Source organism: Pipistrellus hanaki, assembly GCF_964339955.1.
Source record: "Pipistrellus hanaki genome assembly, chromosome: 1".
Lineage (NCBI taxonomy): Eukaryota > Metazoa > Chordata > Mammalia > Chiroptera > Vespertilionidae > Pipistrellus > Pipistrellus hanaki.
In genome coordinates this window covers 99391532-99535710 of record NC_140503.1, presented here as the reverse complement: position 1 = coordinate 99535710, position 144179 = coordinate 99391532, and the positions used below count along the sequence as shown (strand labels likewise).

General features: G+C 43.6%; 2 protein-coding genes and 1 pseudogene across 13 annotated transcripts; all 3 read left to right on the top strand.

Annotated features, from left to right (window-relative positions):
* Positions 1–246: 246 nt before the first annotated feature.
* LOC311612282 (farnesyl pyrophosphate synthase-like) lies at positions 247–10336 on the top strand (the record flags this gene model as incomplete). The annotated part of the gene is made up of 2 exons (XM_084865131.1): positions 247–1147; positions 10224–10336. The coding sequence occupies exons 1-2, from the start codon at positions 283–285 to the stop codon at positions 10334–10336; spliced, it is 978 nt and encodes a 325-aa protein (XP_084721257.1). The 5' UTR covers positions 247–282.
* A 14105-nt stretch (positions 10337–24441) lies between these two features.
* CD276 (CD276 molecule) lies at positions 24442–114297 on the top strand. 11 transcript variants are annotated; one of them, XM_084906223.1, is made up of 9 exons: positions 24442–24686; positions 80352–80472; positions 91805–92143; positions 92312–92608; positions 93793–93858; positions 95986–96120; positions 97203–97244; positions 98327–98362; positions 113749–114297. In XM_084906223.1, the coding sequence occupies exons 2-9, from the start codon at positions 80406–80408 to the stop codon at positions 113763–113765; spliced, it is 999 nt and encodes a 332-aa protein (XP_084762349.1). In that variant the 5' UTR covers positions 24442–24686; positions 80352–80405; the 3' UTR covers positions 113766–114297. The 11 variants fall into 11 exon arrangements, with proteins under 11 accessions (XP_084762349.1, XP_084762348.1, XP_084762347.1 ...); XM_084906222.1 differs by lacking the exon at positions 113749–114297 and adding an exon at positions 100337–101710; XM_084906221.1 differs by lacking the exon at positions 113749–114297 and adding an exon at positions 100328–101710.
* Positions 114298–120199: 5902 nt separating this feature from the next.
* Positions 120200–123235, top strand: LOC311633670 (large ribosomal subunit protein uL2-like; annotated as a pseudogene). Its single transcript has one exon. The product of its transcript is annotated as a large ribosomal subunit protein uL2-like (transcript).
* The last annotated feature ends 20944 nt before the right edge of the window (positions 123236–144179 follow it).

Genomic DNA, 144179 nt, shown 5'->3' with positions numbered 1-144179 from the left:
TTACCATTCATTTATTCCTCACTTATTCAACAAACTTGAGTGCCTACTCTGTGCAAGGGTGTACAATGGTGAATACCTTATATTGTAGTGGAGAACATTGAGATTGAACAATAATGATATAATTCCTTAATTATAATTTTGATCTGTGCTAAAAGTAGACAGATCAGATGCTAAGACAGTGCATTATAGGGAAACCTGAGTCTAGAGTGGGAGGAGTGCTCACACAAAAAAGTCTGCTGGGAACTGGCATCCTGGAACAGGGTACTTTATTCCTCCCTCAGAATGAACGGAGACCAGAAATTGGATGTTTATGACCAAAACAAGCAGAATTTCATCCAGCACTTCTCCCAGATTGTCAAGGTGCTGACTGAGGATGAGCTGGGGCACCCAGAAACAGGAGATGCTATTGCCCGGCTTAAGGAGGTCCTGGAGTACAATGTCATTGGAGGGAAGTACCAACGGGGTATGACGGTGCTGGTAACTTTCCAGGATCTGGTAGAACCAAGCAAGCAGGACGCTGATAGTCTCCAGCGGGCCATGACTGTGGTCTGGTGTGTGGAGCTGCTCCAAGCTTTCTTCCTGGTGTCAGACGACATTATGGATGCATCCCTCACCCAATGGGGGCAGGCCTGCTGGTATAAGAAGCCAGGCATTGGCTTGGATGCCGTGAATGATGCTCTTCTCCTGGAAGCATGCATCTACCGACTGCTGAAGCTCTACTGCCGCGAGCAGCCCTACTACCTGAACCGGATGGAGCTCTTCCTGCAGACTTCCTATCAGACTGAGATTGGACAGACCCTGGACCTCATCACAGCCCCGCAGGGCAGCATGGATCTTGGCAGATTCACTGAAAAGAGGTACAAATCTATTGTCAAGTATAAGACAGCTTTCTACTCCTTCTACCTTCCTGTAGCTGCTGCTATGTATTTGGCAGGCATTGACGGGGAGAAGGAACACGCCAATGCCAAGAAGATCCTGCTGGAGAATGGAGAGCTCTTTCAGACCCAGGATGATTACCTTGATCTCTTCGGGGACCCCAGTGTGACAGGCATGGAAAAGGACATGGAAAAGGACCAACTAGAAATTAAACATACACTGACTGAAATAAAAAATATTATACAGACACCCAATAGCAAGCTAGAGGAATGCAAGAATCAAGTCAAAGACTTGGAACACAAAGAGCCAGAGGACACTCCTCCACAGAAGCAAGAAGACAAGAGAATCCAGAAAGTTGAAGATAGTGTAAGAAACCTCTGGGACAACTTCAAGCAAACCAACATCAGAATTATGGGGGTCCCAGAAGAAGAGAGAGCAAGATACCAAAAACTTATTGGAAGAAATAGTGACAGAAAACTTCCCCCACCTGGTGAAAGAATTAGACTTACAAGTCCAAGAAGTGCACAGAACCCCAAACAAAAGGAATCCAAAGAGGACCACACCAAGACAAATCATAATTAAAATTCTAAGAGCAAAAGACAAAGAGAGAATATTAAAAGCAGCACCAGAAAAGCAGGTAGTTACATATAAAGGAGCACCCATACGATTATCAGCTGATTTCTCAACAGAAACCATGCAGGCCACACGGGAATGGCAAGAAATATTCAAGGTGATGAATAGTAAGAACCTACAGCCAAAAATACTCTACCCAGGAAAGCTATCACTCAGACTCAAAGGCCAGATAAAGAGCTTCACTAATAATAATAATAAAAAAAAGCTAAAGGAGTTCATCACCGCCAAACCAGAATTATATGAATTGCTGAAGGGGGTTCTTTAGGAAGAGGAAGAAAATAAAGATAAAAATTATGAACAACAAATACATAACTATCAACAAGTGAATCTAAAAACCAAGGGAATTAAAAAAAAATCTGATGAACATTATTAACTGGTGAATATAATAGAATCAGAGGTATGGAAGGGGAGTGAACTGACGATTCTCGGGGAAAAGGGGAATGGGGTGTGTGGGTAGAGACTGAACATAAACTGTGCACCTATGGTTGAGGACAATGGGGGGTGGGGAAAGGGCAGAGGGTGAGGTGGAAACCTGGTGGAGGGGAGCAATGGAGGGGGAAAAATGAGGAACATTTGTAATAATATGAACAAGAAAGATTTATTTTAAAAAATAATATAAAAAATAAATAAATAAACCATCTCTGGGAGATTTATGGAAAGCAATCTCGTTTCCAAGTCTGGCAGTAGAACATTTTTTCCTCTACAAACCCACAGTGCTAACCTTTCTCCTCCAGACACTCATATCAAAATGAAGGCCATAAAAAGAGAAAATGAAGGCCACTTTATAATGCTAAAGGGATTGATACAACAAGAGGCTATACTATGGTAAACATATATGCACCCAATACAGGAGCATCCAAATATGTAAGAAAATGTCTGGAAGATATCAAGGGAGAGATCGACAGCAATACAATAATAGTAGGGAACTTTAATATCCCACTGACATCACTGCATAAATCTTCTAGACAAAAATAAATAAATAAATAAACAAACAAACAAACAAACAAACAAATAAACCAGAAAATAGGAATCCTAAATGACACACTAGATCAGATGAAACTAAATGACATCTTCAGAACATTTCACCTCAAAGCTATGGAATACACATTCTTCTTAATTGCACATGGTACAGTATAAGCAATGTCTCTATAAATTCAAGGACATAAGCTAAGTCTCTACAAATTCAAGAAGATTTAAATAATATAAAGCATCTTTTCAGGTCACAGTATTATGAAATTAGAAATCAAATACAGTAAAAATACCCCAAAACATTCAAACACCTGGAGACTAAGTAGCATGTTATAAAACAATGAATAGATTACCAATGAGATCAAGAAAGAAATAAAAAAAAACTTCCTGGAAACAAATGAAAATGAACACATAACAACCCCAAATCTCTGGGACACAGCAAAAGCAGTTCTGAGAGGGAAGTTCATAGTACTACAGGCATACTGAACAAAACAAAACAAGAAAAATCAACAATAAAACATTTAACCTACAAGTTAAAGAACTAGAGAGAGAACGACAAGAACAGCCCAGAGTAAGTAGAAGAAAGGAAATAATAAATATTAGAGCAGAAATAAATGACCTAGAGACAAAAACAACAACCACAACAACAACAACAACAAAATATCAATGAAACAAAGAAAGGATAAATAAGATTGCTGAACCATTAGCCAGACTCAAGAAACAAAGAGAGAGGATGCAAACAAATCAGAAATGAAAGTAGAGAATTTACCACTGACACCACAAAAATACAAAGGATTGTAAGAAAATACTATGAATATGCTGGACAATGAGGATAAAATGGAAAAAATTCCTAGAAAAATACTATCTCCCAAAATGTAATCAGAAAGAATCAGAAAAATCTGAATAGGCCAATAACAACTAATGATGTAGAAGCAATAATAAAAAAAACTCCCAGCAAACAAAAGCTTGGGTCCAGATGGTTTCACAGGGGAGTTTTACTAAACATTCAAAGAAGAACTAACACCTATATTCCTCAAATTATTTAAAAAAAATATATCAGAGGAAGGAACACTTACAAGCTCTTTTTATGAGGCCAGCATTACCCTAATTCCAAAATCAGATAAAGACACTACAAAGAAATAGAATTATAATTAATACTCCTGATTAACATACATGCTAAAATCCTCAACAAAATACTAAGCAAATCGCATCCAGGAATATATTAAAAAGGTCATACACCATGACCAATGGGGATTTATTCCAGGAGTGCAATGGTGGTACAATATCCACAAATCAATAAACATGATACACCACAGAAACAAATTGAAAGACAAAAATCACATGATAATGTCAATAGACACAGACAAAGCATTTGACAAAATGCAACACACATTTTTTGATAAAAACTCTCAGCAAAGTGGGAATAGAGGGAGTATATTTCAATGAATTAAAGGCCATATATAACAAACCTATAGCCAACATCATACTCAATGTGCAAAAACTAAAATATTTCCCCTAAGAACAGGAACAAAACAAGTATGTCCTATTTTGCCACTCTTATTCAACTTGGTACTGGAGTACCAGCCATAATGATCAGACAAGAAGAAGAAATAAAAGGCATCAAAATTTGAAAGGAGGAAATATACCTCTTATCATTCACAGATGACAGGATATTGTAAATAGAAAACCCTAAAGACCACCAAAATCTACTAGATTTAATAAATGCATTTGGTAATGTAACAGGATACAAAATCAACACCCTAATATCTATGGCTTTTATATACACCAATAATGAATTCTCAGAAAGAGAAACTAAACAAACAATCCCATTTACCATTTCAACAACAACAACCACCAAAGTAAAAATACTTAGGAACAGCTGAAACTGGTTTGGCTCAGTGGATAGAACGTCAGCCTGCGGACTGAAAGGTCCCAGGTTCGATTCCGGTCAAGGGCATGTACCTTGGTTGCGGGCATATCCCCAGTAGAGGGTGTGCAAGAGGCAGCTGATCGATGATTCTCTCTCATTGATGTTTCTAACTCTCTATCCCTCTCTCTTCCTCTCTGTAAAAAAATCAATAAAATATATTTTTTAAAAAGATTAAAAAAAATACTTAGGAACAAACTTAACCAAAGAGGCAAAAACACATATACTCTGAAAACTATAGGACATAGAAAAAAGAGATAGGAGAATGTATAAACAAGTGGAAGAATAAACCATGTTCATGTATTGGTAGAATCAACATCATTACAATTTCCATACTACCTAAGGCAATCTACAGATTCAATGCAATTCCATTAAAATGCCAATGACATATTTCACAGAACTACAATAGAACAAATACTCCAAAGATTTATATGGAATTTAAAAAGACTCTGAATAGCTGCAGCAATCTTGAAAAAGATAAACAAAGTTGGAGGACTCACAATACCAGATTTCAAGTTATACTACAAAGCCACCATAATAATAATAATAATAATAATAATAATAATAATAATAATAAAAACAGCCTGGTACTGACTCAAGAACAGGCATATAGAACAATGGAACATAACAGAGATCCCAGAAATTAACCCAAGCCATTATGCTCAATTAATATTTGACAAAGGAGGCAAGAGCATACAATGGAGTCAAGACAGTCTCTTCAATAAATGATGTTGGGAAAATTGGACAGATACATGCAAAAAAAAAAAAAAAATGAAACTAGACCACCAACTTACACCATTCACAATAATAAACTCAAAATGGATAAAAGACTTAAATGTAAGTCATGAAACCATAAAAATCTTAGAAGAAACCATAGGCAGCAAAATCTTAGACATCTCTCATAGCAATACAGCTTCTAGGGCAAAAGAAATTAAGGAGAAAATAAACAAATGGGAATACATCAAAATAAAAAGCTTCTGGACCCAGCTGGTTTGGTTCAATGCTTAAGAGTGCCAGCCTGGGAACTGAAGGATGCTGGGTTGATTCCAGTCAAGGGTACATGCCCAGTTGCAAGCTTGATTTCCAGTAGGGGCATGCAGAAGACAGCCAATCAATGATTCTCTCTCATCATTGATGTTTCTGTCTCTCTCTCATTGTCCTTTCCTCTCTGAAATCAATAAAAATATATTTTAAAAAAGTAAAATAAATAAAAAGCTCTGCACAGCAAAAGAAACCATCAACAAAATGGAAAGGGAACCCATTGTGTGGGAGAACATATTTAGCAATGTTACATCTGATAAAGGGTTAATATCCAAAATATATAAGGAACTCATACAACTTAACAAAAGGAAGACAAACAATCCAATTAAAACATGAGTAAAAGATCTAAATAGACACTTCTCCAAAGAGGACATTAAGATGGCCATGAGACATATGAAAAAATGCTCAAAGTCACTGATCATCAGAGAGATGCAAATTAAAATAATAATGAGTACTAGTTGGTTTTACTCAGTGGATAGTGTCAGCCTGCGGACTGAAGGGTCCTGGGTTCAATTCCGGTCAAGGACATATGCCTGGTTGTGGGTAGGGGACATGCAGGAGGCAGCCAATTAATGATTCTCTCCCATCATTGATGTTTCTGTCTCTCTCTCCCTCTCCCTTCCTCTCTGAATCAATAAAAATACATTTTACAAAAAAAGATAATGAGCCGAAACCGGTTTGGCTCAGTGGTAGAGCGTCGGTCTGCGGACTAAAAGGTCCCAGGTTCGATTCCGGTCAAGGGCATGTACATTGGTTGCGGGCACATCTCCAGTAGGGGGTGTGCAAGAGGCAGCTGGTCGATGTTTCTCTCTCATCGACGTTTCTAGCTCTCTATCTCTCTCCCTTCCTCTCTGTAAAAAGTCAATAAAATATATTTAAAAAAAAAGATAATGAGGTATCATCTCACACCTGTCACAATGGCTACCATCAACAAATCAACAAATGACAAGTGCTAGCGAGGATGTGGAGAAAAGAGAACCCTAGTACACTGCTGGTGGGAATGCAGACTGGTACAGCCATTATGAAAAACAGTATGGAGTTTCCTCAAAAAATTAAATATGGAACTGCCATTTGACCCAGTGATCCCACTTCTAAGAATATATACCAAGAAACCTAAAATGCTAATCAGAAAGAATGTATGCACCCCTATGCTCATAGCAGCACAATTTACAATAGCTAAGATCTGAAAACAGCCCAAGTGCCCATCAATGGATAAGTGGATAAAAAAAAGCTATGCTACATTTGTACTGTAAAAAAGAAGAATCAGCAGTAAAAAAGAAGAATCTCACCGAAACTGGTTTGGCTCAGTGGATAGAGCATCGGCCTGTGGACTGAAGGGTCCCAGGTTCGATTCCCGTCAAGGGCATGTATCTTGGTTGCAGGCACATCCCCAGTAGGGGCTGTGCAAGAGGCGGCTGATCCACAGCAGGGAATGGGGGCTTCCTCAGTGTGGCAGTGGCAGGGAAGCCCCCAGGCCCAGCAGACAGAGCATGGAGGCAGGGAATGGGGGCTTCTCTCTCATCGATATTTCTGACTCTCTATCACTCTCTCTTCCTCTCTGTAAAAAATCAAGAATATATATATATAATATATATATATATATATATATATATATATATATATATATATATATATTTTTTTTTTTTTAAGAAGAATATCTTGCCCTTTGAGACAGCATGGAGGAACCTAGAGAGTGTCATGCTAAGTGAAATAAGTCAATCAGAGAAAGACATGTATCACATGATCTCACTCATATGTGAAATTTAAGTAACAAAATAAACTGACATAGTGGATACAGAGACATGGAAGCATGGAACAGATAGCGGGGCATGGGGGCTTTGTTCATAAGGCAGCAGTGGTGAAGCCCCCAGGCCTGGTAGACAGAGACAGAGTGCAGACAGCAGGGAATGGGGGCTTCCTCAGTGCGGCAATGGCGGGGAAGCCCCCAGGCCCAGCCCAAGTGCCCATCAATGGATAAGTGGATTAAAAAGCTATGGTACATTTGTACTGTGGAATTCTATGCAGCAGTAAAAAAAAGAAGAATCTTGCCGAAACCGGTTTGGCTCAATGGAAAGAGCGTTGGCCTGTGGACTGAAGGGTCCCAGGTTCAATTCCGGTCAAGGGCAGGGCAGGGCCTCATTCGCAGGGCAGCAGGAGCAAAGCCCCCAGGCCCAGCAGACAGAGCATGGAAGCAGAGAATGGGGGCTTCGTTTGCAGGGCGGCAGTGAGGAAGCCCCAGGCCCAGCAGACAGAGACAGAGAGCGGACAGCAGGGCATGGGGGTTTCGTCTCCAGGGCTGTGGCGAAGCCCTAAGCCCCGTAGAAAGCAGATAACCATGGGGAGTGGGCCTAACCCATCAGTAGGACATCCCCTGACAGCTCCTGGGTTGAAGAGGGTTCAGGTTGGGCTGAGGGACCCCTGTGCACAGAGGGGGGGGCGGGGGGGGGAGGGTGTCCCAATCTGGGACATCCCTCTCACAATCCAGGACTGCTGTCTCCCAACCGCTCACTTGCCTGCCTGCATGATTGCCCCTAACCACTTCTGCCTGCCAGCCTGATCACCCACTAACCACTCCCCTGCCAGCCTGATCTACACCTAACTGTTCTCCTGGTGGCCCAATTGACCCTAACTGCCCTCCCCTGCCAACCTGGTCACTCCTAACTATCCTCCCTGCAGGCCTGGTCACCCCAACTGCCCTTCCCTGCTGGCCCCATCACCCCTCACTGCCCTCCCTTGCTGGCGTGGTCACCCCCAAGTGCCCTCTCCTGTTAGTCCGATTGCCCCTAACTGCCTTCCTCTGCTGGCCTGGTTCCCCCAACTGCCCTTCACTGCAGACCTGGTTCTCCCCCCACCCCCCCAACTGCCCACCCCTACAGGCCTGGTCCACCCCAACTGCCCTCCCTTGCAGGCCTAGTCCTTCCCAACTGCCTTCCCCTGCTGGCCATCTTGTGGTGGCCATCTTGTATCCATTGGGGGCAGCCACCTTTAACCACATGGGGGTGGCCATCTTGTGTGTTGGAGTGATGGTCAATTTGCATATTACCTATTTATTATATAGGACTAGTGGCTCTGTGCATGAAATTCATGCACAGAGGAGGAGGTGTCTCTCAGCCCGGCCTGCACCCTCTCTAATCTGGGACCCCTTGCAGGATGTCCTACTGCCAGTTTACAGGGATAAGGCCTAAACTGGCAGTCGGACATCCCTCTTCCAATATGGGATTGCTGGCTCCTAACTGCTCACCTGCCTGATTGCCCATAACCACACTGCGTGCCAGCCTGTGATACCCCAAATGCCCCCAGCTGCTGGCCTGCTTGCCCCCAAATGCCCCCTGCCAGCCTGATTATCCCCAACTGCCCCCTCTGCCAGTATGCTCGCCCCCAACTGCCCTCCCTGCTGGCCTGCTTGCCCCCACCTGCCCTCCCCATTGGCCTGTTCACCCCAAACTTCCCCTGCCCCCGCTGTCCTGATCATTCCCAACTGGCCCTCCTGCTGGTCTTCTCACCCCCAGCTTCCCCCTCCCCCTGCCAGCCTGATTACCCCCAACTGCTGTCCCATCCTGGCCTTATCACCCACAACTGCCCTCTCCTCTTGGCCTCTAACCACCTCTACCTCGGCCCCGCCACCATGGCTTTGTCCATAAGATCTCCTGGAAGGTCTCCCAGTATAATTAGCATATTACCCTTTTACTATTATAGTATAGACAGAGGCCTGGTACATGGGTGGGGGCCGGCTGGTTTGCCAGCTGGTGTCCCAGGTCAGGTTGGGGGTTCCCTTGGGACATAGGGCGGCCTGGGTGAGGGGCCTGTGGTGGTTTGCAGGCTGGCCATACCCCCATGGGATGAGGCTCCCTGCTGGGGGGACGTAGCCAGCCTGGATGAGGGCTGAGGGCTGTTTTCAAGCTGGCCACACCCCCTTCAGGGTGGGGGTCTCCGCTAGGGTTCCTGGCCAGTCTGGGTGATGGGTGGATGGCTGTTTGTAGGCTGGCCACACCCAACAGTGGGGACTCTTACTCCATGGGGGTGTGGCCAGCCTGGGTGAGAGGCTGAGGGCCATTTTCAAGCTGGCCACATCCCCTTCAGGGGGGGTTCCCACGGGGGTGCCTGGCCAGCATGGGTGAGGGGCTGATGGCTGTTTGCAGGCTGGCCAAGCCCCCCAGCAGGGACCCATACCCTATGGGGGTGTGGCCAGCCTGGGTAAGGGGTTGAGGGCAATTTTCAGGCTGGCCATGCCCCCAAGTGACCCAAGCTCCCAATCCCTCCTTCAGCAATGGCCAGGGAAGGCAGGAAGCTTGACTTCCTCTGTCACTGGGGGCAACCCAAGTCTCCTGCTCACAGTAGCTCCATGGCTACTGCTATATTTGTTGGGTTAATTTGCATACTCACTCCTGATTGGCTGGTGGACGTAGCAGAGTGATGGTCAATTTTGCATGTTTCTGTTTTATTAGTGTAGATATTCATTCACATCCACATATTAAACATTATAACAGGACACTGACTAAAAAATTAGCCTGTACACAGCACTTTACTTGCATTATCTCATTTAATCCTCACGACAACCTTATGATTTAGGCACTGTTATTATCCCCATTTACAGAGGAGGAAGACTCTGACAGTTTTGATCAAATGCCTGCAGGCACAAAGATAGGAAGTAATCAGCGCTGGACTTCAAACTCAAGTGTGTTTGTTTTCAGAGGCCACACTCAGTTTTGACCTTCTGAGAAGATGCAACACATTTTGGCTTATGACTCCTGAAGCCCAACCCCTTCCAATTCTGCAGCTCTGCAAGGCACTGAGATGGACTGCAAATGCAAGGACAGCGTGTTGGAGGTGCTGGGGGACCACAGCTCTCAGCATGTGGGTCCCCCGGAAGGGGAGCTCCAGACCAGTTAGCCCAGGGACTTGGGGCTGTCTGCCTTTCAGCTGATGCTGGTCCTCCGTGGCTCACCGGACACATAAAGACTCTAACTTACCCTTCTCCTGATACAGAGAGGGAAGCTGAGGCTCAGAGCAGGAGAGGCTCCACTGCTTGTGCAGGCAGTGCCCACCCCCAAAGCTGCTAAACCCTGTTGCAATTCCTTCCCTGGTGGAGATGGAGGTAGAACTATTCCCCAATGTTGAGTGGTAAGGGCCAGACAGGCCAGGGCACAAGCTCTTCCAATTTCTTTGCAAATAAGACAGGTAGTGGCTTTTATACTCCAAAGCCACTTTGAAATAAACAGGCTCATTTATTCCTAAGAAATATTCACTAATAGCTCTTGTCAACTGATGGTCCTTGGTGCCAATTCAACACCAACAGGAACCCCCAATTTTGGGGTGCAATAAAGAAGAAAATTTTATTCAGTACAACACAACTCTGTGATATAGCACAGCTGTGGAACAGCTCAATTGTCATACAGCACAACTGTGAAAACAGCATACTGTGAGGCAACATTGGGGCCAGGCCCCTCTCCAGCTAGACTGTTCTGCTCTGCTTTGCTCCTGCTGCCTGTCCACTCTGCTCTGGCCTGGTCTATTCCATCCTGAGCCAGTCTGCTCTGGCCTGCGCTGGCCTACTCTGCTCTGCTCTGCTCCTTTGAGACATCCTCAGTGTTTCAGCTCAGCCAGGAAAATGCATTCCTCAGTCTTTAGTGGAAAGAGAAAGATATATTTTGATTGATTTCAGAGAGGAAGGGAGAGGGATAGAGAGACAGAAACATCAATGATGAGAAAGAGTGATTGATCGGCTGCCTCTTGCACAATCGAGGATTGAGCCTGAAACCTGGACATGAACCCTAACCTGGAATTGACCTCCTGGTTCATAGGTCAATGTTTAACCACTGAGCCACTGGGGCTAGGCCTCATTTACTCTTGATATCCAACTCTCTCCATCTTTATGCTTCAATATTCATCTGGACTGGGTCCAGTGTGGCTTCTGGTTTCTCCAGGGATTAGGTTCTGGGATACATCACCTCTCTCTCATGTGTATAAAGTCTCCAAGGTTGCGTTTGAGGAAGGGAATCTGTAGTTCAACTATTTCATCATAAAGATAGGAATTTGACACCCCCATTTGCTTTCCATCTCTAGAAATTCCCCAATATTCTGGTCTGTTAATGGTTCTTTATCTTTTTTTTAAAAATTCCGTTATATATTTATTTTTTTTAAAGTAATTTCAAATGCAAGACAATGATATGAAAGCCTTCCTTCTCTTCTGAAGGATCTCATACTTAGTAAGAAGCTGGGGTCTCATCCTCTTTTGTCCCAGTTTTCCAATCTGTAAAATGAGGGTGGCTGGACTAACTAATAAATGAGGGCCTTTCTATCTCCCATGGACTATCACTCCAAAGATCAGGCCCAACTATGTTCGGCTTCTTTACACAGTACATTAAGTTCAGAAATGTGGGTGGTGGCACCACATTCTTTCTAATTTCACTCTGGTCATGAGTAGTCAAAGAGAAAAGTATTGAGCTAAGTAATGAAGTCTGCTTCTTCTTGGAAAAAAAGCGTAAACATGAACAAAAGCAATTCCCATAATGAACAGCAAAGTTAGGTGAACATAGGACTATCCTGAGAAATGTAAATCTGGTGGCAGATGGTGGGCATATAGAGTGGGGTGTAATTTAAGAATTTCTTATTATTTCTAAGGCAAAAGTAGAATTCCAAATCACTCATCCTCTGGCCTTTAAAAGGCCCTGAAGCGGCTGGGAGCGGCCAGGCCCGGAACAGCCGGGTTGGGTGCGGCCAGGCCCGGAGCAGCAGCTGCCAGGCTGGGAGCGGCCAGGCCCGGAGCAGCGGCTCCCGGGCTGGGAGCGGCCAGGCCCGGAGCAGCAGCTGCCAGGCTGGGAGCAACCAGGCCCGGAGCGGCCGGGCCCGGAGCAGCCGGGCCCAGAGCAGCCTGGTCGGGTGCAGCCAGGCCCGGAACAGCAGCAGCCAAGTCCAGAGCAACTAGGTCAGGAGCGGCAGTGACCAGACCCGGAGCAGCTGGTTGTGGAACGAACCAGAGCAACAGAGGCCAGGCCCGGAGCAGCCAGGCCCGAAACAGCTTGCTCCTCGCCTGCCCCTGCCCCACGGCTGCCTCTCAGACATGGCTGGAAACTTTTGTGGGAACTTGAGGGTCTGCTGAATCAAGTGATGAAGGCTTAGATCTGGATGTGTTGAGTTAGTATAGGGCTGGGGTGTTGATCTGTGAGTGCCTTGGGTGGGGCCTGGATGAGGCTGGTTGACCTATTTGGAAATGTCTTTTATGTGAAATGTATCATTGGGCATGTGGAGGTATTATTGATATGAGAAAATGCTAAGTAACTGATTTACTATCTGAAAAGGGATTTACTATCGGGGAAAGGGAGGGAGGAAGAGACTGAACATAAACTGCACCTATGGATGAGGACAATGGGGGATGGGGAGGGGGTGGAGGGTGGGGTGGGAACCTGGTGGAGGGGGGAAGAAATGAGGAACCTTTGTAATAATATGAACAATAAAGATTGATTTAAAAAAAAAAAGGGGGGGCCCTGAAGCTTCCAGAGGCTGCTAATGACTAATGTGCACTTATAAGTCTCTGAGAGATAAGGGTGTCTCTGTGTGGCCTATGGTGCCAGAAAACAGTAATAAATTAAATGACCTCCAAGAATTTTGCCCATAAAATATTCAGTGATGTCTCTGTGTAGGGCCAGTGGCCATAAAGCTAAACTCCATTCTAAGAAGGGTAGATGGAGTTGAAAGGAGCTCAAATGCTCACTCTATTATAAATCTATCCTTGAACTTATATATATTTTTTTTAATAAATTTTTATTGTTCATATTATTACAAGTGTTCCTTTCCCCCCCCTTCCCACCCCACCCTCTGCCCTTTCCCCACTCCCCATTGTCCTCATCTATAGGTGCACAGTTTATGTTCAGTCTATTCCCACATTCCCCTCTCCCCTTTTCCCCAAGAATCATCAGTTCACTCCCCTTCCATACCTCTGATTCTACAATATTATATTCAACAGTTAATATTGTTCATCAGATTTTTTTTTTAATTTCCTTGGTTTTTAGATTCACTTGTTGATAGTTACGTATTTGTTGTTCATAATTTTTATCTTTATTTACTTTCTCTTCTGAAAGAACCCCCTTCAGCAATTCATATAATTCTGGTTTGGTGGTGATGAACTCCTTTAGCTTTTTTTTATTAGTAAAGCTCTTTATCTGACCTTCGATTCTGAGTGATAGCTTTGCTGGGTAGAGTATTTTTGGCTGTAGGTTCTTGCTATTCATCACCTTGAATATTTCTTGCCATTCCCGTCTGGCCTGCATGGTTTCTGTTGAGAAATCAGCTGACAATCGTATAGGTGCTCCTTTATAGGTAACCACCTGCTTAGCTCTTGCTGCTTTTAATATTCTCTCTTTGTCCTTTGCTCTTGGAATCTTAATTATGATTTGTCTTGGTGTGGTCCTCTTTGGATTCCTCTTATTTGGAGTTCTGTGTGCTTCCTGGACTTGTAAGTCCAATTCTTTCCCCAGGTGGGGAAAGTTTTCTATCACTATTTCTTTCAGTATGTTTTCGATATCTTGCTCTCTCTCATCTTCTGGGACCCCCATGATTCTGATGTTGGATCGTTTGAAGTTGTCCCAGAGGTTTCTTACATTATCTTCAATTTTCTGGATTCTCTTGCCTTCTAGCTTCTGCAGAGGAGTGTCTTCTGGCTCTTTATGTTCCAAATCTTTGACTTGATTCTTGCGATCTTCTATTCTGTTTTTAGGACTCTGTAGAATATTTTTTATTTCAGACAATGTATTCTTTATTTCTTGTTGATCCCTTAGCATTTCTTGTTGATCCCTTTTCATATCCTCATAGGTCTCATTTATTTTATCGGCCTTTTCTAGGAGTCTCTTGAAAAACCCTATAAGTGTGGTTTTGAACTCTATATCCAGTCGCTTTTTGTCCTCCATTTCTTTCGTTTGTGATCTATTTGGTTTAGGCATTTTCGCAGGCAGCTTTCCTGATGGGGCGGGGTTTCAGGGTGGAGCCTACAGCCTAGGCTTCCGTCAGCCCCGCCCTATGCGTCTCCTGAGACTCAGGGTCCTTCAGTACTTGTTGCAAGCGCCTCTGAGAGAAAGGTGCCCTCGATTTTCACCTGCTACCAAACAGTGTAGGCTCTCCCGCAATGGGCCCGAAACTGGGGTTCAGTTCAGTTGGAAGTGGAGTTGGAGGTGGCGTTCAGAGCAGTCTGGAGCCTGTCTCCTTCCCGCCAGGGCAGTCCTACGGCACAGCCGGCCGGCCCTTCTCTGCGCGCTGTGTGCGCGCCTCTGGGACCTCCTTTCGCTGCTTCCCCGAGTACCGCCTTACAGCCCAGCTCCCTATGGGTGAGCCTGGGTCCCCAGGGTCTGGCCTAGAACGGGGGTTCAGAGCAGTTGGGGGCCCAGCACAGTCCGAGTGTTTATCTCCGTTCCGCTAGGGAACGCCCGCCAGGCACTCGGCCTCCCTCCTCTCCGGCTCCGTCTTCTCCGCGCGCGCCGCGTGTCTCCGTACCTTGGGCTTTTACAGCTCCTCCGTGCTTCCTTCTGGTTTTCTCCTTGCTTCTCGTTGTAGAATTTCCAGTCAGTTGACTTTCCTGTAGTTCTGGGTAATGTCCATTTTATATTTTAGTTGTATTTTATTGAAATTGTTGTGTGCGGCTGCGGCTAGGTGTCTACCCGAGCAGCCATCTTGGATTCTCCTGAACTTATATTTTTATTATTCAGCTTGTGACTCCTGGCCATAAAAACCTGAGCCTGACAGTTCTCAAACTGAGAGGGTTGGGGTGATGGGTGGGGCTTTTGAGATCCAAGACTGAGGCACAGGCAGGCCTCACTCCTCACCATCCATGATTTTTAGGCATCATAAAGCCATAAGCTATTGGATAAGGTCCTCAGCTTATCCCTCATGTGCAGATGGGGAAACTGAGGCTGAGAGAGACCAGATACTTGCACACAGTGAATTAGTAGCTGACCTAGCATTAGAACACAAGGCTTCTGACTTATATTCAGGCATATAATACCTGTACCAGGTGCCTCAAGTAAATTCCTGAAGCTTCTAAGCTATCCCCCACCGCCACTGAGGTTGAGGGAGACCTTGGGCCAGGTATAGAGTAAGGGCTAACTAAAGATGTATTACTATGATGGTGCTGGGATCCCCTTTCATGACTGAAGGACTTACTTCCCTCACTACTAGAAGTACAACAGAAAGACATCTCTCAGTTGGAAGTCTTCATTGGGAATTGCCTCTGCTTTGTGTCATTCCCCCTTCCCAGAAAATCCACATTCAACAACTGATCAGTGCTTGGTAAGAAAGGCCAATTCTGGCCCCCCATGGGGTTATCCAGGTCCTTTGTTGGGACTGTATTGTGGTCCATCTTCTCCTTCTGCCCAGTCCTATTTCCTTCTCTTTTCTTCTCCTGGCACTGAACTTAGAACATCTCTAATAAACTTCTTACATGCTAATCTCCATCTCAGAGTCTGCTTTCTAAGAACCCATTCTGACACTCTGGGTTGAATTACAGTTATGAGGAAACTAGACCTTGGGAAGGAGCTGGGGTTAGATGGGTTCAGTAATGGTGGGCAAGCAGCTGAAGAGAAATGGGTCATTAGGTAAGGCATAGACTCTGGACCTGGAGGCTGGGATTCATGCCTCCTCACAGCAGCTCTCTGTCCTATTGTGATCTTGCTTGCAATCCCAAAGCAGAAAAGGGAGAGGGTATGTGGTTCCAAACTGTGATCTTCCATCACTATTTAAAAACCATGCTATGTGTTCTGGAGGATCAATCTCCTATTCCTCATAAAATCTTCTTTCTTTTTCTTAGCCTCTGCCCACTCTCATTTCCCTTGATCTCAGATGATCTAATCTTATACTAGTACTCTACGGGGAGTGCTGGGAAAAGAGGGAGAAGTCTTCTGTGGGGCTTCCATTGATTTTGCATCTCTTAGCCCAAGGAAGGAGTGGCTTTTCCCAGGCCCTGAATCCTGTCTCTTACTGCCTTCTCAGTGCCAAGTATCATGCCCCTTCTCCATCAGGAGATTTATTTTCTTTCGCTCTTTCTACCTTGTCCATGAGCACATAAACATGCTCAGGTATTTCAGATCATGAAGAAAGCCCTGAAACATTTGTCATCCATGTGCTCTTCAACTACTGGTCCTTCCATTTATGATACCCATCCACCCACTCAATAAACTGTAATTGAGTACCAACTATGTGCCAAACACTATCCTATGTGCAGGAGTACGGCGGTCAACAAAAGAAAGTCCTGACTCTCATGAAACTTACATTCTATGGAGGGAGATAGGGCCAGGGTAGGACCTATGAACAGGAGATCGTGATTCTATTCCTGGTCAGGGCACATGACCAGGTTGCAGGCTTAATTCCCAGTGGGGGGTTGGGGGTGGCGCATGTAGGAAGCAGCTGATCAATGATTCTTTCTCATCATTGATGTTTCTATTGTTCTTTCTCTCCTCCTTCCTCTCTGAAATAAATTTAAAATTTTTTATAAAAAAATAATTGCGAGGGGCCAGGTTATCTAGGGATGCATAGGCCAATCTAAAGAGTCAGCTTTTATCTTGGAGAAATATGAGTGGGAGGATTGAAGTTTCCCTTTGTTTAAAATGATAATTCTAGAGATGCAAATCAAAATAACAATGCGGTACCATCTCACACCTGGCAGAATGGCTAACATCAACAAACGACAAGTGTTGGCGAGATTGCAGAGAAAAAGGAGCCCTCGTGCACTGCTGATGGGAATGCAGACTGGTGCAACCACTGTGGAGAACAGTATGGAGTTTCCTCAAAAAACTGAAAATGGAACTCCCATTCAACCCAGTAATCCCACGCCCAGGAATATATCCTAAGAAACCAGAAACATCAATCAGAAAGGAAATATGCACCCCTATGTTTATAGCAGCACAATTTACAATAGCTAGCATTTGGAAACAGCCCAGATGCCCATCAGCAGATGATTAGATTAAAACAACTATGGTACATCTACACAATGGAATACTATGCTGCCATAAAAAAGAAGGAATTCTTATCATTTGCAGCAACCTGGATGGAATTGGAGAACATCATGTTGAGTGAAATAAGCCAATCAATGAAAGAGAAACATCACATGACCTCACTCATTTATGGATAATAAAGATCATTATAAACTGATGAACAAAAAGATAGATACAGAGACAGTAAAGCAACAAACAGACTGTCAAATTACAGCGGGGAGGGGAGAGAGATATGGGGGAGATAAGAGATCAACTGAAGGACTTGTATGCATGCATATAAACAAAACCAATGGACGAAAAACTCTGGGGAGGGATGGCATGTATGGGAGTGGGGGGGACAATGGTAACATATGTACACATATAATACCTTCATAAAAAAATAAAAGGATAATTCTAGCTGCTGTGTGAAATTAAACTATAGAGAGAAAAGATGGACCAATATAATACAGTAAATGATGAAAATGTCTTGGGCCAGGGTGGTAGCAGTGAAGATGGAAAGAGGTCATCCATTCCTTCTGATGCTCTCAGTGAATATATTTTAAAGGTAGGTCCAATAAGATTGGTGATGTGGGGTTTGCAAGAAAGAGAAATATCAAGAAAGAGTACAAGATTTTTTTTGGCCTGAACTACTACATTCTAGTAACTAGAAGAAGGCAATTGCTATCACCTGCGATCAGGAAGGTTATAGGAGAAATCATTTGGTTTTGGGGATGTTGTGTTTGTTTGTTTGTTTTGATGGTGGGTGTGGGATGAAATGGAAATTATGAATTTGATTAGAGACAAATGGAGATGTTTAGCAGGCAATTGGAAATGCAGAATTCAAGGACAGTGCAATCTGGAGATTTGAATTTGAAAGTTGTTAACACAGAGTATTTAAAGAGATGAGATGACCAAAGGAATGGATGTAGATCCATAAATAAAGAGTTCTGAGTACTAAGTCCTAGGGTTCCCCAATATGAAAGGGTTTGATGTAGTCCTATTTGTTTATTTTTCTTTTGTTTCCCTTCAATGAGAAGGATATATGCAAAAAGATATTGCTAAGAGCAGTGTCACAGAGTTTACTGCTAGAGTTTTCTTCTAGGAGTTTTATGATTTCAGGCCTTACATTTAAGACTTTAATCCATTTTGAGTTTACTCTTGTATATGGTGTAAGAAAGTAATCCAGTTTCGTTATTTTGCATGTATCTGTCCAGTTTTCCTGACACCATTTATTTTATAGATTGTCATTACCCCATTGTATATTTTTGCCTTCTTTGTCCTAGATTAATTAACCACTATTATTCATAAAAAAGAATAAAATTTTTCAATTTTTGATTACTAAAGAGCATTATGCTAAGTGAAATAAGTCAGAGAAAGACATGATTTCACTTAGATGTGGAATCTAAGGAACAAAATAAATGAGCAAACAAAACAGAAACAAACTTATAGAGAACAAATTGATGGTTGCCTGATGGGAGTGGGGTTGGGGAGAGGACTGAAAAAAGGTGAAGGGATTTAGAAGTACAAATTGCTGGTTATAAAAATAGTCACAGGATATAAAGTACAGCATAGGGAATATAGTCAATAATATTATAATAACTATGTATGGTGTCAGATGGGGACTAGACTTATGGGGTGATCACTTTGTAAGTCATATAAATGTTTAATCACTAGGCTGCACATCAGAAACTAATATAATATTGTATATCATCTGTAACAACATTTTTTTTAAATAAAAAAAGAGCATAGAATTTGGAGGGCACCTGTTAGTCCCTTCCTGGTTTTGCAGGCATCTTGTCTATGGTGTAGTATGCTTCATTAGTCCTGCCTGTTATGGGGGGAGGAGAAAATCCTTCTGGTGCTCTCAGTGAGAAAAAGCTGGTGGCTCAGCTGGCTACAGAGGAGCCAGTGTGGGGATCAGGGGATGACTCTTGGAAGAGGAGGCAGAGGCCCAGAACAGCTGGCCCACTTCCTCTGGCCACACAGCCACTACTTGGCAGCCTGGGACATTCTGGTTTCTAACTTACTGTACTTACTGTCTGCATCCCACTCCTGCCAGCCAGGGTTAAAGCATTCACTTTCTCAACATGGGGGGATGTGGTGGAGGGTGGGAGAGTGGGAATGGGGAGCCTGGAGGAGAATAAGCTAGGTTTCTCTCCTGAGGGGGCTCTCAGAATACCTGGAAGATATGACTTGGACAAGCAGAGAACACTGGGCAGCGCATGTCAGAACAGACCAGGGTTGAAGTTGGCACCTGTGCCAGAGGGCTGGGGGGAAGGAATAGGACTTGTCCAGTTTCAGAGGACCACCTCTGACAGACCCCCTTAAGTGAGATAAACAGGACTGTGTGGATATTTACAGAGGGATGGAGAGTGATGGAGAAGGATCATGTTTTGACAGCAATGCTGACACCAACAGGATGAAGGGCTGATTGGGGAATTTCCAGGGTGAAACTTGGTGGCTGCGGTCATTCCTCAGAGGTGGCCACACATTTTCCTGAGTGGATAAAGTTATTGCTGCTGCTAAAGTCCCCATTTGGAAACCCAAGGGAAATGTGTAGTTGAGATTTCTTTAGAAGTTATGTTTCTAATGATTTCATTATAGCAGCAGCCAAGACATGGTCCAAGAGGAGGAGCTACTTCCATCACACATTCTATTTTTCCAGAACATAGGGACAGTAGGCTGAGAGAAGCCAGGCAGGGAATGGGGACTAGGAATGGCAATTGGTGGTTCTGCCTCAGAAATTAGGTATTGACATGAAGAACTTGCCCCATTAGGGAGGGCTAAATAAGCTGTTTTCACCATTGGGCAGTTAAGCCTTCCTGTCTCCTATAGTCCTTGGGGGAACATGGTCAGATAACGGCACAGTGTCACAAGCCCAACTAAAATCAAATGATCATAATAGAATCTATGACTGTAAACAGCAATATTAGTACTAGAGATTTAGTGTCTGGATTGAGTTTAGGATTTCAGGATTTCAAGTGGTTTATCCTCTGTCTTCTTTGTAAGGGTTTCCACTGCCAACTTCTGATGCCAGACCCCTTGCTCTCCCAGCCAGGGGCAAGCAACCTTATTCTCCTCTAGATGGAACTGTTAAGTCCTTTATGTGTGCTCTTCTCTGAGCCTGTTTTAGGCCAGGGGTAAGGATGCACCTATGGCACAACACTGAAGGAGGCGCTCACTCTCAGTTATTAGCAAGTACTAATGCCTTAGTCATTTGCATGTGATTAGAAATCATTAGACAAAATAACTCTGACACAAGATTTCCCCTGGCACAACGGTGCTGTCTTTATTTTGTTGTTTTGCTTTTAATCCATCCCAACCATCCTATTTGGAGGACCCCCCTGACCCCCCAGCAGCAGGACACAGACTCAGGGATGGATTCCTGGTGTTGGAGCACTGTAAGTCTGGAAGGTGGGGACTAAATGATTCCACCAAGGACAAGGGAGGAGGGCAGACAATGAAGAGGGTGACTAAGGAAGAAAAGGGGATAGTGGGTCAGATGAAAGCAGCCAGACACACAAGCCTTGTTGGGAGATGTGTGTCAGTAGGAGGTGTGGTATTCCCCAGTGAGCCTACTTGGAGGCTCCTCTCTTTTTTAGGTTGCTCCTGTTGTGTTGCCTTTCAGAGGCTTCCAGCTGGACCTACTTGGATCCAGACACCTGAAGTCTACTCCAACACTCAGGCTCTGGGAATAGGGAACCTGCAGTGGTCAGTATGTACCAGATTCAATCCTACACTGGACCTGGTCATTTGGAAAAAATGTGGTTGCCTTAGATAGTGCAGGCTGGGTGGACAGTTCCAGAAGGCAGCCTGGTAATCCCTAAATGAGTGGGTGGGGTTAGGGTGGCCTTTGCGAAGATCTCAAGGACTTGAGGCCTGAATATGCAAACATCTCAATAGGTAATGTGCAGGAACCAGTCTGAGTTGAGGTAGGCCAATTCTACAATAAGATATTGGTGTCATAGAAATCCTCAAAAAATTTGGTCAAATAGGTAGGGCCTGAAACTCCCAGCATTGCCAAGAATAATTTTTTTTTTTCTTATGGAAATGAATAGATTTAAAAAAAAAAATGGGAAGGGAAGGAAAGGGAAGGGAAGGGAGGAGAAAGAACGAGCATCATTGATTGGCTGCTTTCTGCACACCCCAAACTGGAGATCAAGCCTGCAAACTGGTTATGTGCCCTGACCAGGAATTGAACCATGACTTCTTGTTTCATAGATCCATGCTGTTCAACCACTGAGCCATGTCGTTTGAATGGAAACACATAGATTTTGAGTGTCATTCCTAGGCCAGGCATGCCAATGTCTGTGAGCTTCTTTCTGAAAGATGAGCTGCTTAGCTGCTCCCAAGAGCTGACATGTTTTCAGAGCCCCACTCTAAAGCTGGGCTCTGGAGTCCAGTTTGCTAGATTCAAGTGTATTTAATCAAAGAGGAGGCACTTGTCCTTTGATATATTGGAGGAGGAAAAGGAAGTTGAATCTCACCATAAACTCATACTTCCTGTTCTGGGGAAAGTAATAAGAGGGTCAGACCCCACACCACCCCCATTCCTTTGCCAGAATATTGATCTGATGTCCTTACAGATAACCTGGGTTATCAAAGGTCATTATTCCTTTCTCATCAATCTTGAGTGAGCAATGGTAACAGGGGCCAGGACAAGGATTAGAAGCATTTCAGGGCAGGGGTGCAAAACTACACCCATTAAACAACAACTCTGCATCCCTTCTCCCCTCAAGCCCCTGGCAGCCACCATTCTGCCTTCTGCCTCTATGAATGTGACTACTTTATACCTCATATAAGTGAAACTATATAGTATTTGTAGTTCACTTAGCATAATGTCCTCAAAGTTCGTTTATGTTGTTCATCAGAATTCCTTAATTTTTAAGGCTGAGTAATATTCTATTGTGTATATTTTGTTATCCACTCATCCATTGATGGACACTTGGGTTGTTCCACCTTTTGGCTATTGTGAATAATGCTGATATAGACATGGGTATACAATATATCTTTGAGACCCTGTTTTCAATTCTTTTGGGTATATACTACCAAGAAGTAGTATTGTTGCATCCCATGGTGATGTTATTTTTAATTTTTTTGAGAAACTACCTGTTTTTCATAGTAGGGTAAGCCTGCTCCTTTAATGAGCTTTCCACACAGCCCCAATTAGTGAGCTTCATTCCCATCTCATAGGCTACAATGAGTCACTTGAGCACCTCTGGCTGTAAGGAAGTCTGAGACAAGATGTATTTTCAACTGGGCATAGAACAAATATTTTTTGAACAAATATATTTTGAGGGGATTCCTGTGTGTATGACAGTCACTCTGTGTCCCAGGCCAGTTATCTGGATCTCACATGCTGTCTATCCCTTATCCCAGGTGTTTGTCCTTTCTGGGGGATCAGTGCCCCCTCAAGCCACTGCATCCATGAATAAGAGCCATACTAATTTCCTTCCCTCTTGACCTGTTCTCTTGAACACTATTATCATAACTGTCTTTTGACTTTTATCAACTGCCCTGTGTTGTTCCTTCACTGTCCATCACAGCTGAGTCGTGCCTTCCCAGTCAGACTGTAGTCCTCTAGTACAGAACCTGTGTTACCACAGCAAGGCACAAAGCACAGCACTGACTTTTGAACAAGGAAAGGAAAGTTAATTTCTCTGGGGTTCTGCTGCAGGGCTCCTGGCTCTCTCAGCCTAGGACACCTCTCTCTGGATGCTTCTCCCCAGGATGAAGGGGATTTGGGGGCTGAGACTTTCAAGGCCAGGCCAAGGCTGCACAGGGCCTGACTGGGCAGAGGGAGCAGTGTGGATTGGTGGGGAGGCTGATAACCTCCAGATGGCCTGGCCTTGATGCCCCACTCCCTGCTTCCATCCCTAGGAGCAACCCAATATACAGAGCCACCATCAAACTTATACTCAGGAATGCATGTGCACATAGATGGAAACACAGAGTTGCTCAGGTGTTCACAAATACACATGCCCATGTACCGCAACCCCTCCCTCCCACCTCCCCCAGAGTTAAGTTTGAATCCAGCACTACATTCAATGGGGCAAATCTTGGTTCCTCAAATCCTGGATATCCTCAAGCAAGTTACTTAATCTCTTTGTGTCTTAATTTCCTTATTCACAAAGATAATAAATGTTATGATAAAAATAACATTTACCTTACTGAATTGTTGTGAAGATGAAAAGAGATAAAATGGCACAGAGCTTTAAAACTGGCCGACATGCAGAGATGACATGTTCATGCATATTTCTTAAGTCCTTCTACAGACACTTGGCGGTGGACCTGGCAGAAGCACAGTGAGAGACTCAGCTTTTGCATCTGTAGATCAGGGATAGTATTACCTGATGGACTGTAATGAGGATCCAAAGAGGCCCAGCATGGAAAGACCCTGGCCCACAGAATCCTGTTACACTGTAGTTGTTACTGTTTGTAACTATTGAAGAAAAGGTCACAGAATAGATGCAGGGAGGGATGGGCCAAGGCAGAGGCTGGACTCCATTTCCTCCCGAGCTGGGTCTTTTAAGGACAGAGCCCAAAGCCATGGGAGTCAGAGCTGCTTCCCTCTATTGGAGCCAGCCCGGTCTGGCCAGCTCCCAGCTTGCGGCGGGCGGGTGAGGGGTGGGGGGTGGTGAGCTGACCAGGGGGCCGTGGGTGGAAGGAAAAGAGGAAAGCCAGCTCCGTGGAAATTACTCTGTGGTTGGCTCAGGCGCCCACGACCGCTGTATTTATAGAGCAGTTCTTAATTCCTCGCAGTCGAGTTAACCCTTTCCAGGCGTTGAACCAGTCTGGGGTCAGACAGCACGACCTGAGCTCCCACTCAGCTGCCAGTTGTTGGGGAGGGGTAGAAAGGGGGTTCAGTGACTAGTCACCTGGCCCTCTCACAGGAAATAAAATTTGCAGTCTGGGATTGTGGGAACAGTGGAGAGTGAGGAACAGGATGGGGGTGGGGGTGGGGGAGGGGGTGAAGGGTAAAGATTAGACCTTCACAGGGAGACCGGTCTCCCCACGTGGTCTATATTGGGTTTGGGGGCGGGGTCCAAACCCCGCGCCCTGCTCCGCGGGCGGGCTCAGGCCTTTGCTCCAAACCCCCGCCTCGGGGCCAATCCGGTCTCTGGGCGCACCAGCGCCTTTCCGGCCCACGGCTTCCTCCAGCCCGCCCCGCCCCGCCCCTCAGGCTCCCGGGCCGCCCCCTTCCCCCCCATTCGGTCCGGCGTCCGGTGGCGGTGACTCCGCAGCTCCAGCCCCGCGGAGCTCCGGAGCCCGGGAGGGGCGGCGCGGTGAGTGCTTGCGTGGCGCGAACACGGCGGCCTTTGTCTGCGGCCAGTGCCTGCCGCAGGGCCGCCCCTCTCAGGGCGCTTCCACCGGCCTTCTCGCCGGTCCCGGCCTGGCCTTCGCTTGGCCTCTGAGGGCGGCTGATCCCTACCCGGCCTCCCCCTCACTCTGGCCCGGGGCGGCGCGGGGAGGGGGGGTGCTGGGGCACAGTGCAACCTGCCCTCACCCTGCCGCGGTCGCTGGAGGAGCGTGGGTGGTTAGTCCTGTTTGCGGAGGCCCCGGGTGTGAATGGGGCAGTAGGCAGATCTGTCACTGTGTTGGTGACTTTGAACAGCTAAACCAGCTAGTTGGAGCCAGGAGGTTAGCAGTCACCTGCACCCTGCAGAGGGAAACTTCCTGACCAGAGCTTGAGGAGGGGAACTGCCTGGGAGGGAAGGGGGAGTGCTTAGGGTCCACCCTGAATAAGCTGAGAGGATAAGGATGGGAGAACTTCCATTCAGGCGGCAGTAGGCCTGAGGGGGAAAGATTCTGAGAACAGGTAGGGACAGCTGGCCTGGGTGAAGCGGAAAATAAGTATTGGAGGAGGGAAGAGAGAGGACACCAAAGAACAGGAAAGCTCAGGGGTGATGGGTGGTTTGGGCTTGGGAAGTCTCAGGGAGATAGTGGGTGAGGTTGTGGGGAGGGAAGGTAAGGTAGGGACCAGGGCAGGGGAAAACTAGAGGGGGAGGGGATTGAATTCCAGGTCCCAAGACCCCCACTTGCTTTTCAGCCAGAAAATGACAGGTTTGGGGCCTAAGGTCGTGAACTACAAGAAAAGGGGATTTATTTCAAAGGGCAACCTCCCCTAATAAGAAATGTGTGGTGGGTGACGGATCTGTCATTGAGAGAAAACATAAAACAAATAGTAAAGCAAAAACATTTAGGGGGGTGGAGGGAAAGGGGTGATTGATTTAATTGAGAAAAATTACCTTAAAATGGGATGTGGATAATTGTAAATGAGTCTGATTTTGTCATTTATTTAAGGCCCTGGGTCCTTTCCTTACAGGCATCTTGAGCAGTGAGCTTAATGAAGCACCTGTCTTTAAGAGGGTTCTTTATTTAGTTCAGCTCCTGGCTAATCCCTCTGGGCTCCCAGAAATTCCGAGGAAATCTGATGCTGTGCCGCCCTCCTTATGGTTTGGGTGCTTTTGGAGGCTGAGGGAAATTTCTAAACTTGAAATTGAAGTTTAAACATGTGGGTGGGTCAGTCTGATCTCATCGGCAGGGAAAAGTGAGGGGCTGTGGGGCTGTGGAGTCTGAGTGGACTATTTTGGGTGAGTACATTTCCCTGACATCTGAAGTTTCCGAGCTTAAGCACTACCACTTCTGTTAACTATTGAGCATGGAAATCTTCTCCCTACATTATGTACAGCACAGTCTGACATCAGGACACTCATTTTTCTTCATGACTTCAGGTCAGCACTGTGAGCATTAGTGTTTGCACTCAGGGGTCATAAGACAAGGGGACTCTTGGAGTAATCTTTTCATTTAGTGGGCTTCAACGATGTTTTTATTGGTCCCATGACTGATATTTGGAGTTCTTTACTCTCTTCAGTGACCTCATTGGTACTTTCTCCTGTGTGCCTGCTCTGAGCTTTCCAATGTACTTCAGACACCTGCATTCCAAGAAATCAGACATCCAGCTTGTTAGAGGTGAGCAGCCTGTGTCAATGCAATGAAAAGGGTGCCACAGTTGAGGGCTGCTTTCCTTTCTGTCCCTGATCCTCTTCACCAATGGAGCAGGTGGCTGAATGTCTGGGATGCTCGGATGCCTGGCATCTGAGTGCTTGAATGTTTGTGGAAAGGACAGTTAGAGAAGTGTCTGTTTTGAGAAGGCTGTGTCCTTATTACTGGTGAAGTTGACTTCCGAGTCTTCCTGTGGGAATTCTCTCATCCTTAAACTGTGGTCTTCTCCAAAGTCACATATCTTCATTCTTTGGAGCAGGATTTGGGTTTTGAAATGACCTGGCTCACTGTTTGGGTCAGAGACACGATGGGATCATAAAGCCTAGGTGCTGGGACTCAACAGCACCTAGAGAGACTCCTAGAAAGTGTTGTGACACAGGCATCTAGCCTGTTGCTGGCCTGTTGCTGACATGGTTTGGGCTGGGTGAAGAAAATGACTTAGGTCCAAATAGCCTCCAAGTTATGACTACATAGGGCCTGAGCCTGTGACCCTGAGTCATGGGGTCAAGCAAAAAAGAAAAAAGGCAGGCAGGATGATGTTATTGCCCATGTGCTTGTCCTGTGAGTGGGTGGCAATTTCTCATTGCTATCCCTTTCCCACATCTTGCCAGGATAGGAGTGACAGGGAGGTCCACCAGCAAAAGAGGGAAGGAACAGCCTGGATTTGTTGGCTCAGAGTGGAACAAAATCATCTGGAAGAGGGCTATTATACAACACTCCATCACTTGTCATCCCCAATCTGCTTCACCTGCAATATGAAGTTCCAGATAAGAACATTGAATTTTCAGATTGGATGTGGAGCTGTGCTGTATGCCCAATAAATATTTCATTTAATCATCATAACAGTTTTATGAGGTAGGGTATCATTAGCACAACCATACCTCCAGGAGACACTTCTGTACCCTCTGGTTCTGATCACTACTCTGCCTCCTCCACACCTCTATGCCTTTTGGCCTTCCTGAGGCCTAGGGAGAATATGTTGGAGGGAAATCTGCTGGAAGTGGGGATGAGAAGCATTTTTTGTTAGGAGCCTTAGAGCTCCTCAGGGAGGCAGGGCTCGTAGGTCACCCTAAAATCAGCATAGACTGAGGAGCTGGAATTCCTCAGGGGGAACACTGAAATGTATGCTTGGGGGAGAGGCCCTATACTGGGGGACATGGCAGCAGTAGGGGCTGGAACCTATGATGTGTGGTGCTTGACCTAGCTTCTGAAAGGAGGAAGGGGGTGAGGACTGTTAGGGGTGAGCCAGACATAGGGATGGAGCTGAATTGTGCATTTTCTGCTTTGGAGCTGGGGTTCTAGGTGGAAAGGGGGTCATAGGAGGAGTAATGGTCTCAGGGACCTGGATGTATAGCTCAACAAAGAGGATTGTTGGCTGGGGAATGTAGGATGGGAGGGAAAGAAGAGGCTCAGTGCAGAGGATCCCAGGAGGCCTAGTCCCCATGACCATGGCAGTGATAACAATAATAGTAATAATTGTTACCACTGTTTGTGTGCTAGGTACTTTCCTAAGTCTTTTCTGTATATAGTCTTCTTTTATTCTCATAACTCAAGGCCCAGTGCATGAATTCGTGCATGGGTGGGGTCCCTCGGCCTGGCCAGCAATTGGGGCCAATCAAGGGGGGAGAGGCTGGCTGGGGGGAAGGACTGTGGGAGGTTGGCTGGACAGCCCCTCCTTCCTTCTGATTGGGGCCAATGAAAGGGGGAGGGGGGGAGAAAAGGCCATGGGAGGTTGGCTGTGGAGCACACTGACCTCCGGGGGGCAGTTCCTGCGTTGAGCGTCCGCCCCCTGGTGATCAGTGCACATCATAGCAACTAGTCGGCTGGTTGTTTGGTCATTCAGTCATTTGGTCGCTTAGGCATATATATATCATGACATTTGTGCATGGGGGAGGTTGTCCCTCAGCCCCGCCTGCACCCTCTGCAATTCGGGACCCCTACATCTTTTTTTTTTTTTTTTTTTTTTTTTTTAATCTAGCTAACCTCTTCACATTTAAAAAAATTAACTGAAATATCACCTACTCTAGGAAATCCTCTTTGAACAAATGTCTTTACAATTTGTATTAAGTATTCTCATAGTATATCATTCTTTTTATTTAACAACTACTTAGAGTGGATGCAAGGTGGTTTTCATTCTTTTTTTTTTTTTTTTAAAAATATATTTTATTGATTTCTTACAGAGAGGAAGGGAGAGAGATAGAGAGCTTGAAACGTCGATGAGAGAAAAACATCGACCAGCTGCCTCTTGCACACCCCCTACTGGGGATGTGCCCGCAACCAAGGTACATGCCCTTGACCGGAATCGAACCCAGGACCTTTCAGTCCACAGACCGACGCTCTACCACTGAGCCAAACCAGTTTCAGCGTGGTTTTCGTTCTTGCATCTGAATTTTTTCTTCTTGCTTTTGTAATAGCAAAGCTTATCAATTTACATTTGACCTTCAGGGGCTTATATTTGGTTCAGTTTCTAGTTGGCTCCCTGCTTTTCTTTTTTAAGCAATAAATGTGGGTTGTGATAGTCTCACTTGTAATCAAGCCTGTACATCTCCTTAGCTGAATATTTCTATAATACCTTTCACTTTAGAATACCAGAGATTGTGTTCATTTATAGAAAATAATAATAAATGTCATCTGATCACTTGATCTTCTAGTAATATTTTATAGCAAGATGTATTATTCTAGTAATTTAACTGTTACAAAACTGAGGCGTACAGAAATAAATCTCATTGAGCAATAAAGAATGACTCAAATATCAAAGCATTTAGGGCCTTCCTTGTCCTGTGCCTCAGATATCATAGCATAGTACACAGTTCATATGGAACTCAGCTTCCTTTAAAATAGGAAGGGATGCCACACTCATGAAGCAGCTGATTTTTTTTTAAGGGGCCTCACTTGTTCTGTACCTTTACAGAGGGGTGAGTAGGGACTGAGGGAATTTGAGGAAACCCACACAGAATTCTCCTCCTAAAAATTTTTACTAAGCTGGTACCCGGGACACCAGGCATTTGTCCAATTAAAATGACACAGCAATAACAAAGGCACTGGTCTATTAATCATGCATGGGGATCAAACCCCAGCCTGAAGGAACTCAGTCCCACAGTTAGGACCAGGCCACTGGATAGACCTGGGCTGGTGCTCCTAACTCTGGAGAGTGGGAGACTTCCTGTGGCTGCAGGCTAGAGGCCTCGGACTCCAAGCTACGCACCTGAACAGGTCCCTAGTGCAGGTTGGTTAGCAGAGCGGCTTCTTCGCCTGGGATTGCGGGGCAGCTAGCCAGGCTCAGTCTGGCCTGTTCACCTGGGCTCTTCGCCCCGTGATTGCGGGGCAGCTTGGCCTGGCCTTTTCTCCCTGTGATCGCAGGACTGCTCAGCCTGGGCTCACTGCTTTCCACCAGCTGCTGCTCGCCAGTTTCCTATGGGCTGGGGGGAGTCGACCAGGCGAGCCCACAGCATGTGGCAGTCCCACACCATATGGCAATGGCTGTGAACGTCGGCAACCCAGCACTGACTTCTGGTTTGTCAGCCTTTGTTCGTGATTGGTTGTTACAAGTTACAACCATGGGCTTTTATTATTAGGATAGCTGTGGATTAAGGATTGTTACCCTGTTTAGAGATGTGGAATTGCTTCTCAAAGAGGTTAAGTCATTTATACATGGTTATGTGTCTATCAAGTCTTCTGGGTCAGAATTTAAACTCAGGCCTGCCTGTGTCTGAGCCCAAGCTGTACCTTGAGGCAGACAAGGCAGCCTGTTAAGTCCATTTAACAGATGAGAAATCAAGTCCTGGTGACACTTGAGATCTCTTAATCACTTCTAATGGTGACTGATGACTCAGCCTGGGCCTTTGGGCAATCTGCCCTCCTTCTGTGGGCTTATATTCTTATCTGTGCAATGGACTTGGAGGTGGACACTGAACCAGGTGAATTCCAAGAGGCCTTCAAGCTCTGAGGATTAAAGGAGCCAGCTACACTCCCGAGGGGGAATCCCTGGAGAGCAAGAGGGCTGATGCTTAGGTGAACCGGGGTCAGCAGGGTTGTTCTACTAGAATGAGCTTCTTTCAGGATAGAAACTTAAAGAATTTAGAAGTAGAGAGGCATTTAGACAGAACGCATCTGGGGAAAATGGGTTCTTCCTGAGTGAAGTCTGGGATGGGATTTCCAGACACATGAAGGCGGGTACCCTAGCAGGACTCAACAAAGGTTGAATGAGGCATGTGTGCTGCAGCCTGCCAGAAGCCCTGCTATAATTTGATCTTGCAATCCCTCATCTCTTTCCTTTCTCTCTCCCTTCCCCTTGTTCCCATCCCTTCTTCTGGGTAAATCTCTTCTGAGTTCAGTGTAGCTTTACCTCAGAGTTCTGTACCTCCAATGATGTGTGTATGTGTGTGCATGCATACACAAATATGTGTACCTCCATGTGTGTGCATGGCCTCTGCACACACTTCAAGTTCTGAGATAGTGTCACACTGCCTTTTCAAGTGATGTTGAGCCCTAGAAGATGCAAACTCATGTTGGGGTGGCCCCCTAGCCAAGCAATTTTCAACCTTTTTTATCTCATACACACATAAAAGTAATTATTAAATTCTGTGGCGCACCAAAAAATATATTTTGACCAATCTGACAAAAAAATTGGTATAATTTTTATTCATTCACACTGGTTAACTATTGTCATTTTTCATTTGACAACCTAAGGGAAAAGAGGTCAGTGCCTCTGACTAAATAGTGAGGTATTACATGTTTAAAAAATCCTTGTAGTATACTGGTTGAAAATCACTATCTTAGCCAGAAGAGGGTGTGAAAGGCAGACCAGCTACTTCAGCAAAAGTCTCACCATGCTCTTGGACCCATAGAGATGGGCTATGTTCTCTTTGGTTTTGCTTCTTCCCATTCTGATTCCCTGATTTCAGTGTGGAGAGGATGCTGGGTGGGGATGGTGTGGCTTGGAAAGACCAACGACTCTTCTCTGTCCTAGTCTCCTCTTCTTTGTTCTTCTTAAAGTTGGGAGGAAAGTAGGAGGAGGATGCCAAGAAAACCTTGCTGCCACTCTGCTGGGCTGGTCCTGATGACACACTGCTGCCCTGATTCACAGAAATCACTTTGAGAGGAAGAATTGATTTCTTCTCTTGGGTGGGATCATGGAGCTTGGAGCCCCAGTCAGTTCTAAACTGACTCAGATAATCAGAAAAAGGGAAGGTCAACATGGAACTATTTCCAGGGAACTCTCGAGACTGCTTCCCTCCCCCATGCCTCTTCCCATTCATAGAGCACCTATACTAACTAGGTACGTTTAGATAATGTACTAAGTTATCTAAAATAATTTTAGATTTAAAATTATTTTAAATCTAAATAAATTTAGATTTAAAATAATTTTGCTCAATTCAGTCCTACAATCATCCTAAAATGGTAGAGTTTCTAACCTCTATTTTACAAATGAGCAAACTGAGGTTTAGACAGTATGGGTTCCTAAAGTCACATGACTAGAAAGTAATGAGTTTGGATTTGAACCTCTACCTCTGACTCCAAAGTCATCTTCTGAAATATCAGAGCTCACTTCTTCCATGAAGACCCTTTTAGCTAGGCCAGCCCATCATGTTGTCGCAGCATGGACCCTCTTTTGAGGGTTGATGAGATGAAGATCCAGAGACAATGGGTTCACTCAAACCTAGAAGTGAGTAATGGAGCCTGGTCTAAAAATAACTCGTCAATGTTGCTCTTTTCTTTGGTTAAGTGTAAAATGATTACATTCTCATTGTCAAAATTACAGAAGTATATCAATTAGAACAGCGTTTTTCAACCGCTGTTCCGCGGCACACTAGTGTGCCGCGAGATGTTGCCTGGTGTGCCGTAGGTGCAGACAAGACAAGAATTTTATAATTTTTCGCTATTTTGTTTACTTAATATTTCATAATAAAGTAATTATAAAATACTTTCTTTGTGTTTATTTGATTCCTATTCAAGAGAATTACTTTATATATAGTCAATATAGGCACAGAGTTAAATTTTTTAACATTTTCTAATGGTTGTGTGCCTCGTGATTTTTTTCATGAAACAAGTGTGCCTTTGCCCAAAAAAGGTTGAAAAACACTGAACTACAATAGAAAATAGTTGGAGACTCCCACATCGCAGATTGGGTTCCCTATCAGGGTTCTAGTCCCTTTTCCCATAACATCTATCCATCCATCCCACTGTCCACCTGAACATTCATTCATTTGTTCAATGAACAATGCACTGACCTCTTATTATTCCCAAGCTTTTGCTAGAATTAAGAATGCAATAGTAAAGCAGATGCGTTTCCTGCTCAGAGAACTTTCAATATGATAAGAAGAAAACAAACTGGGCAATAAATGACAGGGACTACCTTAAAGTGGCAAACCTCTGATCCAACTTTTCTGCCAAGATGAATCTCAGGATAAAGAGAGCTGAAAGGGAACTGAAAGGCCCACTATGGGGGGTGGCCAGTCTGGGGGATGAGGAACAGTCAAGTAGTGCCATGGAGGAGCTGGGATCTTATTCCAAATAAGAGGAACAGTCCTAAGATAAAATACTGAAATATTAAAAGTGATTATATGATGCAACTTGGGTTTTCATAGCAGTACTGGCTGCTGTGTAGATTGGAGTATAGAACTGGGTGAGGGGCAAGGGATAAAGTGGGGAGACTGGTGAACAGACTTCTGTGGTTATGCAGGCAAGAGTTGATGGTGATTTGGCAGACTAGTGAGAGAAGCAGAGGTAGAAGAGATAAAGATATATCAGGCCAGCCGAAACTGGTTTGGCTCAGTTGATAGAGCGTCGGCCTGCGGACTGAAAGGTCCCGGGTTCGATTCCAATCAAGGGCATATACCTTGGTTGCGGGCACATCCCCGGTGGGGGTGTGTGCAGGAGGCAGCTGATTGATGTTTCTGTCTCATTGATGTTTCTGACTCTCTATTCCTCTCCCTTCCTTTCTGTAAAAAAATCAATAAAATATATATATTAAAAAAAAAGAAGATATATCAGGCCAGCAAACCTTTTCTGCCAAGAGGCAGAAAGTAAATATTTGAAGCCAATTGCTATTATTTGTTCTGCTGTTATAGTGTACAAGCAGTCACAGAGAATGTGCAAATGAAAGAAGTGTGGCTGTGTGCCAATGAAACTTTATTTTAGACACTGAAATTTGAATTACCGTATTTTTCGGACCATAAGACGCACCGGACCATAAGACGCACCAGTTTTTAGAGAAGGGAAATGAAGAAAAAAAGATTCTGAAACAAATAGTGTCCTAAAATATTTTATGTGCATTAAAACCCAACATCACAGTCATAAACACATGTAATCAACCCTGTAAAGTAAACAGCAGCATTTAGAACCATTTTAGAGCCGGGCAAGCACACAGAGACCACACAGAGCCGGGCAAGTAAAAAAACTTTTTTTTTACAGTATATGTGTAGGCTATATTTGGACCATAAGACGCAGGGACTTTTCCCCCCCAATTCTGGGGGGAAAAAAGTGCGTCTTATGGTCCGAAAAATACGGTACATATAATTTCCTTGTATCACAAAATAATCTTTTCTTTTGATTTCCCTAGCCATTTAAAAAGGGAAAAACCTTTCTTAACTGGTGATCTGAATAAAAGCAAGTGGTGGGTTAGATTTGGTACTTAAATTGCTATATTTTGCAGACCCCTAATATATATACACTGAGTGGTCAGATTATTATAATCTCTGAACGCATAATAGTCTGGCCACTCAGTGTATATTCTATATAATAAAAAGCTAATATGAAAATTGTCCCCTCGACCAGAAATTTGTCCAGCAGGCAGGCCAGACAACTGCCCATGTCCCCTCCCCCTGGCCAGGCTGACCAGACTCCACCCATGTACAAATTCATGCACCAGGCCTCTAATACACACACACACACACACACACACACACACACACCATAATAATCTGGCCACTCGGTGTATATACTAGAGGCCCGGTGCACGAAAATCGTGCAGGGGGTGAGGGTCCCCTCAGCCCCGCCTGCACCCTCTACAGTTGGGACCCCTCCAGGATCAGGCCTAAACCAGCAGTCGGACATCCCTCTCACAATCTGGGAATACTGGCTCCTAACTGCTCACCTGCCTGCCTGCCTGCCTCACTGGCCCTAACTTGCCCCCACCCACTGGCCTGGTTGCCCCTAAAACTGCCCCCGTGCTTCCCTCCCTCCCCCCCTGCCAGCCTGGTCACCCCTTACTGCTGCCCTTGCCAGTCTGGTCGCTCCTAACTACCCCCACTGCCAGTATGATCACCCCTCACTGCCCCCCCACTACTGTCAGCCTGGTCACCCCCCCCTGTGGGCCTGGTCACCCCATGTAGCCTGCTGTTCGGTTGTTTGGTTGCCCCTCACAAACGCCCCTTCTGGACTGGTTACCCCACCCAGCTTGCTGCTCAATTGTTTGGTTGCCCCAACTGTCCCCCCCACCCCCACCTTGCTGGCCTGGTAGCCCCATGCAGCCTGCTGCTCAGTCATTTGGCCACCTCTAACTAACTACCCTGCAGGCTTTGTCGCCCCCTGCTGCTCAGTTGTTTGGTTGTCCCCACTTCCCAACCCCTTCTCCCCCCTTTACCTCCAGGTCACCCCTAACTCCCCTCCTTCCCCTCCTGTGTGCCTGGTTGCCCCAAACAGCCTGTTTTGTCATCAGTTTGGTTGTAATGGTTGCTTAGGGTTTATATATAAATATTGGGATGCTTGTTCTTTGTGATGGACTGTAGAGGTGAGAGAAACTCGGGTTTCTGGCTTGAGCAGAGGGTGGGAGAGTAGTGCCTTTACCAAGTGTAAAGGGCTAGGGAGGATCAGGTTTGGGGAAGAAATCAAGAGTTTGAAAAGGGACATGTAAAGAGGGAGATGCCTGTACAGACATTAAGAAGCAGTTTAAGTTTGGAACACAGATGAAAGGTGCAGACTGAAGAAGTAAATTCAGTAATTGCCAGTATATAAATGATATTTAAAGCCATTGGAGTGGATAAAATCGTCTAGGCCCATGGTTGGCAAACCATAGCTCGCAAGCCACATGCGGCTCTTTGGCCCCTTGAGTGTGGCTCTTCCACAAAATACCGTGGCCTGGGCAAGTCTATTTTGAAGAAGTGGCATTAGAAGAGGTTTAAGTTTAAAAAAATTGGCTCTCAAAAGAAATTTCAATCGTTGTACTGTTGATATTTGGCTCTGTTGACTAATGAGTTTGCCCACCACTGGTCTAGGCGGAAAATAATAGAGTGTTAAAGAGAGAGCCTAGAAGATGCAGTGAAGTGCTGGAGAAGGAAGGTCCTGCAATGATAGAGATTAGGTGACTAGGTCTGAGACCATAAGACATTCTGTTAATACAAAAATGAGATCATATTATATTTGTACTAGAGGCCCGGTGCACAAAATTCATGCACAGGGTGTGTGTGTGTGTGTGTGTGTCCCTCAGCCCAGCCTGCACTGTCTCCAATCTGGTACCCCTTGAGGGATGTCCGACTGCCCGTCAAACATCCCTAAAACATTGACTAAATGGGCAGTCAGACACCCCTCTCACAATCCAGGACTGCTGGCTCCCAACTGCGTGCCTGCTTGCCTGCCTGCTTGCCCCTAACCACTTCTGCCTGCCAGCCTGACCACCCCCTAACTACTCCCCTCCCAGCCTAATTGATGCCTAACTGCTTCCCTGCCTGCCCGATTGCCCCTAACTGCCCTCCCCTGCCGGCCTGGTCACCCCTAACTGCCCTCCCCTGCTGGCCTGGTCCCCCCCAATTGTTCTCCCTGCAGGTCTGGGTCCTCCCCCCCCCCCCCCCCCCGCCCAACTGCCCTCCCCTGCAGGCCTGGTCCCCTCACAACTGCCCTCCTCTGCTGGCCTGGTCTCCCCCAACTGCCCTCCTTTGCTGGCCTGGTCATCCCTAACTGCCCTCTCTTGCTGGCCTGATCGCCTACAATTGCCCTCTCCTGCAGGCTATCTTGTGGCAGCCATCTTGTATCCACATGGGGGCAGCCATCTGTGTGTTGGAGTGATGGTCAATTTGCATATCACTTTTTTATTAGATAGGATGGTTGTTCACTCAATAATACTAGTATGTCATGGACTTATTTCCATATTAGTATGTCTTCTTTTGAAAAGCTATATGCTATTCCATTATCTAGATTGGCTGTAGTTAATGTATCAGTTCCCCATTGCTTCCCACTTTTGCTGCTACTTGGGTATCTTTGTGCAATGATGCTAAACTAGCTTCTAAAACTATGGCCCATGGGCCAAACCTTTTGTTGCTTGTTTTGTATAGGCACAGCTAAGAATGGTTTTTACATTTCTTTTTCAAAATTTCTTTATTGATTAAGGTATCAGATATTTGTCCTTATTCCCCCATTCCCAGCCAAACCCCTCCTCACGTATGCTCCTACCCCCCTGTTGTCCATGTGGTTGGAAAAAATCATGTGATTCTTGAAAATTATATTCAGTTTATATATGAGTGTCCATAAAGTTCTATTGGAACAGAACTGTTTTGTCCAATTATACATTATCTACAACTGCTGTCCTGCTACATCAGGCTACTGGATGGCCTACAAAATGTAAAATATTTTCCATCTGGATCTTTGCTGACCCCTGCAAAAATTCTACATCTAGACCAGTGGTAGGTTTATGCACTTTTTTTTTTCTTTTTCTCAAAAGAAGGCATACTAATATGGAAATAAGTCCATGATTGTTGAGTGAACAATCATCTATACTAATAAAAGGGTAATGTGTTCATTAGAAAGGGTTGACCAGACATTTTCCAGATGTTCGACTTCCTTCGAAAGCCATTGTGGCAGGGGCCAAGGCATATGGCAGTTAGGGGCATTCAGGCCAGCAGGAGAGGGCAGTTGTGGCCTGCAGGGGAGGGCTGTTGGGGGCAACCACACTGGCAGGGGAGGACAGTTGAGGGCAAGCAGGCTGGCAGCGGAGTGCATTTGGGGGCGACCAGGCCTGCAGGGGAGGGCCATTGGGGACAACAAGGCTGGCAGAGGAGGGCAGTTGGGGGCATTAAGCAGGCAGGCAGGTGAATAGTTAGGAGCCAGTGGTCCTGGATTGCGAGAGGGATGTCCGACTGTCTCTGCAGGATTGGGCCTAAGTTGGCAATTAGACATCCCCCAAAGGGTTCCCGATTGAAGAGGATGCAGGCCAGGCTGAGGGACACCCTCTCCCCCTGTGCACAGATTTTGTGCACCGGGCCTCTAGTACAAATATAATATGACTTGATCTTACACCCAGGACCAGTAGTGGGTTTACATACAGGTGGAGTTGAGTGTTTTGAGCAGCTTCAGAAGGGTATAATCTCTAAAAAAAATTCCTTAATTCCCTGAAGTCCACCATTAACTCATTATTTTAAGTAAATTGTTGCCCTTTTATATATCTTCCTTTGGAATTTAAACCTCCTCAACAAAGTTATTGTTACATATTAATCAGTTAATCAAGATTGAGCCTACCTATAGCAATAATGTTACTCCTCTACTTCAGACTCTTCCTTACCACCTCCAAAGTACAAACAAAACTTCCTTTATGGCCCCTGACTTCCTTTTAGCTTCTCCCCATCTTGTGATCAGCACCTTGCAATTCATGTCAGTCCATTCTGAAATGCTTGCAATTCCTCCAGCTTGCTACGCTGCTTCCTATCTTAGTGCCCTTGCATGGGTTTCTCTTTCAGTCTGGAATGGCCTTTTCCTCTGTGTCAATCTCAGGGCTCAGTTTTGGTATTACCAAGTATATAAGGTGCCTCCAAGTGGCTTACACTGCATGTTATGGAGTAGAGTACACTGGCTGCAGTGATGCGTGTACATGTTCACCTTTCCGTTTGGAATGCAGGCTGCTTGAGGACAGACTCAAAGTTTAATCATTTCTCTGTTCCCATGTCTGTTCCCATGAATAGTTAAAAAAATTACTGGATACATAAGTGGATGTATATTCAAGGACTTCATCAGTTGTAGGTAATAGAACTTAATTCAAACTGGCTTAAGAAAAAAAGAGAGGAGAATCCAAGATGGCTGCCCAGGTAAACACCTAGCCGCAGCCGCACACAACAATTTCAATAAAATACAACTAAAATATAAAATGGACATTACCCAGAACGACAGGAAAGTCGACTGATAGGAAATTCTACAACAAGAAGCAAGGAGAAAACCAGAAGGAAGCATGGAGGAGCTGTAAAAGCCTAAGGTACGAGACACGTGGTGTGCACGGAGAGGACGGAGCCGGAGAGGAGGGCGGAGCTGGAGAGGAGGGCGGCTGAGTGCCTGGCTGGCATTCCCTAGCAGGAAGGAGATAAAAGCTCCGACTGTGTTGGGCCCCAGTTCCGACTGCTCTGAACCCCAGTTCTAGACCAGACCCTGGGGACCCAGGCTCAAACAGAGGGAGCTGGGCTGTAAGGCGGAACCCCGGGGGAGCGGCGAAAGGAGGTCTGGGAGGTGTGCACATTGCGCGCAGAGAAGGGATGGTTGGCTGTGCCGCGGGACTGCCCTGGCGGGAAGGAGACAGGGGCTCCAGACTGCTCTGAACGCCACCTCCAATCGCACTTCCAACTGAACTGAACCCCAGTTCCGGGCTCATTGGGGGAGAGCATAGACTGTTCGGTAGCAGGCGAAAATCGAGAAAACCTTTCTCTCAGAGGCGCTTGCAGTGAGTACTGAAGGACCCTGAGACCCAGGAGCCTCATAGGGTGGGGCTGACGGAAGCCAAAGCTGTAGGCTCCACCCTGAAACCCTGCCCCATCAGGAAAGCTGCGAAAATGCCGAGACAATGAAATAGATCACAAACGAAAGAAATGGAGGACAAATACCGACTGGATATAGAGTTCAAATCTATGCTCATAAGGTTTTTCAAGAATTTCCTAGAAAAGATCGATAAGACCTATGAGGATATGAAAAGAGATCAACTAGAATTAATAAGGAATCAACAAGAAATGATAAGGGATCAACAGGAAATAAAGAATACATTGTCTGAAATAAAAAATATTATACAGAGTACTAAAAACAGAATGGAAGATTGCAAGAACAAGTCAAAGATTTGGAACATAAAAAGCCAGAAGACACTCCTCCACAGAAGCTAGAAGGCAAGAGAATCCAGAAAATTGAAGATAATGTAAGAAACCTCTGGGACAACTTCAAGCGAACCAACATCAGAATTATGGGGGTCCCAGAAGATGAGAGAGAGCAAGATATCAAAAACATACTGAAAGAAATAGTGACAGAAAACTTCCCCCACCTGGTGAAAGAATTAGACTTACAAGTCCAGGAAGCACACAGAACTCCAAACAAAAGGAATCCAAAGAGGACCACACCAAGACAAATCATAATTAAAATTCCAAGAGCAAAAGACAAAGAGAGAATATTAAAAGCAGCAAGAGCAAAGCAGGTAGTTACCTATAAAGGAGCACCTATACGATTGTCAGCTGATTTCTCAACAGAAACTATTCAGGCCAGATGGGAATGGCAAGAAATATTCAAGGTGATGAATAGTGAGAACCTACAGCCAAAGATAATCTATCCAGCAAAGCTATCACTCAGAATCGAAGGTCAGGTAAAGAGCTTCACTAATAAAAAAAAAGCTAAATGGAGTTCATCAACACCAAACGAGAATTATATGAATTGCTGAAAGGGGTCCTCAATAAAGAGGAAGAAAATAAAGATAAAAATTATGAACAACAAATACGAAACTATCAACAAGTGAATCTAAAAACCAAGGAAATTAAAAAAAAAAATCTGATGAACCATATTAACTGTTGAATATAATAGAATCAGAGGTATGGAAGGGGAGTGAACTGATGATTCTTGGGGAAAAGGGGAGAGGGGGATGTGGGAAGAGACTGAACATAAACTGTGCACCTATGGATGAGGACAATGGGGAGTGGGGAAAGGGCAGAGGGTGGGGTGGGAACATGGTGGAGGAGAGCAATGGAGGGGGCGGGGAAGGAACATTTGTAATAATATGAACAATAAAAATTTATTAAAAAAGAAAAAAAGAAAAAAGATTAGCTCAAGTGCCTGGGCAGTGTAGGTGTACAGCTTGCATCAGGCATAGAAGCTTAAATGATATTTTCAGGGCTCTATATCCCTCTAGCTTTCAACTCTGCCCCTGTTTTCAAGACTAGTGACTGACTTATGATTAGGCAGACATTTGGAGTGTGTGTGTGGAGGGGTGAGTATGGGAGAATGGAGGGATTAAGAAAAAAAAAAAGAGCCCTGGCTCTGCTGGTGTGGCTCAGTGGTTAAACATCAACCTATGAAGCAGGAGGCAGGTGATTGTTGTTCAATTTCACTCAGGGCACAGGCCCAGGTTGGGGCTCCATCTCCAATGGGGGTGGTGGTGGTGGTGGCAGCTGATGGATAATTCTCATCATTGATGCTTCTATCTCTCCCTCTCCCTTCCTCTCTGAAATCAATAAAATATCAATAAAAAATATTTTTTTTTAAAAAAAGAGCCCTGGTCAGTTTTTTTCCAGTGGTTAGAGGGTCGCACGTTTGATTCCTGGTCAAAAGCACATACCTGGGTTGCAGGTTCGATCCCTGGTCCCATGCAGGAAGTGACCAATTAATGTGTCTCTCTTTTATTTGTGTTTCTCTCTCCTCCTCCCCCTCCCTCTCCCTCTCCCTCTCCCCCTCCCTCTCCCTCTCCCTCTCCCTCTCCCTCTCCCTCTCCCTCTCCCTCTCCCTCTCCCTCTCCCTCTCCCTCTCCCTCTCCCCCTCCCTCTCCCTTTCTCTCTCTTTTTCCCTCTCTCTTTCCCTCTCCCTCTCCCTCTCTCCTCACATCTCCCTTCCACTTACTTTAAAAATCAATGGAAAAATATCCTCACTCCTTGGGTGAAGGTTACAAAAAGAAAGGAAAAAGGAAAAAAAAAAAGAGAGAGAGAAAGAGAGAACTCCTGGACATGGACAACAGTGTGGTGATTCTGGGGGTGGAGGTGGAAGATGGCATAGAGGGGATAAAAGGTGATGGGAAAAATTAAATTAAAAACAATAAGAACAACAACAACAACAAAAGACTAAATACTGAAGACAGAAGATTTGTTCAGCATGTTTGTCAGTGAAAATAAGACCAGAAGCTGTGAAGAAGGAACTTCCAGGTGGGGAGGTGATAATCTGCTTTAAATGGGTTTGTCTTCTGGCAATGGAGATTGCATACCATGGCACTGAGTGAACTTGGAAATAAGATCTCTGAGAAGCTGTCAGGGATATTTCGGGACAGTTTGGGATAGACGGGAGGGAGAGAAGTGTAGGTATAGGTTTTAGTTTTTCACAGTTTTCCTCTGTTTCCAAGATAAATTTGGGGTCCTTAACGGACCACTGACTACCTGGCCTCATTTCCTGATAGCCTTTCCTAGGAGTCTCTGTCTTCCAGTGGTTGTTCCCTCCTCCACAAACTTGCTTGTGCTGTCCAGCTAGACAGCTGAACTGTGTCTCCTCCTCTGTGAGGACTTTCCTAATCCTTCCCACTCCTCCAGCAAACTGCTTGACCCTCTACTCTCACAATATCCTATCTAATAAAAGTAATATACAGCCGAAACCGGTTTGGCTCAGTGGTAGAGCGTCGGTCTGCGGACTGAAAGGTCCCAGGTTCAATTCCGGTCAAGGGCATGTACATTGGTTGCGGGCACATCCCCGGTAGGGGGTGTGCAAGAGGCAGCTGGTCGATGTTTCTCTTTCATCGACGTTTCTAGCTCTCTATCCCTCTTTCCTCCTCTCTGAAAAAATCAATAAAATATATTAAAAAAAAAAAAAAGTAATATACAAATTTACTGTCACTCCAACACTAAGGTGACCAGATCGGTCCCGATTTCTAACAGTTTTTCCTGCATTCTGCGGCGTTTTAAAAAAGTCCTGATTTTTGGAAAGAATCTTTCCAATCTTTCAAAAAATCGGGACTTTTTAAAAACGCTGCAGGACTCAGGAAAAATGGTTAGAAATTGGGACTGTCCTGCCAAAAGTGGGACGATTTGGTCACCTTATCCAACATACAAGATGCCTCCATGTAGTCAAAGATGGCTACCCCCTTGTGGACACAAGATGGCCAGCAGGGGAGGACAGTTAGGAGAGATTAAGGCCTGCAAGGGAGGGCAATTTTGGGTGATCAGGCCAGGAGTGGAGGGCAGTTGGGAGGGACCAGGCCTGCAAGGGAGGGCAGTTGGGGGGCGATCAAACCTACAGGGGAGGACAGTTGGGAGGGACTAGGCCTACAGAGGAAGAAAGCTGGGGTGACCAGACCTGCAGGGAAGGGAGGTGGGGGGAACCCAACCTGCAGGAGAGAGCAGTTCGGGAGGTCCAAGACTGCAGGGGAAGGCAGTTGGTGGTGACCAGGCCTGCAGGGGAGGGTAGTTAAGGATGACCAGGCATGCAGGGGAGGGCAATTAGGGTCAATCATTTTATTAGATAGGATTTGGTGCAAACAAGATAATATAAAGTGGAACCTCGGTTTTTGAACTTAATTTGTTCTGGAAGGCTGTTCCAGAAGCTATTTGTTAAAAAAAAACTAATCATTTTTCCCCATTATAAATCATGTAAATTTAATTAATTGTTCCAGAACCCCAAATGATCCCCTGTTTTAACCTTACTTATATACAGCACATGTCTAATGTACTGTTTATAAATTAACACTTTAAAAACAAAATGGACATAAAATGTAAATGAAGATTTAACAAAAAGGAAATGAAATGTAGAATAAAAAGTGAAATTTACAAACACACTAGAATTTACCTTTAATGTTGAGAGCTATTGATGACTGACTATGGAGGGATGGAGGATGTTATTGTTTGGAATGGGGGTCTCCTTCTGTAAAAAGATCAAGTAGCTGTTCTGTGCTTCTTTCTCCCTTTGTCTCCATTAGAACTTGCTTCTGGGTTCTAAAAGCCTATCTTTCTCACTAAAAGCCTATCCAATGATGTGTTTTTGTCTGTGTTTTAACACTTGCCTGAGTGAAACACTGCACTGCCATTATTATGGTAGGGTTTGCTACCTCTTTGTCAGGGTGATATTTCTCAATAAAACTTTGCATTTCTCTCCATTTGCGAAGCATTTCTTTGATTAGTGAAGTAAGAATACTCCCATTCCCTCCTCCTCCTCAGCGGCCGTGTGTTGCTGCTCCCTCTGAAGGTATTGGAGCTCCTCGGTGGTCAGCTCAGTGCTGTGGTCCTCTGCCAACTCCTCCACATCATCATCATCCACCTCTAAGCCATGGACTCTCCCAGAGACACAATACTCTCCACAACAGACACAGGCTCATCCTCACAGCCCTCAAAATCTCTTAGAGCAACAGACTCTAAGGCCACAGTGTCTTCCAGGCTGATTGCACATTTCCCCCCATGCTTTGTCTATCAGCCTCATGCAAGTGGGGATATTCCAAAACTCCCTGAGGGTTAAAGTAGTTTCAGAGGTCACCTCAAAACACCTCTGAAACAGTGCCTTCTTAAAATTAGAAGTGACCTGCTGGCCCATGGGCTGGATGAGAGGAGTTGTTAAGTGGCAAGAACTTAACAGTGATAAAGCTGTATTATACTGCCATCTCGGCCTCCAAGCCTGTAATATCCCAAATAGCAAGCTGGGACTCTCCTTGCAGGTTCTTGTCCTACAAAGTTTGAAGAATAAAATTTGTGGACTAAAAGATTTTAGGCAAAAGTGTGGAAATTTATTATAAGTGTATACAAACTGGGGAGGGGGGGAGTCCCCAAAATGGGAAAAATCCTTTCTCTTTCTGTAAAATGAAAAAAAACCCCCACACCAGACCAGAGTTTCTTTGTCTATGGGTTTATAAATGCTGGCAGCTCTTTGTTCAACCCACTTTCTAATTGGATCCTTCCTTATTTTATAGCCCTCGTTGTTTCCTAATTGGCCATTTTTCCCTCTTTCCCTGCATGGTATCAGTTTCAAAGTTACAAACCTCACTGGTGCCCCCCACCACCCTTCTGCTTCCCCTTACCTTGTAACATTATTGTAAATAATTTGGCAGATTGGAGCTGTCTCTGCCTGTCATGTATGCATTTCTCTCCCAAGAACCCTCCTCCCCTAATCTGCCTTTCCTGTCTCAAAAATCCTTTCACCTTGAGGGTAGGCAGGAGCATGGTCCATTATAAGAAGAGCCCTGAGTGGCATTTGTTTTTCCCAAAGGTATTTATTCACACTTGGAGCAAACTCTTCATAAGTCCACTTAGTAAAAAGGTTATACAAGCTTTGCTATTAGCCCTCCACATGGCATTCACTTTGTTTTTCAATATTTATTAACATTAAAAAAAAACCACATTCAGAGAAATCAAGAACTGCTGTCTCGCACAACAATTTCAAAACTACTACTATAAGACAAAATGGACATCATCCAGAACCACAGGAAGGCTGGCTGAATGGAAATTCTACAACTAGAAGGAAAGAGAAAAGAACACTGAGAGTCAGAGGAGCTGTGGAAGTAAAGGCAGAGGTATGGAGGCACACACGTAGAGAGGGCTGGCAACTGAGTACGTGGCTGTTGTTTTCAAGTGGGAGGGAGACAAAAGCTCCTGACTGCTCTAAACTCCAGTTCTGGTTGAGACTCTAGGGACCTAGACTCATATGGGGAGAAACTGGACGGTCTGGCAGCGGGTGAAACTTGAGGGCGGTTTTCTCTCAGAAGTGCTTGCAGCCATTACTGGATTACCGCGGGACACTGAGACCCAGGGGCCTCTTAGGGGAAGCCACAGCTGTTTGCTCTGCTCCCACCACTCGAAGCCATGGCTGTTTGCTCCGCCCTGAGACTCCACCCCATCCAAGCTGAGGGAAGAGGCTTTTGCATATGAGTGGCCTGGTCCTTTGAATTCTAAACTTATCTAACAAACTGTAGCTGAGTCAGTGAGACCCAGAGCATCCAAAACAAGGGCCAAGACTCTGTAGCAGCTTGCATTGCTTCACAGCTGGGCCTCATCTGAGCACTTCCAAAACCCAAACAAAGAGGAGGAATCTGCAGATCTCTCTGTAGCTCCTGCTGGTTGGCCTCAGGCAGAGGCTAAATTAGCACTGCCTTAAAGATCCAAGAGCCAGTAGTCAGAGTGGGACCATTCAGATTACAACTCCTCACATTGATAAGGGACACACTCAGGGGACAGACTCAGTGAGCACCAAAGCCCCACTAAAGCAAGTCTTGCCTCAAAAGGGTGTCTCTAGCACAGAAATTCTCCCAGCATAGACACAGCTGATCCTCACAGCCAATTGACCTGGGTCAAGTCCTCTCAGTGATACCAACAACAATCAAGGCTTAATTACAACAAGTCTGTGCACACAGCCCACAAAGGGGTGCACCAAGAGGGTCCACCCCAGGTAACTGGGGAGTCTGAGCCACTGGGCCCTAGCACACAAAGCCACTCTGTCAACTCAGAGAAGCAGCCAAAATGCAGAGAGAAAGAAACATCACAAATGAAAGAAATGGAGGAAAGCAAACGACTGGATATAGAGTTCCAAACCATGGTTATAAGGTTTTTCAAGAATTTTCTAGAAAAGGCCTATAAATTTAGTGAGACCCTTGAGGATATGAAATAAGACCAACTAGAAATTAAGCATACACTGACTGAAATGAAAAATAATATACAGAGATCCAATAGCAGACTAGAGGACCACAAAAATCAAGTCAAAGATTTGAAATACAAAGAAGCAAAAAACACCCAACCAGAAAAGAAAAGAAAAAAAAGAATTGAAAAATATGAAGATAGTGTAAGAAACCTCTGGGACAACTTCAAGCATACCAACATCCAAATTATGGGGCTGCCAGAAGAAGAGAGAGAGCAAGATAATGAAAACCTATTTGAAGAAATAATGACCGAAAACTTCCACACCTTTTGAAAGAAATTGACTTAAAAGTCCAGGAAGCACAGAGAACCCCCAAGCAAAAGGATTCCAAAGAGGACCATACTAAGACATCATAATTAAAATGCCAAGAGCAAAAGACAGAGAATATCAAAACAGCACGAGAAAAACAGTTAATAATCTACAAAGGAGTACTCTTACAATTGTCAGCTGATTACTCAACAGAAACTATGCAGGCCAAATGGGAGTGGCAAGAAATATTCAAAGTGATGAATAGCAAGAACCTACAAACAAGAGTACTCTACCCACAAAGCTATCATTCAGAATTGAAGGGCAGATAAAGAGCTTCACAGATAAAAGAAAGCTAAAGGAATTCATCACCACCAAACCAGTATTATATGAAATGCTGAAAGGTATTCTTTAAGGAGAGGAAAAAGAAGAAAAAGGTAAAGATAAAAATTATGAACAACAGCCGAAACTGGTTTGGCTCAGTGGATAGAGCGTCAGCCTGCAGACTGAAAGGTCCCGGGTTCAATTCTGGGCAAGGGCATGTACCTTGGTTGCGGGCACATCCCCAGTGGGGAGTGTGCAAGAGGCAACTGGTCGATGATTCTCCCTCATCGATATTTCTAACTCTCTATCCCTCTCTCTTCCTCTCTGTAAAAAATCAATAAAATATATTTAAAAATTATGAACAACAAATATATATATATATATATATATATCTATTAACAAATGAATCTAAAAATCAAGTGAATGAAAAATCTGATGAACAGAATAAACTGTGAATATAATAGAATCAGGGGCATAGAAAGGGAATGGACTGACAATTCTTGGGGGGAAAGGGGTGTGGGGGGTGTGGGAAGATATTGGATAAAAATCATACACCTATTGATAGGACAGTGGGGGGGGGGTGGGGGCAGAGTGTGGGGTGGGAACTGGGTAGGGGGGGTTATGGGAGGAAGAAAGAGGAACAATTGTAATAATCTGAACAATAAAGATTTATTTAAAAGAACTATTCAAACCTGTAAAGAATTTTTGTGAATTTATTTCAGCCAACCTGTCGACAATTGCCAGGAAGCAGAATCTCAAGGTATTGGGCTAGTGTTCTGGAGAATGGCAGTTTTTCACCTTGTTTGATAAATTACTAGAGGCCTGGTGCATGAAAATCCATGCACTGGAGGGGGGTCCCTCAGCCTGGACCACCCCCTCTCACAGTTTGAGAGCCCTCAGGGTGGGAAGTGACCTGGCCATCAGCGGAAGGCGATGCCCCGTCACACCTCTGCAGCTGCCACTGCTGGCACCACATCCTTGGCCCGACCTGGTTACCTGAGCCTCAGGTGGCCCTGGGTAATTGGGCTTGCCTGTGCCTTGGGTGTCGGCTGGGCAACTGCCATCCAATGCTTGCCTGCGCCTCTGGCTGGCCCCGGACGGCTGTGGGGCTGAGGGGACTGGGGTACTCCTGAGGAAGGCATGCAGAGTGGCCAGATGTCTGCCGCCCCGGAGGGGCTCAGGGGACTGGGTGCCAACATCTTGTGGCTGTGGGTGCCGCCATCTTTGAGGGTGGGACAGTCAGCATATTCCCTCCTTATTGGTTGTGGACACTACCATTTTTGAGGGCACGGTAGTCAATTAGCATATTTCCTCCTTATTAACTGTGGGCGTCTCCATCTTTGCAACAGCCTGAGGGTCAATTAGCATATTCCCTCTTTATTAGATAGGATAGTCAAAGGAGAAGACCTAAGTGGGTTACATGAAATCCATTGGTGATAGATTAGGGAGATGGGAGAAGCAAAGGGGAGGGGTAACCTCTAAGATTAAATAAAAAGTAAAATGATAGATACATCTTTTATTTAAGTGCATATAGGATAAACAGTCAACAATTAACATGATGACAATAACAATGAAGGAATTTATGATCTTTGTCCTGGTGTTCAGGCATATTTGGTTGTGCCATGAGGGGCCCAGATAAAGGCATTATAAGTTACCTTGATATTCCAATGATATGTTATCATAGATGCAAAACACATCAGACAGTCTTATTTAGATCAAGATTGACCTTTTTTTTTTTTTGCATTTCAAAGTTTTTAATACAAAAATATTCATACACAATTTTCCAAACACAACTTCCACTTTAAATGCTTTTCCTCCCCAATGTTGGCAATTCTCAAGTCTACATTTCCATATATTCCCCTGATGTGAGCTTCAAGTTTCAGAGTCCATCGGAACGTGGTAGCATCATGTGCCTAAGAAGCCTGGCTGCATGTCCGTCAGGTGTAGACACCAGGAGGCACAGAGGTTGAGGTTTAAGTTCTGACAGTTTCACATCCCGATGGCACATGGGCACTGTCATGGACACCACACTCTTAGGACTTAGCATGGGGGTTGCCTTCCGCTCCTGACAGCAGGTCATCCTGGAAGACGGGCTCTGCCCACGTGAACAGGTTCTACATCAAGATAAATACTTCAAAGGCCTCAGAGTACAGACCTGAGTGTGAGGCCTGGGAGCGAGGGAGAGCGGACAGACATTTCCACATGAGTGGGGGCCAGACTGGCCTCCCCATGGTCATTGCTGAGGTGGACACACTCCTGGGCCTTTTCAGCTGATGATGTGCCTATCTTCCCAGGCCAGTGCCTGCCGAGCATCCATGACCTCACTTGGCATAGGTTCCTGACGCCAAGGAATCCTGAGGTTGGCCATTTCATTTTGTTTCTGCTTCACATTAATGACATAAGGGCTGAAACATGTTTGGAGACTGAAACCCCATGTCACAGCTGAGGCAAGGTCCCGTGGAGATGGAGTCCTACAGCCCCAGTGGGAAGGCCCTTCAAGCTCTGGCACTCCTCCAACGGCTGGTCCTGACCCATGGATGGTTTCCTAAAGACTCAAAAGTGTGACATCCTTCCTCCCCACCCAACTGGTGGGGGGATTTATGATGTTACTGCATCTGCCATGGAGAAATCCCCAAGACACTGAACCACCAATCTGCCCATGCCGACTGCCCTAGGGCCCACCCCTCCAGTTCTGCCCTGGGCCCAACCCCTTCCAGTTCCCTTTCCTTAAAAGGATCCTCCACCTGCCCAGTGGGCTGCTCTCTGTTTCCGTTTCTCCTTCTGTAGCCCGGTTGGGTCCCTTCTCCTCTACCTCCTCCTCTAATCTGATTTCTCTATCTCTGTAATGAATCTCGCTCACCACTGTGGAATAAATCTTCCTTTAATATGCCCGCCATGTTCCCTCCCACATGCCTGGGATAGCAGGCACCAGCGCACATGTGTGCTCCCCCTTCTCAGGGGGTTCTAGCCCCAGGGTGGAGACGGACTCCAGAAAGAAGAATTGTGTCTTGCACAGAGAATGCAATATTTTCCAGAAGATTCTCCAGGGTTGGCAGGCGATGCCCTGGCTGAGCATGTCTGACTGGCTCAGCTGTGTTCTGCAAACAGAACCACAGAGCGCCATGACAACGCATGGCCAGCTCTAGCCTTGCCTCACCTCAGGCCCTGGAGAGAACACTTTAGTGATGCACATGTGGAGACGTCCAAGCGAAAGGCGAAGATCTTCCAAGATTCACTTATCAGGGAAGAATCTAGCATAGGACAAGACTACCTACTATAACTTGCTTTTAGTTAAAAAGTTTTAATTTTAGAGCATTTTTTTGTGTGGTTACTTTAAAGCTCTAGAGTTTGCAAGGCCACGATGCAGGCCTTCCTTGAGCTACTCAGGTTAACATGTGACCCCTTTTTGTCCACACATTATTTTTCTTGAGAACTCCTAGGTTTTCAGAATGGTAGATCAGTGGATGCTTCAGTTTAAAGTTCCCACTCGCTTTACCACACAGCAATAACATCAGCCTGTCCTCCACTGGCTTGTGTCCTGGCAGTGACTTCTGTGTGATGTAGGTCCTCTTTGCCATTTCCTCCCAGAAGCGGCCTTTCTCATCATAATTGAACATTGTTGGGAACAAATCCGTTGGCCTATAAGTATTGAAATTCTGTCATGAAATTACCAATAGCTACTTGGTTAGAACTATCAGCCTCTCCATGCCTCACTACACTATGAATGCCACTTTTCTTAAATTTATCAAACTACCCCTTGTTAGGGTCACCAAAGGAAGAACACATGAGGCCAAAAGGAATAAAGAATTATAAATTTACTTGAGGCTTGGTGCACAAGATTCATGTACGGGTTGGAATCCCCTCAGCCCAGCCTGCACCTTCTAGGATAGGGCCTAAACTGGCAGACATCCCTCTCGTAATCCTGGACCACTGGCTCCTAATTACTCACCTGCCTGCCTGGTTGCCCCTAACTTCCCCCCACTGCCAGCCGGGTCACCCCCAACTGCACCCTCCCTGCTAGCCTGGTTGCTCCTAACTTTCCCCCCTCCACCCCCCCACCAGCCTGGTCACCACTTACTGCCCCCCTGCCAGCCTGGTTGCCCCCAATTGCACCCCCACTGGCCTAGTCACTCCTCACTACTCCCCCTCCCCTCCCGGCCAGCCTAATCACCTCCAACTGCCCCCCACCAGTGTGGTTGCCCCTAACTGCCCCTTGCTGACCTGGTCACCTCTTACTGCCCCCAGCTAGCCTGGTCACCTTCTACTGCCCCCTGCTGGCCTGGTCACCCCCAAATGCCCCCCACCCCACCGACCTGGTCAATCCTCATGGCCCCCCTGCCAGCCTGGTTGCCCCACACAGCCTCCTGCTCAGTTGTTTGGTCACCCCCCTGCCGGCCTGGTCATTGGCAACCATCTTTTGAGGGTTAATTTGCATATTACCTCTTTATTTTATAGGATTATTACATCTGCTAGCAGAAGGGCTGAGACCAAAATGGCATCATCAGATAGAGTAGTGGGTGCAGGATATTTATGTCTTTTGTAAAGGTCAGCCAGAATAACTGGTCGGACCAGGTGCTGGTGGGGCCAGGTGTAGTTGGTCCACTGGAAATTAAGGACCATTAATCATGAAACCTCCAATGAAAATAATAGAAAAATTGCCAAAAGGGGCAAGAGCCCAAAGTGGGACCTAATGGAACCCAAGAATATGCCTAACACCCACTACTAGCTTTAAGTGAATAATTTTCAGCACCTAATCCAGGGGTGTCTTTTAGGAGGTCAGTATGCACATATCATTACCTCCAAAATGCTGTCACATATTATTACCTCCAAAATGCTGTCACTGGCTGATTTTCATTTATCCAAGTCAACAGCAATTTATGGAACCAAAAAAGACACCAAATAGCCATAACAGTCTTGAAAAAGAAGAACAAAGTTGGAGGAATCACAATACCAGATTTCAAGTCATACTACAAAGCCACCATAATCAAATGGTAGTGGCACAAGAACAGTTGAGAACTACTACAAGAACAGGTATATAAATCAATGGAATAGAACAGAGACCCAGAAATTGACCCAAGCCATTATGCTCAATTAATATTTGACATAGGATGCAAAAGCATACAGTGAAGTCTCTTCAATAAATGGTGTTTGGAAAATTGGACAGGTACATGCAAAAAAACGAAACTAGACCACCAACTTACATCATACATAAGAATAAATGCAAAATGGATAAAAGACTTAAATGTAAATTGTGAAACCATAAAAATCCTAGAAGAATTCATAGGCAGCAAAATCTCAGATATCTCTCATACCAATATGTTTATGGATACGTCTCCTGGGGCAAAGGAAACTAATGAGAAAATAAACAAATAGGACTACATCAAAATAAAAAGCTGCATAGCAAAAGAAACCATCGACAAAATGGAAAGGGAACCCACTGTGTGGGAGAATATATTTGACAATATTACATCTGATAAAGGGTTAATATCCAAAACATATAAGTAACTCATACAACTTAACAAAAGGAAGATAAACAATCCAATTAAAAAATGGGCAAAGAAATAGATACTGGACATAAAGATGGACAAGAGACATATGAAAAAGTGCTCAAAGTCACTGATCATCAGAGAGATGCAAATTAAAGCAACATTGAGGTATCACCTCACACCTGTCAGAATGGCTACTATCAACAAATCAACAAATGACAAGTGCTGGTGAGTATGTGGAAAAAAGGGAACCCTAGAACACTGCTAGTGGGAATGCAGACTGGAGCAGTTATTATGAAAAAAAATGGAGTTTCCTAAAAAAATTAAATATGGAACTGCCATTTGACCCAGTGACCCCACTTCTAGGAATATCCTAAGAAACCTGAAGCACCAATCAGAAAGAATGTATGCAACCATATGTTCATAGCAGCACAATTTTCAATAGCTAAGATCTGGAAACAGGCCAAATGACCATCAGTAGATGAGTGGATAAAAAAAATCTGTGGTATATTTATGTAATGGAATACTATGCAGCAGTAAAAAAGAATCTCTTACACTTTGAGATAGTATGGCAGGACCTAGAGAGTATCATGCTAAGTGAAATAAGTCAGTCAAACAATGACAAGTATCACATAATCTCATTGGTGTGTGGAATCTAGGTAACAAAATAAACGGAGTGGACCTAGAGACATGGAATCATGGCACAGAGTGCAGAATGTCAAAAGGAAGGTGGGGAAAGGTGGGTGGATGGGAAGCAATCAACCAAGAACCTTGTATACTCAATGTATACTGTTCATTCAGTCACAATTTTTCTTTCTCCTAATTTTCCCTGAAAGTAATTTTATAAATCCAGATATTCTAGGAATTCTAATAATTTTCATCCAGTTCAAAGGGGATGATCTGAAAATGTGGGAATCATTTCCATGGATCCCTAGTATTTTTTCAAATGCATTATAACAATACAGTGACTGTCTCTAAAATGATATGGTTATGGGTTTGATTATAATGTAGATGACATGCAATTTTGTCCTTTCTGAAAAACACAATATTCCAGAATAACAATTAGAGTTACAAATGAAAGCATAATGCAATTATTTCTTTAATTGACAAAATTTCCCATGTGGCTTAAGAAAAAAAATTTCCTGAGGTTTATTCTCTAACTTCATTTGTCCTTGGGTATGGTCAATAAATGGCATTAATTGGATTTTTGCTATCTGTCTCCCTGAGTAGGTTGTTATAAGCTACTTACCTTCTGTCAAAATGCAAATAATTTATTCTTTAAAAAAATATATATTTTATTGATTTTTTACAGAGAGGAAAGGAGAGAGATAGAGAGCTAGAAACGTACATGAGAGAGAAACATTGACCAGCTGCCTCTTGCATACCCCCTACCGGGGTTGTGCCCGCAACCAAGGTACATGCCCTTGACCAGAATCGAACCTGGGACCTTTCAGTCCGCAGATCGATGCTCTACCACTGAGCCAAACTGGTTTCAGCACAAATAATTTATTCTTAAGTGTCCTTGTTTTAGGAAACATAGGATTTACTAGATGGCATCAAATTGCTGTTTAACCATCTCAGTTTCCCTATTCCTGGTTTACTGGCCTGTGTCATTTATGTAACTTCCTTTTAACATTTTTTAAAAAATTTTACTTTATTGTTTAAAGTATTACAAATAGTAGTACATATGTCTCCTTTTTTTCCCCATTGACCTTCCGCTGGCCTCCCCTACCCCCTTGGCACATGCCCTCTTCCTATCCACCCAATGTCTTTTGCCCATTGGTTATGCTTATATGCATGCATACAAGTCCTTCTGTTGATCTCTTACCCCCAACCCCCAAATTCTCCCCAGCCTTCCTGCTGTAATTTGGCAGTCTCTCTAATGCTTCTCTGCCTCTGTATCTATATTTTTGTTCATCGGGTCATAATGTTCTTTATTATCCCTAAATGAGTGAGATCATGTGGTATTTTTCTTTCATTGCCTGGCTTAATACACTTACCATAATGTTGTCCAGTTCTATCCATGCTGTTGCAAATGGTAAGAATTCCTTCTTTTTATAGCAATGTAGTATTCCATTGTGTATCAATGTTTCCCAAACTTTTGACATATGTGTACCCCTTCTATAATTTTCGTAACACTGAGTACCCCTCGTACTCATGAGAATGTAGAATTAGGCGCAGCTAAGCACGGTGCAGTGCATATCCCCACCAAACTCCGGTGCAATGCGTATCCCCACCAAACTCTTCCCATACCCCTGAGGGTATGCATACCACACTTTGGGAAACACTGGTAGATGTACCATTATTTTCTATTCCAGTCATCTTTTGATGGGCACTGAGGCTGTTTCCAAATCTTAGCTATGGTTAATACTGCCACTATGAACATAGGGGTGCATATATCCTTTCTGATTGGTGTTTCTAGTTTCTTGGGATATATTCCTAGAGGTGCGATCACGGGGTCAAATGGAAGTTTCATTTTTAGTTTTTTGTTTGTTTGTTTTTTTTAGTTTTGTTTTTTTAACAAAACCAACAAAGGTTTTTGTTTCTTTATTTTTTATTTTTTAAGTATATTTTTTATTGACTTTTTATAGAGAGGAAGGGAGAGGAACAGAGAGCTAGAAACATCCACTGGGGATGTGCCCGCAACCAAGATACATACCCTTGACCGGAATCAAACCTGGGACCCTTCAGTCCGCAGGCTCTATCCACTGATCCAAACCAGTGTCGACCCATTTTTAGTTTATTGAAGAAACTCCATACTGTTCTCCACAGTGGCTGCACCAATTTGCATTCCCACCAGCAGTGCACGAGGGTTGCTTTTTCTCCACATCCTCTGCAGCACTTGTTATTTGTTGATTTGTTGTTGATAGCCATTTTGACAGGTGTGAGGTACTCCTCATTGTTGTTTTTGTTTTTTTTTTAATAAGTTTTTATTGTTCATATTATTACAAATGTTACTTCACCCCCTCCCCCTACCATTGCTCTCCTCCACCAGGTTCCCACCCCACCCTCTGCCCTTTCCCCACTCCTCATTGTCCTCATCCATAGGTTCCAGTTTATGTTCAGTCTCTTCCCACATCCCCCTCTCCCCTTTTCCCCAAGAATCGTCAGTTCACTCCCCTTCCATACCTCTGATTTTATTATATTCAACAGTTAATATTGTTCATCAGATTTTTTTTTTTAATTTCCTTGGTTTTTAGATTCACTTGTTGATAGTTACGTATTTGTTGTTCATAATTTTTATCTTTATTTTCTTCCTCTTTATTGAGGACCCCTTTCAGCAATTCATATAATTCTGGTTTGGTGTTGAACTCCTTTAGCTTTTTTTTATTAGTGAAGCTCTTTACCTGACCTTCGATTCTGAGTGATAGCTTTGCTGGATAGATTATCTTTGGCTGTAGGTTCTTACTATTCATCACCTTGAATATTTCTTGCCATTCCCATCTGGCCTGAATAGTTTCTGTTGAGAAATCAGCTGACAATAGTATAGGTGCTCCTTTATAGGTAACTACCTGCTTTGCTCTTGCTGCTTTTAATATTCTCTCTTTGTCTTTTGCTCTTGGAATTTTAATTATGATGTGTCTTGGTGTGGTCCTCTTTGGATTCCTTTTGTTTGGAGTTCTGTGTGCTTCCTGGACTTGTAAGTCTAATTCTTTCACCAGGTGGGGGAAGTTTTCTGTCACTATTTCTTTCAGTATGTTTTTGATATCTTGCTCTCTCTCATCTTCTGGGACCCCCATAATTCTGATGTTGGTTCGCTTGAAGTTGTCCCAGAGGTTTCTTACATTATCTTCAATTTTCTGGATTCTCTTGCCTTCTAGCTTCTGTGGAGGGGTGTCTTCTGACTCTTTATGTTCCAAATCTTTGACTTGATTCTTGCAATCTTCCATTCTGTTTTTAGGACTCTGTATAATATTTTTTATTTCAGACAATGTATTCTTTATTTCTTGTTGATCCCTTATCCTTTCTTGTTGATCCCTTATCATTTCTTGTTGACTCCTTATTAATTCTAGTTGATCTCTTTTTATATCCTCATAGGTCTTATCGATCTTTTCTAGGAAATTCTTGAAAAACCTTATAAGCGTAGCTTTGAACTCTATATCCAGTCGCTTTTTGTCCTCCATTTCTTTCGTTTGTGATCTATTTCGTTGTCGCATTTCACAGCTACAGATGGGACAGGGTTTCAGGGTGGAGCCTACAGCCTTGGCTTCCGTCAGCCCCGCCCTACGCAGTTCCTGGGTCTCAGTAATCCCCAGGGTCCTTCAGTACTCACTGCAAGTGCCTCTGAGAGAAAGGTGCCCTTGATTTTTGCCTGCTACCAAACAGTCTATGCTCTCCCCCAATGAGCCCGGTATTGGGGTTCAGTTCAGTTGGAAATGGGGTTGGAGGTGGCGTTCCGAGCAGTCTGGAGCCCCAGTCTCCTTCCCACCAGGGCAATCCCGCGGCACAGCCGACCGTCCCTTCTCTGCACGCAATGTGCGCGCCGCCAGGACCTCCTTTCGCCGCTTCCCCGGGTCTCCGCCTTACAGCCCAGCTCCCTATGGATGAGCCTGGGTCCCTGGGGTCTGGCCTAGAACTGGGGTTCAATCTCCTTCCTGCTAGAGAACGCCAGCCAGGTACTCAGCCGCCCTCCTCTCCGGCTCCGTCCTCTCCGCACGGGTCGCGTATCTCCTTACCTTAGGCTTTTACAGCTCCTCCGTGCTTCCTTCTGGTTTTCTCCTTGCTTCTCGTTGTAGAATTTCCAGTCAGTCTACTTTCCTGTAGTTCTGGGTAATGTCCATTTTATATTTTAGTTGTATTTTATTGAAATTGTTGTGTGCGGCTGCGGCTAGGTGTTTACCTGGGCGCAGCCATCTTGGATTCCTCCTTTATTGTTGTTTTGATTTGCATCTCTTGTATGATTAGTGACTTTGAGCATGTTTTCATATGTCTCTGAATAGAGGCCTAGTGCACGAATTCGTGCACTCAGAGGGGGTGGGTCCCTCAGCCCAGCCTGCATCCTCTTGCAATACAGGAGCCCTTGGGGGACATCCAACTGATAGCCTAGGTCTGCTCCCAGCTATCAGTTGGACATCCTTAGTGCTGCTGCAGAGGCAGGAGAGGCTGTCCTCGCCAGCTGTGACCCGATTTCTGGTGCACTCAACACTAGGGAGCAGCTCCTGCGTTGAGCGGGATTGGGCGGAAACCAGCCCTCCAACATCCCATGAGGGGTCCCAGATTCCAAGAGGATTTAGGCCAGGCAGAGGGACCCACTGGTGAACAATCAGGGCTGAGGAGGGACATAGGAGGGCATGTCCAGCCCTTCTCACTCAGTCCCTATCAGCTGGACCACAGCAGCAAGCTAACCTACCGATCAGAGCATCTGCCCCCTGGTTGTCAGTGTCAGAGCACATCATAGCAAGCGGTTGAGCAGTCTTAGCATATCATTAGCATATTATGCTTTGATTGGTTGAACCGACAACTGGATGAACAGACACTTAGCATATTAGGCTTTTATTATATAGGATTTCTGTATGTCCTCTTTCGAGAAGTATCTATTTAAGTCCTTTGCCCCCCCTTTTTTTTTTTTTTTATTATTGGATTGTTTATCTTCCTTTTGTTAAGTTGTATGAGTTCCCTGTAAATGTTTGATTAAACTCTTATTTGAAATATCATTGGCAAATATGTTCTCCCACGCAGTGGGCTTTCTTGATGTTTTGTTGATGGTGTAGTTCCATTTGTTTATTTTCTCCTTAATCTCTGTTGCACTAGGATCTGTGTCTGTAAAGGTATTGCTATGACATATGTCTGCAATTTTGCTGCCTATGGAGTCTTATACGATTTTTATGGTTTCCCTTCTTATATTCAAGTCCTTTAACCATTTTGAGTTTGTTTTTGTGTATGGTGTAAGTTGGTGATCTAGTTTCATTTTGTTGCATGTATCTGATCAAATTTCCCAGCACCATTTATTAAAGAGACTGTTTGACTTTATTGTATGCTCTTGCCTCCTTTGTCAAATATTAATTGAGTATAATGGCTTGGGTCCATTTCTAGGTTCTCTCTTCTGTTCCATTGGTCTATTTTTCTGTTCTTGTGCCAGTACCAGTCAGTTTTGAGAACCGTGGCTTGGTAATATAGCTTGATATCTGGTATTGTTGATTCCTCCAACTTTTTGTTCTTCTTTCTCAGGGTATCTGTAGCTATTTGGGGTGTTTATTATCTCAGATTAATTTCTGGAGAGTTCATTTTAGATCTTAGAAATATGCCATTGGTATTTTATTATTATTTTTTTTAATTTAATAAATCTTATTCAGATTATTACAATAGTTTCTCCCCCCCCCCCGCAAACTCCCCTCCACCTGCTTCCTACCCCACCCTCTGCCCTTGCCTCTCCTGCACTGTTCTTATCCATAGGTGTACAATATTTTGTCCAGTCTCTTCCTGCACCCCTGAGAATTATCAGTCAACTCCCTTTCTATGCCCCTGATTCTATTATATTCACAGTTTATTCTGTTGATCAGATTTTTCATTCACTTGATTTTTGGGTTCACTTTTTAATAGATATGTATTTGTTGTTCATAATTTTTATCTTTACTTTTTTCTTCTTCTTCCTCTCCTTAAAGAATACCTTTCAGCATTTCATATAATACTGGTTTGGTGGTGATGAACTCCTTTAGCTTTCTTTTATCTGTGAAGCTCTTTATCTGTCCTTCAATTCTGAATGATAGCTTTGCTGGGTAGATTCCTGTTTGTAGGTTCTTGCTATTTATCATTTTGAATATTCTTGCAACTCCCATCTGGCCTGCATATTTTCTATTGAGAAATCAGCTGATAATCACATGGTGCTCCCTTATGGGTAATTAACTGTTTTTCTCTTGCTGCTTTAAATATTCTCTCTGTCTTTTGTTCTTGGTGTTTTAATTATGATGTGTCTTGGTGTGGTCCTCTTTGGATGCCTTTTGTTTGGGGTTCTCTGTGCTTCCTGGATTTGTAAGTCTATTTCTTTCACCAGGTGGGGGAAGTTTTCAGTCATTATTTCTTCAAATAGATTTTCAATATTATGCTCTCTCTCTTCTTCTGGCACCCCCATAATTTGGATGTTGGTATGCTTGAAGTTGTCCTAGAGGCTTCTTACACTATCTTCATATTTTTTTATTCTTTTTTCTTTTTGCTTTTGTGGTTGAGTATTTTTTGCTTCTTTGTAATGCAAATCTTAGACTTGCATCTTGTGATCCTCTAGTCTGCTTTTAAATCTCTTTATCATATATATTTTTATTTCAGTCAGTGTATGCTTAATTTCTAGTTGGTTCTTCTTTCAAATCCTCAAGTGTCTCACAAAATTTATAGGCCTTTTCTAGAAAATTCTTGAAAAACCTTATAACCATGGTTTTGAACTCTATATCCAGTCGTTTGCTTTCCTCTATTTCTTTCATTTGTGATGTTTGTTTCTCTCTGCATTTTGCCTGAGTTGATAGAGTGGCTTTGTGTGCTAGGTGTCCTCTAGGGCCCAGTGACTCAGACTCCCCAGTTATCTGAGGTGGACACTCTTGGTGCACCCCTTTGTGGACTGTGTGCACAGTCTTATTGTAATTAAGCCTTGATTGTTGTTGGTATCACTGGGAGGAACTGACCTCCAGGCCAATTGGCTGTGAGTATCAGCTGTGTCTGTGATGGGACAACTTCTGTGCTGGAGACACCCTTATGAGACAAGACCTACAAAAGCTTTTGTGCTCAGCTTGGATGGCGTGGAGTCTCAGGACGGAGCAGACAGCATCGTTATCCAATCAGCCCTGCCCTAATAGGCCCCTGTGTCTCAGTGTCCCACAATAATCGCTGCAAGCACCTCTGAGAGAAAGTTGCCCTTGATTTCTGCCTGCTGCCAGACAGTTCAATATCTCCCCGAATGAGTCTGGGTCCCCAGAATCTTGCCCAGAACTGGTGGTAAGCGAAGTTGGGAGCTTTTGTCTCCCTCCCACCTGTGAAAGCCAGGCGCATACTCAGTTGCCTGCCCTCTCCGTACACACGCCTTGGTACCTCTGCCTTCTGCAGTTGTTCTGAGTCTCAGTGTGCTTTTCTCTTTCTTGAACAGTCCAGTTTCACCCCATAAGAATCTGGGTCCCCAGAGTCTCGCCTGGGACTGGAGTTCAGTGCAGTCGGGAGCTTTTGTCTCTCTTCCTCTTGAGAAAGCCACCCGCGCCCTCAGTTGCCAGTCCTCTCTGCACATGTGTTCGTCTCAGTATTTCTGTCTGCTGCAGCTCCTTCTAATCTGTGTGCTTTTCTCTTTCCTTCTAGTTGTAGAATTTCCACTCACCCAGCCTTCCTATGGTTCTGGATCATGTCCTTTTTGTTTTTTAGTTGTAATTTTGAAATTGTGAGAGGCCACAGTTTAGGTGTTTACCTATGCTGCCATCTTGGTTTTATCTAAAAAAAATAGTTTCTTAAGTAAAAGATAAAAAATAAAAATGTGTAGTAGTGAATGTCATGCACTTCTTCTGTTGTATTTGGCATGCCTGTTTTCTGTCAGATAATCAGTACAGTATTGAAATTCCCTGCGTTCCACTGCTCCTCTGTGTTGTAAGCCATAATCCTGTTTTCAAGCATGTGGTATTTCTTAGTTTCTCAGACTGCCTTTAGATGTATTTACACAAGAGTTAATTTATGATTCCACCCCTGGGTGGCAGTGTTTCTATATTGACATATGTGGCTATAAGTCCTCTCTAGGCAGTATTTAATTTCTGTTTTCCCTGCCTCACTTAATACTGAGTTGGGGGAATGGACTGCCCCAGAGCTGGTTTCTGAACTCTGATCCCCAGGTTCCACAAAAACAACTTTCCCCTGCAATCTCTGGGAGTGTTTTTTATTTGGGAGATCCTATGTACTGGGCATATGTACTGGGCACTAAAGCAAGGATTTAAAGAGGAAAAAAAAAAAAGCCAGAGTAATCACTCAAACCTGCAACTTTTCCCCTCAGCACTGTGCGCATCTCTGTGCACATCTTTTCCCCTTGGCACTGCACAGCTGGTATACTGGTAGAACTTCCGGTTGCCTTTCTGTGCCTGGCCCAGATATGGGTTGATTTCTAGAGTTCCCTTCTACCAGCAACCCCATGAATCCCTTTCCACATTTGCAGGCGTGTATGACCCCAATGGCCATAGATTTTGTGGGGGCGCAGATTTCCTTTGAAACTCTAGATTTCGCTGTGCGCTTTTCTCCCTCCAGCCTGGTTTGCAGACCTCACCTTTTTCTAGGTTATTTAACCTTTCTGTGAGAAGGTGCAGGGCTCATCTGCATCTGTGTATTCATGCTGCTTGAGACCGGTGTTCGACAGTTTGCAGCTGGTCCCTGGGTGTTGTGTTAGTATGGTCCCAGGAGGTATCTGAGTTCTTCCCAGTTGATGGTAAGGCTAAGCTTCTGATCACGGCCACTCTCCCCTTCAAGATGGTGCAGGCTCTCCTAACATTTTTCTTTACAAACATTCTACAACTTCCACAAACCGTGCTATGCCTCTTGCCTTCTATTACACCCAAATCATAATTTATTTCCAATTAGTTAGAATTCTTAACCTTTAGAAGCCCTAATTTTAGGTGACACATAAATAATTAACATTCCTCAGATTAGCAATACATTCTCAATTTAAAGAGTTTCTTCAAATAAAATACAAGACTTCTTCATTAACAGTTTCAAATCCATCCTCTAGATTGTCCATATGAGGCAAACTCAGATTAATATTTCAGTGTTCTGCTTGTTGGGGTAGCCAAAAAAAAAGAATGCGAGAGACCAAAGTGGTTAGAGATTATAAACTTATTAGGTCATCTGGATACCAAATGGCGTCAGCATCCAAAGTCAGGGAGTGAGAGATTTTTTAAAGGACTCTAGGAGGGCTTTTTCTGGGCATAGAATTCTCTGGGCAGGTCTGGATCCTATGAAGGTCCAGATGTGAAGAATAATGGTCTTAGCAAGTGAAATGTGGTCTAAGTGAAAGGGAATGCCCATTGTGAAGTGACTTAAAGGTCAGTTCCCAGGTGTGGGAGTATTGATTCAATTAGTTGATCAGACCTAACTTTTCTGCTTTTTTGTCTTATGGAATAAGGATGAAGTCATATCTTCCATAGTTACTTTTTGCTAAGGGAAGACATTGAGATAAACTTTTATTTTAGTCAGCTGGAACACTGTATAGATTCTTCTTGGTTGGAGCAAGGAGTTCTAGCATGGTTTCCCTGGTTGATGAAGGCGTGAAACCAGTCCTGTTGAGTGACTTGGGAGGTGAAAGCTGGTCCTGAGGCTTCCACAGCATCACTTGTCTGGTTTGCTGCTTTTCTGGGCCTGGAGCTAAAAGACAACTGAAGCCTAGATGTTATCTTTAGGGAGGAAAAGATCAGGGACCTACTAGTAAGTTGCCTGAGGTTACCCTGGGGGTGAGGTTCTTGTTTTCCCAGTTTTGCCCTTTGTTAGGCATCCAGAGCTTTCTTGTAGGTCCTGAGACGGATTTCAAAATATGGTTGATCAGTGGTTCAGCTCCCTATGCCAGTCCCAATACCTGCTGTGATTCAAAGTGTTATGAGGAAAGGGATTATCTGGACTGCCCTTTTGTGTTAGATATGATGGGATTCAGGGACTGATAAAGACTGTTTATTGGGGGCTACATCTACACTGGGTGAGAGATAGATGAAAGTACAAGTTCCTGTCCGGTGGTTGGAGCAAATGTATGTGTTTTCCCCACAGAGGAAGAAAAATCCCTTATCATGGAGATTAGCTAAAAGGTGCAGGGAGAAGAGATGGCCTAAAGGGTATAAGATTCCTTTTCCAATTTCCACACTCCAAACCCAGAGGGTAGTCACCATGGTGCTATCTATAAGGGGTAATAGATGTGTACTTGAGATCCTATTGCAGTGAAAGTGGGCGTGAATACTAGAGTGGGCTGTTATCTAAGGGAAGAGAGAAAGGGAAGGAAAGGAGAAGTTGAAGCCTAGGGCCTGGATGGTTGGATAGGAGGTAAAATGTAGGAAATAACTATTGGCTTCTGGGGATACCTGCTAGTTAACCCATTGGGACCAATAGCCGTTGGGTAGTTCTAAGTTGCAAACTGATGATGACAGATGGATTATTGATATATTGTCCTGTGACCTTATAAAGCACATGTGTCAAACACAAGGTCCGCGGGCCAAATCCAGCCCGCCAGGCCTTGCAATGTGGCCCGCACCGCGCTGTCATCACTGCACTCCGCTGTCAGTTTATGACATTGTCAGTTTATGACTGTTCAGTAAACCATTCGGCCCGCGATTTAGGCTGGATTTTAGATTTTGGCCCCTTCTCTGATTGAGTTCGACACCCCTATTAAAGTATAGAGCATCTTAGGCGATTAGTGGGGTATGTAGAGTGATAGGACCTGTGACCAGGATGGAGGAAGGAACTGCCTTAGTAAGAGATTGAATGTAAGTACAGAAAAGAAGGGAGGCTTGATTTGCCTGGTCTGTAGGATAATTACCTAGAAGGGTGTCTGCCTTTTGCGACATATAGTTCCCTTTTCCTTTTTATAAGCTAGAGTGATTTTTGCATGGTCCCATCTCTTGATTGGTATAGGGATGGTGGTATACACTGAAGAGGAGAGGGAAAGGCAGAGCCAGCAATCCTTGGCTAAGGCTGGATTGGTCTGGTTTAGGAGGAATGGGTAAGGTTAAGTGTTCGTTCTAGATGAGTGGAGGTGAGAAAGTTCTTTATAGGAGTGGGAGAGGAGGGCTGGGATAGGATGGGAAGGAGAGCTAATCCCCGCTTCCAGGGTTGGGATCATTTCCAGGTGGGGGAAGGGTACGTTTGGGATCTAGAAAGAGGAAACCTCATCCCATGGGTAATCGAAGCCCCCTGGTAGAAGGGAGTCTCATAGAAAGGTGAGATCCTGGTGCAAAGGGAGAGGGGGCAGCCAAAACCGGTTTGGCTCAATGGATAGAGCTTCGGCTTGGGGACTGAAGAGACCTGGGTTTGATTCCGGTCAAGGGCATGTACCTTGGTTGCGGGCATATCCCCAGGAGAGGGTGTGCAAGAGGCAGCTGATCGATGACTCTCTTTCATTGATGTTTCTAGCTCTCTATCTCTCTCCCTTCCTCTCTGTACAAAATCAATAAAATATATTTAAAAAAAAAAAAAGGGGGAGAGGGGGCAGTAATAGGACATGGAGGGTTTGCATTGGGAGAGGAGGTGGGCTTTCAGGGAGGTCAGGGTATTGGGGTCAGTGCACAGGGGCACGGGTAGGGAGGTCGGGTTATTGGGGTCAGTACACAGGGGCACGGGCAGGGAGGTCGGGGTATTGGGGTCAGTGCACAGGGGCACGGGCAGGGAGGTCGGGGTATTGGGGTCAGTGCACAGGGGCACGGGCAGGGAGGTCAGGGTATTGGGGTCAGTGCACAGGGGCACGGGTAGGGAGGTCAGGGTATTGGGGTCAGCACACAGGGGCACGGGCAGGGAGGTCAGGGTATTGGGGTCAGTGCACAGGGGCACGGGCAGGGAGGTCGGGTTATTGGGGTCAGTGCACAGGGGCACGGATAGGGAGGTCAGGGTATTGGGGTCAGTGCACAGGGGCACGGGCAGGGAGGTCAGGGTATTGGGGTCAGTACACAGGGGCACGGGCAGGGAGGTCAGGGTATTGGGGTCAGTGCACAGGGGCATGGGCAGGGCTGCTCACTCATGTGTCCTCCTCTTCTGGGGTGTAGGAAGGTGGGGTCTGGTGGGCCTGATCTGGTGGCTGTGACACTGAGGGGACTCTAGCTCATGTGATGGTGGTGTTCCTGGGACGGGTTTTAGTTTGGAAAGGTGGAACCATGGGGCATGCCTGATAGTTTAGCTGCAGTCGGGTAGCTAGGAGTACCTGATAAGGGCCTTGCCATGTAAATTGTTTGACAAATGGGTTTCCTTTAGGAGGACCCTGGTCCCTGGCTGTAGAGGAGCAGGTGAGGATGTCCCCAGTAAAAGGATGAGGGAGAACCTGGTCAGCATGTTCTCTCAGTAACTGTCGGATGAGATTTAAAAATAGGGACATAGTCTTTTAGAGGGGTCTCTGTGGAAGGGAAGTTTCCTAATAAGAAAGGTTTTCTATACATGAGTTCAAAGGGATTAAGAAAGGAGGGTGCATGGGGCGTTGCCCTGATGCATATAAGGGCTAGAGGTAGGAGAGTACTCCAAATTACTTTTAAAAAGTTTTTAAATTATTTATTTATTTTTTAAAATAAATCTTTATTGTTCATATTATTACAAATGTTCCTCTTTTTTTCTCCCTCAGTTGCTTCCCTCCACCAGGTTCCCACCTCATCCTCTGCTCTTTTCCCACTCCCCATTGTCCTCATCCATAGGTGCACAGTTTATGTTCAGTCTCTTCCCACACCCCTCACTCCCCTTTTTCCCGAGAATCGTCAGTCCACTCCCCTTCCATACCTCTGGTTCTATTATATTCAACAGTTAATATTGTTCATCAGGGTTTTTATTTTTATTTTTTTAATTATTTTATTTTATTTTCTTAAATATATTTTATTGATTTTTACAGAGAGGAAGGGAGAGAGACAGAGAACTAGAAACATCGATGAGAGAGAAACATCAACCAGCTGCCTCTTGCACACCCCCTACTGGGGATTTGCCCACAACCAACGTACATGCCCCTGACCGGAATCAAACCCGGGACCTTTCAGTCCACAGACCTACGCTCTACCACTGAGCCAAACCGGTTTTGGCTCATCAGGGTTTTTAATTCCCTTGGTTTTTAGATTCACTTGTTGATAGTTATGTATTTGTTGTTCATAATTTTTATCTTTATTTTCTTCCTCTTCATTGAGGACCCCTTTCCGCAATTCATATAATTCTGGTTTGGCGGTGATGAACTTTTTTAGCTTTTTATTTATTTATTTGTGAAGCTCTTTATCTGGCCTTTGAATCTGAGTGATAGCTTTGCTGGGTAGCATAATTTTGGCTGTAGGTTCTTGTTATTCATCAACTTGAATATTTCTTGCCATTCCCGTTTGGCCTGCATGGTTTCTGTTGAGAAATCAGCTGACAATTGTATGGGTGCTCCTTTATAGGTAACTACCTGCTTTGTTCTTGCTGCTTTTAATATTCTCTCTTTGTATTTTGCTCTTGGGATTTTAATTATGATGTGTCTTGGTGTGGTCCTCTTTGGATTCCTTTTGTTTGGGGTTCTGTGCACTTCCTGAACTTGTAAGTCTATTTCTTTCACCAGGTGGGGGAAGTTTTCTGTCACTATTTCTTCCAATAAGTTTTTGGTATCTTGCTCTCTCTTCTTCTGGGACCCCCATAATTCTGATGTTGGTTCGCTTGAAGTTGTCCTAGAGGTTTCTTACACTATCTTCAACTTTCTGGATTCTCTTGTCTTCTTGCTTCTGTGGAGGAGTGTCCTCTGGCTCTTTGTGTTCCAAGTCTTTGACTTGATTCTTGCATTCCTCTAGCTTGCTATTGGGTGTCTGTATAATATTTTTTATTTCAGTCAGTGTATGTTTAATTTCTAGTTGGTCCTTTTCCATGTCCTCGAGGGTCTCTCTCATATGTTTGAGGGTCTCGCTAAATTTATCGATCTTTTCTAGGAAATTCTTGAAAAACCTTATAACCGTGATTTTGAACTCTATATCCAGTCCCTTGTCCTCCATTTCTTTCATTTGTGATCTGTATCCTTGTCTCAGCATTTTTGCTGCTTCCCTGAGTTGGTAGGGTGGCTTTGTGTGCTAAAGTGTCCTATATGGTTCAGTGGGTCAGCCTCCCAGTTACCTGAGGTGAACAATCTTGGTGTCCCCTTTTGTGGACTGTATGTACAGCCTTGTTGTAGTTAAGTATTGATTGTTGTTGGTATCACTGGGAAGAACTGATCTCCAGGCCAATTGGCTGTGAGGATCAGTTGTATCTCTGCCAGGAGACTGCCTTATTCGACTAGACTTACAAAATTGCAAAAGCCTCTGTGCTCAGCTTGGATGAGGCGGACTTACAGGGTAGAGCCTACAGCCTTCCTGAGTCTCAGTGTTCCTCAGTGTCCTTTGGTACTCGCTACAAGCACCTCTGAGAGAAAGGTGCCCTTGAGTTTCACCCGCTACCAGACAGTTTAGTCTCTCCCCCAATGAGCCCGGAACTGGGGTTCAGTGCAGTCCAGAGCTTTTGTCTCCTTCCCGCTAGGGCAATCCAGCGGCACAGTCAACAGTATGTCCTCTGCATACATTCACATGCACGCCTCCAGAGCTCTGCCTTTCACCGCTCCCCTGAGTTTCGCCCTTACAGCCCAGACTCCCTTCGTATGAGCCTGGGTCCCCAGGGTCTGGCCAAGAACTGGGGTTCAGTGCAGTTGGAACTGGGGTGCAGTGCATCTGGAAGCTTTCATCTCCTTCCCGCTAGGGAACGCCATCCAGGCACTCAGCGGCCCTTCCTCTCTGGCTCCGTCTCCACACACACACCCGTGTCTCCGTACCTTAGGCTTTTACTGCTCCTCTGATTTTCCTTCTGGTTTTCTCTTTCCTTCTAGTTGTAGAATTTCTAGTCCGTCAACTTTCCTGTAGTTCTGGATAATGTCCATTTTGTATTTTAGTTGTATTTTTGAAATTATTGTTTGAGGCTGCAGTTAGGCATTTACCTCTGCCGCCATCTTGGGTTCTCCCTCAAAATTTTTTTAGTTTTGGAGAGTTAATTTAGTTAGGTGAGACTTAATTAAGGGATTCACTTTTTCTACCTTGCCTGAAGGTTTGGGCTGGTAGGGTACATAAGATCCACTAGACGTTCAGAGTGGAGACCTGTTGAGTCATTTGGGATATGAAAGCAGGTCCATTTTCTGATTGTAATGAGGTGGGTCAGACATAGTGGGGAATGCTTTTACCCAGTCTGAGAAGGCATCTATGAGGGTTAAGAGATATTTGATTGAAGTCAATTTGCCAGTCTTGTCTAGGGATTTGGCCCCTAGTGGAGAAAAGAAGGAGGTCTACTTCCTTGGGGAGATACTGAGTAACAAGTAGAACAGGTTTTGGTGATATCTTACAGTAGGGAGGTTAGGCTAGGACATGTGATGAGGGTTTTTAGGAGTTATAAAAGTAGTCTGTATCCTATATGTAGGGAATTGTGAGTAGCCTGTAAGATATCATGGGCCGGTCCCTGGGGAAGGACATATTTTCGCTGAAATTTTAACCAGGGATCTTCCTGAGTGGTCCCAGGAGTTAATAACTGAAGTTCTTCTGGAGTGTATTTGGGTGTTAGATGGGTAGAGCTAAGAGCTGGGGTGATGGAGGCTTCCTCTGAGCTGCTGCCTTGGCCTTCTGGCCTGCTTGGTCATCTCCCTGTGTTATGGGATCATTCCTGACTTGGTGTCCTTTGCAGTGTATGACTTTTAAGAAGGCTAGAAAAGGGGAGAGAAGGTCCTAAATGCCAAGCAGGAAGACTTGTTGTGCCTTTCAGTGATAGTGTCAAGGACTGTGAATGAGCAGTGGAAATGAAAGTCTAGGCTCTGATCTAGGGACATAAGCAACAGGAGAGAGCCTGGGTGAGGCTGCTTTAGCTTACTAAGAGAGAAGGGGTCCCTTTGGTCATCAGGGGTGATCAGGTCCTGACTTTCTGGACAAACTTTTCTATAATTTTCACAAACTTTTCTACTGATTCATAAATAACCAGCATTAGCAAAAAAGTAAAACAACCAGCATTTCTCAGATTGATATTTATGAACACACTTTAAACACACTCTTACTTCTAAGAAAATATACCTTCAACAAAGTATAAGAAACATCTGTAATAAAAGCTAAGTGCAGGCAAATTTAAAACTTGTCTAGCAATTAATGTTTCAGTGTTTTGTGTTATTTTAAAATATTTAGATGTTTATCATTTAACCCAGCAATGGTCCAAAGCCTTTAAATGACCAAAGACTTTTTTTTTTTTTTTTTTAACTTATGTATAAGCATATGAGGCTGGATAAAAGGCATGGGGTAGAGGGAGCAGGTCCACAGCCCCTTGGATTTAAAGCTGCCACATTTTCCTTTATGATTACATATTAAGGTTTTGGTGATAATGATTCAACTTCTGATATTAGCAGGACTGGTAAGTAAGCATTTTCAGTTTTGCAGTAAAGAAATTTTTGGGGAAAGTGTAGGTGAGAAGGCATTGAGGTGAGAGCAGTTTTCAGAACATTAAAAGGGTAAAATGCTGGCCTTGGGATCTAAAGCCTCAGTGAGGGATCCTTTGCCCTGTCATAGAGGAGCTTTGCGAGAAGACTAAAGTTGGGAACCAAGGGACGAAAGTACCCAGCAAGTCCGAGAAAGGAAATTATTTCCTGTTTGGAGGAGGGGAAAGTCATGGAGGAGATAACATGTTTAAATTTTAAGGTAATGGCTGGATTTTGTGGGGTGAGAGTGAAATTGAGGTAGGTGACTGTAGTTCGGGACAATTGGGCATTATGAGGGGATGCATGGTAGCCCTTGTTGGGCACTGAGGTAGAATGAGAAAAGAGTGTATAAAAGAGTGGATAAAGAGTAAGATGCAGTTCAGGGGTGAGGTGGCTAATGGCTGAGAGACTAGTCCCTCAAACCCCATAATGGAGACTGAGGAGGGGACAAGGGTCCCAGCAAATTTGGGAGGACAGAATAAGTGGCCACAGAGTCAATTAAAAGGAGATTGGCTTACCTGCCACCACAATCATTACCCGAGGCTCTGTCCTGGTGATGTAAGTCTATGGGGTCTTGTCAGGGCCTGGGCAGCTTCAGTCTTCAGTGGCCAGTCCCAGGAGGTCAGGAAGCTCCAAACCAGATCCAGAGGGTGGCTTTTCTGGACTGGCTGAGGTCTGACCTGGAGAGGACAGACTACAGTCTGATTTCCAGTGGTCTTCCCTTTCATACTTTGGGTTTGAGCAGGACTTGGCCCAGTCTCCTTCTTTGTTGCATTTGAAGCATGGACCAGGAGAAGGCTTAGCCCCTAACTTACCCTTGGGTGGAGGACCAGCACCTCATTTGGGGCTCATGAGAACAGTGGGTAGGAGCTGGAAGGCCTTGTTCTGGGCCTCAGCCTTGACCCGATCTCACCTTGGTTTTTGAATTTGGGTTTCCTCGTCTCTATTATTGAAGACCTTAAAGGCCAGGTTAATGAGGCTTTTTTTGAGATGTTTGTGGACCTATGTTTATTTTTTGAAGTTTGTGGTGTCTGTTGGGGTTGATTGGGATATAAAATGGATGTTCAGAAGAAGGTTCCCTCTGGGGAGGTGTGGTCTAAGGTGGTAAGTTTCTGTAAGGCCTCCATGAGTCAAGAGGAAGAGAGCTGGATTTTTATCAGAACCCTGAGTGATTTTATTAAGTTGTCATAGTTGACTGCCTTACGGGCAGCCTTTTTGAGTCCAGCAATATGGCTACAGGGCTGGTGCCTGGAGAATTAACCTGATAGTCCTACCTTGGGTTAGTTTGAGGGACCATGCCAGTGCCAACCAGAATCCTGTCTATGGAGGGCATCAGCATGGTCCTGAGCTGCTAGCCAAATGTGCTCCTTCTCCTCTGGGGTGAGAGAGGAGGACAGGATGACACAGATGTCGTGCCAGGACAGGTCATAGGACTGGGTCATATACTTAAATTCCTTAATAAATGTGGTGGAATCAGTGGAAAAAGACCTGAGATGCCTTGCAATCTGTGTGAGGTCAGACATATAAGATGGGACATGGACTTGGACTATCCCCTCAGTTCCTGCTCCCTCCCTTGGGTAGAATGGGCTCAGGAATAGAAGAAGCTGTTGAGGAAGGCAATCTTTAGGTGGCTCGAGAGTGTTAGTTGGGATAAGGCTGTTTTGGAGCTTGCGTTCTCGGTTTTTGGGCTCTCAGGGGCGGGGGATAGGATGGTTGCTGGTTAGGAGGGTCTGGGTTATGGGAATCCACTGCAGATAAGGGAGGGGATGCCTAAGTGGGTGAAGATCAGTGGTCTGCTGGGTCAAAAGTAGATTCAGAATCAGAGTAGAATCTGATGGGTAGAGCAGAACTGAGAGAGAGAGAATTGAGACTATAGGGTAAAAAGGCCTGGAAAGTAGGGAATTTCTGACCATTTCCTTTGTGATGACAGAAATTACCTAAATTATATAATGTGTTAAAATCAAAAGTGCCATTTTCAGGCCATTGAGTCTTACTATCTGGTTTATATTGTGGCCAAACAGTGTTACAAAAGAAAATGCAGTGCTTGGGCATGATCTCCCCTGTGAGTGTGCAGAGGGAGTGTAGCATGGCCCATGAGAGAGGAAGGGTGAGTGATAGACCACAAATCCAAAGGTTACTGTTTAGGGAAGGTGTCCCTGCTGCTAAACAAATCACCATGAGAAACGAGGGGGTGACCCTCAGGTCTAGGGAAGGACCTAAAGCTGAATGGCTGAGGAGTCTTCTGGCCTAGTGCTAGGACTTTTGAGACAAGATACTTTTGAGAAGTCAGTGAGAGTGAGTGGTCAAAACTCAAAGGAAATTGTGGCAGGTTATTCACCTAGATTGGCCAGTGTGGGATGGAGGGTTAGCAATGGAAAAAGAGAGATTCCCAATCTAGCATCCGCCTTGGCCGGTTTGGGAGGGCCCATAAGGGAGGGAGGCCTAATTGAGGCCAACAATTGAGTCATCCAAATTGGATTTGGAGGTAAACCCAGGATGAGCTGCTGATGCCTACTGCTCTATGAGTAGCAAACATAGGGTGACAGAAGCCCGTTAGATGGCTCTCATTCCCCGTGGAACCCTCCCAGGCTTTAGCACCAAATTTTAGGGTCACCAAAGGAGGAATGCACAAGGCCAAAGTGGTAAGGGATTATAAACTCATTAGGTCATCTGGATACCAGATGGGCTGAGCCCCCAAATGGTGCCAGAATCCAAAGACAGGGAGTCAGAGATTTTAAAGGACTGTAGGAAGGCTTTTTCTAGGCGGAGAATTCTCTGGGCAGGTCTGGATCCTAGGAAGGTCCAGAGGGAAGGATAATGCTCTTAGCAAGTGGAATGTGGTTTTGGCAAAATGGAATGTGGGGTCTAAGTGAAAGGAAATGTCTATTGTGAAGTGGCCTAAAGGACAGTTCCCAGGGGAGGGAGTATTAATTCATTTATTAGATTAGACCCAACACTGTTATTTCAAAATACCTAGATATTTAATAATTTTTTACTATTCAATCTAGAAAACTCCAAAAATTTTAAGTTACCAAAGACTGGAAAACTATGTTTAGGCATATAATTATCACTGAAAAAGCTTTATCATGTACCCTTCATTTTAGTTATATTTATTTTGTCTTAACAATTTTGAAATTTTAAAGTCAATTATTATTACCCAAGGCATTTTCTTGGCAAATTTGTAGCAAGGATAACTCACCAGCCTTCAGTGGCTTTAATGTGAAAGTACTATTTTATTTTATTTTATTTTATTTTATTTTATTTTATTTTATTTTTCTTCATAAAATGGGAGTGGCCCAATTTTCACAACCTGCTGGAGGGTACTTCTGCAGATCTAGTCCTCCTGGGTAAGAGACTTGGAGTGGGGGGTAGAATACTAGTGGCCTGGTATACAAAATTCATGCATGGGGGGGAGGGGAGGGATGGTGTTCCTCAGCCCACCCTGCACCCTCTCCAATCTGGGACCCCTCGGGGGATGTCCGACTATATGGACTATTTGGAATTGTATTCCACATGGTCCATGTACCATATTTGATTTTACAATTTGAAAAAGTCAAGGACATTGGTCTTCATCCCAAACTTCTGTCTTAACTATATGGTCAATATCATCTTCTGTTTGTAATTTGGATTCACTATCTAATATAAATAATATGTGAGCGTGAGGCAGTTCGTGTTTCTGAAATTCAATGACATGAATTTTAGCTATTACTTTGCCAAATAAAATGGAATTTACATATTTCATTTAACAGAGCATTCAGCTTAATATTAAAAACTCTGGCTACCAAGTCAGGTATTTGCTAGCATTGTAAATATCTGCCCATTTGAGGTTGCATGTCATGTTTATGAATAAATTGGGCTTCCCATACTTTGTTACAATTGCCATAACATCCTGATATCACTGCTGCATATTTCTGGGACTACCCTCCAAAGATAATGGAAGTATTATCATTTTACCAATGGGCACATTGTCATTTTCAGATCTAGATGTGAGATAATCCATCAAACCACTAATATTTTTCAACTCTCAACTTAGATTGGTTTGCTTTAATGAAATTTATCTCATTGACCTCCATTTTTAAATATGAATCCACAATAAAGTGTTGACTTAATTTTACTCATTTAAAATAGGATTGAACATGTCCCACACAGAGAGATGAAATCCATAATACTGCATTAGTGTGACTCGTGTCCTTACATTTTGTCTAGTATCATTGTCATTACATTGTCATCTCTGAGTCTTAATGCAATAACTTTTTCACCATGTGGAAAAATTGTCATTGCCTCTAATGTAGGAAACAGGATATTGATTTGTTTCATTTTAGTGGCATTCAGATTATTGGGATCTGGTTTACAATGAATGAGCAAGTCCCTTTCAAAAGGAGGTTCTCCATCTTCGTTTCTGAATATGACAGCAACCTCGATTACATGGGGAGAATTATATCTACCTGGGTCACTGTTTCGATCATATTTAATCGCCATTGTTACTTCTGTGGGAGCAATGCCTTTTGTTGCTGCTTCAGATTGGGCTTCCTTTTCTACCTCATGTAGCATCTTGTACAATTTTGTTAATTTATTTGTTTCATGCATGAGGTTATTGATGTTGATCATGAGTCTTTCTGAGCAGCCCTGGTTTTCTGGCATTGCTAATCTTTTACTTATTGCTTAGGCTGTATAGAGTTGAGCAAACTTCCAAGAAACACCATCTGAAGGATGTAAAGTTCCAATACTGTGATAAACTTGTCCACATATTCTAAAACAATATAGCCCATATCCTGATGGCAATGCAATATTTGCACCCATGGAAGCAAAAGCAAAAGAACTATTTATTAAATGAATATTTTCCATGAAATTTTTACTGTTAGAATCTTCATTTGTCATTAATCTTTTTAAATATGCTGGGTATTCTGGAAAATGTACATCATTTGGACAAACTTTACCTTTGCTACAACATCGAGTAAATTTTCCATCAAATGGTTTTTCATAAGAGAAATTTAGTGATAGGCAAAATTGATATCTAACAGTCATTCCATCATATCTATGTTTGAGAATTGCATCCTTATGTACTCCATTTTTTCTGAGAAGGCAGTTCCTACCAGTATTGGTAGTACTTATGGATCACTGTTCTTTAGACATATCCTGTCATCACTGCTGCCTTCTTTCAACTTCAGAGTCAAGTTGGTCTTTAGACATTTTCTGTTGATGATGCTGGCTTTTTTCAGCTTCAGAGCTACATTGTGCCAATAGTTGCTCTTCAGATACATTCTGTCACCAAAACTGCCTTTTTTCAGCTTCAGAGGCAAGTTGGTCTTGAGACATTTTGGCGGCTTCTTTCTGCTGTAGAGCTACATTGTGTCAATAGTTGCTCTTTAGACACATTCCCACCTCCCTGCTGTCAGGATCTGTGATGCAGGTGAATGAGAGTCCTGGCCATCAGGCCACTGAGAGCTGGCTGACCAACGGCTGATTCTGTGGGGGATGGGACTCCCTCTTCCCTGCTGTCAGAGTTTGGGCCAGTACCCACGAAGACACAGCATCAAGTCCACCTGCACTGGGAGACCCAGAGTCAAGTCCCCGCACTTGCGTGTGCCTCAAAATCCCATGAGATCCAGGCCTGCCTGCACCCATGCAGACGGACACAGCATCAAGCCACATGGAGCCACAGAACCCCCTTTGGAGCTGCCCCTGCAGTGCATGGGGCTGAGGGAACCCTGGTGGAAGCCATGCAGAGTAGTACCTGGGACCCCACCCCTGGTGGGGCTGAGGGAACTTCTGCGACAGGCATGCTCCCTGGTGTGGCCACAGGAACCCTGGCGGCAGGTGTGTGGAGAGGGCACCAGACCTCCGGCCCCCCAAAGGGGGCAGCCGGGCCCTGCTCCCACCGTGTGTGCTGCCATCTTGTGACTGTGTTATGGTATGAGGGTTAATTTGCATATTTCCTCTTTATTATATAGGATTTTAAAAAATATATATATTTTATTGATTTTTTACAGAGAGAAAGAGAGAGGGATAGAGAGTTAGAAACATCAATGAGAGAGAATCATCGATCAGCTGCCTCTTGCATACACCCCACTGAGGATGTGCCCGCAACCAAGGTACATGCCCTTGACTGGAATCAAACCTGGGACCCTTCAGTCCGCAAGCCAATGCTCTATCTTAGAGGTGTCGAACTCAATCAGAGAAGGGGACAAAATCTAAAATCCAGCCTAAATCGCGGGCCGAATGGTTTACTGAACAGTCATAAACTGACAATGTCATAAACTGACAGCAGAGTGCAGTGATGACAGCGCGGTGCGGGCCACATTGCAAGGCCTGGCGGGCTGGATTTGGCCCGCGGGCCTTGTGTTTGACACATGTGCTCTATCTACTGAGCCAAACTGGTTTCGGCAGGATTTTTTTTTCTTCTGAGTAGACTAACAATATGAAATCTTGCATATAAGAAGAGATCTCAAAAACCCTATAGTAAATAAATGAGTACTCTCAAAAGGCTTATAAGATTCTATTAGCCTTAGAGTCTTATCTCACACTAACCCAGCACAGCAAATGGGTTCTGAATGGCACAAAGGCCAAACAGCAGAGACAAAGGATTCCCTATGTTCATAAAATGGCAAAAAGGAAACTAAATCCCCTCAAGATAAGAAAGCAAACAATGAACATCAGTAACCAAGTTACATTACAGATAGATAGACAAGAACTCTCACTAGCTAAGAGTTTCTGGCTGTTGTTGAGAGGGTAGGGCAGGAAGGGTCCCCAAGATTAGGAACTCTTGGCAGCTGCTGGAAGTTCCTGCAAACATTGCCACAAGCAGTTGGGCCTCCCAAAGCAGGACATGCCCCATCTTTAATCAAATTAAACCAAACAACAAAGAGACACAAAACATCAACAGAGACATTCGCATTTACAATATTTACAGGCATGCATAACTCACGGATAAAAACTTCATATTATGCTCCTGGTCTGTCGAGCCACAGACACCACAGAATGCCCTGAATAAAAACAAATAAATAAACAAAAAACACCAAAGCTGAGTAATGTCTCTTATCCCAGGGTGGATCTGGGCTAAGGGCTCAGAGACCAGGCCAAGGACTGCTAGAATTCTCTTGCCACCTGGAGCTGATCAGGATAACCCAGTATTCGTCTGAATCAAACTTGGGCAAAAAGAAACGGTCTATGAATTGGGTCTTTAGGCCATATAAAACAATAGTATTTGATCATCTTTTGTTTCTTTTGTCCCTGGTTTGGGGACTATCCTCCAGAACATCAGCATTCTCCCCAGTGAATATCTGGGGCAATGTGTAAGGGAGCCTCCATGATTCTGCTTTCCTTGGTTTTCCTAGGTCTAGAATTCTTGTTTCCCATCCTCAGCAAGTCCCTGTGACTATTCTATGCACTCAACCTTCCTTACTGGAGGTTTCTTTTCTTTTTTTCAAAAATATTTTCATTGACCTCAGAGAGGAAGGGAGAGGGAGAGAGAGATATAGAAATATCAATGTTAAGAGAGAATCATTGATTGGCTGCCTCCTGCACACCCCACACTAGACACTAGGGATAGAGTCTGAAATCTGGGCATATGCCCTTACTGGGAATCGAACTGTGACCTCCTGGTTCATAGGCTGATGCTCAACCACTTAGTCACTCCAGCTGGGCCTTACTGGAGGTTTCTTGCACTGTACTCCCCTCTCCCCCCCTTTACTGGAGGTTTCTTGCACACCCAAGAGCTAGACTCACCCCCAAATTATGAGAAACCCTCAACTGTCCAAATTCAAATAACAGATTCGAAGACATAAAGTATGGTGAAAATGGGACATGTAATGCACTATTGCAAGAGCAAGTGTCCGGTTGAACAGGCACATACAGAGTGGCAATCACAGGCAATTTTTTCCTGATGTGTGAGAGTCCCTCCTCCTGTTCCTCATTGGCTGGAGTACTATGGGATCAACAGTTTTCCCCATACATCGGCTTTGCCTTATTGTCTCCTATTGGATTATTTTTAAAAATGGGTTGAGGCCTTTTCTAGTTCCCACCTACCTTTTTTTAATTATGGCAGGTGTATCTACCTGGAAAAGGTGCTACTGGTTATGTACTCAGTTCTTTGTTTTAATACCCTCCTCACTCCTCCTCCCTACATCCTGTTTTCCCTGGGAAAATTCAGTAACCGACCTGCCACATGCTGTTAGTTTTCTCTAAAAGTTGACTATGTTGGAGATGGATTACAGAGGCCTTTTTCTTACAGTCCAAGGGGTTGAATGAGGACTAACATGGGTTATCTGAGAGACAGATTTTGGCTCAGTATAAGGTAGAGCTGTCCACCAAGGGGAGTTGCTCAAATGCCAGCACACTAACTTAGGAGGTATTGGGCATCTATTAGTGGAGGGGAAAAGAGGTTGTGAGGCGGTCAGAGAGAAGTTCCCTGTTTTGATCCTGACCATTAACTCCCACAGTTTCTCCAGAATTGAGGAACCTTTTCTCACTCTGTGATCTCCCTCATTGATCCCAACTTTGGCTTTGTGACCACCAATGCATGGATGGCTCCCGTGTCCCTCTCTGTTCTGAGCTCCAGCTCCCCATGTTCAGGAGTTCATCAGACATTCTGGCATGGGTGATCTATAGCTCAAGCCCAGTAGGAACTGTTCTTCCCCCTATACATGTTTCCTTTCCAGGTGTTCCCATCTTATGTGTGCCACATGCCCATTTGTTCAATTGTTCAAGCCTTCAGTACACATTACTCTTTTAGCCCTTCCCTCCTATACAAACAAGCCCATTATGTCTACCTTTGAAATTCAAATTTGGGCCAGGCACCAATGAGATAGTGTCCAGTTCTTATTTTGAAATACCTGTTTTCTATGTGGTTTCTTTTGCTGCTCTGAGCAGTGGCAATTTTCATGGGGTAAGCAGAGTGGAGAGAGAAGAAAGGAAAGTAACAGAGGGATGGTTCCCTGATTAGTCATTTCAGGTGCTGTAAGAAAGACCTAAAACAACAGTGACTTATGCTAGAATAGATGCTTATTTCTCACCCTTGTGACAGTCCGGATAGTCCAGGGCTGAAACTATAGCCCCACAGGAGCCTTATATCTTGCTGCTCTGCAATCCCCAGGGTGCTGCCTTTGGCAGCATGGCCCCACATCTGTGTTCCAGCCAGTGGGAAAGGGGAAACGAAAAGAGAGGTTATATGTCTTCTTTTTAAGGGCATGGCCCAGAAGTTGTACATATCAGTGGCTCTTATATCCTATTAGGTAGAAAATGGTCAAATGACCACAGCTAGCTGCAAGGCAGGCTGGGATCTGTAGTCTTTAGCTGAGCGGCCATGTGCATAACTGAAAATTCTACAGAAGAAAAGATTAGGTGTAAGAGGAAAACTTGTCATTTCTGTGATAGTGATTTTGTACATTTCAATGAAACCTGCACGGCAGCTAATTGGCTAACTTTAATTAGTACATGAAGGCTAAACATACTAATGAAGTTCTAATAGCATCCAGCAAAGCTCTTCATTTATGGATGGGAACATTGAGCTCAGAGAGGGAAGTCACCTGTGAAGACTGCCCAGAAAAGTGTCAGAATTAGGACTAAAACCTCAAATTTTCTACTTCTTCAAAGGGTTCAGCTGAGAGGCAGACAGGGTAGAAGACTGTAGGCAAGAGCAGTAGGGAGAGAGTGAAGGAAGGACCCAGGAAAAACAGACAGGCCTTAGTTTGTCCGGGGGTGAATGTGAGGAAGGGGGACTTACAATCTTGGAGTTTCTTAATCCTTAGTCCTGGTGCTTCCTTAGAAGGGCAGGCTGACATGGCAGGCCACTCACTGGCTTTTCCTGAGGGCCATGGTGGCCCTTGTAGCCAAGGGTGCCTTTGAATGTGGGATGGGGGAGAGACTGCTGATGCTGCAGTGGCTTTGGGCCTCCAGGTTTGGAACGGAAGCCTCTGGAAGGAAGTGGTTGCTCAGGACTTCCCCACTGTGGACAGCTGGGAAGGGGGCTGGCTGAGGGACTCCCTCAGCCCAGCTTCTGGGTGTGTGTGGGTTGGGGGGATTCTTGGTTGGGATTAGAAGGGTTGAAGCCAGTTACCTGTGACTGGAGTTGATGCTAATGTAGAGATTTGCTCCGTGGAAGGGCAGAAAGTTGTGGCTGGGAACCCAAATACTTCTCAACTGTTCTATCAAATTATATCATATTAATATGTCACTTCACTTATCTGGGCTTTAATTTTTCCTTTTACAAAATGGATCAAGCTGGTCAGCCTGTTTCCCATGGTTGATATGAGAACATAAAATTGTTTATAGGCTTGGCAATCATAGTGGATAGCATAGATCAACACTGGCTACGTGGCTTGGCAGGAGCAATCAGGCAGCAGTTGTGGTACACCGAGACAAGGTTTGAGCAGCCTGCCAGGTCAGACACCTTGGGCACAGCCAAGACTGGGAGCAGGGCTGAACCTAGGGAGGTCTGGGGTCCCTGCCAAGGCCACAGACCTGCCTCTCACTCAGTCCTGCCTGCAGTCTTGGGGATCAGCCCCAAGAGGTCAGCCTCTTCCATTTCTGATTGTCTTGGTCACTCAATCAATATCTATGAAACTAGCAAATGTTCCCTCTCTCTGGGCCCCACACTCATACACCCAGCTGCTTCCCAAAACTTGCTCCTGGAAGTTTCTGCACAAACCATGCCCTGCACGGAACCAGTTTCTGTCTGAGTACTCCACAGGTTACTGGGCACAAAACTGTGGGCCCCTCACTGCTCCCTTTCTCTGTCTTCACACCCTCCAGTCCTGTATCTTTCACCCAGTTCTACTTCTGTCCTGCAGATGCCTGCAGAATAATCTTTATGAAGCAAAGTAGGACCATATCCTTTCCTCAATTCTAGAATCTTTGGTTGCTCCCAGCTGCCTTTAAAGTAAAGGCCATACCTCTTAGTTTCTGTCTTAAGTCTGGCTCCAACTTCAGCTCCTCTCCCCACACTGATCTGAGCACATCCTTGCCCTGAGCAGGCTGACCTTGACTCTATTTGCCTCTACTTGCCTCTTCTTCCTTATACTTGCATCTTAGTTCTGAAAGGGTGGGTCATAGCCACTTCTCCTGGTTTACCCTCCCCAGTGACTCAATTCCTGCCAGCATCTCTCGAAAATTCCCTCAGCAGAGAGCCTTGTGGGTGTGTGGGAGGAAGGACCTCTCAGCTGGCAGTTGCAATTTTGCCCCACGCTGGTCCAGGGGAGATGGGGTGAATATGCCTGGAGAGAACCTTTTGAGACAGAGGCTTCCATTCCTCTTTCTCACAGGTAGGGGAAGCCTTCTGCCACCGAGAGCCCAGCCGTCAGTTGTCTCCGAGGAAGATGGGCAGCCCTGGCACAGGTGTGCACGTGGCCACTACCCTAGGAGTGCTATGGTTCTTCTTCACAGGTGAGGGGTGCGGTTTTAGGGTTGGAGGTGGGGGAGGGACTCCCACCATGGGTTTTGTGGCACATCTCTGTCTAACAGGGAAGGGGAGGGGTTATTGAACCTCTTCCCAATCTCCCCTGTCCCCTGTCCATGCTCATTCCCACCTCCAGGATCCAATAGGCAACTTATTTTACACTAGGGGCCCAGTGCTCAAGATTCGTGGTGCGGTCCCTCCACCTGACCTTCACCCTCTCCATCTGGGAGCCCTCAGGGGAGCCCTCTCTAATCCGGGAGTTTCTGTCTGTCTTTGCAATCATATGAGCAAATTGTCTGAGACCCCAACCCAGATTGGTTTGGTGCTCACAATAATAGAGACCTTTTTTTTTCTTCTTTTTTTTTCTTTGCTACACTGGTGGAGATTTCCTTGAAGTTGCAGGACATCTTCCCTTTAATTTTTCCTTGACACTCTGATTTTACTTATCTCTCACCTCTGCTTTCCCTCCATCTCCCACCTGCAACAGTAACTTTGCTCTAGTGACTAGGACCATGGTCGGCAAACTGCAGCTCGCAAGCCACAGGCGGCTCTTTGGCCCCTTGAGTGTGGCTCTTCCACAAAATACCACGACCTGGGTGAGTCTATTTTGAAGAAGTGGCATTAGAAGAAGTTTAAGTTTTAAAAATTTGGCTCTCAAAAAGAAATTTCAATATGCTGTTTTTGAGCACTAATAAGTCAAATGTCACCTCCTCAGCAAGGCTTTCCTGACTACCTTATATAAAACAGCATATTGTACTATTGATATTTGGCTTTGTTGACTAATGAGTTTGCCAACCACTGGTCTAGGAGATCCTGCAACATGTCTGCTACCAGAACTACGATTCCCAGCATTCCTGGTGCTTCCCATGCTCTGGGTTTCCCCTTCTGTTTCCAGGGGCTGCCACCAGAACTAGGACTCCCAGAATTTCTGGTGCTCCCCACGCTCCTGGTTTCTGCTTCAAGTCCAGGGGCTGCACAAACCAAAAGGACTGTGAACTACAGCCACCCCCTCCCCCCCAGGTCAGACTGACGGGACCGGACACTCCAGTGGCATCATGGGACCCCAGCCACTCAGTGCTGGTGTGCACACTTGCGTTGGCCACAGGTTCAAAGCGGACAGGGTTCTGGGGACGCCTGCAGTGTCGCCCTGGCTATGCAGAGGGTACGTGGGCATCCCATCCCGCCCCTGGCTGCTCAGCACCTGTGCACTTGCACACTGCCCACAGGCCCACCATCTTTGTCAGGTTACTTTGCATATTTACTCCCGATTGGCTGTGGGCATCGCAGAGGTATGATCAATTTACATATTTGTCTGTTATTAGTGTGGATTTCTTAGCCTCCATTTCCCCTTCAATAAAATGGCATTGTGCTCAAACCGGTTTGGCTCAGTGGATAGAGCGCTGGTCTGCAGACTGAAAGGTCCCAGGTTCGATTCTGGTCAAGGACGTGTACATTGGTTGCAGGCACATCCCCTGTGGAAGGTGTGCAGGAGGCAGCTGGTCGATGATTCTCTCTCATCGATGTTTTTAGCTTCTATCTCTCTCTGTGAAAAATCAATAAAATATATATTTTTAAAAATGGCATTGTGAGCACTAATAAGTCAAATGTCACCTCCTCAGCAAGGCTTTCCTGACTACCTTATATAAAACAGCATATCCCTCCCCATCCTGACCTTACTTCATGCTTCTGACATTTATCTCTACTTGACATATTGTATGTTTACTTCCTTATTGCTTTCTCTGCACTATGAAGAGGATTGGTGCCAGCCACATAATATCGATAGGTGCTCATTCACTATATTAAATAAATTATTCAAATCTTCTCACATTGTTGTTTGGCACAGAGTTGGTATTCAGTGGTGGCAACTACTTTCATAACAATATTCTCACCTTGTATTTCAAATCCCAATCAGCACCTCTCTTCTGAGGAGGGACCGCCTTCTCCCTCCATAGATGAAGACAAAGCTTAGTGTCTGCCGCCATCTAGTGGTCGAAAAGCGACAACTCTAGCCACTGCTGCTCTTCTCTAGAGAAAGGACTTTGGGTGATTCCTCAGGTTTCGTTCCCCAAATGCTCTATATAAGAAGGGCACTCTGGTCCAGTTGGTCTCTAGTAGCAAAGCTGGCCTGGAACGCCTGGGATTGCAGGGAGAGAGCTCAGTGCACTGCACAGATTATGATACCCCCTTCTTTCCATAAAATGTTCTTCCCCCCATTACCATATTATTTTATTTATTTATTTATTTATTTATTTATTTATTTTTAAATTGAATTTATTGGGGGTGACATTGGTTAATAAAATTATACAGGTTTCAGGTATACAATTCTACAGTACATTATCTGTATATTGTATTGTGTGTTCACCAAATCAAGTCTCTTTCTATCACTATTTATTCCCCCTTTTCTGTCTTCTATCTCTCCTCAGTCCCCTTCCCTCTGGCAATCACCATACTGTTGTCTGTTTCTATGAGCCTTTCTCTGTTTTCTTTTCTTAATCCATTTACTCTTCTCACCCAGCCCTCAACTCCCTCCCCTCTGATAGCTGTCAGTTTGTTCTCTGTATTCATGAGCCTGTCTCCACTTTTTTAGTTTATTTTGTTCATGAGATTCCATATATAGTGAAATTATATGGTACTTATCTTTCTCTGATTGGCTTTTTTTGCTTAGCATAATACTTCCAGGTTCATCCATGCTATCAAAAAAAGCAAGGTTTCCTCCTTTGTTCAGCGAGTAGCACTCCATTGTGTAAATGTACCACTGTGTTTTATCTACTCTTCTACTGATGGGCACTTGGGCTGCTTCCAAATCTTGGCGATTGTAAATAATGCTGCATAAGAGTGCATATATTCTTTTGAATTAGTGTTTTGGGTTTCTTTGGATATATTTCCAGAAGTGGAATCACTGGATCCATTTTTAATTTTTTGAGGTAACTACATACTGCTTTCCACAGTAGCTGCATCAATCTATATTCCCTTTTCTCCACATGAAAGGTGCAGAGAAGATGTCTTATTGTGGTTTTAATTTGCACTTCTCTGAGGATTAATATTGTTGGGCATGCCTTCATATATGCATTTGGCCATCTGTATGTTTTCTTTGGACAAGTGTCTATTCAGACCTTTTGCCAATTTCTTAATTGGATTTTTAATTTTTGGTATTGAGTTTTATAAGGTCCTTCTAAATTTTGGATATTAAGCCCTTATTGGATGTATGGCCAAAATGTTCTCCCATTCGGGGGGTTGTCTTTTTATTTTGTTGTTAGTTTCCATTGCTGGGAAAAAACTTTTTAGTTTGATGTAGTCCCATTTGTTTAGTTTTTTTTTTTTTGTTTCCCTTGCCCAAAGAGATATATCAGAAAATATATTGATACAAGAAATGACTGAGATTTTACTGCTTATGTTTTCTACTAGGATATTTATGGTTTGGAGCCTAACATTTAAGTCTTTAACCCATTTAGAGTTTATTCTTGTGTATAGTGTCTGAAAGTAGTCTAGTTTCATTTTTTGCACACATCTGTCCAATATTCCGAACACCATTTATTGAATTGACTATCTTTACCCTGCTGTATGATTTTGCCTCCTTTGTAAAATATTAATTGACTGTAAAGGCATGGGTTTACTTCTGGGCTTTCTATTCTGTTCCATTGATCAATATGCCAGTACTATATTGTTTTGATTACCCTGGTCTTGTATAGTTTGATATCAGGTAGAAAGATTCCTCTAACTTTATTCTTTTTTCTCAAGATTGCTGTGGCAATTTGGGATCTTTTGTGGTTCCATATAAATTTTTGGAAAATTTGTTCAAGTTTTGTGAAATATGCCATTGTATCTTGATAGGAATTGCATTGAATCTGTAGATTGCTTTGGGTAGTATGGACTTTTTAATGATGTTAATTATTCCTATCCATGAACACGGTATATGTTTCAACTTATTTGTATTTTCTTCAATTTTGTTCTTCAGTTTGTTATAATTTTTTGAGTATAGGTCTTTTACATCCTTGGTTAAATTTATTCCTAGGTTTTTTATTCTTTTTGGGGCAATTTTGAATGAAATTGTTTTCTTAGCTTCTCTTTCTGATAGTTCATTATTGATGTACAAAAATGCAACTGATTTCTGGATATTTATTTTGTATCCAGCTACTTTGCAGAATTTATTTTTCAGTTCTAGTAGTTTTTGTGTGTGGAATCTTTAAGGTTCTTTATATACAGTAATGTGTAATCTGCAAATAATGACAGTTCTACTTCTTCCTTTTCAATTTGAATATCTTTTATTTCTTCTTGTCTGATCACTGTAGCTAGGACTTCCAGCACTATGTTGAATAAGAATGGTGAAAGGAGACATCTCTGTCTTCTTCCCAATCTTAGGGGAATATTTGTAGTCTTTCCCATTGAATATGATGTTGGCTGTAGGTTTTTCATATATGGCCTTTATTATGTTGCTCTATGGTCCCTCTATTCTTGCTTTGCTGAGATTTGTATGTTGTTGTTTCTTTTGCTTTTTTTTGTGTGTGAGTGTGTGTGTGTTGTTTTTTTTTAACCATAAATGGGTGCTGGATTTTATCAAATGCTTTTTCTGCCTCTATTGATATGCTGGTATAGTTTTTATCTTTCATTTTGTTTATGTAAGGCATTACATTTGTTAATTTGTGAATATTGTACCAGCCTTACATCCTCAGAATAAATCTCACTTGATCATTTTGTATGATCTTTTAAATGTATTGCTGGATCTGATTTGCTAATATTTTGTTAAGGATTTTTAGCATCTGTGTTCATCAGAGATATTGTCCTATAATTTTTTTTCTTTATCTGGTTTTGAAATTCAGATAATACTGGTCTCATAGAATGAGCTTCAGAGTTTTCCCTCTTCTTGAATATTTTGGAATAGTTTGAAAAGGATAGGTGTTTGGCAGAAGTTTGGCAGATGTCATCTGTGAAATCAACCAGTCCAGGACTTTTGATTGTTGGGAGTTTTTTTAATTACTACTTCAGTTTCACTAGTTGTAATCTGTCTATCCAGATTCTCTCTGATTCAGTTTTGGAAGATTGTATGCTTCTAGGTATTTATCCATTCATTCCAATTTGGTTGGCATATAGTTGTTTGTAATATTTTCTTGCAAAAATGTTATTTTTGTGAATTCAAGAAACCTTTCTGAATACTGTATTTAGTAAATTATGTGTTAAGATTGATTTTCACATGTTTTTTAGTGTGCCTGTTTTGCTGATACCAAAAGCACACACTTATCAAACTATGACCCAGGAATGGCAGTGTCAGGATAGGGGCACACCTTCCCCAAAAAGTCTATTGGGGATCCTTTCCTAATTTTGCAGGGCTCCAAAAGAAGAGTTGGAATGGAGACAGAAGTGATAAGGTGGGGCAGCTACAGGGGACATCAATAGGATGGAGGGCAGGTGTGGAGCAGGGGTTTTGTCTCTGGCTGCTTTTGGGGATGGAGTTGACCCTGGCTGATGAGATCCAAGCTCCTGTGTTCCCCTCACTAGACTGCATCAGCAAACCCTGTTCATCCTCCCTCCTAAATAAACCTTGAATCTGTCTCCTTTTTTCATAGCCACTGCCAATCTCTGAAACTAAACCATCATCACTTCTTACAGGGACCACTGAAGAGCCAGAGGGAATTTGAAGCATTGTTACCCAGATTATACATGATTAAAACTCTCCAAATGACTTCCAAATGACTATATATATTTTATTGATTTTTTTACAGAGAAGAAGAGAGAGGGATAGAGAGTTAGAAACATCGATGAGAGAGAATCATCGATCAGCTGCCTCTTGCACACCCCCTACTGGGGATGTGCCCGCAACTAAGGTACATGCCCTTGACAGGAATTGAACCCGGGACCTTTCAGTCTGCAGGCCGATGCTCTATCCACTGAGCCAAACCGGCTTTGGCTTTATCTTTTTTTTATTTTATTTTTCAATTACAGTTGATATACAATATCATATTAGTTTCAGTGTGTACAAAATGGTGATTAGACATTTATATAACTTATGAGGTGATCACCCCCATAAATCTAGTATACATCTAACACCATAAAGTTATTACAATATTATTGGCTGTATTCCCTTTTCTGTATTTTACATCCCCATGACTATTTTGTGATTACCAATTTATACTTCTTTATCCCTTCCTCTTTCACACCCAGCCTCCCAAAACCCTTACCATCTGCAACCATCAAAATGTCTGTATCTATGAGTCTGTGTTTTGCATGTTCATTGATTTTGTTTTTTAGATTTTACATATAATTGAAATCATGTGGTATTTGTCTTCCTCTGAATTATTTCACTTAGAATAATACTTTTTAGGTCCATCCATGTTGTCACAAATGTTAAGATTTCATTCAATTTTATGGCTGGGTCATAGTCCATTGTATGTATGTACCACTTCTTTACCCATTCATCTATTGATGAACATGTAGGTTGCTTCCATATCTTAACTATCCTATATACGTAATAAAAAGCTAACATGCAATTAGACTGAACAGTGAAACAACTGAACCAAATAACCAGCGCTATGATGTGCGCTGACTACCAGGGGGCGTTGGCAGCAGGTGGCAGAGAGCAGAACATGGTGGGCGGCGGGATGGTGGAGCAGGTAAACTGGGACGCTAGACCAAAGCGGGGCGCCAGTCGCTGTCATCAGGGTGAGCCTCTGCTGGTTACTAAAAATTCTTTGCTCCTGCTTGCTGTGGTCCTGCCCAAAGCTCGCACCTGCTGCTGGCACTGGCCCTGCTTGCACCTGCTGCCAGTACTGAAGCTGCCTCTTGTACCCGCCGTCAGCAACAGCACCGCTCACACTCACTGCTGGTGTTGGAATCGCCACTCACACCCACTGTTGGTGCCGGCCCCACTTGTACCTGCAGCCCGCGCCTGGCACCAATCCTGCTCTCTGGGCACTGTCAGCAGATGCAAGCGGTAGCTGCTGGTCCTGATGGCCCCATGAAGGCTTCTCCATCTTCTCCTGCTCCTGAGGTGTGATTGAGGCAGCAGCCACCACTTGCACCTACTGCTGGTGCCAGCCCCAATAGCTCTGCGCCCTCAGCACATGGGGTCGGCAGTGGGAGTGGGGCTACTAGCAGACGGGACCGGGGCCACAGCAGGAGGAGTCAGGCAGGGAGTGTGCAGGATGGGCCAAGACCCGCCCCAAAGCCCACTGCAGCCTGGAGGCCCATAGTCCCTTTCAAGGTGTACAAATTCGTTGGCCCCCTAGTTGTTAATAATGGTGCGATGAACATAGGGGTACATATGTCTTTTTGAATTAGTGTTTTTGATCTCTTCAGATAAATACCCAAAAGTGGAATTGCTGGGTCCTTCTTTGTCTTTTGTTATAGCCTTTGTTTTAAAAGTCTATTTTATCTGGTATAAGTATTGCTACCCCAGCTTTTTAATTTAAATTCTATTTTCATGAAATACCTTTTTCATCTTTTTACTTTCAGTGTGTGTGTGTCTTTTGATCTGAAGTAAATTTCTTGTAAGCAGCATATATAAAGATCTTTTTTTTTCTTTTTCTTTTTTTTTTTTTTTAATGTGTTAATCATCACCTGAGGATATTTTTTCCATTGAATTTTAGAGAGGGGAGGGCTGAGGGAGGGAAGAGGAGAGAGAGAAACATCGATGTGAGAGAGAAATGTGCCCTAACTGGGAATGGAGATCAAAGCTGCAAACATTTGGGACATGGGCCAATGTTCTAACTACTGAGCACACCAGCCAGGGCAAGGGTCTTGTTTTCTTATCTATTCAGCCACCCTATGTCTTTTCATTTAAGCATTTACTGTAATATGTTTTATATTTAAAGTAATTGTTGACAGATATGTAGTTATTGCCATATTATTATTCACACTTTTTGTTATTAATCTTTACCTAAGGATATTTTTTTCATTGATTTTTTTAGAGAGAGTAGAATGGAGGAGGAGAAACACCAATGTGAGAGAGACACATCAATTGGTTGCCTCCTGCACTCATCCTGATGGGGACTTGTTGTGGGGTCGAACCCTGGGTTCAAAATAAGACCACCGGAGGCTGATGATTAATTTAAAAAAGCAGGCAAAGAATTTATTGAAATATCTGGCAGGGTAGCCACAAGAGCACCACACGCAGGCGTACTCCAAACGACTGCGAGGCTTTAAGGGCAGGTAGTTATTTTTAAAGGTTCTGAGAAGGAAAAACCCCATTCTGCAACAAACTGTTGTTTGGAATTTTCTGCTGTTCTTCCTAGATAAAATGTTGCTTTCTAGTTTGCTTTAGCCCTTTTGAAGAATGATGAAAATAAACTTAGCTGTCTGGCCTTGCAGGCCAGTGACCAGATATGCCCACAATCTCAATACCATGCCAGGTGCACTTTTTTTAATTGGATAGAACAGCATTGTTTTTCAAGGCCAGAATCGAGATAACCACTAAGTGCACATAAGGCTGGCTCTTTAATAAAAAATAAAAAAAATAAAAAAAAGGAAGTTCTGCCTGTAACCTTGCTTAGAATTTGAATTCATCCTAATTCAGACTGAGGATGGAGTCTGCAACCAAGGTACATGCCCTTGACTGGAATTGAACCTGTGACCTTCAGTCAGGTTGATGCTCTAATCACTGAGAAAAACCAGCTAGGGCTTATCATTCATACTTTGATCTTCTTTTCTTATTTTCCTTCATGAAATCCCTTTAATATTTCATGTAATATTTGTTTGGTAGTGATGAACTTGGTTAGCTTTTCTCGTCTGGAAAGCTCTTTATCCTTTGATTCTAAATGATAGCTTTGCTGAGTAGAGTAATCTTGGTTCTAGGAACTTGTTTTTCACCAGTTTGAATATTTTGTGCCAATTCCTTCGGGCCTGCAAAATTTCTATTGAGAAATCAGCTGTCAGTCTTACAGAAGCTCCATTGTAGATAACTCTCTGCTTTTTTTCCTTGCTGCTCTTAAGATTCTCTCTTTGTCTTTAACCTTTGGGATTTTAATTATGATGGGCCTTGGTGTGGGCCTCTTTGGGTTTATCTTATTTGGGACTCTTTGTGCTTCCTAGTCTTGTCTATTTCCTTCTCCAGTTAGGGATTTTTTTCTGTCATTGTTTCTTCAAATAACTTATTTCCTTGCTTCCTCTCTTTTCCTCTGGGACCTCTATGCTATGGATGTTGATACATTTGATGTTGTCCCAGAAGTCCCTTAAAACTATCCTAATTTTTTAATTCTTTTTTCTTTTTGCTATTTTTATTGGGTGTTTTCTGCTAATTTATCTTCCAAATTGCTGATTGATCCTCTGCTTCTTCTATTCCACTGTTAATTCCCTTTAATATAGTCTTCATTTCAGTTAATGAATTCTTTCATTTCTAACTGCTTTATGTTTTCTATCTTCATTTTTATGTCTCTTATTTCTTTGTTGAAATCATTACTGAGACCACTGAGCATCCTTATAACCAGTGTTTTGAATTCTGCATCTGGTAGATTGCTTGTCTCCATTGTGTTTAGTTATTTTTCTAGAGTTTTGGTATGTTATTTTATTTGGGACTGTTTTTTTGTATCCTTATTTTGGCTGGCTCCTTGTGTTGGTTTCTATTTATTAGGTAGAGCTGCTCTGCCTTCTGGTTTTGGTAGAGTGGTCTATGTAGTAGGTATCCTGTGGGGCCCAGTGGCACATTCTCTGTGGTCAGCCTAGCCAGGTGCTCCAGGTATATCCCTGGTGTATGCCCTTCTCTGTAGTTGAGCCCTGATTGCTATTGGCATGTCAGTGGAGGAATTGACACTTAGGCTGACTGGCTGAGGACTGGCTATGAGTACAGTAGAACTGTTATTCAGTGATTGACTGTACAGAACAAGTTACTTTAGTGGGGCTCCAATGTGTCAGGCTCTTTTTCATTCCCTTTAAATCTCAGCTTAATAGCTCTAAGAATGTGTCTCACTACCATATTTAAAAGTATGGGCACTTTTTTTCCTTCTATACAAGCTAATCATGTTTATTTAAGACAAGAAAAAAGCACTTGTGATCCTTTCTCATCCAGAGAAAACCACTATTAACACTACAATGCATACTTTTTTAGACTCCCCTTTCCAATTTATAAAAATAATACTAGATGCCTGGTGCACGGAATCTGTACAGAAAAGAGGGATGGTCCCTCAGCCCAGCCTGCACCCTCTCGCAATCTGGGACCACTGGCTCCTAATGCTCACCTGCCTGTCTGCGTGATTGCCCCTAACCACTCTGCCTGCCTGCCTGATCGCCCTTAACCACTCACCTGCCTGCCTGATTGACCCTAACCACTCTGCCTGGTTGCCTCTAACCACTCTGCCTGCCTGCCTGATTGCCCCTAACTGCCTTTGCCTTGGCCCCCGCTGCTGTGGCTTCACCAAGAAGGATGTCTGGAAGGTCATTTGGCTGTCCAGTCTAAATAGTATATTACACTTTTATTATTATAAATATATTCATGGGAACATGAAAACAGCACAGATAGCTGTACCTGCCGGGTGTTTGAAAAGCTACCACTGTACTTTCTAATTCATTGGCATGTTTTCTTCCAAGTCTAGACCTAATCACATGCTAATAAGGATTTGTGTGCTAGTGTGTTCATCTCTTCCATTAAAATGTCAGCTCTGTATAGATGTGACTTTGTTCCTATTCTCTTGCATTCCTAACTATTTGGCAAATAGTAAGTAGGTGCTTACTGTATTTGTATTGATTGAATGAGAATTATAGCCAGTAAATTTACTTTAGGTCTCAGGCCTCAAAGTTCAGGTAAGATGAGGCTTGGGGTTCACCCTGAAGGAGAAGGGGATTAGAGTGGCCCAGAGTGTCTCCACCCATCCTGATTACCTTGCCCCACTGACTGTGCCCCCAGGCACTGCCTTGGAGATACAGGCCCTAACTAATCATGTTTACTTAAAAAAGATAAAAGCAGGGTCGGTAGTAGTAAAGGGTGAGGGTGATGGTAACAGACCTTCTCTGCTCTCTAGATCTCCTGACTCAGAGCCCTGGAGATTTCTGGAAGGATGGAGAAGCATTCAGATCTCACTCAGCAGGGATAAAGGAAAGGAGAGGGAAATGAGTCTTAGCTGGGAGGAGGGGTTTGCTAGGGCCAGGGGCAGCCCAAGTCTGACCCCCAGAATGGACCTTGTCAGACCAAGGCCAACCTGCTGTGATTTCTGTCAGATGAGGGAGACTCTATGTCTGGGAGTCTGAGGCTCGATCTGCTTTTGGGTGTGGGGAGAAAATGGGAAAGTGGAACGGGGCTTGGGGTTGATTGGGAAGGAGGTGTGGGAGGCTGGAGGGTGCTAACATAGTGCGTTGCTACCCCTCCTCACTACCCTGCTCCTCCAACCTTGCTGTCAGGTGCAGTAGAGGTCCAGGTCCCTGAAGACCCTGTGGTGGCCCTGCTGGGCACTGATGCTACTCTGCGCTGCTCCTTCTCACCGGAGCCCAGTTTCAGCCTGGAGCAGCTCAACCTCATCTGGCAGCTGACAGACACCAAACAGCTGGTGCACAGCTTCACGCAGGGCCAGGATCAGGGCAGCGCCTATGCCAACCGCACTGCACTCTTCCCTGACCTACTGGCTCAGGGCAACGCATCCCTGAGGCTTCAGCGTGTTCGTGTGGCTGATGAGGGCAGCTTTACCTGCTTCGTGAGCATCCAAGACTTTGGCAGTGCTGCAGTCAGCCTGCAGGTGGCAGGTGAGCACCAGAAGGGGGCGCCCTCCCCCTGAATCACCCTTCTCACTTCCCTAACTCCTTATCCACTGCCCCGTGCTGACCCCTGTTACAGCCCCAGGCACCCTGTTCCTCCACTGTGTCCCCTCTGTCCTTGCCTTATCTTGACCTTTACCCTTTGCCTCCCTCCAGCCCCCTACTCAAAGCCCAGCATGACCCTGGAGCCCAACAAGGACCTGCAGCCTGGGGATATAGTGACCATCACATGCTCCAGCTACCAGGGCTACCCTGAGGCCGAGGTGTTCTGGCAGGATGGGCAGGGTGTGCCTTTGGCGGGCAATGTGACCACATCGCAGATGGCCAATGAACAGGGTTTGTTTGACGTGCACAGTGTTCTGAGAGTGGTGCTGGGTGCTAATGGCACCTACAGCTGCCTGGTGCGCAACCTTGTGCTGCAGCAGGACACTCACGGCTCCGTCACCATCACAGGTAGGGGACTGATGAACAGGTGGGGAGGATGGAGGAGCCACCCTCTCTTTTCTAGATGCTGGGCTGGAATTTAGATAGGTTTGAATGTTCAGAAGACTCGAAAAACCATTTTCATACATTTTAGGTGTCTCAAATCCTCTCCCAATAAGTCCTTAAGGGACTTGCCTAATGAACTGGTAAGAGGCATTTGTAATGTTTGCTATCCTAGCAGCACCTTAGGTGGCACTTATAGCTTCTTATATAGGGAACCAAGTACCTGCCTGGAATATGAAGTGTGAGTGGGGGTTCTGGGGCAGCCCCAAGGCATGGTCGTGGTGAGGGAGTGTTTTCTATGGGAACTTCTGGCTGATGGGAAGGCTTTGCTGCGTCCTTGGGTGCCATTTGATTCTGAGACCCTGAGAGACAGCAGGGCTTCTACATGTGGTCAGCCCCCAGCAACCCATCAATGTCAGCTCTCCTATAATTGCACTCGCAACCCAGGCAGCAGTAGAATGGCTGGGGCTCTCTCTGCTGCTCCATACTAGGTTGATGCCACAATCTCTGGTTTGAGGGAGGGAGGTGTCCTAGTACAGATACCCTTTCTCTTCCTTGAATGCCCATCTTAGTGGGCATCCCTTGTGCCTGGAGATGTGAAGCAGGCTTAGGCCAAGGGAAGCAGTCTCCATCTGTGTTTGGATCTCAGTCTAGTTCCTTTAGTTCCTCATTGACATGCAGCCAACTGACCTTTCCAGGGGCCTCCCGATGAATCTGGGCCAGGACAGCAGGTTCTGTCCTGTTTTTCTTCGTATGACTTCCACTCAACCCCCTCTCCCCCAGCCTACCCATGTCCTGATCTGCACCTGGTCCCCAGTTTCTACACAAGCCTCAGAATTCACTGACTTATTCCTCTCTCTTCTCACAGGTGAACCTGGACCTTCCAAGGCCTTCACTTGTCTTCTAGGCATTCAGGCTCACTCCTCCTTCTCTTTCAGTTGTTGCCTTCTGTAAAGTCTGTGTTCCCTCTGCCCACCCCTGCAAGATGAACCCCACCCTATTCCTGGAGACCCCCTGGCTAGTGATCTTTGTGGGGAAGTCCCTGTCCCAGATTTTGGATGTTCTGAGGATATCTCCTTGGCCTTTTAAAGAACAGCTTTTTTTTTTTTTTTCTTTTTCTTTTTCTTTTTTTTTTCCTGGTGTGTTTGCAGGAGAAAATAAGAACTATCAGATAGTGAGGTTGACTGGAGTGGTTCAAGAGAAGTCTCCAGGGACTGGTGAGAGTTGAGAGTCCTTGACAGATCGGTGGGCTTCCTGGCAATTTGTACACTGGGCTGAAATGGACATTTGCCATGCCATGCAAAAAGGGCTTGTCAGTCAAATGTAATTGCAAGGAGGTTTACCCCACCAAAGACAAAGATCTTTATTTAAAACTTTAGTAACTAACATTTAAAGTGCTTTAATTTTACAGATGAGGAAACTGAAGCCCTGCCAGGCCATGGACCAGCCCAGTGGCTCTGGGTCTTCTGGGGGTCAGGCACCTCTTTGAAAATTGGATAAATGATAAATGCAATAGCTTGTATATTTAAATTTTGAGGGTGTGTGGCCCCTCTAAATTCATGCCTGGGGGGGGGGGGTTGTTGACCTTGGCTCCAGCACCCTCCAGTGAGCAGATGAACCAGGTCCAGAATTCAACTCTTAGCCTTTCAGTTTAATTTTCTCTCCTCCCCACCACCCAGCCTCCTGTTTTTGTTAGAGCAGGTCTGGCCTACTTTGAAGTCCTTGGCCTATATTTCACTTCAAGCAGCTTTGTGCCTTGTAAAACATTCTGGGATTGATACTTCCAGCCATCCAGCCTAGTTTCTCCTACACCTGCTGGAGGTTAGTGAAGCTAAGTGGGCTTTATGGAGCAGGCACTGTACAGGAGCCAGAAGACAAAGGTCTTAACTTTTCTGGTTGAATGAGGGCAAGTCTAACCTGTGTTCTAGGCACCAGCCCACGATGAACAACGAAAGAGTCTTCCTTCCCCTGGGTATTTCTTTGGCTCAGCTCTGTCATCGCTTTAGGAGCCCCACCCTGGGCTCCCCAGAGGTTTTATGGACTGGCCCTCCTGACTCCTCATATAACTGCTGTCCTCTCCTGCTTATCAGGTGATGGGTCCCTCTGCTTCCTGTGTCCAGATAGCAGCTTTGCCAGCCATGCCAGCTGAAGGTAGCATCTGCCTCAAATGCCCATATCTATGCCAGGGCCTCCACTGCTAAAGGTCTGAGGACAATACTCAGCAAAGCTGGTGCATTCTACAGGAGCCATTGGGCCCCAGGCTGCTAATGCCTGGGGTGCTTGTGTTTTCCAGAGAGCATAGTAAAGCAGCACTGTCTTTGGTTAGATTTGTTGTCCCCAAGCCTTCTACCCTGGAGCCAGCAGGAATCTTGGGACTGGGCTGGAGGATGGCATGCTCAGAGCAACTGCTGGCCCTGACCCAGATGTGGGCACTTCATTTCCTCCATCTGTTGTGAGAGAGTTCACAGAAGGGCCCTCAGCTTTTCACAGAAAGACACCCATGGCAAGCTCCTCATTCTAGTGCCCTCAGTGCCCATCCTCATTGACATGTAGGATCTGAAGACACTTTCCGTAAAAAGCTGGGTAATAAATATTTTAGGCTTTATGGACCATACACCATCTTTTACTATTGCTGTTTTCCTACTTCCTTCTGTTCTTCCCTTGCCATTTCTTGGCAACCCTTTACAAAAATTATCTCACGGGCTATACAAACACAGGTTACAGGCCAGATTTAACTGACAGGCCTTAGTTTGCTGACTCCTGATTTGTAGGGTGGGGAATGTCACCAGGTGGGGCTGGGGTAGTCAGGGAAGGCCTCCTAAAGAGGTGGACTTAAGGTAGGTGGAGAGCTTAGGAGCATTTTTTTAGGTCAGGGAAACTGACAGTAATGTATGGTGGCTGGAAGGAGCCAGTTGTCTCTGCAGAGAAGGGCCAGGACACCGGTTTGGCTCCCGCAGAGGTTCCTATAGTGGAATTAGATACAAAGGAGGGGGAGGGGGAGTTAAATGGCAGCTAGATTATTGAGGTCCTCGAATCTTGTAAAAAAAAAAAATAAATAAATAAATAAAAAATTGAAGGATTATTCTCAGATCTGCAGGGAGCCATAGAAAGTGCTTGAGCATCATCAACTTGAAGACTCTTCAACCTTACCAGGTTGAAGCATGTTCTTACCAGCCATGGTCTGTCAGGGTTTGGAGGGTGTATGGATGAGCAAGGAAAGGGTATGTGCATAGTGTTGTGGCCCAGAGAGGGTGGGAGCCCCCCATTCACCTTGGAGCCAGAGGGTACTGTCTTCATGGCCATGGGGGCCAGAGATGATGATTTCTCCCCACTGTCCCTCTCAGGACAGCCCATGACATTCCCCCCTGAGGCCCTGTGGGTGACCGTGGGACTCTCTGTCTGTCTTGTTGCACTGCTGGTGGCCCTGGCCTTCGTGTGCTGGAGAAAGATCAAACAGAGCTGTGAAGAGGAGAATGCAGGTGAGAGGGATGTGTGGATGTGCGAGCACATATCTTTGGGCATGTTGGTGTGTCTGTGACATCAAATATTACTTTCCCCTGACAGAATGAATGTGGGTGTGCCGGTGGGGCTAGATTGTGTGTGTATGACCTTGGGGTTGAATATGTCTTGTGTGTATGAACAAATTGAGTCTACCTATGAGTGTGCAAGTATGGCAGGTTAAATATGTATATGAGTGTGACTGGAAGCGAGTAGTGAGGAGGTGAATATGTATATGAGTGTGACTGAAGTGTGAGGAGGTGATGAATGTGTCTGTGAGAATACTAGTTAGTCCCATGAGTGTATCTGTGAGTAAGAGCCCAGGTTTAGAAATTTAATGTAAGTGTAAATGTTTCATGGATTTGGGGTCATTATGTGAAGGTGTGTCTGCCTCAGAGGGGCCAGAGCCTGGATCCTCTGACATTTGCTGGGGTAGAATCGGTCTGAGCTGATTTTGGTGACTGGCAGGTGGTGAGTTGATCTCAGTAGATGGGTGGCTTGATCTTAGTAGGTAAATTGATTCTAGGGAGTGGTGAGTGAGGGAGTGGATATGGATGAGCAGGTGAATTGACCCTGGTGGGTGGTACAGAGGTTAATAGAGGTTTTCTTGGGTAAACATGAAAGTAATGGTGAGAGATAAAAATGACTTGGTGTCAGGAAGGACAGTGAATATGTGAATGGGGAAGGGCTGGTCAGTTGACAGATAACTGATGCTTGTGCAGCAGTGCCTAGGTGGGCTGGTGAAGGATGAGTGGACCAATAGATGGGCGGGTATGCATGTTGGAGGGTGGTGGTTGACCGGATTGGTGGTTGAATGGACAGGTAGATGATGGGTTTAGTGAATTGGTGAAGGTGAGTAGCTGGTCCTTGGCTAGAAGAGTGGCTGGGAGCCCTTTATCCTGCCCCAGGGCTCTTTCTGTGATACTTGCTCTCAAGTTATGACTCTATATCTAATACTTGACCACGGTCAGGCCTACCTCCCATTTACCTGCCTCCTATACCCCCAGGTGGGGAAGTACAATAATGGAAATGGGGCTGAGGAAGTTTCTGTTTGCTCTTACAGGAGCTGAGGACCAGGATGGGGATGGAGAAGGAAATAAGACTGGTAAGTCTAAGCTTATATAGCCTTATTGGCTGAGGAAAGGACACAGGGACAGGAAGAGGTTTTCAGGACCTGGAGGAGCCATATTTACTTGAGGTTGAATGAAGCGTGTCCTGTGAACTGAGGCCTCACCACCCAGGTGAGTCTGGTCTCTGCTCAGCATTAGGCCTACTATCATACCTGGTACCTAGGAAGTGCTCAATACCTTGGAGTCCTGTTACTAGGCAGATAGTGTAATGTAGTGTCATTCTGTATAGAAGTTAAGTAACTCTGGTAACTTCCTCCTTTGGGCTTCAGTTTTTCATCTGTAAATGTCATCCTGCCCTTGCCCTGTTGGCACCCGAAGCTTGTTTTTAGAGCTCTCTGAAGTGACAGGATAGGAAAGATAGGTTTTTGAAGGTCCTAGTGCTGTGGGGACACAAACTGGGAGCCCAGCTTGGGGTGGATGCCAAGGTGCTGGTATCCCATGGCCATGGTGCCCTCATTGCCTTCTGGCTCCTGGGCTGGGAGAGGCAGGTTCCTGCTGAGCCATTTGGGATGATGCCAGTTCTCTCCCCACACGCACAGAACGAAGGGCAAGAAATTGACACCTGGGACTGCTATAAATTACGCCAATTAATTATCTGTCTTTGGTGTCTGTGTGTGGAGACGGCTCTGGGATCAGGCCTCCTTTTTTCATGCTCAGAGGCAGATAGAGTTGAAAGAAGAGAGGGCAGGAGCTGGTAGCTTAGAAATTTGGTCAGTGTCTGTTCCACACAGTTCTGGGGATATCTGGGGACAATCTGCAACCTCTCTGGCTCCTTACTTCACTGTGTTTGTGGAGTAGATACCACATCTCTAGCTTAAGAGGCCAGGTAGTTCTCATTCTATTGATGCAGAAAACTACTGAGGCCTAGAGATGGGAATAACAAGCCACAGAGTGGAGCTATGACTAGGGAGAGCAGCCTAGGCCCCCTTCCTTGGTGCTGATGTTGTCCCCACTCTCCTGCCTCCTTCCAGTTCTTCTATCTCTCCATACCACCCTCTACAACACAACTTTCCACAGTTCCTCCTAACTGTAATATGTGCTTCTTCATTTTTTGCAGTCCTGAGGCCTCTAAAGCACTCTGAAAACAAAGAAGGTAATGACACGTAGTGCTTGAGATTGTGTGTGTCTGTGTACCTGTGTGTAGGAGGCATGGAGGGTTAAGGGGAAGTGATTGCACTTCTTGGTGGTGACCTGCTCCCCAAGAGAGCAGCCTCCACTCCCCTCACACCCCCTAGTAGAGCTGCTGGGACCTTGGTTACTCCACCCTCTGAAGGGTAGGGTCAGACCAAACCTGGGTTTAGCAACCTTGTTACTTGGGTTCTGGCTAGGAAAGAATTCAGAGCCAAGACCCACATGTAAGGGAACATTTATTTAGTAAATCATAGAAGTAAAAAAGTCATTATAGAAGAAATGCATCTAGTAAACAAGTTATAGAGGTAAAGGAAGGGCCCTGGGAGCTTGGGAGTGAGGAAGCAAATGGTAAAGTGCCTGGTGCAGGAAGGGGCAGGGGATGGAGAAGGAAAGGCAAGGAGGGGAGGGGAGAAAAAAAGGGGAAGGAGGAGAGAAAGGCAAGAGCATGTTCCCAGAAGAGAGAATGCACTGGATCCTCTGTCCTAAGGGTTTTAAGGGTGGAGAGTTTAGGGGAGGTCTCAGGGGAAAATCTCAATAGAATGTTCAGCAGCTTTCCAGGTGTCCTTTCAGGGTCTAGGTCTCCACTGATTGATTGGTGGTCAGGGCAGCGGGTCATTATCCAATGCAGCTGGTCCTGAGGTGGGCCGAAGCTGGTTTTGTTGCTTATCTGGGCCTTGAACTGAAATCCAGCTGAGGCCTAGATGTTATCTCTAGGGAGGAAAGGTTAGGGGGCCCAAACCCCATAACCAGCTATATGCTAGGGGAGGAGAGATCACCCTGGGGCAAGGTCTTACTCTACAATTGTCCTTTGCTAGGTGTTACGCCCAGACTTCGTGATCCCCAAGGACCACTAGGGAACCGAGTCTGATGCAATAAACAAAAGAGCCTTTTCCATGCTAGCATGGGCTCTGTCCCACTCACGCCAGCAGCATGGTGGAAGAGAGAGCGAATTTCACCCATCCCGTTGGTGGTGATGTCACTGCCTCGACTAACCCTGATTGGTTGGGTGAGGGCTAGGGTTCAATTACAGAATGGAGGATAACTCCGCCCTGCCCCACAGTGGAGTCAGGAGCCCATTCTTGCCCTGCCCTGCCCTCTCACTAGGCACCACCCTGGTGACCTTCTGTACCTGGCCTATTGTCCTTGCTCTGTGCATGTCTCTGTCTATCACAGATCTGAGTGGCTTCTACCTAGAAAATCAAGGCTGATTGCCAAAGGTATGGAGCCTTAGAGTTTTTTCAAGTCACCTTGGTGTCCCTGTTAAGAATTCCTGGGTGCTCATCCCTGCATTTAGCTTTCCTCTGGGTCCCAGGCTCTGGACTTGCTGGGCAAGCACAGGGGCAGTCCACAGGAGGAGAGCTATTTTCCCAGACAGACAGACTGCCAAAGAATTGGAGAGAGAGGGTGGGTCACACATGACCCTGTCTTCCTTCTAAACTCTCCATTCAGGCCAGGAGTAGAGTGAGGCCAGGACTATGAATCCATGAGGTGCCCTCTACATGGAGACAAGAAGCCAGGGTGAAAAAGGTTTCCCACAGCATGACTGCTAGGGAAATTGGTGTGGAAAAGAAAAGATGGAAAGGGTTTCCTGCTAGCTGACAGAGGCGATGGGAAGGGAAATGTGTGCCAGGCAGAGGGGCAAGTGGGAGGGAAGTGTTTGAGATGAGTGGACCCATGAGGATTGGTGAGGACTAAGCAGTCTCCCTCAGGCGCCCTGGTGGTCTGTCTGATGCCCAACTCTGGTGTTTGTGCTTTTGGGGCCCTGGGACAGCAGGGGACTGGGGACTACTGCTAGCTGGACCTCTGTGGCCACTCCCATACACACTGCCCACACTGAAATATATGACCATGTCCTGGGCTTCTGGCACTCTCCCAAGAGTAGAACTCAGATACTTAAAGCTCCCCCCCTTTTTTTTCTTCCCATCAGGAAATTCAGGTGATGGACCAGAAATAGCCTGACCACAAGAATCAGGAAGCTGCTGCCCTTGCCTTGGGCTCAACTCTTTGCTTGCACTAGAGTCTCTGTGTGAGCCCTGGGCTGGGTCTTACCTGCCCCCAACAGATGGCTCCCATCCTGGCGAATCTACTCATTCTGCAAAGGATGTGATACAAGACCACTTACAGTCTCATTTCTCCATTGGACATGACTCCCAAGTCATCCTGCTGCCTTATTTCTTATGGACACAGACCCCACCAACTTGCTTCTCCAGTGGGTACGCTACATGGACCATCTGGCTGCATTTTTTCTCTAGAGCTTACAACATTCAGACTGACCTTCTGACTTGTTTCTCCAAAGACTTGATATAAAGTCACTTCTCGCCTAGTTTTTCCAGTGGCCCTGATACACTAGCTCTCACTACTCAGACTTCCTCCCACCTATCCTCAGAAGGAGCAATGTAGCCCAGTATTGCCTAGCGGTGTCTAGCAGTGTCTCCTCTTGCTTTCTCCCACACTGGCCCCAAGGCTGGCCTTTCCCTCCTCCACTAAGTGAGCAAACGTCACCTCCCAGGCATGCAGAGGCACAGGTGCACTTTTCTCTTGGGCAGGTCTCTTCCACGGTGCCCTGGTCTGTGCCCTGTGAGCCCTCCTCTGCCTACCACGCCCGTGGGAAGTGTGTGCTGGTCACACTGGGTCCTGGGGATCAGCTTCTGTTCTCTGCTTTTCTGCCTTTTGCTTATTCATTCAAGTAATGTTCACCAAGCACCTTGGGGGTTGGTACTGTGTTAGGTGTGGGGAACCCTCCCTGAGAAGACAAGCTGCTTCTTCAAGGACTTCCCCCTCAGCTGCAACCCTGTGAGGAAATAGTAGATCATGAGAGGGGCTCCTGCTTTGCTCTCTGCTATACCCCTCTGCTGTGCCCCCAGCTGCCTAGGTACCTCACCCCAATCCATCCCTGGTTCTTAGCAGAGTGGCGGGGGTGGGTAGAAACCTGGAGAGAGGGATGAAATCTCTCACTCCAACTGGTGAGAAGCTGATGGTTCCCAAAGTGTCTTTTCAGGGTGAGCAGTGGGCAGTCAGGCAAGACCAAACAGACCCCAAGAACCCAGCAAGGAGGACGCCCAAGGCCTCAGCCAGGGGTACAGCCCCTCCACCCTTCCCCCCACCATGGTGCTATTCTGGTGCTATTTCTTGGCCTCTCTTTGGCCAGCCCCCAGCATCTGGTAGAATGAACTTCTGATGTCCTCCCACTGACATAGCCAGCAGTGGAAGACATGGCGATTTGTAATTTAAATGTGGGACTCTCAGGAATTTCATTAACTGGAGGGTGGAAGGGAGGTACTTGGAGGAAAATAAATGCCTTTGTAGAAAGCTTTTTCTCTGTGAAGTGAATGAAATAGGTCTGGGTCAGGACTCAGCAGGAAGGATTCCTACCTGGACATCACAGCTGGGCCTCCTTTCACCATCCTTACAGCACTCGGTCTTGGGAGCCATATTGCCCCTTCCTGGCCTCAGTTTTCCTCTTGGCGAAGTGAAGTTGGCGGTGTAAAAAGTCAGGCCCTTTGGTTACTCTATGGGGCTCCACTCATTTCTAAAACACCCCCTAAAGAAGACTCTGACCCCAGGTTTGTTTAGGGCTTCTGCTAATACCCCATTTTGCAGATAGGAAAGCTGAGACCTTGTGAGAAGCTGGCACTGGGAAAGGAGTTCTGAGTGCTATTCTTTTAAATAAAATTGTATTATTATTATTGGTTTTGGGAGAGAAAGGGAGAGGGAGAGATGGAAACATCGACGAGAGAGAGAGACATTGATCGACTGTCTCCTGCACACCCTTCACTGGGGATCGAGCCCAAAACCTGCCCTAATAAGGGAATGGAATCAGTGACTTCTTGTTTCATGGGTCGACACTCAACCACTGAGCAACATGACTCAGTGGGCCTAAGCCCGGAGCAAGGTGTTAGCTTCCTTGGGCCTTCTTTTCTTATATGAAAAAGAAGGCCTGAGGTTTTCACCTCTTTCCACCTCCAAAGACTGAGAAGGAGGGGTGAGCATGGCAGGCAAACGCATCCAGATTACCAGGTTCCGGCTGCAGGAGCTTGAAGAATGCACAATGCTCCTTTCCCCTGGAGCATTGAATCTCAGCACTAGCCCGTTGGTCCCAGAACTCCACAGGCCTTGGGGCGGCAGCAGGAGCCAGGGCAGAGGGTCAGGACACTTGAATTTGGTCCTGGCTCTGTTACTAACCTGTGACCAAGTCCTTCATACTTCTGAACCTTAATTTTCTTATCTATTAAGTAGGGGGGATGAGTTCTGTTCTGAAAAGGATGTGACATTCTTGCTAACTGGAGCACTTGTTATAAAGTAGGTGGTCCTGGGAATGAGAGGGTCACCTTGCTTGAAGTCCCACCACTGGTTTAGAACCAAAAGGTCCATGAGAGTCTCTGCCTTTGCTTCCCCCTTCTACCACCTTGGGTTTGCTCATATTACGGGGCTTCAACCCCATCTATAAGGTGGGATGACAGTAGTTCATTTCATAAGATTGTTATGAGTGCTCTACAGGCAGTGAGTAAGGAGACACTGCAAACTATAAAGTACTGGGCACATAGGAGGGCTTACGTTTTCTCTCCTGCAGTCAAGGTTGCACACTGTTGCTCCCTAGGTGATTTTGTGGCCCAGAACAAACTGACTGGATCAGTTTGTCCATATGTAAAACAGGTATGATTACCAGTGCTTTTCCTTCCTAACAGTGCGGTTAAGGCTTAGAGATGACACTATATTAAGTGCTTCTAGGAGTGACCTAGCAGGTAACAGACTTGCCTGTGGGGAAGAGGGGCTGAGGAAGATGGCCACTAAGTTCTCTGTGACAAGTACCCAGACAGCACTATTTTTAACTGCCCTTTCTGGGCAAAGCTCCACCTCTTGCATTTTAATGGAGAAATAATTCTCACAGTGCGTCAAGCTGTAGCCTGCAGGTGTCACATCCATATTAAAAAGGGGACAGAGCAAGGGTTCATTTGCCTGGCTTGAGTTGTGGCTGGAATTCAACTCCAGGACCATTTGTAACCAAGGCTGTGAAGACCAATTAGTATATCTGACCACTCCGAGGGACAAGACTGGTAGAAGTGAAATCAGCATGGCCAGGGGCATTGAATCACCCAGTCTTTCTCTATCTGCCTCTTTCCTCCAGAATGCTCTGCTTCTGTTCACAGGCATTAATGGTGCTTTCCAAGGGCTCTGTTCAGGGACAGGCCTGTGACTTTGCTCATCCCAGAAGGCAGTTGTTGAGTAGGATGCTGATCCTTGTGGGCCAATGAGCAGAGACCTTGGCTGATCTGAGTGGGGCAATGTCAGCATATCCTGTTGCAAAGCCCAAGTATTAAACTAAGATATGGAGCCAAAGTTTACCCCAAGTAGCCAAACCCCAAGCCTCCAAGGGCAGGGAACCCACAGAGAAGCTGGAGGCTGACATGAAGTGAGGAGGCAGAATGGATGGGGGTGGGGAGCAGCAGATCCAAATGCAAACAAAAGAGAAATGTATAAAATGCTCGCCTTCACTTCCGTCCCCCACTCAGAGGGAAGCACTATTAAGGATTTGCTGTTCTTCCAGACTTTCCCCCAGGTTACACATTTACAAAAATGAAGTCAGACATATTATTCTGCAACTTTTTGTTGTTTTTTCTTTACCAAAGTCAGTTCTTCTGTTTCTTTACTTTTTAAACAAGGTGTAACATATATCTAGTGTTTAAAAGACACTAGTCCTCAGTGTATAGCCCCATGAATTTTCACACAAGTATCTCTACCCATGCAACCATCATCCAGTCAAGATATAAAACACTTTTAGAATCCAGAAACTTCCCCAGAGCCCCTTTGTTATGGAAAGAGCCAAGGTCTGAGAAAATCTGATGGGGTATTACGTGTGGATTTCGAAGAAATAACTCGGAGGCCTAGCTGTGAAAGACACAGGTTTACTACTGGCGGTGCCCTGAGTCTCTGCAGCACAGGGTTCGCAGCGAGTGTAGGAAACAAGACAAACTGCACAGGAGCCCAGGCTTGCACACAGCTGTGGGAGATCTGAACGCTAGCTGATTCTCTACAGTTGTTCATAGCCCAGGCTCTCATCTACCGTAGAAGCAGTTTCTCTTTGGCAGTTTCTTGACTGAGGAGCTGGCCACGCTCCCAAGGTCTGTTCTAGTTTGCTTACTGATGGTCTTCATCATATTTCCACAGGGTGGGAGGGGGAATTGGAGCTTGAGAAGGGGCAGGGTCATGTTCTCACATACCACACATGCTTCCCAGTCAGTGGCCCCACCAAAGATATTATTCTGGCTGTTTTCACCATAGATTCACTGTGCTTGTTCTTTAACTTCATATAAATGGACTCCTATAGTTTCCTTTTTTAGAGTGCTCTGCTTCTGGCTAGAGCCCCTGGTTAGCAATGATCTCAACCATCAGGACCAGGAAAAAACCACTGGATTAATGGGATCCAGAGCTGTATCTGGAATAGTATATTCTATTTTGTGTCTAGCTTCTTGCAAAGAATTCCTCATCCTATGATATTTAAATTGTTATATATTATCTCCTAGTACTACTGTTCTGGAATATATTTTGCAAGTTTCTATATCTAGTTTGGATATAAACAATGTGGACTTGTGCTAGAGTTTCTACAGTATGGAGCCCAATAAGTGGAAACTTGGGGTCACAGGCCTGTGCATTTTAAATGTTGATAGAGTTACCAATTGTTTGGACTACCTTTATAGCCAGTCCCTGTGGCAGCAAGAACCTGCAAGCAAAGAACATTTAGGCCACCAGCAAAACCAATTCTAGACAAGGCAGGAAGGCTGCTGGGAATTCCCACCCTAGCTGGTCGGGGGACCTGAGGGGTGGAACCTTAACTCAGCAGTGGATGGTGGATGTGATCATCTCTTCCTTTCCAACCTACCCTGGATGCTTTCCCCTTCAACATCTGCCTTGGGGCAGTGGCTGCCTCAGTTCCCTGGAAGCTATCTTCACATTTCTGGGACCCCAGTCCTGGAGATGAGTGTGTGTGCCTCCTGCTGGATGAAGTGGTCTGAGCGTGTGCTGGGGCTGGGCTGAGCCCTGCATCCTTCACTTGGAACACCTGACCATAGTGGATGGAGGCAGTTCATCAGCACCTCACTGCGTATAGGTGCCTCAGGGCAAGTTAAATCTGCTCTTGTGTCTGAGGATGTTCCTAACCTGCCATTTGGTACCACGAGCTCCAGGTAATTATGATGACACTATTTCACCGTTAATGAGGTGGTGCTTGTTAGAGCATAGGAAACCCTGGGTCTCATGGGACAAACAGTGCCTATGGCTTTTCCCAGCATCTGAGCAGCAAAATAGCCCCCTCGCCTCAACTTCCTCAGCTGATTTGATTTCCACTCTCATTCTCTGGACATGTTTGTTACATCACTGTCATTTTAGAGTGAGGCCCTGGCATGGATTGTAATATTTCAGGTCATAATAGAGCAGTCTCTTAACTCCTTGATCCTGAGTGTTATGCTCCTAGTGATAATGCTCTGGATCCCATTAATCCAGTGGTTTTTAACCTTGGCTGCACATTAGAATCACTTAGGAGACTTTTAAGAATAGAGGTCCCTAGAAGTTCTGGTGTAGTTGGTTGAGATCATTGCTAAAGATTTTATGTGCACACACCAGGGGCTCTAGCCAGCCTTACAAGTTAATGTTAAATAAGATTCAGAGGACAACCTTGAGGAAAGACCTTTGAGACCAAGCACCTGAGATAAGCCAGCTGTTCTAAATGATCTCTGAATCAGACCAAGAGGTGTTTGTTTTCTCACTAAAGGATGCACAGAAAATACAGGTGCAAGAAAGATTGAGGGACAAGATCATGGTTAGATTGGAGAAGGGGGGTGAGCTTTCCCTATGTTATAAGGCCCAGGAGATAGCAGGAACCCTGAGTCTCATCCCTTGGTCAGACCAAGTACCCAGGGTCTGGTGGAGTGAGGAAGATGGCATGGACAATGGCTCAGTCCTTTTCTGTTCAGTATGGGAAATGAGGGGCCATTACCCTCCTTTTCTCTTTGTGTCTCTCTCTCTTGTCACCCACAGTCCTCCAGATGTGCACATCCATGTGACTGGTTCTGGCTCCCTCCCACCCTCCTTCTAGCACCATGTTCTCCATGAGGTGAGGACTATCTGTCCTCCTGACAGTACTCAGTCTGTGTGTGGGGGCCAGACTAAGAAAAACAGCTTTCATACTCTTTCTGCTTTATTCCTTCCCTGTCTCAAATTTGCTTCTGCTCCAAGATGTCCTGGGGCCTCTACTGTGCTGTAGACCTGCCACATCCAGAGTGATCAGAGCAGAGCCTCTCTCCTCTACCACTACCCCCATTGACCTGTAGTGTCTCTGGCCTCTAGTCCTTCCTCAGGCTCAAATTTTATCTAGCCAGGATTTACCTACCTAGTCCCATAATTCACAGGGTTCTGGCAGGATGGACGGACATGGGTTTCTGCCAGCCACTGAACTGACATTTTGCCTCATTTGCTAAGATAATTTAGTGTAATTTGCTGCTAACAAATGATTGCACTGCTTCTTGTTTTTCTAGCTTTCATAATTGCTTTGAAGTCTATGTGCTCATGATGGCAGTTTGAGCAAATATTCTGGAAACCCACAGCTGGCCAGGTTGCAGAGGGAGCTCAGCCTCTTTGCGTGACCATGCCAAGGGCCTTGGTGACCCAAGAGCCTTGACTGGAGTGCTGATTGCATGGGTGTCTCTCTCCATGCTGTCCTGAGTGTCCCCTGCCTGCTGCAGCAAAGAAGATCTGGGTCATCCCCAAAAGAGAATGTGCTAGCAGCCAGGGATTCTGGCCCCCAGGTGTTTGTGGAACAGGTTCTGAACTACTGGGAGAGGGGTCATTCTGCTCTGTTGGTAGGATGGATTATGAGGGAGAAGGGGAGAGATATGACCTGTGGAGGGCAGACATTGCATTGATCATATTCAATCTTGGTCAGAAGCTTTTGCTCATGCTCTTCCCTTCATGGATCTGCCCTCTTTATCCTCTGCCCAGGCAAATCCTACACATGTCCTCCCATGTATCACTCTGGTCTCTAACTGCACCTAGTATTTTACAGCCATGACAAGGCACTGGCTCCTTCACTGTTCTCTGGGAGTTTATCTCCTCTGCAGAGCAGGTCTGCATTTGTTCCCTGCCAGCCCAGTGCAAGCAGGGAAGTACCCAAATCACATTCACCAACCTCTAAATGGAAGACCAGGCTGAAGATTATTTCTGCACTACCCTCTGAAAACAAGGTTTCCCGGCAAGTGACTAATGAAAATGAGGCTGTCAAAGGTACTTAACCTATTTAAAGCACTAAACTATTTTTGAAAATCTCTTAGAAGTCCTCATTTACCCATAAATAATTGATATGGTAATTACAAGTCATTATTTATGTTTACCAGAAGATTCTCTAAGCCTTGTTTGTCCACTGCCCTGTGCTCTGTGTGGGAGACACTTCCTGCTAACCCTTGGGGAGATGAATGCTCTGAGACCTTATAGGTAAGCACCTGTAAAATAGGGACAAAAGTCATGCCCCCTTCCCTGGTTCATTGGGCTGGAAAGAGGTCACCAAGAGGATGGAGGCTCTGTGGGGCCACCCCATCTGCATTTAGGATGCAGGGTAACCCAAGAGGCCTGGCTAGGGTGCCGATTGTCTTGGTGTCCTCCTCCATGCTCAGGATACAATTTATAACCCATCAAATCGGTCTGAGCAGATAGCATCAAGCCTAGCCCAGATGCTGGAGGCTGAGGACAATAGTTAGCATAATAAATGTGAGAAGTTCATCAGAAGGCTGATGGATATCTTCAGCATAGCTGAAGATCTGCATATTATTACCTGTGGTGGGGTGCTTCTCCTTTTTTTGCATCCCATATAGAAAGGGAGAAGGACAGGTTCCTGAGTGGAGGAGCTGGGGATTAAAAAATAAAAGAAAGATAGAGACAAGAGGCAGAAATAGATCCATAAGCTGGGTGCTGGGTGGATGCTGTCACTCTGATGGAGGGACAGTCAACACCCACCACAGACAACACAGCACATTTATTGATTTCCAGAGGGGGGTTTAAGGTCAAAGAAGTTTTGGGTGTGCCCAGGTCCTATTCATTCCCTCATTCCTGGGATTTAGCTTATCAATACCTGGGTAAGTCAAGGTCCTATTCATTCCTCATTCCAAGCACAAGAATAAAGATAAGAAATCAGTACTGATAACAGTCTCCAACTTTTTGGGAGGCTGTTTCTGGGGGACAGCCATGCCAGTCACCTTGGACTCAGCTGACATTAATTTAAAGGTCATCCATGTTCATTCCCAAGGGGCACTCTATAATTACCTTCTGTCAAACAGCTGGGGGAAATTCCTCTAACATGACGGTCCTTTATTGTTTACCAAACCTTACCTTTGATATGTATATCTGCTTTGCTAAAAGGAAAAGTCTGTCTATATAAAAGCCTAAGTGGCTGTTTCATCTGAAACAACAGAATGGATGAGCGAACAGGCTGTGTGGGGCAGGGGAGTTAGTGAGGGGCGACCAAATGACTGAGTAGCAGGCTGTGTGGGCCAGTTGGGGGTGACAAGGCTGCCAAGCAGGGGGGAGGGGGTGTGTGTGAGAGATGACCAAATGACCAAGCAGCAAGCTGCATGGGGCGACTAGGCCCATACTGGTGTGTGTGTGTGTAAGTTTGGAGTGATCAGGCCAGCAGGGGGCGGGGGCAGTGAGGGTTGACCAGGCACGGCAGAGGAGGGCAGTAAGGCCAGCAGTGGGCCAGTTAGGAGTGACCAGGCCAGTGGGGTGAGGACAGTTGGGGGCAACCAGACTGGCATGGGGGGGTCACTAAGGGGTGACCAGGCAAGTGGGGGGAGGGAAGTTAGGGATAACCAGGCCAGCAGGGGGGAAGGAGTTGGGGGCAGGGGTGCAATTGGGGGTGACCAGATCATCAGGGGGGCAGTTAGGGGCAATCGGGTAGATAGGTGAGCAGTTAGTATCCAGTGGTCCCAGATTGTGAGAGGAATGTCTGACTGCCAGTTTAGTCCTGATCCCCAGGATTAGACTAAACTGGCAGTCGGACATCCCCTGAGGGGTCCCAGATTGGAGAGGGTGCAGGCTGGGCTGAGGGGACCCCTCTCCGTGCACAAATTTTGTGAACTGGACCTCTAGTGTGTTAATAAAAAGCCATGGGTCCCAAGATTTGGGGAGCTTAGTCACTGGCTCCCCCAAAATGCCTTCCAAATTTATATTTCTTGTCTAGTCTCTATTCATTTATGCAGAGACCTCCAGATTCCTGAACCCTAGCTGTAGAAAGACTGTGGCATTTATGGCGCCTCAACAAGGGACATCAAGAGAAGAAGATTATTCACCTGGGTAAAGGTGGGAATCATTGGTAAAGGTGGGAGTCATTGAAAATTTAGTGGTGAGATTTACTGTGATTAAAGCTCATACCAGCTTTGGAATTTGTGATCCAAAGAGGGCGTGGAAGTCTTTTTCAAGCCAGGCCATAATGGGGAAGAATTTGCTTAAAAGGCAAAATTATAAAGAAATTAAAATGTCAAAAGGTATTCTTAAATCAGGCTCAAGGAAAAAGAGTGCCCTTGTTATATTTAACTATGTGGGATCTTATTCAAATTGCAAAATGCCTAATTCGTATTGGGGATCAAAAGTCTGTAAAAATTAAAAAGGCCTCAGATATCAGCTTCTATTGTGGAGTGACTTGGCAGCTAGAAAGGGTGAACCTGTCAGCTTCCTCACAGAGGAACTCTGATGCTTTGTTTAAAAATTATCATATGATGCCTTGGGACAGGCAGAGTTTAGCTAAAATAATTTTAAGGGGTAGTCAATCCTATGGAGAGAAATCTCTGGGAAAAGAACTGTGATATATTAAGTCTTGTCTATATGTTTATTGATCTGTCCTTTTTATTTGGCTTACTGTTTTTATTGTTAGTTTATTAAGCATGCCTTAATTTAATTGGGGAAAGAAATCTGGATGGCCAGCTTATTTACTGAATATCCCCAGAGCAAATAAAATGTCGGGGTGGGAGACATGTAGTGATCCTGTAAAATGGACACCCACCCCAAGAGTGCTATTAAAAGGTCTCAGGTTCTTTATTTCCTGGTTTGTCATTTAAAATCTTGCAGACTTTAGGAATGCATCTGGGATTTCTGTATTTGTAAAGAGAGAAAGCTGGCTTAAGACAAAAGTGTGCTCTGTCCAATCTTAAATGGGTTTTGGGATAAGTTTAAATCTCTTTATGGATAATATAGGATAAACCCAAGACTGTTTATCTCAAAAAAAAAAAAAGAAAAAAAAAAAAAAAGAAAGAAAGGAAGAAAAGAAAAGAAAAGAAAATGTGGCAAAAATGACCCAAAATGGGGGTGGGGTGGGGATAGGCTGAGTTTGGGCAATAAGATTGGTATTTCCATAATAGAGGGCAGTTCTTGAATATTAATGGACCACATCCCAAAGTTAACTTTAAGGCCATTGAAAGTCAGTAAGTTATCTGTTACAGAATTTGCCAAAAAAAATGCCATAGATAATAATTACTAGCTTTAAAATCTCAAAATTATTAAAATGTGGGTAAATATATATAGCTAAGATGAAGGATTTGTAGTGAATCTTTTCAGTAATAATTATAGGTATATTGGTAGTGGGGATTCACTCCATGTTGAAGGAGGGTGCTGATCCTGCAGCAGCAACCTCTAAGGAAAGAATGTGACAATTTTATATTTAAATAGCTCCAGGTTTGCTTCCAAAGTCATTAGCAACTTAAAACTTTGGAGTTTACTGAATTAAGTAATAAAAAACTTATTAAATATCTAGTTATTTTGAAATGACAAAATAGTTAAATATTAATCTGAGTTTCCCTGATATGAAAAATCTAGAGGATAGAATTGAATTTATTAATTGCATGTGTCTTGCATTTTATTTAAAACATATTCTTATAAATGTCAGGTTATTGCTATTCTAAGAAATGCTAAGTATTTAACTTGCCAGCTAAACTTTAAGGCTTCTGAGAGTTTAAAGTTCAAATTAAGTTAGGAGAAATTATATAGTGTGATAACAAAATGAATAAAGTATAGAAATTTATTTTTGAGAAAAGAATTCTTATATTTTCTCTGGAGAAATCAGTAGTTTAAAATAATATATTATAGTCTTTATTTGTGGTAAAATTTCCACCTAGAGCCCTAGCTAGTTTGGCTCAATGGGTAGAACATTGGCCTGTGGACTGAAGGGTCCCAGGTTTGATTCCAATCAAGGGCACATGCCTGTGTTGCAGGCTCGGTCCCCAGTAGGGGGCGTGTAGGAGGCAGCCAATCAATGATTCTCTCTCATCATGGATGTTTCTCTCTCTCTCTCTCTCTTTCTCTTTCTCTCCTTTCCTCTCTAAAAATCAATAAAATATATATTTTTAAAAAATTCAACCTAGAGTATAATCTTTTATATGGTCTAATTAATAAAGAGGATTAAGTCTGTGGTCTCAACCAAATTTTTAATATAAAATTCAGTTTATATTTAATTGATATATTTTAGAATAATTATAAAAAGGATATAATATAATCTTTGGAATATATATATTTGATGGCCTTTCCAAGTTAAATTTCAAGACTTTAACCAAGAAATGACTTTGTAACATTCTATGGGCCCTGGAGTGATTCAAGGATTTATTCTCTCTTAAAAGAAATACTTAAAAAATAAATTAGGCTGATCAAATACACTTGAAATCACATGGAAAGCTTTATCAAATAAAAATTAATAAATATATTTTACTTACATACATATATTTTACATGTTATAAAGATTTCAACCTTTAGGGGAGGGTAAGACAAAAGTTGCTAAATATTTTTTAAGATTCAGCAGTGAAATTTTAAAGCCCTCAGGCAGCCTGCTTTCCAAATAGGCTGGGGGATGGAACTTCATCTGTACTTCATAGGTCAAATGTATTAGTTTTCTTACTTTACTTTTTCAATAAAGATACCTACTTTAATTACTTAATAAATTAGCTTTTTAAAATATAATTAAGGTCTCATATAATTTCAGTTATATGAGAAGCCAATATTTTTATAAGCAATTGACTTTAACAAAGGTCAACATAAAAATTTGCATACAGCCAGTCCTCTGAAATAGTTCCTGAGACCACCCGTAATCCCTCTGTGTATACAAATGAGCACCAGTCAAAAAGAATGCTGTTTAAAAGTAAATTTTAAGCTTAATAAAAAGGAGAAAATTTGAAATCTCTTATGCTAATATTTATAGGGTAAACTGAAGGTTATTATTCAAGCATTAAATCTGATCATTAATAAAGTCACCATAAGTAAAGAGAGTCACTTAAAATTTAGGCATGGTTGCCGAAACCATTTTGGCTCAGTGGTAGAGCATCGGTCTGCAGACTGAAAGGTCCCAGGTTCGATTCTGGTCAAGGGCATGTACATTGTTGCGGGCACATCCCTGGTAAGGGGGTGTGCAAGAGGCAGCTGGTCGATGTTTCTCTCTCATTGATGTTTCTAGCTCTCTATCTCTCTCCCTTCCTCTCTGCAAAATATCAACAAAATATATTTTTAAAAAAATTTAGGCATGGCAGTATGAGCCAGCATCTGAAAAGCAACTAAGTTTGTTGCTCAGTTTAAAAAAAAGGGAGAAAAAAGGCTAAAAGAAGAAACTTCCTAAATGTGGTCTAGAAATTACTCTGGGAGGAAATAAAAGCAAATGCCCTTCAAATATATAGAAAGCTATAATTAAAAGTCAATGTATTAGGCCTCAAAACTAAAAGTAAATAATTTGTGTTTTTGCCTCCCTAAATAAAGCTTATGTGGATATGCTCAAATACTAGTAGCAGAAATTCAATTAGTGTTGTTTACTGTCCACACCGAAGGACAAATAAAATTAGAAAATGAGCCTTATTTTAGATTGATTTAAATTGGCAAATTGAAATAAATGAATATTCAGGAGAACTTAGTTATACTAGGCAGGAACCTATTCCTGGAGCATTACCTATTTTTTACTGATGTTTCATCTCATAGTAAAAGCTGCTTATCATACAATAAATTCAGACCAGTCATATTTCTGTACCAATAATTGAATTAAAAGCTATCAAGACTGCATGGCAGGATTTCCAAAAGCCTCTTGATATTATTTAAAACCAAAAAAGGGGAGGGGGGAGTGGAGTAATCTCCTGTAAGTAAATTACATCAAGCCTTAATTACTTTAAATTTTTTCACTTAAACATTTTTTGATTTGTAATGCTGATATCAGACCACCCATGATGTCAGAATAAGTCAAAAGAAAATGGTTTAGCAAAAATGAAAAGACCCCAAGAGTCTAGTTTATAGAAGGATTCCTTTATTAACCTTAGGTTGAAAATATGCCTATATATTCCCTCCAAGCCCATATGGATTCCTGAAACAATGGATCCGAGAGAGGAACTGTCCAGACTACTCCAGCCACAGATGGCGGTGGCCCCAAGCAACACACTGACAAGACAGAAAATAAACAGTTCAGAGATGGGGGATGGTAAAGACAACTTGCCATGCTATGCATCACTGAAGGTTTCCCAGGAACAAGTCAAAGAAGGTTGGACATGTATTGCCATTGCTCACTGTTTGTCCACCATCCAGGTCTAGAGTATCATTGCTGTCACATCACAGGGGACAGTGATTGGGAAGGGGAAACCATAAAAGAACTGTTGGACAGTAATGGAGAAGGGAAGTCATAAAAACTGACAGTGATTGAAAAGGGAACTCAAAGAACTGTGGCCCAGAAAGGAATTTACTACAGACTGATTCCTTTGATGCCTGGTAGCAATTTAAAAGGACATAAAAGAACTCAATACTTTCCATTGAATTTAAAAATCTTAAAAGGACCCAAGCTCTGCAAATGGGGAATTCTTGTTAAATTTATTAAATAAAAATGGAAATTTGCTGGGGAATAAGGACAGTAATTAGCATAATAAATGCAAGAAGTTCATCAGAAGGCTGATTTATTATTACCTGCTGCCAAACAGATGAGGGCAATTCCTCTAACATGATGATCCTTTATTGTTTACCAAACCTTACCTTTGATATGTATATCTGCTTTGCTAAAGGGTAAAACATATCAATAAAAAGCCATGGGTCTGGAGATTTGGGGAGCTTAGTCACTAGAGCTAAACTTTTGTCTGGCTCCCCCAAAATGCCTTCCAAATTTATATTTCTTGTCTAGTCTCCACTTATGCACAGCCCTTCTCTAGACTCCTGAACCCTAGTTGTGGAAAGACTGTGATACCCAGACAAAGCAGAGAGATTTTCCCTGAGAAATAGAGAGGGGATAGGCAGCAAGACCGGGTGTTTGGGGGTGGGGTGGGTTGGATAGAGATAGGGTTGGAAGGATGGTTCATTGCTCAGAGGGTGATGGCAATAGAGAAGCTCCAGGCACATGAGGAAGCAGCCATGGACCCTGGGTGCTAGCAGAACACAGCAATGTCATCCTGTAACCTGTGGATTGATTCTGTTTTCTCAGGGTTTAATTGGCTTGTTGGCTTTGGCTTGTGGAAGAGAAAAGCTCTTTCCAAGGAGAGGCACTGAGTTAGAGACAGCCATAGTGCCTCCCTCCAAGTCCCACTCCCATCAGAGGGAAGATGGTGCAGCAGACATATGCCTTTCTTACCCCTCCCAGTCCCTGAACAGGCTCTGCCTGCTTGATGGAGTAGGGTGGGGTGAGGCAGGCCAAGATGCTCATGGAAATGTCTATCTGGCTCTGGGTATGTGCTGTGGCCCTGCTGTTCCTGATATGACATGGCCTTGTATGGTTATGAGTGGGAGAGAGGGAGTGGCAAGGAGAGCAAAAGACAGCATCCACACATTTAGAAACATCAGCCTCTTCTCCACTGTATCATTGAGCTCAGAGAAGGGGAAGAACTGGGTGCAGTTGAGAGCAAAGCTCAGAGGAAGACCCAGAAAGCCCCTTCTCTAGCTCAGTGCCATGGCCATAGGTCTCTGTTATATAAACTCTATGGGGTTCAATTCAAGGCATCTGCTCAGCCTCCTCCTGTAAGGGGTCGTGCAGCCTAATAATGTGGGGTTTTCCTTTTTGCAGACACCCCCTCCCCAGCACCAGCCCTCTGAAGGAGTGAAAGTAATTATGGTGGTGGTAGCCCTGCAGCAGAGACCTTACAGGACTCCTCTCCTCTAAACCTCAGCAGCCTTCTCTCTGTCCCTGTGGTTTTCCTAATAACCACCTTTAAACTATGAAGGCAACTTCAATGAAGCAGTACAACATTGCTTTAAAATGACTTTCTTTTTCTAATAGGCAACTTTGGCATGAGCGCTGATTCCCAAGCTCCTCAGGGCTAGCCCACAAGGTGAAGCCCCAGGTTGGGCACTCAGGCTCTCCCTTAATGAGCTAAGCAATGGGATCCCTTCCCTCTCTGCAGGAGAGGGCAGGCCTAGTGCCAGGTGAGGAGGTGTGACAAATGGGCAGAACTCAATGACTGAATTCTCAGAAAAGGGGTCAAGGGAGTGAGGAGACTGGTTGAGGCTCTGGAATAACTTACAAGGAAGGAGTGTGTTCTATTTCACACTGGGACCTCTCTGGACCACAGTATGTGAGGTGAGGATGCTCCAGGAGCAGCTATATCTCAGAAGCATGAAGTATGAGGAGGCTCTGAATCTAGAGTCTAGAAAGCCCAGATGACCTTGGTTCAGAGTTTGGGCCATGTGTCCTTGTGGTCCTGTGTGGGTATCAGAAACACCACCTTTTACAATTCTATAAGACACCATTCCCATGGTGCATTCTTGGGAGTTGTGCTGAGGGGCCATATTACATGGAATGGGTTGTAAATAGTATCCTTGGAGATGTGCAGTGGTCCTTGAAGTGAAGGAAGTTCAGATAGGACTGGGAAGGGGCAGAAGAAGACAAGGATACATGGCTGGTCAGCAGGTTGTCTTGGAAGGCTTCTGAGGCAGCCTCTTGAGGCTGCAAGCAGTTGGGAGTTGGGGTGTTCAGAAGCTGGTGTATTTAAGTAGGCCGGCTTGTCTGAAGCTTCATGGGGACTTAGAATGTGCCAACTTTATGGGGCAAAGGCACTTGATTAAGCAAAAATTCTCTTAACTGACATCTCACAATGTCCCATCTAACACTTGAACAATGTAATTACTTCGCGAACAAGTTATCACTGTGGGTGGTGCTCCAGTGGACTGATGGAAGAGCTACAAGGTTATTTCACTTGAACCTTCCTTTATGAAAAAGTATGAAATCTTCCCTCAGCCCTGCAATGTTGCCTCTGAATTAGAAAGCAAACAAGGCAAAACAAAACAGAGTGAGTGTTTTGGCACTTCCATCAGAGGTCCCACCTCAAAGAGAAAGAGGGTCAGGTTTCTTCTCTTCCAGAAGACACACCCTCCTTTGGGAAAGAATTTGGGAGTCATGGCCCATACTCTGAGTCTGGAGAGAAATTAAATCCTAGGGCAAAGGATAGCTATTAACTCACTGCATACTGATTGACTGCCTGAGAAACCCCTGGAAGCACATTAACTACTGTATTCCTGCTCTCAGGGGGCTTACAATCCACTTGAACACACAGCTATGCCAGGAAAAAAGTCTTGATGCAATAATGAAGGTGAAGGGAAAGTATATTTAAGACTCAGCAGGGGCAGAAAGGAAGGGATGGCATGATGGGAGATGAAGGTGGACGGGGGAGTTGGTTATCAGAGGAATCAGACTCATCTACCTGCAGGAGGTATAGCAAATGAAAGAGGGCCAGGGTGGCCTATGGGTGAGAGAGGTACTGGGGACTGGTAAGCACCACACCTGGAGGACCCCAGCTTTTCACCTCCTGCCACTTATTTTCTGCTGGGATTTCAGCCCACTGTTCTGAGATCTAATGATTTAAAAAATGTGTTTTTTTTTTTCCTTTTATTGAATTTATTGCAGTAACATTGGTTAACAAAATTACACAGGTTTCAAAAGACTGGAACATTTTGGCTGGCAGGACAGCAGTGAGGAATAGTGTATAGTGAAGGAGTTAAAGGGGATTGTGTGGATGTTTGGGGTGTGTTTGTGTGCATGTGAGTGAAGGACAGTTAGATCATGTAAGACTTTTGGGGCTAGTGAATGGGGTTCACCTCGCTGGGCAGTTTCTGCTACTGCTGTGATCACTCCCAGGGCATCCAGCTCTGCCACAGAGGCTGTGCCATACTGAAGGGGAGAACTGCTGTGACTGGGGGCCCAGCCTCACCACCACTAAGGGTGCCTTCAGACACTACCTGGGACCTTACGGCCATTCTGGCCCAGGACCTGCTGCCTCAGCTGTTGACCCACAGATACTGGGACTCCAGCCTCCCCAGCCATGGGCTCCTGTGAGTTCCAGAGCACACTCTCCTTCTGCTTCCCCAGTGCTGAGCCACTACCAAGCCAGATGCATCAACCCCAGGAGCTGCAACTGCACAACCCACTACCAAGACAACCACTTTGACCCTGAGCCTGGTGACTGTACAAGCTGCCATCAAGCCCCATGCATTGACCCTGGAGCCACCAAGCTTGCATCAACCCCAGGCCTAGTGACTGTGCAACTCACTATCAAGCCTGCTGCTGCAGTCACAGACCCTTCAATGAGAGCAAAAATGGGGAAACAAAGAAACAACACACAAAGAAAAGAAGAAATCACCAGGAAAGGAAGTAAATGAAATGGATGCATGCAACATTTCAGAAAAAGAATTCATAATAAGGGTCCTATAATTCATAAACCAGATGGATGAGAAAATCAACAACTTATGTAAGAATCAAGAGAAAATAAAAAGGGTGTTATAGCTACAATATAAAACACTATGGGAGGTTTCAACAGTAGACTAGAAGAAGCAGAGGACTGAATTAGTGAATTAGAAGACAGGGTAATAAAATACACCCAATTTGAACTGCAATTGGAGGGGGAAAAAATGAAAAGGCAGGAGGAGAGCCTAAGGGAAACGAAGTAATATATGTATATTAGGGTTGAACAACAAAAAGAGGAACAAGGAGTAGATAACCTATTTGAAGAAATAATGACAGAAAACTTCCCAGATTAGGGGAAGAAAGTCACACAAGTACAGATTCCCAAACAAGATGGACCCAAAAAGACCCACACCCAGACACGTTGTAATTACATTGGGAAACATTAATGACAAAGAGAGAATCTTAATCTTAAAGGCTGCAAAAGAGATATAGAGTTATGTATAAGGGATCTCCCATTAGATTATCAAATGATTTCTCAACAGAAACAAATCAGGACAGAAATGAATGGAAGAAAGTATACAAAGTGATGGAAAACAATGGTCTGAATCCAAGAATATTCTATCCAGCAAGGCTATCATTCAAAACTGAATGGGAAATTAGGAGCTTCACAGACAGAAAATAAAAAATAAAAAAATAAAAAAATAAGGGAGTTTATCACTAACAAGCCAGCAATGCAAGAAATGCAAATGTTGTAAAAAGAAGAAATAAAAAAGGAAGAAGAAATATAGGCAAAAATAATGGCTACAAACAAGTACCTATTGATAATAACCTTAATTGTAAATGCACTAAATGCTCTAATCAAAAGACATCAAGTGGCTGAATGGATAAGAAAACATGACTCAAATATATGTTTTGTATAGGAAACCCAACTCAGAACAAGGGACTCACATAGACTGAAAGTGAAGAGATGAAAAATATCTTTCAGGTAAATGAAAAAAACAAAAACAAAAAAAACACAACTGGGGTTGCAATACTTATATCTGACAAATTAGACCTCAAAGTGAAGGCCATAACAAGAGATAAAGAAGGCCATTTTATAATATTAATGTGATTGATACTTGAGGATAGAACTCTGATAAACATATATGCACCCAATGCAGGAGCACCAAATACATACAAAAACTTCTGGAAGATACCAAGGGAGAGCTCATCAGCAATACAGTTATAATAGAGGATTTTAATATCCCACTTGCATCATTGGAAAAATCCTCTAAACAAAAAATAAGCAAAGAAAAACAGCAATCCTAAATGACTCACTAGATCAGGTGGACTTAATTGACATCTTCTGAACATTTCATCCCAAAGCTACGGAATATATATTCTTAAGTGCACATGGGACATTTTCAAAGATAGACCACATATTGGGTCACAGAAAACATATCTCCAAATTAAAAAAGATTGAAATCATATCAAGCATTTTCTTAGACCACAATGGAATACTATTAGAAATCAACTACAATAAAAATATGTAAACACTTGGAGGCTGAATAGCATGCTACTAAACAATGATTGGGTTATCAAAGAGGTCAAAGAAGAAATTAAAAACCTTCTGGAAACGATTGACAATGAAAACACAGCAATCCAAAATCCATGAGACACAGTGAAAACAGTCCTGAAAGGGAAGTTCATAACATTACTGGCCTACCTCAAAAAACAAAACCAAATCAAACCAAGGAAAATTGCTAATAAAATATCTTACTCTACAACTTAAAGAACTAAAAAGAGAGCAAAAAGAAAATCCCAGAGTGAGCAGAAGGAAGGAAATAGTAAAGATTAGAGCAGAAATAAATGACAGAGACAAAAAATAAATAATACAAAAGATCAAAGAAACCATGATCTAGTTCTTTGAAAGGGTAAATAAGATTGATGAACCTCTAGCCAGGCTCACCAAGAAGCAAAGATAGAGGACCCAAATAAACAAAATCAGAAATGATAGAGGTGAAATAGCAACAGACCCCACAGAAATACAAAGGATTGTATATATATATATATATATATATATATATATATATATATATATATATATTTATTTATTTATCATATATATATTTATCATATATATAATGAACAACTAACTCTGTTCCAACAAACTAGACAATCCAGAAGAAATAGACATATTCCTAGAAAAAAATGAACTTCCTAAACTCAATCAGGAAGAATAAAAAATTCTCAATAGGCCAATAACTATGGGGGAAATTGAAGAGGTAATCAAAAAACTTCAGGCAAGCTGAAACTAGTTTGGCTCAGTGGATAGAGCATCAGCCTGCAGTCTGAAAGGTCCCAGGTTCAATTCCAGTCAAGGACATGTACCTTACTTGCAGGTACATCCTTGGTAGGGGTTGTGCCGGAGGCAACTGGTCGATGTTTCTCTTTCACTGATGTTTCTGGCTATCTCTGTCCCTTCCTCTATGTAAAAAATCAAATATATATTCAGGCAAATGAAAGCCTGGGCCAGATGGCTTCACATACAGGGGTATTTTACCAGTCAAAGAAGAACTAAAACATATCCTCCTTAGACTATTCCAAAAAATTCAAAAGGAAGGAACACTTCCAAGCTCCTTCTATGAAGCCAGCATTACCCTAATCCAAAAGCCAGATAAAGATGCTACAAAGAAAGAGAACTACAGGTCAATATCCTCATGAACACATATGCCAGAACCTTCAACAAAATTCCAGCAAATTGGATTCAACATTACATTAGAAAAATAATACATCATGATCAAATGGAATTCATTCTTGGGGTGGAAGGACGGTACAATATCTGCAAATCAATAAACATGATACATCACATAAAGGAACAGAGATAAAAATCACATAGTCATATCAATGGATTCAGAAAAAGCATTTGACAAAATCCAACACCCTTACTTGATAAAAACTCTCAGCAAAGTGGGAATAGAATGATCATACCTCAACATAATAAAAGCCTTATATGACAAACCTACAGCCAACATCATACTCAATGGGCATCATACTCATTTCCCCTAAGAACAGGAACAAGACAGGGTGCCCACTTTCACCATTCCTATTCGACATTGTACTGGAAGTGTTAGCCATAGTGATTAGATAAGAAGAAGAAATAAAAAGCATCCAAATTGGAAAAAGAAATAAAACTGTCATTATTTGAAGATAATGATATTGTACATAGAAAACCCTAAGGTTTTAATAAATTAATTTAATAAATTAATTTGGCAATGTAGCAAGATACAAAATTAACACCCAGAAATCTATGGCATTTTTATACATCAATAGTGAACTTACAGAAAGAGAGATTAAAAAGACAATCCCGATCCTCTTTCCGCCACGCTAGGCAGAAGACTACCGCCATGGGCCGCGTGATTCATGGGCAGAGAAAAGGCTCTGGCTCCATGTTCCGTGTGCACGAGAAACACCGCAAGGGCTCGTTTCCACACCGTGGACTTCGCAGAGTGACACAGCTACATCAAGGGCATCGTGAAGGATATCATCCATGACCCAGGCCGGGGCGCACCCCTGGCCAAGGTACTCTTCCAGGATCCCTACCCTTTTAAGGAGTGGACGGAGTTATTCATTGCCGCCAAAGGCATCCACACAGGCCAGTTCGTGTACTATGGCAAGAAGGCTTAGCTGAACATTGACAATGTGCTCCCGGTGGGCACCATGCCTGAGTGCACCATCGTGTGTTGCCTGGAGGAGAAGCCTGGTGATTGGGGCAAGTTAGCCCGGGTCTCTGGGAATTATGATACGATCATCTCCCACTACCATGAGACCAAAAAGACGCGAGTGAAGTTGCCCTCGGGCTCCAAGAAAGTAATTTCCTCTGCCAACAGAGCTGTGGTAGGTGTGGTGGCTGGAGGTGGCCGTATTGCCAAGCCCATCCTGGAGGCTGGATGTGCCTACCACAAGTATAAAGCAAAGAGAAATTGCTGACCACGTGTGAGGGGTGTGGCCATGAACCCTGTAGAGCATCCATTTGGAGGTGGCAACCACCAGCACATGGGCAAACCTTCCACCACCCACAGAGATGCCCCTGCTGGCCAAAAAGTGGGTCTCATTGCCTCTTGCCAGACTGGGCATCTATGGGGAACCAAGACTATACAAGAGAAAGAGAACTAGGGCTCAATAAAGTTTGTTTTCCTGCTACAGAAAAAGAAAAAAGGAAAAAAAAAAGAAAAGAAAATCCCATTTCTCATTGCAACAAAAAAAATTAAGATACCCAGGAATAAACTTAACTAAGGAGGTAAAAGATCTACATGCAGAAAGCTACAGGACATTGAAAAAAGACATAGGGGAAGACATAAACAAATGAATAATATACCATGTTCATAGATTGATAGAATCAACATCATTAAAATGTGCATACTACTCAAAAACAATCTATAGATTCAATGCACTCCCCATTAAATACCAATGCCATATTTCACAGACCTAGAATAAGCTCTCAAAAAATTGATATGGAATAAAAAAAGGACCTTGAATAGCTGCAGAAATCCTGAGAAAGAAGAACAAATTAGGAGGGCTCTCAACTTATGTTACAAATCCACTCACTGTCCTCAAAACTGCCTGGTACTAGTACAAGAACAGACATATAGACCAATGGAACAGAACAGAGAACCCAGAAATCAACACAAACCACACAAATAATAAATCAATACTTGCCAAAAGAGAAAAGAGAATACAATGGAGTCAAGACAGTCTCTTCAATAAATGATGTTGGGAAAATTGGACAGATACATGCAAAAAATAAATAAACTAGACCACCAACTTACACCACACACAAAAGCAAACTCAAAATATTTAAAGGACTTAAACCTAAGACAGGAAACTATAAAAATCTTAGAAGAATCCACAGGCAGCAAAATATCAGACATATGTCGTAGCAATATATTTACTGATACAGCTTCTAGGGCAGGGCAATGGAAACTAAAGAGAAAATAAACAAATGGAACTACATTAAAATAAAAAGCTTCTGCACAGCAAAAGAAACCATCAACAAAACAACAACAACAAAAAACCCACTGCATGGGAGAACATATTTGCCAATGTTATCTCTGTGTCTATTCAGATCCTTTATTAATTTCTTAATTGAATTTTTTGTGTGTGTTGAGTTTGATAAGTTCTTCTAAATTTTGGATATTAAGTTCTTATCAGATGTATGGGCGAATATGTTCTCCTATTCAGTGGATAGTCTTTTCATTTTGTTGATGATTTTTTTTGCTGTTCACAAACTTTTTTTTTGATATAGTTTCATTTGTTTAGATTTTCTTTTGTTTCCCTTACCTGAGGAGATATATCAGAAAAAAATATTGCTACAAGAAATGACTGAGATTTTACTGCCTGTTTTCTTCTAGGACTTTTATGATTTGGAGTGTAACATTTAAGTCCTTAATCCATTTAGAGTTTATTCTTGTGTATGGTGTCAGAAAGTGATCTAGTATCAGTTTTTGCATGATCAATCCAATACCATTTACTGAATACACTATCTTTAGTCCATTGTATGTTTTTTGCTTCCTTTGTCAAATATTAATTGATTATAAAGGCAGGAGTTTATTTCTGGCTCTCTATTCTGATCTATAGGTATGTTTTACGCCAGTATCATGATGTTTTGATTACTATGGCCCTGTAGTATAGTTTGGTGTAGTATAGTATGATTCACCCAAATTTGTTCTTTTTTCTCAAGATTGATGTGGCTATTTGGGGTCTTTTGTGGTTAGATATAAATTTTTGAAATATCTCTTCTAATTATGCGAAATATGCCATTGGTATATTGATAGGAATTGCATTGAATCTGTAGATTGCTTTGGGTAGTATGAACATTTTAATGATGTTAATTTCGTTTTATCCATGAACATGTTATATGCTTCCATTTATGTGTACCTTCTTTAATTTCTTTCTTCAGTATGTTAAACTTTTGCAAGTATAGGTTACATGCTTGGTTAAATTTATTCCCAGGTATTTTATTCTTTTAAAAGTAATTGTGAATGGGATTTTTTTTTTTTTTTAGTTTCGCTTTCGATAGTTCATTATTGATACATAAAAATACAATTGATTTCTGGATATTTATTTTGTGGAATCTTTAGGGTTCTCTGTATATAGTAACATATCATGTGCAAATAATGATAGGTTTTCTTCTTCTTTTCCAATTTGCATGCCTGTTATTTCTTCTTGTCTGATCACTGTGGCTAGGACTTCCAGCACTATCCTATATAATAAAAGGCTAATATGCAAATCAACTGAATGGCAGGATGACAGGCATAATGACCAGTCATTATCACACACACAGATCACCAGAGGGCAGACGCTTAATGCAGGAGCTGCCCCCTGGTGGTCAGTGAGTTACTACTGGGGGAGCACTGCTCAGCCAGAAGCCAGGCTCATTGCTGGTGAGCCCAGAGGCAGTGGCAGGAGCAGTTGGTCATCCTTCAAGGGGTCCTGGACTACGAGAGGGCACAGGCCGAGCTGAGGGGACCCCCAACCCCTGAGTGCACAAATTTTGTGCACCGGGCCTCTAGTATTAAATAAGAATGGTGAAAGCAAACATCTCTGTTTTCTTCCCAATCTTAAGGGGAATATTTGTAGTTTTGCCCATTGAGTAATGATCTTGGCTATGGGTTTGTCATATATATTGCCTTTATTTCATTGAGGTATGGTCTCTCTTTTCCTATTTTTTCTGAGAATACTTATCAAAAATGGGTGTTGGCCGGAACCGGTTTGGCTCAGTGGAAGAGCGTTGGTCTGGAGACTGAGAGGTCCTGGGTTCAATTCCGGTCAAGGGCATGTACCTTGGTTGTGGGCACATCCCCAGTAGGGGGTGTGCAAGAGGCAGCTGATCGATGTTTCTCTCTTATTGATGTTTCTAGCTTTCTTTTTCTTTTCTTTTTTAAAAAAATATATTTTATTGATTTTTTACAGAGAAAGGGAGAGAGATAGAGAGCTAGAAACGTCCATGAGAGAGAAACATTGACCAGCTGCCTCTTGCACACCCCCTACCGGGGATGTGCCTGCAACCAAGGTACATGCCCTTGACCGGAATCGAACCCGGGACCTTTCAGTCTGCAGACCGAGGCTCTACCACTGAGCCAAACCAGTTTTGGTGATGTTTCTAGCTTTCTATCTCTCTTCCTTCCTCTCTGTAAAAAATCAATAAAATACATTTTTTAAAAATGGGTGTTGTATTTTATCAAATGCTTTTTCTGCATTTATTGATATGATAATGTGTTTTTCCCTTCTTCATTTTATTTATGTGGTGTATCACGTTTATTGTTTTGCAGTGAAGATATTTACCAACTTTGTACTCCTGGGATAAATCCCACTTGAGCATGGTATATGATATATTTTTTTAAATCACTTCATTTAAAAAAAACACAAATATATATATATATATATATATATATATATATATATATATATATATCATATCTAATAAAGAGGTAATATGCAAATTGACCCTCATACCCCATGTCATCACAAGATGGACTCCCCCATATTGTAACAAGATGGCCAACAAGGGAGGGCAACTAGAGGTGAACAGGCCTGCAGGGGCAGGCAGTTGTGGGGGAACTAGGACAGCAAGGGAGGGCAGTAGGGGTGATGGGTTGTCAGGGGAGCAGTTAGGTATCAATCATGCAAGCAGGGAAGTGGTTAGGCATCAATCAGGCAAGCAGGGAAGTGGTTAGGGGGCAACCAGGCTGTCAGGCAGAAGTAGTTAGGGAAAATCAGGTAGGTAGGCAGGTGAGTTATTAGGAGCCAGCAGTCCCAGATTATGAGAGGATATTTGTCAATTTGGGATCGGGCCCAAACTGGCAGTTGGAAATCCCCTGAGGGGTCCCAGGTTGGAGAGGGTGCAGGCTGGACTGAGGGACAACCCCCAATGCACAAATTTTGTGCACCAGGCCTCTATTACATATATATTAGAGGCCCAATGCACAAAATTTGTGTAAGAGTAGGCCTTCCTTCCACTGGCTGCTGGAACCGGCTTCCCTCTAGCACCAGGGATCTGGGCTTTCCTCCAGCCATTGGCAGGCACCTGGGACCCAGGACCCAGGCTTCCCTCACAGCCCCAGCTTCATCTGGAAGGTCATCTGGAAGAATGTTCAGTCTAATTAGCATATTATGCTTTTATTATTATAGATTTCAGAGAGGAATGGAGAGGGAGAGAGATATAGAAACATTAATGATAAGAGAGAATCATTGATTGGCTGCCTTCTGCATACTCCACAATGGTGATTGAGCCTACAATCCCAGCATATGCCCCAACTGAGAATTGAACCACAATCTGCTGCTTCACAGGTCGATGCTCAACCACTGAGCCAGGCCAGCTGAGCTGGTGTATGATCTTTTTAGTGTATTGTTGGAATCAATTTGCTAATATTTTATCGAGGATTTTAGCATCTATGTTCACCGTGGATATTGGCCTGTCATCTTCTTTCTTTGTTGTATCTTTATCTGGTTTTGAAATTAGGATAATGTTGAGCTCTTAAAATGAGCTTTGGTCTTCCTTTTTCTTGAGTTTTTTTTTTGGAATAGTTTGAGAGGATAAGTATTAGTTTTTCTTTGAATGTTTGGTAAAATTTACCTGTGAAGCCATCCAATCCAGAACTTTTGTTTGTTGGGAGTTTTATTTTTTTTTTATTACTACTTCAATTTCACTAGTTGTAAACTGTCTATTCAGATTCTTTGATTCTTTCTAATTCAGTATTAGAAGATTGTATACATCTAGGTATTTATCCATTTATCCCAGATTGTTCATAATACTTTCTTACAATCCTTTGTATTTCTGTGGTGTCAGTTTTGTTTCTCCTCTTTCATTTCTGATTTTACTCATTTGGATCCTCTCTCTTTTATTCTTGACTAGAAGCCCAGTGCATGAAATTTGTGCATGGGTGTGGTCCCTAGGCCTGGCCCATGATGGAAGCACAAACGTCTGGCATGGAAGGGCAGGTCCCGTCTGACCTCTGGTCCCTGGGCAGCACCTGGGTCCCTGATCTCCTGGTTGAACTCTTGGTTCAAGGACTGCCCAAAGAGAAAATTTGCATATTAGGCTTTTATTACATAGGATGAGCCTGGTGAATGGTTTGTCAATCTTGTTTATCTTATTCAAGAGTCATCTCTTCTTTTCATTGATCTTTTGTATTGTTGTTGCTGTTTTTCAGACTTTATTTCATTTATTTCTGCTATGATCTTTATTATTTTCTCCCTTCTATTCCCTCTGGGATTTGTTTATTGTTTTTTTCAAAATTCCTTTAAGTGCAAAGTTAGATTGTTTATTTGAGCTATTACTTATTTATTGATAATACTATGAATTTCCCTCTTAGAACTGCTTTAACTGAGTGCCATATACTGTATTTTGGGCTGTGGTGTTCCCACTTTTTAAAAAAATTTCAGATCATCCTTTGTAGTTACTTTAGATCTCTGAATTTGCAAGATAACCATGCAGGTCTTTTCTGAGTTAGTCAGTTAAGCATGTGGTCCCTTTTCTTTCATACATTCCCCTTTTGGTCATAAGTAAATCAAAGGGTGCATTGATGACCAACCTTTTGGTTGCACAATGGAGTCCCGTAGTGCTAGGACTCATTCCTAGACAGTCTCAGGGTTAGCATTTGTTTTGCTGAACAGGGTGGACCACTGGGGATGGGACAAGACTATAACCTTAGATGAAATTTAAGGTCCAATTATTATTATTATTCAAAATAAAAGGCAGATAAATGGAAGGCAGACAGATCCTATATGTCCTAGTTAAAAAGTATTTTGGGCCGAAACCGGTTTGGCTCAGTTGTAGAGTGTCGGTCTGTGGACTGAAAGGTCCGTTCGATTCCAGTCAAGGGCATGTACCTTGGTTGCGGGCACATCCCCGGTAGGGGTGTGCAAGAGGCAGGTGGTTGATGTTTCTCTCTCATCAACGTTTCTAACTCTCTATCTCTTTCCCTTCCTCTCTGTAAAATATCAATAAAATATATTTTAAAAAAAAGTATTTTGGATCATTTCTAATTTGTCCATTTGTAGTTAGGTACTGATTAGCTAAGGTTCCTCATCAGGGAACTGTTGGAGAGAGTTTTTTTTTTTTTAATATTTTTTATTGTTCATATTATTACAAATGTTCCTCCCGCCTCCCCACCATTGCTCTCCTCCACCAGGTTCCCACCCCACCCTCTGGTCCTTTCCCCACTCCCCATTGTCCTCATCCATAGGTGCACAGTTTATGTTCAGTCTCTTCCCACATCCCCCTCTCCCCTTTTCCCCAAGAATCATCAGTTCACTCCCCTTCCATACCTCTGATTCTATTATATTCAACAGTTAATATTGTTCATCAGATTTTTTAAAAAATTTCCTTGGTTTTTAGATTCACTTATTGATAGTAACGTATTTGTTGTTTATAATTTTTATCTTTATTTACTTTCTCTTCTGAAAGAACCCCCTTCAGCAATTCATATAATTCTGGTTTGGTGGTGATGAACTCCTTTAGCTTTTTTTTATTAGTGAAGCTCTTTATCTGACCTTCGATTCTGACTGATATCTTTGCTGGATAGATTATCTTTGGCTGTAGGTTCTTACTATTCATCACCTTGAATATTTCTTGCCATTCCCGTCTGGCCTGCATGGTTTCTGTTGAGAAATCAGCTGACAATCGTATAGGTGCTTCTTTATAGGTAACTACCTTCTTTGCTCTTGCTGCTTTTAATATTCTCTCTTTGTCTTTTGCTCTTGGAATTTTAATTATGATGTGTCTTGGTGTGGTCCTCTTTGGATTCCTTTTGTTTGGAGTTCTGGGCGCTTCCTGAACTTGTAAGTCTCATTCTTTCACCAGGCGGGGGAAGTTTTCTGTCACTATTTCTTTCAGTATGTTTTCCATATCTTGCTCTCTCTCATCTTCTGGGACCCCCATAATTCTGATGTTGGTTTGCTTGAAGTTGTCCCAGAGGTTTCTTACATTATCTTCAATTTTCTGGATTCTCTTGCCTTCTAGCTTCTGTGGAGGAGTGTCTTCTGGCTCTTTATGTTCCAACTCTTTGACTTGATTCTTGCGATCTTCCATTCTGTTTTTAGTACTCTGTATAATATTTTTTATTTCAGACAATGCATTCTTTATTTCTTGTTGATCCCTTATCATTTCTTGTTGATTCCTTATTAATTCTAGTTGATCTCTTTTCATATCCTCATAGGTCTTATCCATCTTTTCTAGGAAATTCTTGAAAAACTTTATAAGTGTAGATTTGAACTCTATATCCAGTCGATTTTTGTCCTCCATTTCTTTCGTTTGTGATCTATTTCGTTGTCGCATTTCGCAGCTACAGATGGGAAGGGGGTTTCAGGGTGGAGCCTACAGCGTTGGCTTCCATCAGCCCCGCCCTACGCAGTTCCTGGGTCTCAGTAATCCCCAGGGTCCTTCAGTACTCCGTTGCAAGCGCCTCTGAGAGAAAGGTGCCCTCGATTTTCGCCTGCTACCAAACAATCTAGGCTTTCCCCCAATGAGCCTGGTATTGGGGTTCAGTTCAGTTGGAAGTGGAGTTGGAGGTGGCGTTCAGAGCAGACTGGAGCCCCTGTCTCCTTCCCACTGGGGCAATCCCGCGGCACAGCCGACCCTCCCTTCTCTGCGCGCAGTGTGCGCGCCGCCGGGACCTCCTCTCGCCGCTCCCCGGGGTTCCGCCTCGCAGCCCAGCTCCCTCTGTGTGAGCCTGGGTCCCTGGGGTCTGGCCTAGAACTGGGGTTCAGAGCAGTCAGAACTGGGGGCCAGCACAGTCGGAGTTTTATCTCCTTCCTGCTAGGGAACGTCTGCCAGTCACTCAGCCACCCCTCCTCTCCGGCTCCGTCCTCTCCACGCGCTCCACGTGTCTCCGTACCTTGGGCTTTTACAGCTCCTCTGCACTTCCTTCTGGTTTTCTCCTTGCTTCTCGTTGTAGAATTTCCAGTCAGTCGACTTTCCTGTAGTTCTGGGTAATGTCCATTTTATATTTTAGTTGTATTTTATTGAAATTGTTGTGTGTGGCTGCGGCTAGGTGTCTACCTGAGCAGCCATCTTGGATTCTCTGGAGAGAGTTTTTAATTAATGTATTTCCCAATGGACAAAACTTTTGGGTTGTATTGTAAATCATGGTCTTTGAATATTTGTCTCCTGGGATTACTGTAAAATGAATGTTACTAATTTATTAGTTCCTATAATGCAGAATGTCTGCTTTTTAGTTTTCCTTATATTTGGAAAACAAAAGATTTAAAATTAAGCAATATTTTAAACAGAATCATAAGAGAAATAATTATTCTCAGTTTATTTAGTACCATAACCATTTTTGTTAAGCCTGCGTATTTGTCAGTATATTTTAAATATTTATTGTTGAAAGTATTAAGTATGCCCCATTTTAATGTTAGTTTCCATAAGTGAGTGAGATCATATGGTATTTTTCTTTCATTGCCTGGCTTATTTCACTTAGCATAATGCTTTTCAGGTCCATCCATGCTGCTGCAAATGGTAAGAATTCCTTTTTTATAGCAGTGTAGTATTCCATTGTGTAGAAGCAACATAGTTTTCTAATCCACTCGTCTGCTAATGGGCATTTAGTCTGTTTCCAAATCTTTGCTATGGTGAATGGTGCTGCAATGAATATAGGGGTGTATATATCCTTCTTGATTGGTGTTTCTAGTTTCGTGGGATATATTCCTATAAGTGGGATCACTGGGTCAAATGGGAGCTCCATTTTTAGTTTTTTGAAGAAACTCCATACTATTCTCCACAGTGGCTGCACCAGTCTGCATCCCCACCAGCAGTGCACGAGGGTTCCTTTTTCTCAGCATCCTCGCCAGCACTTGTCATTTGTTGACTTGTTGTTAATAACCATTCTGACAGGTGTGAGATGGTACCACATTGTTGTTTTGATTTGCATCTGTTGAATGATTAGTGACTTTGAACATGTTTTCATATGTCTCTTGGCCTTCCTTCTGTCTTCTTTCAAAGTGTCTATTTACATCAGTTGTCCATTTTTTTTTTATTGGGTTGTTTACCTTCTTTTTGTTAAGCTGTATGAGTTCCATGTAAATGTTGGAAATTAAACCTTATCGTTGATATCATTGTCAAATATGTTCTCCCCATGCAGTGGGCTTTCTTGCTGTTTTATTGATGGTTTCCTTTGCTGTACAAAAGCTTTTTATTTTGATGTAGTCCCATTTGTTTATTTTACCTTTAGTTTCCATTGCCCTAGGAGCAGTATCAGTGAAGAAATTGCTTTGGCATATGCCAGAGATTTTTCTGCCTATAGATTCCAATAGTATTTTTATAGTTTCCCATCTTATGTTTAAGTCCTAGATCCGTTTTGAGTTTGTTTTTGTGTATGGTGTAAGTTGGTAGTCTAGTTTCATTTTTTTGCATATATCTGTTCAATTTTCCAAACACCATTCACTTCATTGTATGTTCATGCCTCTGTTGTCAAATATTAATTGAGCACAATGATTTGAATTGATTTCAGGGTTCTCTATTTTATTCCATTGATCTATATATCTGTTCTTCTGCTAATACCAGACAGTTTTGAGAACAGTGGCTTTGTAATATAGCTTAATATCTGGTATTGAGATCCATCCTACTTTGTTCTTCTTTCTCAGAATTGTTGTGGCTATTCAGGTCTTTTTTTATTCCAGATGAATTTTTAGAAAGTTCATTTAGGTCTGTAAAATATGCCTTTGGTATATTAATGGGAAGTAAATTGAATCTATAGATTGTTTTTGGTAGTATGGACATTTTGATGATGTTGATTCCATCAATACATGATCATGATATATTCTTCCATCTGTTTATGTCTTCCTCTATCTCTTTTTCCAGTGTCATGTAGTTTTTCACATATAGGTCTTTTACATCCTTAGTTAAGTTTATTCCTAGGTATCTTAATTTTTTTTTTTTGGTGTGATGGTAAATGGGATTGCTTTTTTAGTCTCTCTTTCTGTAAGTTCATTATTGGTGCATAAATGCTATAGATTTCTTGGCATTACTTTGTATCCTGCTACACTGATACATTCATTTATAAAGCCTAATAATTTTTTGATTGAGTCTTTAGGGTTTTCTATAATATGTACAGTATCAGGTCCTTTGCAAATAAAGACAGTTTTACTTCTTTTCCAATTTGGATGCCTTTTATTTCTTCTTGTTTGATTGCAATGGCTAGTACTTCCAGCACTATGTTGAACAGGAGTATGAGAGTGGGCATCCCTGTCTTGTTCCTGTTCTTCTGGGAAATGGTTTTAGTTTTTGCCCATAGAGTATGATGTTGGCTTTGGGTTTGTCATATATAGCTTTTATTATGTTGAAGTATAATTCTTCTATTCCCATCTTGCTGAGAGTTTTTATCAAGAAAGGGTGTTGGATTTTTTCAAATGCTTTTCCTGCATCAATTTATATTTCTATGTGATTTTACCTCTCAATATGTTTGTGTGATGTATTACGTTTATTGATTTGCGGATATTGTACCATCCTTGCATCCCCGGGATAAATCCTACTTGATCATGGTGTATGATCTTTCTGATGTACTGCTGGAGCCAATTTGCTAGAAGTTTGTTGAGGATTTTGGCATCTATGTTCATGAGGGATATTGGCCTGTAATTCTCTTTCATTGTGTTGTCTTTATCTGGTTTTGGTATTAGGGTGATGCTGGCTTCATAGAAAGAGCTTGGAAGTGTTCCTTCCTTTTGAATTTTCAGGAATAGTTTGAGGAAGATAGTTTTTTATTTTATTTTATTATTTTTATTATTTTTAACAGTATATGATTGTATTTAATACACAAGTTTGATAACAACTAAAAAGTGAAACAGCAGAGTAAAATAGTAACAAAAACATGGTATTTCATTTGCAATGCACGAGAAATGGTTAACATCTTTAGTCATAAACAAACTCTTAAAAACCAGTGATTCTATAATAATGCAAGGAAACTGGGAAAATGAAATGAAAAGGTGCAGGTGAAGAGGAAGCAGTGAACATGTGATTTTGCTGAGCAATGCTGGAGAAGAGCTTCTCTGCAGTCAGTGAGCAGAATAAAGACACTGACACCTAATAGTCTACAGTTCTGAACAGGGTTGTGCAGTTTGAACTCTCAAACAGCGGAGGCAGATTAATGAGAAGGGCCTGGTGTAAGAGGAAAGCTAACTTGAGCCTATATATAAATTGAGTATTTTTAGCCAGAGAAATTCCAACTCATTGGAATTTTTTCAGCAAGTTAGTTGAATAAATTCAAAAGGAATGATATAAAAGCATGTTTAATGCAGAGAAAATGCGTGGTCAGTGTAAGCACAATGTCTAAGCACCACCACAAGGGTGCACACTAACTCTATTAGTAGATGATAGCATAGGGAGTACAGTCATTTCGTTCTGTGATCTGTATATATGGGTCCTGGTGGGTACCAGAAACATTGAGGGGACACGTTACTTTTCAGTATATTTGAAACTAATACAAAATAATATTGAATGCAATCTAATTGAAAAATAAAAAGACATAATATGACATGGGGGGGAGGGTAAAAATTAAAAGGAAAACAAAGGTACTTAAAGTAATGACTACATACTTAACAAATTTCTATGTTGCCTAAAATCTAAAGAAAAAAAAGACTATTTTTAATGAATACATTGTAAATCTATGCTATAATTAGTAAATAAAAATATGGGAGCCCTGGAGGAGGCCTTGCAAATGGCATGTCCAGGGCTTCAGTATTAAGGTCTCCAGCTTTCCATCTCCTGGTTCCAGTCCCAAAGCAACAAGGACAACAGTCAATGCTGCTTGCAGTTCTTGCAATCATCCTCAAGGTCACCTTGGACATGAGAGTTCTCATTCCTCAAACTGGCAGAGAGTGTCCTTGGCCACACCCAGGAGGCACCTCTGAGCCACTCTGAAGATGGTGGTGTTCTGGTGGTGTGAGGAGGATAGGTTTTTAATTTTTCCTTGAATGTTTGGTAAAACTCCCCTGCGAAGCCATCCAGCCCTGGGCTTTTGTTTGCTGAAAGCTATTTGATAACTGCTTCAATTTCTTTTTATTTTATTTTATTTTATTTTATTTTATTTTATTTTAATATATTTTATTGATTTTTTTTTTTGCCACCCTTTCTCCTTCCCATACATACCCTCCCTCCCCAGAGTTTTATGTCCATTGGTTGTACTTATATGCATGGATACAAGTCCTTTGGTTGATCTCTTATCTCCCCCAGATCTCCCTCCCCTCCCCACTGTAAATTGACAGTCTGCTTGTTGCTTTACTGTCTCTATATCTATCTTTTGGTTCATCAGTTTATAATGTTCTTTATTATCCATAAATGAGTGAGGTCATGTGGTGTTTCTCTTTCATTGACTGGCTTATTTCACGCAGCATGATGCTCTCCAATTCCATCCAGGTTGCTGCAAATGATGAGAATTCCTTCTTCTTTATGGCAGCATAGTATTCCATTGTGTAGATGTACCATAGTTTTTGGATCCAGTCATCTGCTGACGGGCACCTAGGCTGTTTCCAAATTCTGGCTATTGTAGATTGTGCTGCTATGAACATAGGGGTGCATATATCCTTTCTGATTGCTGTTTCTAGCTTCTTGGGATATATTCCTAGGAGTGGGATTACTGGGTCAAATGGGAGATCCATTTTCAGTTTTTTGAGGAAACTCCACACTGTTCTCCACAGCGGTTGCACCAGTCTGCATTCCCACCAGCAGTGCACGAGGGTTCCTTTTTCTCCACAACCTTGCCAACACTTGTCGTTTGTTGATTTGTTGATGTTGGCCATTCTGACAGGTGTGAGATGGTACCGCATTGTTGTTTTGATTTTCATCTCTCGGATAATTAGTGACTTTGAGCATGTTTTTATGTGCCTTTTGGCCTTCCTTCTGTCTTCTTTTGAAAATATTCTATTTAGGTCCATTGCCCATTTCTTAATTGGATCATTCATCTTACTTTTATTTAGTTGTATCAGCTGTCTGGAGATGTTGGAGATTAAACCTTTATCAGTGGTATTATTTGCAAATATGTTCTCCCACACTGTGGGCTTTCTTGTTGTTTTGTTGATGGTTTCTTTTGCTGTAAAAAAGCTTTTTATTTTGATGTAGTTCCATTTATTTATTTTCTCTTTAACTTCTATTGCCCTAGGGGCAGTATCAGTGAAGAAGTTCTTTTGGCATATGTCAGAGATTTTGCTACCTGTAGATGCCTCTAGTATATTTATGGTTTCCCATTTTATGTTTAAGTCCTGTATCCATTTTGAGTTTATTTTTGTGTATGGTGTAAGTTGGTGATCTAGTTTTATTCTTTTGCATGTGTCTGTCCAATTTTCCCAACACCATTTATTGAAGAGACTGTCTTGACTCCATTGTGTATTCTTGCCTCCTTTGTCAAATATTAATTGAGCATAGTGATTTGGGTTGATATCTGGATTCTTTATTCTATTCAATTGATCTATATGTCTGTTCTTGTGCCAGTACCAGGCTGTTTTGAGAACAGTGGCTTTGTAAAGCTTTAAATCTGGTATTGAGATCCCTCCCACTTTACTCTTCTTTCTCAGGATTGCTGTGGATATTTGGGGTCTTTTATTGTTCCAAATGAATTTTTGGAGAGTTCTTTCTAGGTCAGTAATATATGCCATTGGTATTTTAATGGAGAGTGCATTGAACCTTTAAATTGCTTTGGGAAGTATGGACATTTTGATGATGTTGATTCTACCAATCCATGAACATGGTATATTCTTCCATCTGTTTACATCTTCCTCTATCTCTTTTTTCAGTGTCACGTAGTTTTCCATGTATAGGTCTTTTACCTCCTTAATTAAATTTATTCCTAGGTATCTTAATTTCTTTGGTGCTATGGTAAATGAGGTTGCTTTTTTAGTCTCTGTTTCTGTAAGTTCACTGTTGGTGTATAGAAATGCCATAGATTTCTTGATGTTAATTTTGTATCCTGCTACATTGCCAAATTCATTTATTAAGTCAATTAGTTTTTTTATAGAGTCTTTGTTTTTTTATGTACAATATCATGTCATCTGCAAATAAGGATAACTTTACTTCTTCTTTAAAAAAATATATTTTATTGATTTTTTACAGAGAGAAAGAGAGAGGGATAGAGAGTCAGAAACATCGATGAGAGAGAAACATCGATCAGCTGCCTCTTGTACACCCCCTACTGGGGATGTGGCTGCAACCAAGGTACATGCCCTTGACCAGAATCGAACCTGGGACCTTTCAGTCCGCAGGCTGACGCTCTATCCACTGAGCCAAACTGGTTTCAGCTTCTTCTTCTTCTTCTTCTTCTTCTTCTTCTTCTTCTTCTTCTTCTTTTTAATAAATCTTTATTGTTCATATTATTACAAATGTTCCTCATTCCCCTCCCCCCATTGCTCCCCCCCTCCAGGTTCCCACCCCACCCTCTGCCCTTTTCCCACCCCCCATTGTCCTCATCCATAGGTGTACAGTTTATGTTCAGTCTCTTCCCACACACCCCTCTCCCCTTTTCCCTGATAATCGTCAGTTTACCCCCCTTCCATACCTTTGATTCTATTATATTCACCAGTTAATATTGTTCAGCAGATTTTTTTTTATTCCCTTGGTTTTTAGATTCACTTGTTGATAGTTATGTATTTGTTGTTCATAGTTTTTATCTTTATTTCCTTTCTCTTCTGAAAGAACCCCCTTCAGCAATTCATATAATTCTGGTTTGGCGGTGATGAACTCCTTTAGCTTTTTTTTTGTATTAGTGAAGCTCTTTATCTGGCCTTGATTCTGAATGATAGCTTTGCTGGGTAGATTATTTTTGGCTGTAGGTTCTTGCTATTCATCACCTTGAATATTTCTTGCCATTCCTGTCTGGCCTGCATGGTTTCTGTTGAGAAATCAGCTGACAATCGTATGGGTGCTCCTTTATAGGTAACTACCTTCTTTTCTCTTGCTGCTTTTAATACTCTTTGTCTTTTGCTCTTGGAATTTTAATTATGATGTGTCTGGTGTGGTCCTCTTTGGATTCCTTTTGTTTGGGGTCCTGTGTGTTTCCTGGATTAGTAAGTCTAATTCTTTCACCAGGCGGGGGAAGTTTTCTGTCACTATTTCTTCCAGTATGTTTTCGGCATCTTGCTCTCTCTCTTCTTATGGGACCCCCCCATAATTCTGATGTTGGTTTGCTTGAAGTTGTCCCAGAAGTTTCTTACATTACCTTCAATTTTCTGGATTCTCTTGTCTTCTTGCTTCTGTGGAGGAGTGTCTTCTGGCTCTTTATGTTCCAAATCTTTGACTTGATTCTTGCGATCTTCCATTCTGTTTTTAGGACTGGGTATAATATTTTTTATTTCAGACAATGTATTCTTTATTTCTGGTTGATCCCTTTTCATTTCTTCATAGGTCTCATTTATTTTATCGGCCTTTTCTAGGAAATTCTTGTAAAAGCTTATAACCATGGTTTTGAACTCTATATCTAGTCAGTTTTTGCCCTCCATTTCTTTCGATTGTGCTCTGTTTCCTTATCTCGACATTTTCGCTGCTTCCCTGAGTTGGTAGGGAGGCTTTGTGTGCTAAGGTTATCGTATATGGTTCAGTGGGTCAGCCTCCCAGTTACTTGAGGTGGTGCCCCCTTTTGTAGATTGTGTATGTACAGCCTTTTTGTAATTAAGTCTTGATTGTTGTTGGTATCACTGGGAGGAACTGACCCCTAAGCCAATTGGCTGTGAGGATCAGCTGTGTCTATGCCAGGATACAACCTTATTCTACTAGACTTGGAAAATTGCAAAAGCCTCTACTAAGCTTGGATGGGGCGGAGTTTCAGGGTGGAGCCTACAGCCTTGGCTTACCGTCAACTCTGCCCTTTGTGGTTGTGTTCCTCAGTGTCCTTCGGTACTCACTGCAAGCACCTCTGGGAGAAAGGTGCCCTCGAGTTTCACCCGCTACCAAACAGTCTAGGCTCTCCCCCAATGAGCCAGGAACTGGGGTTCAGTGCAGTTGGAAGTGGGGCTGGAAGTGGGGTTCAGAGCAGTCTGGAGCTTTCGTCTCCTTCCCGCTAGGGGAATCCAGTAGTACAGTCTCTGTGCACAATGTGCACGCCTTTGGGACTTCCTTTTGCCGCTCCCCTGAGTTTCCGGCTTACTGCCCAGACTCCCTCTGTATGACCCTGGGTCCCCAGGGTCTGGCCTAGATCTGCGGTTCAGTGCAGTCAGAGCTGGGGCTCTGCACAGTCCAAAGCTTTTGTCTCCTTCCCACTAGGGCAATCTAGCAGCAGTGTCAACATCGATCAGCTGTCCTCTGCGCTCAATGTGCATGCCTCCGGATTTGCCTTTCGCTTCTCCCCTGTGTTTCCGCCTTACAGCCCAAACTCCCTTCGTATGATCCTGGGTTCCCTGGGTCTTGCCCAGAACTTGGCTTCAGTGCTGTCGGAACTGGGGTTCAGCACAGTCCAGAGCTTTTATCTCCTTCCCACTAGGGAACGCCAACCAGGCCCTCAGCCTCCCCTCCTCTCCGGCTCCGTTCCTTCCCCGCGTGCACCGCATTTCTGTACCTTAGGCTTTTATAGCTCCTCTGATTTTCCTTCTGGTTTTCTCTTTCCTTCTAATTGTAGAATTTCCAGTCAGTCAACTTTCCTGTAGTTCTGGATAATGTCCATTTTGTATTTTATTTTTATTTTTATTAAAAAAAAATATATTTTATTGATTTTTTAAATAGAGGAAGGGAGAGAGATAGAGAGCTAGAAATGTCGATGAGAGAGAAACATCGACCAGCTGCCTCTTGCACACTCCCACCGGGATGTGCCCGCAACCAAGGTACATGCCCTTGACCGAAATCGAACCCGGAACCTTTCAGTCCACAGACCGACGCTCTACCACTGAGCCAAACTGATTTCGGCCTATTTTGTATTTTAGTTGTATTTTTTTGAAATTATTGTGTGAAGCTGCAGTTAGGCATTTACCTATGCCGCCATCTTGGTTTCTCCTTCTAGATAATAATTTAATTAAAAAGTAAACAAAAAAATAAAAATAAATAATAAAATATTTTTATCTTTTAAAAAATAAAATTGTTTATAAAATATTGGCTTTTCATTTAGCTGAGAACTTTGATTATAATTTAATAATCTAATTTATTTAAGTAATTAAGTAGGTATTTGCATTTTAAAAATAAAGCAAATTTACTTATGAATTCACAAGCCACAAATCTTGCCCCACCTTTAGCTTAATTAAGAATGCAGGCAGCTACAATGATGGCTTCTAATCTGTTCTTAGATTTTACTTTTATTCAATTATTCTTAAAAACATTGGCTTCTCATGTAACTTAATTTAGGAGACTTTGATTATATTTTAAAAGCTAAGTTATAAAGTAATTTAAGTAGGTATCTTTAATTTAAAAAGGCAAAGAAACTTATTCAGTAAAATTTATAGGTTTGATACTTTATTGGTCTGATCTAAAAGCATAAACAGTGTCGCATCTCCAGAGGATTAACAATGCAGGCTGCTTGAGGCTTTTCTTTCTTGAAATTCTACTGCTGTTGAAAATTTTGGCTATATTTAAGAAATATATTCTTTTTGCTTTTTTTACAGGAAAAAACTTTCATAACATTTAATATATGTGTATATAAGTAAAGTATGTTAATTAATTTTTATTTAATAAAGCTTTCTATGTGATTTCAAGTATCAATCTGTTCAATTTAAAAAATATTGCTTTTAAGAGAGAACAGACTTTTGAACATTTTGGGGCCTGTTAAAACATCCAAAAGTTACTCTCAAAACCTTGAAATATACTTGGAAAGATCAAATATACATATTTATATATATGATTTAAAGATTACATACTTAAATATCTTAAAGAAATATCATTATATTTAAACTGGATCTAAGAATTAATCTTTTTTAAATCAGACCAATAAGTAACATATTTTGAATTCCTAATTATTTAAGAGAAAACACAATTATTTTCTCAAAAACAAGTTGCTATACTAGACAATTGTATAACTTCTCCCAATTCAATCTGAACCTTAAACTTTCAGAGCTTGCAAGTCAAATATCTATCAGTTCTTTATGAATAAACTTTTATATTTTGAAGAATAAACTTTAAAATCTAATAATTAAATGTAAACCATGTTTATTTCTGCCTATGGAAACTGAGAAGCAAACTTGTAGATATTCACATGTATACTTGTCCTTAAAAATGGCTACTGGTGGAAAGCTGATTTCAAAGGAGCAACCTTTTCTGGGAAGGTCGGTTAGCAAAAAGGTGTAGCCATTTAAATGCAAATGAACACATTCTTTAAAGATGGCTGAAGGTGGAAACTTGCCTACCTGAAGCTGGGGGAAGTTAAGAGGCAAACTCTCAGCCATTCATATGTAAACTTACTCTCTACTTCCTGCTGGTTACTTGCCTCAGGGGGGGAAATTTCAAAAGTACTGGTTTAAATGGCTGGGAAACCAGCTTGTATTTCTTTCCCAGTTCATCTTCGCCATCGTTAAAACTAAAAAGTTTATTCTGTACACAGCAAAGAGTCAAGCCCAGCTCAAAAACTATGCGCACTCATTTTTAAACTGGCCTTTTCCCTTTACATGAGCATAGAAATCCATGTAGCAGATTTATTTTATAGGGTCAAAGGAGCTTATTTGCATACTTAACTAGGCCCTAGCATTACTGGATTTACATATCTAGACCCACCCCTGCTGACACCTGGATAAAGGTACTCTGCCAGTGCCTTGGACTCAGCTAACAATTTAAAGATTGTCCATGTGCCTTCTCAGTGGCCCTCTACAGTTTCTATGCCCCCCCCCTTTTTTTTTTTAATTTAATTTATTTTTTTATTTTATTTTTTTTAATAAGTTTTTATTTTTCATATTATTACAAATGTTCCTTCCCCCCCCCCCCCCACCATTGCTCTCCTCCACCAGGTTCCCACCCCACCCTCTGCCCTTTCCCCTCTCCCCATTGTCCTCATCCATAGGTGCACAGTTTATGTTCAGTCTCTTCCCACGCCCCCCTCTCCCCTTTTCCCCAAGAATCGTCAGTTCACTCCCCTTCCATACCTCTGATTCTATTATATTCAACAGTTAATATTGTTCATCAGATTTTTTTAATTTCCTTGGTTTTTAGATTCACTTGTTGATAATTACGTATTTGTTGTTCATAATTTTTATCTTTGTTTACTTTCTCTTCTGAAAGAACCCCCTTCAGCAATTCATATAATTCTGGTTTGGTGGTGATGAACTCCTTTAGCTTTTTTTTATTAGTGAAGCTCTTTATCTGGCCTTCGATTCTGAGTGATAGCTTTGCTGGGTAGCTTATTTTTGGCTGTAGGTTCTTGCTATTCATCACCTTGAATATTTCTTGCCATTCCCTTCTGGCCTGCATGGTTTCTGTTGAGAAGTCAGCTGACAATCGTATAGGTGCTCCTTTATAAGTTACTACCTTCTTTGCTCTTGCTTCTTTTAATATTCTCTCTTTATCTTTTGCTCTTGGAATTTTAATAATGATGTGTCTCGGTGTGGTCCTCTTTGGATTCCTTTTGTTTGGAGTTCTGTGCGCTTCCTGGACTTGTAAGTCAAATTCTTTCACCAGGTGGGGGAAGTTTTCTGTCACTATTTCTTTCAGTATGTTTTCGATATCTTGCTCTCTCTCATCTTCTGGAACCCCCATAATTCTGATGTTGGTTTGCTTGAAGTTGTCCCAGAGGTTTCTTACATTATCTTCAATTTTCTGGATTCTCTTGCCTTCTAGCTTCTGTGGAGGAGTGTCTTCTGGCTCTTTATGTTCCAAATCTTTGACTTGATTCTTGCGATCTTCCCTTCTGTTTTTAGGACTCTGTAGAATATTTTTTATTTCAGACAATGTATTCTTTATTTCTTGTTGATCCCTTATCATTTCTTGTTGACTCCTTATTAATTCTAGTTGATCTCTTTTCATATCCTCATAGGCCTTATCCATCTTTTCTAGGAAATTCTTGAAAAACCTTATAAGCGTAGATTTGAACTCTATATCCAGACGCTTTTTGTCCTCCATTTCTTTCGTTTGTGATCTATTTTGTTGTCGCATTTCGCAGTTACAGATGGGACGGGGTTTCAGGGTGGAGCCTGCAGCTTTGGCTTCCGTCAGCCCCGCCCTATGCGGGTCCTTCAGTGCTCGCTGCCGGCGCCTCTGAGAGAAAGGTGCCCTCGATTTTCGCCTGCTGCCAAACAGTCTATGCTCTCCCCCAATGAGCCCGGTATTGGGGTTCAGTTCAGTTGGAAGTGGAGTTGGAGGTGGCGTTCAGAGCAGTCTGGAGCCCCAGTCTCCTTCCCGTCAGGGCAATCCCGCGGCACAGCCGACCGTCCCTTCTCTGGGGACAGTGTGCGCGCCTCCGGGACCTCCTTTCTCTGCTACCCCGGGGTTCCGACTTACAGCCCAGCTCCCTATGGCTGAGCCTGAGTCCCCGGGGTCTGGCCCAGAACTGGGGTTCAGAGCAGTCGGGGGCCCAGCACAGTCGGAGTTTTATCTCCTTTCCGCTAGGGAACGCCCGCCAGGCACTCGGCCTCCCTCCTCTCCGGCTCCGTCCTCTTCTCGCGCGCCGCGTGTCTCCGTACCTTGGGCTTTTACAGCTCCTCCGCGCTTCCTTCTGGTTTTCTCCTTGCTTCTTGTTGTAGGATTTCCAGTCAGTCGACTTTCCTGTAGTTCTGGGTAATGTCCATTTTATATTTTAGTTGTATTTTATTAAAATTGTTGTGTGCGGCTGTGGCTAGTTGCCTACCCGAGCAGCCATCTTGGATTCTCCCCTATGCCCCCCCCCCTTTTTTTTTTTTTTTTTTAATGTTGTTGAGCACATTTATAATCATTACTCTGAACTCTATAAGTTGATTAACTCCAATTCATTTAACACTTCTTCTAGAGAATTCTCTTGTTCTTTTATTTGGGGACTGTTTCTATGTCTCCCCATTTAGGCTGCCTCTTTGGGGTGGTTTTGATGTCTTCTATTATTCCCAGTCTTGATAGAGTGGCCTATGTAGAAGGTGATCTATGGGACCCAGTGACACAGTCTCCCTGATCACTTGAGCTGAGTGCTCTAAGAATGTCCTTTTTGCACATTATGTGGGCCCTCCTATTGTAATTGATTGTTGATTGGTTATTTTTCCTTTTATGGATGGGATTGATCCTCCAGCTGGCTAACATTGAGGCTCATCCCCAACACAGTGTGCAACCTGATTATATGAGGCAAAATTGGCCTTAACAGAGTTTGGTGCCTGCCAAGAACTCCCTGTAGATATGCTGCTTATGAAACTTATGGGATCCTGCTCTGTTGTTGTCTGAAGCTGGCCACTGGATGTATTGGTTTTTGGCCTCTTCAGAGGGACTCTGTTTCAAGCAATGTCAGACCCATCTGTGACTAGCTTTGGACAACCTATTTTGAGCTATCAATGATCTATAGCTTGTGCCTCCTTTTGCTGGGCCTGGGTGAGCACCAAGCTGTGCATCAAGGCTAGCTTTTATTAGCACCAGGCCAAGGGGTAGGTCAGCAAAAGTCTCAGGTAACCTGGCTGTCCATTAGTTTCACTTACTTAATGAGCCTCCAGTTGTAGTTCACAGCAGAGTGTAAGCTCCACCAGATGGAGCCAGAAGGATTCCATTGGGTGTGGTATTGTTTACCCTCACCCCCAAGTTGATGTTGCATGGAGAGGAGTGCTCTGCTTGAGAAAGATGACTTCTATAGTATGGGGGAATGACTTAACACAGGGATTCTGGTGGCTGACTCTTCATCTTTCTCCTCAGAGCCACCAACCTCAGACTCTCCTCACCCAGCTCTAGTCCATTCTACCCTCCCTCCATTGGAGCCCAGGGTGAGATTTGTGTGTAGTCCCTTTAAAAGGGTGTATGTATTTTTAGCCATCTCTCTCTGATGGATAGAAACCCTGTTGATTTTCACAGTCAGTTGTATGTGGGTACCTTTCCTTGTTTTGGTGTTCTAGACTGGGGAACCTGCCTTGGGGTTTAGACCCCAGATTTCTCAAGGGGAACCCTTATTGCTGATATATCTCTCTGGAACTTTAACTACTGCCAGTGAGTGCCTGGCCAACCCATTTGTGCCTTCACATCTCCTATCAGTCTCAATGTGGCCTTTGCTTGGTTATGAAGAAAAGATGATTCAGGATTTTCTTTTCTTTTTCTTTTAAAAAT

What these genes read in the sequence shown, in the direction of transcription:
- CD276 (XM_084906217.1), top strand. Translation starts at nt 80,406, where the DNA reads ATGGGCAGCCCTGGCACAGGTGTGCACGTGGCCACTACCCTAGGAGTG. An exon ending in AGTCAGCCTGCAGGTGGCAG is followed by an intron (nt 92,144 to 92,311) that starts GTGAGCACCAGA and finishes GCCTCCCTCCAG; the next exon opens with CCCCCTACTCAAAGCCCAGC. An exon ending in TGGAGAAGGAAATAAGACTG is followed by an intron (nt 97,245 to 98,326) that starts GTAAGTCTAAGC and finishes CATTTTTTGCAG; the next exon opens with TCCTGAGGCCTCTAAAGCAC.